Consider the following 142,084-nt stretch of genomic DNA (forward strand, 5'->3'; position numbering starts at 1 on the left):
TGCAAAAAAAAAAAAAGAATATTTCTACTTTGAAGCAGATGATGTCAGAGAAATAAAGGTTATTATGATACCCAACAGTGCCATGCCTCATACATAACACAGGAGGAGACTAAGAAAATACATGGATTCTGACTAAGAATCAAGACACAGTACCAGAGAAAATGTTTGCAGCAATTTTTTTTATTATAAGGCTCAGACCTATCAGAAAAGAAAACTGAAAATAAAAGTGCATTTTTAAGTCAGGAAAACCTAGGAAATATTTCAAGCTAAAGCATCATGACATAGATAGACCAAACACAGTATCCAGTAAATGCGTTCTTTTAGTGTCTGATGATTCCTTATTAGAAGAGAGAAATAAAGGTTATTATGCTGCCCAACAGTGCCATACCTCATACAGAACACAGGAGGGGACTAAGAAAATACATGGGTTCTTGGGGCAGCTAGGTGGTGCAGTGGATAAAGTACCGGCCCTGGAGTCAGGAGTACCTGGGTTCAAATCTGGCCTCAGACACTTAATAATTACCTAGCTGTGTGGCCTTGGGCAAGCCACTTAACCCCATTTGCCTTGCAAAAATCTAAAAAAAATATATACATGGGTTCTGACAGGACAGGATAGAGGAGAGAAGTGACATAGAATCAGCAACTTGGAGAATCATGACATAGATCAAACACAGTACCAGTGAATGCATTCTTTTAGTGTCTGATGATTCCTTACCTCACATTTATTAGATGAAAAAGACTTAAGAATCTTTAGAGCACCAGCCCTGGAGTCAGGACTACCTGAGTTCAAATCCAGCCTAAGACACTTCATAAATACCTAGCTGTGTGGCCATGGGCATGTCACTTAACCCCATTGCCTTGAAGGAAAAAAACCCTAAAAAAAAGAATACTTCTACTTTGAAGGCTCATGATATCAGAGAAATAAAGGTTATTATGCTACCTAACAGTGCCATGCCTCATAAATAACACAGGAGGAGACTAAGAAAATACATGGATTCTGACTAAGAATCAAGATAATTTGACAGACTTCAAACACAGTACCAGAGAAAATGTTTGCAGCATTTTAAAAAATTTATTCTAAGGCTCAGACCTATCAGAAAAGGAAACTGAAAATAAAGGTGCATTTTTAATTCAGAAAGCCTAGGAAATATTTCAGGCTAAAGCATCATGACATAGATAGACCAAATACAGTATCAGTGGATGTACTCTTTTAGCGTTTGATGATTCCTTACCTCATACTAATTAGAAGAAAAAACTTAAGAATCTTGATGAATCCTTCCTAGGAATGAGATGAGAAATTTGTACCTTTGAGCATGATGTCAGGTAGGTACCAAAACAACATTAGAGAAAAGTTTGCTACTTTGCTACTGCATGAGTTCATAGATCCTTCAAATCAGAAGAGAAAATTCAAAATGTAGGCAGATTCTGAGAAAGAATAATCCAATACCCCCCAAGAAGATCAAAACATAGTACTTCGCAAAATATTTGCTCTTCTGGAACTAGATGAATACATGGCTCATACAGGACAGAGGAGAGAAGTGACATAGAATCAGCAAATTGGAGAATCATGACATAGAGATACTCAACATAGAAACACAGAAAATACTCACTGCATTACAACTTGATTACATGGCTCATAACAAAAGAATGATCAAGAATACTTCTAATTTGAAGCCTCATGATATCAGAGAAATAAAATTTATTATACTACCCTACTGTGCCATGTCTCATACATAACACAGGAAGAGACTAAGAAAATACATGGGTTCTGACTAAGAATCAAGATGATTTGATAGATTTCAAACACAGTACCAGAGGAAATGTTTCCAGCAATTTTCTTGCTCATTTTTTGTAAGGCTCAGACCTATCAGAAACAGAAACTAGAAGAAAGGTGGGCTAGATAATATTTCAAGCTAAAAACATCATGACCTAGATAGTCCAAACACAGGACTAGTGAATGTGTTTTAGTTTCTGATGATTCCTTACTTCATACATATTAGAAGAAAATACTTAAGAGTCTTGATGAATCCTTCCTAATGAGATGAGAAATTTGTGTGTTCGAGCATGATGTCAGGTGGGTACCAAAAACATTAGAGAAAAGTTTGCTACTTTGGTACTGCATGAGTTAATGGCTCATTCAAATCAGAAGAGAAAACTCATGATATAGGCACAGTCTGAGAAAGAATAATCCAGTACCTTGCAATTTAATGTATCATGATTTCCTAAGTATGAGGTAAGAAATTTGTATGTTAGAGCATGATGTCAGGTAGGTACTAAAAATATCATTAGAGAAATTGTTTGCTATTTTGGTACTTTATGATTTCATGGGTCATTTATAGCTGAAGCAAAAATTCAGAATATAGTCATGTTCTGGGGAAAAATTATCCAAATCCTTGTAATTAAAATCTCATGACAAGGAGTATAGGACAAAATGTTACCTATTCTGTAGCTAGAAGAATACATCACTCAAGCACAGCAAAGGAGGAAATAAGTGTAAAAGACTTTTATCAACCAATTCTAAGTTGAAGCATCATGACAGACACACAATAAAGCAACACATAAAATGCTCTTTGCAAACTTGATAATTACATGGCTCACGAACAGATCAGAAAAATGATCAAGAAATTTTGCTAATTTATACCATCATGACATAGAGATATCAGAGTAATACTCACTATGATGGTACCCATTAGTCCATACTTTAAATTTATGAGAAGAGTCAATGGAGAATAGAGATACATCCTCACTAAGGATGATCAGGAATTTCTGCTACATAAGACATCATGACAGAAATTTTGAACACAGTATCAGAGAAAATGTTTATTTTCTTGGTTATTTATCACATGACTCATACCTATCAGAGGAGACAAAGGATAATGGTGGACTCTTATTAAATATTCTCAGGAAAAATTTCAAATTAAGTCATCATGACACAGAGAAACCATAAATAATATCTGACAAAGTGCAAATTTCATTCCTGATGATTCCTTACCTCATACATACCAGATGAGGAGACTAAAATATTGATGCATTGTTCTGAAACATGATATTGAAAATTTGAACATCATGGGAGATAGGTACCAAATATATTAGAGTAAATGCTTCCCATTTTGGTACTAAGTGATCCCATGCCTCATTTAAATTAAAAGAGAAAATTTAAATAACTAAATGTGTTCTGAAATAGAAACCTATGATGGTACCCCATTAGTCCATACCTCAAACATATGAGGAGATGAAGAATGTTGATGCATTCTCAACAAAGGATGATTGGGAATTCCTGCAATATAAGGCACTGTGATGAAAATATTCTGATCATAGTATCAGAGAATGTTTGCAACTTCATTACTTCTTTGTTACATGGCTCATCCCAAATATTTCAGACTAAGATGACATAGAGACACAAAACATATACTGGAGAATGTTCTGTTTTCTGATGTTTCCTTACCTCATATACATCAGATTAAGAATACTGATGGAGGGCAGCTAGGTGGCGCCAATGGATAGAGCACTGGCTCTGGAATCAGGAGGACATGAATTCAAATCTGATCTAAGATACTTAATAATTACCTAGTTGTGTGATCTTGGGCAAGTCACTGTACCCCAATGCCTTACAAAAACCAAACCAAATGATGCATCTCCCAAAGAATAAGATGGAAAATTTTATGTTTGAGCATCATGACAGGTAGATGCTAAAAACCTCAATAGAGAAAATGTTTGTTATATTGATACTGGATGATTCCATGGCTCAGGTAGGTGCATTCTGTGGAAGAGTAATCCAGAACCTTGCAATTTAAAGTCTTATTACATGGAGATACTTAACACATCACAGCAAGATAGAACATATTTGCTCTGAGAGAACTCGATTGCATGGCTCTGTATCAGCAGATCATGAAAATATTTACAAGAAGGCATTTTGATATACAACTACCAGAGAAAAAGGTGCTAATATGGTTCCTGATAGAGCCATATCTCAAAAATATCAGAAAAGGGGAAAAACATAGATACATTCATTTGTACAAATGATCAGGAAATTATGCAATTTAAGATATAAAACACGATACCAGAGAAAATGCTATTTTGGTGCTTTTGGCTCATATCAGAAGATGAGATGATGGATCTAAGTTCATCCGCAGATAGGAGACAGAAAACTTGAAAGTTGGAAGCATCCTGGCATAGAGAAACCAAAAAGAATACCAGAGAATAATTTTGCTATTCTAGAGCTAGATGAATACATGACTCAAAGGAGGAGAGAAGTGCTGTAGAATAGGCAAGTTGGAAAATCTTGACATAGAGATACCCAACATGGGAATACAGAAAATACTTGCTGCATTGCAACTTGGTGGTTATATAACAGAAGAATGATTTTAATAACAGAATAATAATATAATAATAAAATTTAATAATATAACAGAAGAATGTAATTTAAAATCTCATGATATCAGAGTTACATAAGAAGAGGAAACTAAGAATATACATGGATTCTGATTAAAAATACTCAGAACAATTTGACATTTAAGGCATCTTGATGTCAGATAGGTACCAAAAGCATCATTAGAAAAGTTTGCTACTTTGGTACTGGATGACTTTATGGTTCATATCAGAAGAGAAATCTCAGAATATAGGTACATTCTGAGAAAGAATAATCCAGAATCTTACAATTGAGTTTCATAACATGGATATTTCAAACACAGTACCATACAAAATGTTCGCTCTTCTGGAGCCAGATGAATATACAGCTCACCCATAGCAGAGGAGGAGATTAAGTATCACAGAATATACAGAACATATCTACGTTGGAGCATCACGCCAGAGATACCCCTCACAGCAACACAGAAAATACTTGTTCTTTGGGAACTTAATGATTACATGGCTCTTACACACCAGAGGAATGATCAAAAAACAATGCTAAATTAGACCATCATGCTAGATATATACAAGAAAAATGGGCACTATGATGGTGCCCATTAATTCATTCCATATATATATATATATATATATATATATGTGAGAAAAGGAGATGAATAATATAGATGTATTCTCAATAACAATGATCCTGAATTAATGAGAGAAATAGATTCTATAATGGTACCTGATAGTTCCCTGCCTCATATGTAATAGAGGAGGAGACTAAGAATATAGATAGATTCTAACTACAAATAATCAAGGCAATTTGTAATTTTAAGGCATTGTGACATAGAGATTCCAAACACAGTCCCAATGAAAATCTTTGCTTTTTTGGTACTAGATGAGTATATGGCTCATACATATTAGAAGAGGAGATAAGGTTATAATTTCATTGTGACTTAAAATGATAACATCTGCAATTGAGGACATCATGATATAGAAATACCAAAGTACCAAAGAAAAGTTTTCCCTTTTGATACCTGATTCTACATGGCACTTTCTCTCTCTCTCTCTCTCTCTCTCTCTCTCTCCCCACACACACACACACACACACACACACACACACACACACATATATATAATATCATTATGAATATATTTTAGAACTAATAGAACTTAATCTAGAATGACAAAAGGACATATGAGTACCAGAAACAACTTGCATAATATACCTGAGGATTGCCAGGTGGCACAGTGGATAGAGCACCGGCCCTGGAGTCAGGAGTACCAGAGTTCAAATTTGACCTCACACACTTAATAATTACCTAGCTGTATGGCCTTGGGCAAGCCACTTAACCCCACTGCCTTGCAAAAATTCAAAACAAAAAAAAAATCAAGAAATAGAGATACCTGTATACCAACATAAATGTTTGATATTTGAGTAAAAGACAATTATGTGACTCAACCATATAGAAGACTTAAGAATATAGGTGAATTCTGACTAAGAATAATCAAGATCCTTGCAAATTAAGGCATCATAAGACAGATACCAAACACAGTACCAGAGAAGAAAATGCTTGTTATTTTGGTACTTGATGAATACACATCTCATACATATCAGAAGAGGAGACCATCATTCTTCATTCTAAGAATGATCAAGAAACTGCAATTTAAGGCAGGAAGTCATAGAGATACCAGAAAAATTGATTTGTTTTTCAACTTGATATTTTCATTTCTCAGATGTACTAGAGTTGATTGCAAAGCACAATTTCATCCTGAATCACAATGATCAAAATAATTGATTACTCTCAAGACAGAAAACAATTAAGAAAATATTTCCTGGAACTTAGAAGAGCAAATAATGTCAAGTTCCCCCATAATTCCCCCTTTTATATAGATCTCCAGGAGACACAATATCTCGGTCCACAAAACAATTCCAATCTACCCAACCCAGCAATTCAGCATATTAGCATCTGCTTACTCAGATAATCTTTCTGAAGATCATATCAAGATCTTTCATCTGTTCTAGAAGACAAAGGTACTAAGGGATCACTTACCACAGTGCCCAAACCCTTTGTGCCTAGAGTAAAATGGAAGGGGTTATTATAGCAGAGAGCTGCAAAATCAATTCATGAAGAAACTAGCAAGCATTGAAGTCACAAATGAAAATCACGATGTACACATAGGCAGTAAATTTAAGAGCATGGAAAGAAGGATTGATGTTACAGATATAGCACTTGTGTATTCCTGATCAATTCAGGGAACACTGCTGGAAGGTTGGCTATCACCGGTCCTTCCATTGCAAGGGACTGCCAAGTGCCCTCAGTACTCCAATTTCTCCTCTGGGTAAATCCATCAAGTAGAAGAGATCTGGAATAACTGTTGAGTTTCACAGAGACAAACCTTCACCAACACTCAAGCAAAAGGCCTCCACCCATTTACCCCCAAAACAAATCACAAGTCTCATGAACCAAACCCAGCAGGAAAACCAATGAGGACCAAGTTACAAAGAAACAGGTGTCTTGTGCTTATAATGAAACAAAAGATTTAAAAAAATGCTGAAGGAAGATTAATTCCTATTTTCTTTATTGAGTTAATATGAGGCAACCTACAGTCCTGAAGTAACAGGAGTTTAATCAGTTACTTGTCACTGGTGTTTTGGATGCTGACATAGTTCTGGCAAGCCACTGTTCTCCTAAAGTTCCAAAGGACACTTGCCACAAGGAGACTCCACAGCAGGCACAACAATCAAATTAAAAAAAAATAACTTACTTGCAGAAGAAACTCACAGTTGTAGAAAACGTCTGCCATGCAAGCTTTGAGCTTTGTCAAAAAAAAAAAAACCTAACAAGTCAACAGGAGATAATTGAAAGGATTATGCACCTTAACAAGGACATCACAGTCACAATTCAATAGGCAAGATCCACTGAGGCTATTCCTCTCTCCACACCATGCTACCCAAATTTAAATGACAGGAACTTTTATTGTTGACAACTAGGGCCTTAGCTCCTACTGATTTCACTTAGAATAACAATACAACCTCTAACCAGGTTAGTCCTGCATCCCAGGATAACAAGTCCATAGACAATGCAGTAAACCTATGGGATGTGAGTATTTTGTACAAACTGATCCCCAAATTAGTAAGCAATCTGCCTGAACCTAATGATGGCAACATTTTTTGTTGCTATGGGGATTAGGAAAAAGTAACAAATCAAAACTAGATCTAATGATTACATCTCACATAGAGTTTTCACAGCTACATGATGATCAGTTTCTTTACATTAAGCAAGTTTATTTTGGGTTGTCTAACAACAAGGGAGCTAGGTTCAAGATTGCCATGTAGAAGGTATAGGATTGGGAAGTATTACAACAGTCCATCATGACTTCAATCCAAATTACTCAATGAACCCCTTGTGAGGGTTCTTTTACAGTTCAAAATGATAAGCTGGGTATTATGGCCCATCTACAGAGACTGGATTCTGTCCTCACCCACTGATACCTAACACCAATCAATACTACCTATCTTTCCCAGCAGGAAACACCATTGGTCAGTCTTGGGCAATCTTGAGCTTAGTCAAACTCCCTAATTTTTTTTCCTTCAGAACTCAATGAGTACTAGGCACCTCAGTTTTTCTGCCACACCATTTTAATAGTCACCAACTTTGATTTCTACCATGACTAGTTAGAGAAACAGAGAAGCCCTAACACTAACCCTAACACAAACAAGCTTTATATTTAATGAGCCTGCTATTAATACACAGATATCAGATGTTCATATAATTAAAAAAAGATTAAAGGAAAAAAGGTGCTGCTTTTTAATAGAATGATTGCAAGTATCAAGCATATCAAAGGAGAAAATTAAGAAATTAGCTTTCTTCTTTGCTCAGAGTGACTTAGTGGATTGGTCATCAAAACAAAGTGATTTCTACTTCTGAAATGGAATTTTCTATGATTCAGGAACAAAACTAAAGGTAATAAGAAATGATTTAAACCTAGCCCAGGAGAAAGACAATTGTTTGTGGTTTTTTACATTATTTATTGATTACAGGGACTGACATAAAATCAGACATTCATGATTCAGATGTAACAGAAGATCAGACCAAGTAATATGGTTTCCTTATGACTTAGAATGATAAAGATGACTTGCTATCTAAATGGACATGTCAGAGAGGTTAAGAGTATCAGTTAAAAGGTTTACTGCTTTGGAAGTAGACCTTTGCCTAGCTCAGACATTTCAGAGAGGGTGACAGGAAAAAAATCATATATTGTCCTAATGATAATTTAATTGGTAATCAAATCAAACAAGATCTAGAGATACCAGAGAAAATATTTGCTTAGTAATATCAAAGGAAGATACTAAAAATATGATTCCATTATGTTTTTCAACATTCTGAATGACTACTAGAACATTGGAATATATGCTTGTAACTCAGTTGAAGTATTCATATGACTCAAAACTTAGCAGCAGATAAGCAGAATAAGTATTTTGGTTTTGTTCAGATGTAGAATAATAAAGATTTAAGTCTTGATAAAATGTAGATAAACCACAAAAACATTTTTACTGCCTGTGAACTGAATGTTTACATGGCTCAGACATATCAGAAGAAACTAAGAAATGTGATTTCTTCCTTGCTTGCAAAGTTAGTGGATTTATCATCCTTATGAACAGAGCAGTTTTTAAATTGCATGTTCCAGGGGCTCAGGCATTTCAGAGGAGGAAACGAAGAAATATGGTTTGATTCTTCTTAATTCAAACAATAAAGACCCTTTTGGGGGAAAGTATCAACAGTTTTAGATAGGTTTTGTGCTTTTAAAATGGCTATTTCCTTGTTAAGAGTGATAAATAGAGGGGTGGCTAGGTGGTGTAGTGGATAAAGCACTGGCCTTGGAGTCAGGAGTACCTGGGTTCAAATTCGGTCTCAGACACTTAATAATTACCTAGCTGTGTGGCCTTGGGCAAGCCACTTAATCCCATTTGCCTTGCAAAAACCTAAAAAAAAAAGTGATAAATAGGGGTGGTGGTGCAGTGGATAGAGCACTGGCCCTGGAGTCAGGAGGACCTGAGTTCAAATTTAACCTTAATAATTACTGAGCTGTGTGACCTTGGGCAAGTCATTTGACTCCAATGCCTTGCAAAACCAAAAAAAGTAATAAAGAAATTTGCAAAGAAAATCAACATTACAAGTCCAGAGATCAGAAAAACTTACTTTTGAATTAGATGCTTGCACAACTCAGATATTAGATGACTTAAAATGATAAAGATTTGCAATCTAGTTCAAAATGTCAGTGAATCCAATCAGAGTAGCAGAGAAAGTACTGCTTTAGAACTGGATGTTCCCATGATTCAGAAATACCAGAGGATAAGAAATTCTGACTTGAAATGATAAAAAGAATTGACAGTCAACATTAAAATAGCTTAAGAGATAGTGATTTCTCCTTTTGAAGTTTATGTTCACCTCAAGGGGAGATTTAGGAATAGAATTTCCATCCTGCCTCAGAATGACAAAAAGAATTATGCAAATAACCTAGAAATATTGGATTATCAGAGTTTTGATTACTTTTGAATTGTATGATCACATGGCTCAGAAGGACCAGAAGACAGAGAAATAATTTTATCCTGGATCAGAATGAAAAAATGGGTTGATTATCCATATAAACATGACAGAAGAATCAGAGAACCAGAGAAATAGATTTCTCCTTCTCAATTTGATATTCATATGGCTTAGATATACAATAGCAAAAGAATAAATGTTTGGGTTTTTTTTTATCCTAGCTAACACAAATGATAGTGGGTTTCAAGCGGATTTAGCAATACCAGAATACTGGTGATCAATACTCTGGATATTCTAATGACTCAGAAGTAAGAGGTCAAGACTAAGAAAGATAGTAAACCAACTCTTCATGTAAAGATTTGCAATGTATATCACCATGACATATATAGCAGAGGATCAAAGAATAATTACTAATCTTATCTAGACAAGAATTACTTAAATTTGAAGTCAATCTGGCTCAGACTAAAAACAGTTAAGAAATGGCAGAAGCTCAGAAAAAGAAAGAAAATTCGGTTCATACCTCACAGGATTTTAGTGGAGAGAACTGCTGGTCCTGAATTGTGTGTCCACATAGCTCAGGCAATTTAGCTAACAAACATTCCTACTGACTCAGAAAAAAATATCAGTTCTATGTTTCACCATGACTGATAAAATCTGAGACAATAATAGTGTCAGATCTGGCTTGCTTATATTGCTCAGATATATGATCTGAAGAAACAGCAGTTAATCTATACATCATTGTGGTTTGAAAGAGCCCAGATTAAGTATCCAATGACTCAAACATAACACCTCAAGAAAAAAGTCAGACTAGTGTTTAACATGGTTCAAACATAACAAACTAAGAGATATACTTTCAATTTGCCTCTAAAAGAATGAACAGTTATGAATAGTTATCAACATTACTTAGAATATTAGAGTAGCAAAGTGATAACCACAGAACTGGATGTCCCCATGGCACAGACTTTGAAGCTACTTTAAATTTGATGTTCACTTATAGAATAAGAGAATTGTCTATGGAAAGGGGATAACTTTATGACCAAACAAGAATTACAGCACATTATAAACTATAAAATGAATGATTTTGACTATATTAAACTAAAAGATTTTGCACTAATAACATCAATGCTGCCAAAATTAGAAGGAAAGCAGACAACTGAGAAATAATCTTCACAACTAGGAGTTCTGATAAAGGTCTCATTTCTAAAATATAAAGAGAATTGCATCAAAATTTTTTTTTTAGGTTTTTGCAAGGCAAATGGGGTTAAGTGGCTTGCCCAAGGCCACACAGCTAGGTAATTATTAAGTGTCTGAGACCGGATTTGAACCCAGGTACTCCTGACTCCAGGGCCGGTGCTTTACCCACTGCGCCCCCTAGCTGCCCCCCAAATTGCATCAAATTATAAGGTTACAAATCATTCCCCAACTGATGAATGGTCAAAGGATATGAATACAGTTTTCAAATGAAGTTAACGCTATACATAATATAAAAAAAGGCTCCAAATCATTATTGATTAGAGAAATGAAAATTAAAATAACAATGAAGTATCACCTCATACCTATCAGATTGGCCAAAATGAGAAAAAGGCAAAATGATCAATGTTGAAAAGGTTTGTGGGAGGATTGGGACACTGATGCATTGTTGTTGGAGTTGTGAACAGATTCAGCCATTTGGGAGAGCAAGATGGAACTATGCCTAAAAAGCAATAAAAATGTTTATTCCCATTGATCTAGGCCTATATCCAGAAGAAATCATAAAAAAATAGCAAAAGTCCCACATGTTCCAAAATATTCATAGCAGCTCTTTTTTTTTTTTTTAGCAGCAAAGAACTGGAAATCGAGGGAATAGCCATCAATTGGGGAATGGCTAAACAAGCTATGGTCCACGAATACTACGAAATAGTATTGTTCTATAAGAAACCATAAATGGTCAGACTCTAGAAAAGCATGAAATGACTTACAGGATCGGATGTTTAGCGAAGGAAAGAGGACCAAAAGAACAATGTACATATTAACAACAACATTGTGAGATGATCAACCTTGATAGAGGCAGCTCTTCTCAGCAATTCAGAGAGCTATGACAACAATATCAGACCAGCTGTGGACGTTATCCCAATCCAGAGGAAGAAAAACAACCCTTAAGAATCTGATAAATGCTTTCTAAAAATTATTTCTTATGTATCTTTCCCCCTTAATTTGAATTCCTCATGATTTAGGAAATGACTCTTCTGTAAACATGTTTATCAACAATATGTATGAACAATGCTAATCTGACTGTTCACTGCTGAGGGGAGGGAGGTGAGAAGGGAGGGTGGGTGGAAGGAAAATTTGTAACTTAAAAATACACATGTCCATAATGGATGAAAAAATAAATAATAAACAAGAATAAGAGAATTGGTAGTCAATATCAACATGTGCTAGTGATAGCAGTGAACCAAAGTAAACAACACTTTTGAACTAAGATGTCCCTTTGCTTGGTCATACCAAAGGAATTGAACATGACTAAGATGACTCAACAAAAATAAATGATGAGCAGTCAGAAAAACAAAATGTATTGGAAATAGTTATGATGGATTCAGACCCACCAGTTTCAAAAGGTCACTCCAGTTCATAAAGCTCAAGTATTTCAAAGACAGACATCAAAAAAAAGGTTGCATATTAACTTAAGAGGACTTGCAATCTGTATCAAAATGACAGAGAAACAATAAAGTGAGAAATAACAGAGTTCCAGAGGAAACAATTGACACTCTTCAAATGGATGTTCATACAGACATACTAAAGGACATAACTAAAAATGTTTTAATTCTAGTTAAGAATAAGAAAGGTAATTAGCTCAGATTTCCAACATGACAGTTATACCAAGAGAGTTCCAAAGAAACTGACATTCTTAAACTATACCAGAGGAGAAAACTATGAAAGACGGTTTTTATCTGGGGTCAAAGTGATAAGAGAAGATTGGTAAGGAATATGAACATTGACTTTGAAATTCCAGAGAACAAAAAAAAGTGTTTGCTACTTTTGAACTTATAATGGCCCAGATATACCAGAGGCAAAGAGATGGAGAAATAAGGTTTTTATGGTCACAGAACATATAGATGATTTTAAGTCATATCAACAGGATTTGAGATAAGAGAATGCAACATAGAATAGTGTCCATGATGACCAAGGTGACAGACATTCCATAGTAAGTGGTGTTTACTCCTGAAATTGATGTCAATATTTCTCAATCATAAATAAAATAGTTCATAAATTGGAGGTAGGGGATGAAGGTCAGTTAGTTGACTTAGTGGAGAGAGTGCTGGGCCTGTCCTCAGAAAAATTCATCTTCCTGAATTCAAATCTGGCTTCAGACACTTATTAGATATGTAACCCTGGCAAGTCACTTAATCTTGTTTGCCCAAGTTTCCTCCTTTGTAAAATTGGGTCACAAAGTGTTGGATATGACTACAGGTGACTCAAAAATAAAAATAAATGAAGATTCAGAAAAACAAAATGTACAGCCATGATGTATTCACACCCATTAGATTCAAGAAATATTGCACTACTGCTTAACTGAATGTTCATAAAGCTCAGGTATTTAAAAGACAGACATCAAAAATAGTACAAAAAGAATTCCTTATTTCTCAGAAATACAATGTTCTGTAAAATGTTTCAACATGGCTCACAGTTATCATCTGAGACACTAATGTCAGATCTGGTAGACTGCATGGCTCAGATATCACACTCAACGAAACACAGAAGTAAACAAGGAAGAAAGTGAATATTGATGATGTCCATATTATTCAACAATAGTAAATGAGGAAAAGAAATAATATAGCTCAAACCTATTCTAAATGACTAAGGGTAGTTTCATTTTGGCTGCCTAGGATGAGCATGAATACATGTAATAATATCACTTAGAAATACCATAGTTATTAGGGGGAAAAGAGAAAATGTGCACAAGGTCACTAAGATGTTTCAGATGTTGCAAGAGAATTGCTACTGCCATAAAGTTTCTGGATCTCGATGATATTCCATAGAGAAAATATTAATGGCACACTAATCAGATAACTGATAAAACACACTTAATTGTTTGCATTATAAAGCTGAATTCCTCCATGGCTGGGATAAGAGATCTGAAAAAATTGATGTTGAACAAAGGACAGGTCAAATTTGACATGGCAATGATAAACAATCTGAATTTTGTTGTCATGTGCCAAAAATACACCAGAGGGAGAAATAAAGAATAATGAAATACAATTTCATTCTGGCTCAGGAATATTCAGCTTTATTGATACAAATAACTCAGATATAATGTGAGAATACCAGTATGGAACTGGTTGCTTGCAGGAGCTGGTTATATATTTCAATGACCTACAGATATAGATATATCTGTATATTGAGATCAAATTGATATCAATTTTAAAGGGATGATAACAAGGGTCAGACTTACCAAAGACAACAAAGAAATATGATTTAATCCTGCTTCAGTATGACTATGAGACTGGCAGTTAGTATGAATGTGATTTAAAAGACACCCAAACATCAGAGAAAAGCAGCTAATCCTGTTGAGCTGAAGTTGTGTCAGAAGGATGGATAAGGGAAAAAAACAAGTGTAGAGCATTACTTGTGCTGAAAAGGATCACAATGACTCAACAATATCAGAACAAAATAATGATTGGAGAAGTTGTTAGGCAAATGATACATAGAACAAAAATAACACTAATGAATCATTTTTTAAAAAACCAAAACATTACTTAAACTTCAGATCTAACAGCAATGTCTAGTTAAAATTGACAACTTTAATTCTTAACTGTACCTCATAAATTCTGCCACTTAAATTTTTAATATTACCTCCCCTCCCCCAAAATGAGGGAACTGTTCTTTGCCTCACAGTAGTTTCCTGGTAGTCTTTGTTTTTCATTGTTTCAACTGGTGACCATCTGCTGGAAAAATTGCACAAATCATCCTGCATAAGTATATCCAAATCTCAACCAGATATATTGGATAAGGGACTGATGATCAGTTCCTTAAAAGCCCAAATACCTACATCCAGGTTAATTTAGGAGAATTGCCTTATAAAAGGGTGTTCACTCAATTTCAAGGCTGGACTGACCACTGTTAAGGATTAGAAAAGCAACAAGGTGTTTGCAGAAAGTTGTAAAGTACCAACCTTGCAGGTCAATTAAGGAACATGGTACTAACTGGGATGTAAGAACTTCATTTACATCTAAACAACCCATATACACCAGATAATGCCACTAGTAACAATTAGCAGTAGGTAGTATAAGCTTGAGTCATCCAGTTTGTTGGGGTTCAATCTGTTGAAGTTGGGGGTCTGAGAAGGAATTCATAAGATACAGGCTCTCCCCCAGACAAGTTGGTATTTTATTTAGTACTGTGCTGGCACAGAGGGCTGAGAGTTGGGAGATACTCTTTATAAAGAGGCATCAGGTATATACCCTCCTTTATATAGGGAAAGAGGAAGCAAGAGAAAAGAATTTATCTCAGACAAGTAGTTGTGGATCTGGAGGTCAGAAGTTTGCCCTACCAGGACAGACCTTCTAATAGAATTATGACACATGCTTGTAAAAAGGCTTATTGTATAGCAAAGAATACTCCAAAGTGCTGGAAGCATGTGACTGACCTTTGCATAAGATTAAAAGGTAATCTTATTTAGTATATACTGATAACACAAAGGAGACCCCCAAAGACCTTGAGCAGGAGATAAGGGTTGTAGGACTAGTCATAGAATTCCTTGTTTAGCAAAGGACCAACAGAAAGGGCACTCAAAAGCAGATCTGCATGTTAGAGGGGTCTTGATAACTGGGACCCCATCAAGAAGCTTAACTCAAAAATATTGAGACCAAAGCACTTAACACTTATCACTGCTTTTCTTTTCTTTCTACAAAGCAATGGGGTTAAGTGACTTGCCCAAAGTCACACAGCTATTATTAAATATCTGAGAGTAGATATGAACTCAGGTTCTCCTGACTCCAGGGCCATTGCCATTACTCTATTCTCTGTGCCACCTAGCCACCCTCCTCCACCTTTTCACAGATTAGGGGGGAAATATTTGCTTTAAAAAGGATCAAGTTTAGCATTTCTGATACTATTAATAATACAAAGCAATGTTTAAGAGAATTAAGTATCCTAAAGATTTTTTTCTTAAATCACAAACACACAGAACTTGTCTGTGAATTAGAGGACAAGGAATGGGAAGGAGAAGAGAGAAATATTCTCGACAATTTGTTAATATCTGCTATCCATTATGAATAAAGGACATAAAAATCAATCAAAATGTAAAACTGAAATTCTGACTTTGGGATCATACATCCCCTTCAACTGTAAAATAAAGACACCTCTTCTACTCATTACTCGCCCCATCCTCTCACAAACTGAAAAAATATCCATTCTAACAAAAAATCGAAACAATTTTATAGTCCTTGAAAGAATTAAAGTTTTGGAGGCAAAAGAGCAAAAGAGAGAAATGAGGGTGGAAAACTTCTAAAAGGCAAAAAGAGATTATTAAAAGGTCTCTCTTTTAACAACAAAAAAAGTTCTTTTATAATTTGTTCAGTCTTTTATATGTTTGCATTCTGGCCAACAGCAGGAACTTTGAAGTTTTTCTGTAACACATGAGCATCAGATGTCTCTATCCTCTTAAAAAAGTTTTTCATCTCAATGATCTCAAAGTCAAATTTCCAGTCCAAGTCAGTTGCTGACTCATTGATCTGGACATACAGAAGAATGTCAAGAGTGCCATTTTTTCACACATTTAAAACTTGTTTCAATTCTTAATCTTCTGTAAAGTGCCAGACATTCTAGTGTCTTGTGATTTAAAATCTCTTCTGCTTCTGTGAATGATCCACCTTACAGCGTGCCATACCCACAAGTTTTGATCACCAACCTCTAGCACATCCTTCTAGAACTTGAACATTTCTTTCCCACCTGCTTTGGCCATTTTTTTTACTACCAGTCCTGGTGTTGTGCAGCCCCATGACTCCGGCCTGGAAAGTCCTTACACTAAACAGTTGTTCTTCTGATGAGTACACCTAAAGTAGTACCTTAAAGTTTCAATTTGCTTATCTATGGTTATCAGATGTTGAACATTCAAATTATCAGTTTAATTTTATAGTTTTACTTTTAAAAAATTCATTTCATCATGGAAATACTAACAAAATTACCAATTCTCCCTATATTTTGTGAAATGTCATTTGCAGTCCTTTTCAATTTTAGTTCCAAATGTCTTACAGTGATTTAATTTTCAGTCAAGCACATTAGTATTTTCACTAAGAACTGCCTTTTTGTTGAATTAAAAACACTCAATTTTCTCTGTACAACTGAAATCTCACCAAGCTGAAATTTATTAGAGTGCATGGTATAAAATGAAAGTCTAAATTACTTTCATACTGGTTATTTTTCCTAAGGACATTTGTTAAATGAGTTCTTTCCCCATGATTTTTAAAAACCTTCTACAATCAAATTTTAATCTTAAACTTTTTTTGTTGCCTATCTGGCATACCTCTAATTGAGTGATATAATTTTTCATTTTTGTTTCCTGAACCAGATTGCTTTGGAAATTGTTTTACATTTTAAAAAATCTAGGACTTAAAGACTACCTTTAACTTTTCAGTGTACTACAAGGTCACTGGCATTTTGGTTTTAATCTTAAAATTTAAATGATGTTATTAATCTGACCCATTCATGAACAGTCAATATCCTAATTTAGATTTACTTTAATATTGCAAGAAGTTTAACTTTTCTGAGATATGACTCCCACCATTGTGACCAAAGGTACTTCCTATTCTTTAAGGAAAACTCTCCCTTTATTTGTTACCTTTGATAAGTCTTTGGTAGTTTGTCACATTGTTTGAATTCAATTGAAAAATTCTCCCATCTTTATGCCTTTGAACATTGCTATGCTTCTTTACCTTCACATCTTATGCTAGTTTCCATCAAAAATCAGCTCAATTGCTTTTTTCAATACAAACATCTTACTGGTTTCCCATATTTGTTAGTGTCATCTTCAGAAATTACTAACTACAATCTGCAAAGATGTGAAATTCTCATATTAAAATGTAAGCCACATCAGAGAAACTAAATTTTTCTTTTTTATATTCTTAGATTTTGGTAGTGTTTTGCACACAGTACTTTTAGAAAAACGTTTGCTTAACAGAAAAGACAAAACTGGCTTTAGATATTTGAAAAGCAACCTTGTAGAACCAATTCCTACTTCAGAAAGCAGAATTAAAAGTGGAAGCTATAGGGAAGTACGTCTACCCGGGCTGCAGAAGAAGTTAATAGATCCTGCCAAATAGGGAACATTCCCTTCCTTGTTTAAAATAGCAATGGCTCAGATAGTATAAAAGGGATTCTAAGAAGGGGCAGACAATTACACTAGATGATGTCAGAAACCTATAGTCTCTTAAAATCTTTTGCAAATCTAGTTTTCATGGAATGATTCCTGAAATGCCTCTGTTTCAAAGTCCAATTTACATCTACTAACTTCTCTAACTCCTTTCTCCAGGGTTATAAAATCCCATTAACTTCTCAGTTTGCACCACTTTGGCCAGATTAGAGTCCCAACTCTTATTTATTAGTTATTATAATGAAAAAATCATTTCATCTTTTAGTTGGTCTCTTCATCTGTAAAATGGAGATAGCAGAGGTAAAAAGGGTTGTATTTTTCAAATCAAGTGTAACATTGTTTCTACTTAAAGCAGCTGGTACTATATACTAAGGTGGTTCCAGTTCTCCGGAAGTAAAAGTGCCAATTTGGTTTTACTCATAGGCATTTCTTTAAAAATAGCCTCTTTAATTTTTTCAGTCTTTTTGAATTGACTAAAGAGTAGTCAAAAACGACCTTCATTTTCCCTCTGGCAATAAGTGTCCAACATTTCTCTCAAAATCAACAAGAAAATCTTCCACGGTGGGGGATGAGCTGTTTTGTTTGCCAGGTCTGTAGCAAAGCTTGGGGTCGTTTTTAAGAAGGACGCCTCCTGCCTTCGCAGCCCCCCCCCCCCCCCCCCGGGTCCTCGTGCCCCCGCTGCGGAGGCAGCAGAAGCTTTTCCCTTTTTTTGACAAAGGCTTTATTTTCGGCGGCACCAGCCATCCAGGGGAAGGCCCGGAAGGCCCTCCGTTGCTATGCCAACCGTCCCCAAGCCCAGCACCACGTGGGGGCGCCGCCGCTTCCGCTCTCGGCTCCGTCGGGCCCGGGGCGCAGCCCGGGGGGCCCCGGGAAGCGGGAAGCCGCTCCGGACCGCCTTAAAAGGGAAGGGTGGGAGGGGAGAGCCGCCGAGCCCGCCCCCCGCTCCACTTCCTGCCTGCCCGGCTCCTCTTCCCGCCCGCCTCGCAACATGGCCGGGGAGGCCCCGGCTCGGCTGGCCGCCGCCCTGGCCCTGCTCCTGGCCCTGGCCCTGGCCGGGCCCCCTCCGCGGGCGGCGAGGGGCAAGGAGGAGGAGGAGGCGAGCCGGGTCCGAGCCGTGACCTCCTCCAACTGGACCTCGCTGCTGCAGGGGGAGTGGATGCTCAAATTGTAAGTGGTGGGTACCGCCCGGATGCCCCCCTCCGCCCCAAAGCCGCAATGCGCCCAGCCTGCGGCGCCCGGGAGCGCCCGCGGCCGGCGCATGCGCCTGCGCGCCCCGCCCCCGCCCGGCCTGCGGCGGCGGCGAGGGCTTCTGGGAAGGGCGGGGCGGGGGTCCCGAGGGGAGGAGCCCCTGCCCTGTGCCGGCGTCGCGCTTTCTTAGGGAGTGGTTAGCGTGTGGGGCCGAGGTCCTCCAGAGCAGCAGCTGGAGATGTGGCTCCCCCAGAAGATGCATAGACAGAACTGGGGCCAGAGCAGCTACACTGCCAGCAGCTGCTACCATTTTTAAGTGACTCGACCAAGGTCACGCAACTAGGTAATGAGGTTTGCTTTCTTTCTTTTTTTTTTTAGTTTTATTTTTTTTGCAAGACGATGGGGTTCAGTGGCTTGCCCAAGGCCACGCAGCTAGGTCGTCATAAAGTGTCTGCATTTGAACTCCTGACTCCAGGGCTGGTGCCCGATGCCCTGCGCCACCCTGCTGATTTAAGTTTTCTGAGGCTGGATTTGAACTCAGTTTCTCCTGACCGCCCCCCCCCCCCCCCAGCTGCTCCAAGTCACATCAACCTGGCATTCTATTTTTGTTTTTCATTTAAAATTGACCTTTATTACTTCTAATGCCAATGAATCATCGGAACCTGGGACTACAACACCACCCTGGGGAAGGAATTCAGAAAGAGGGATGAAAAGTTGAGCAGTTTGGGAATGAGCAAACCCTGATTTGGGAGTGAGAAGATCTTAGTTTCTTCATCCGTAAAATGAAGAGAAGATGGGGGTAGATAGAGCACCAGCCCTGGAATCAGGAGTACCCGAGTTCAAATCCAGCCTCAGACACTTCATAATTACCTAGCTGTGTGGCCTTGGGCAAGCCACTCAACTCCATTGCCTTGCAAAAATCTAAAAAAAAAAAGAAAGATGGTAAAAAAAAATTACCTTGTAAGTTTGTAGACATGAAAACTTATTAATTTGAACTTTTATAGCTTTTCTCACATTTGACCTTAGGCAAATTACTTGAGTTCTTTGTACTCAATTTGCTATTCTGTAAAATGGAAGAGAGAAACTATCAGAGAACACTATATGTAATGTGTACATCCATGTAAATGTAATGTTGAAGAATAATGGTTGTTGTCATGTTTCTGATGTAGCTGTATTTGAGCAATATGTTGCTAAGTAGCACTTTTAGATGAATTTTTCTAGTAAAACTAAACATGCTTGGTACATGGTAGGTGTCTAATAAAAGTAAGTTTTATTGACTGTACAAAATGGAACTTTAGAAAAAAGAGAATTTTGGTGGGTTTCTAAATATGGAGTTGAAATGTTGACAGTTTGGTTTTCTTTTAATTTGAATATTTCCTGAAGAAGAAGGGATTTGAAAAGATTTTTTTTTTTTGTCATGAGAAAGGCAGGTAATTTAGATATAGTGAGATGAGAGGAGCTTCCTAGTTGAGGTAATGTAATGACCTCACAAAACACACAGTTGAGTTTTCAGAGATATTTGAAAAAGCTTCATAACCTCTGAGGGCAAAGGGGGCAAAAGCATGATCCAGGAAGGAATAGGTAGTAATGCCAGTTGAGGGAAACTAATGAAGATTTGAATGTAACATGTACCATTCAAATTTTCTAGAGAGCATAGGATTCCATAGTAGCAATCTTTAGTACTGTAATCTAATAACTCCAATTTACTCTTATACATGCTAATGCCACTTTTTCATTATTTTTGGGTTTGGAACCAATTTTTAGCCAAATTCTTCTTGTTTTGATGCTAGCTATATATTTCTTAAAATGCTTTTGAATAGTAATTCTAAATCTTCCTAGTCCTGAAGCAAGGAAAAAGAATTGGAAATTATGAGTTAGGATGAAATTATTCACAATAAAAAGACTTGTAGAACAGCCAGGCAATATATTAAAAACTGGAAATACTAATAAGAAAAAAAAAGACTCCCTGCCCTCACAGAACTTACAGTGTATAAAGAGGAGAACACACAAAGGACTGGGGGTGGGGGGAGGAGGGGAAGGGACCATTAGAGAGAGTCTAAGGGAGTTGAAACTAACCTCTAGTGTGACTTTTCAAGCCAATTGCAAATTTGTTTTATTTACATTCCAACCAGACTGATCTATTGGATGTTCCCTTCATAGGATATATTACCTGCTTTTTGTATAAGTTTTCCCCATGCTTGGGATGTTCTCTGAGTAGAATCTTCCTTTCAGAAAATTATTAAGTGTATGAGGTTAAATTTGAACTCAGGTCCTCCTGACTCCAAGGCCTGTGCTCTGTCCACTATGCCACATAATTGCCCTCACATGTATATTTTTAAGTTAAAAAACTTCCACTCTCCCCTTCCCACCCCTCTCCCCTCAGTGGCAAACAGTCAGGTTAGCATTCTATATAGATATTTTTGATATATGTTTACAGATTAGTCATTTTCGATATGAGGAATTTAGGATTAATGGAAAGAGTTACATAAGAGATAGTTTATTAAGTGTTCATCAGATTGTGAAGGGTGGTTTTTTGTGTTGTTTTGTTTTTCTTCCTCTGGATAGGGGATAACGTTGTCCATAGTTGGTCTAATGTAGTTGTCCTAGCTTTAAACTGGAAGGAGCTGCTTTCATCAAGGTTGATTATCTCACAATTTCTCTTGATTCTGCTCCCTTCGCTCAGCATCAGCTCTTGTAACTCATTCCATGCTTTTCTAGAGTCTGACCATTCATGGTTTCTTATAAAACAATGTTTCATAGTATTCATGTACTGTAACTTACATTTTCCTCTTAGGAAACTGTAAAGGGGTCATTTTTGTCTATATAATTTTAAAATTGTTTCTGGTTAATCATCTATGGACTGTAGGCTCCTTGAGGTTAGGAACCATTTTTGCCTCTCTTAGAATCTTCAGCATTTGAAAGAGTATCTGATAATGATGATGATGATGATGATGATGATATTTGTTCTTCACTCTTGAAGAAGACCATGACATCAGGGAGGTGATGCCATGACAAGCACATGGATTGGATTTGAATGGGGGGGAGGGGGGCTGTGCTAAGTCACCTGCCTCACTTTCTCCTCTAGAATCATCTGGGCCCAGTGGCCAGATATGAATCAGGATGACTGGAGATGGCCATAGGTATTAGGCAGTCAAGGTTAAGTGTCAACTGTCTGAGGCTGGATTTGAACTTCTATCATGACTCTAAGGTCAGTGCCCTATCCACTGCACCACCTAGCTGCCCTAGATAGTAGACAGATAGTCAGCCCATAAAGCATTCGACTACAACTGTTGATCTCTTACAATGGGTCAGATACTGTGCCAAGTGCTGGGAATAGAAATTCAAATAGAGAGAAAGATAGTCCTTGACCTTCACGGAATTAATATTCTTTTGGAGAAGACAAAACAAAAGGCAGCTGAAAGCAGGGAAAGGGGTAGGAGGGGGGAACAAAAGTGACATTGGATAGCAAGATGGAGAAAATTCCAGGATGAAGTCGGCCTGAAGAGAAATGAGTCATGGTTTTATAAATGCTTGTTTATTTAACACTTTTTGAAAAGCAAGATATTGTCCTATAATGCTGTGATAGCTGGGATAGCTCTTCAAATTTCCATGATCTTTCGAAGATTGTTGTTTAATAGTTCAGTGGTTATTCCTTTCATTTTTTTCAAATACAGAATGTATTCCATGAGGGCTAGGTACTTGAATTCAATAAAGGTATCTGGGTGTTCTCCTAGTATCTTCCTAATTATTTTGAATTTTGAATCTGTTTTCAAATTGCCCCCCCCCCAGTTCTTTCAAAAACAGAAGCAGAATAAGGGTGGAATAGCTCTTTTATCTCTGCCCATTTTCATTATACTTGTATCTTTATCCCCCCATGTAGCTAAAAATAAATGTCAATAAAAACCTCTAACTTAACAACTTTAATTTATTTTTGTATTCCAGATAATAGTCCTTGCATGAGCATGATTATAAATATGAAGCAGAGAACTGAACAGAGAGAAAAATTGTAATTTTTTCTTTTTTCTATATTCTGTATTATAAAACTTTCCTTTCTGTATTGGTCTTGGACTTACAGGTAAGACCCCTATTAGCAAGCGAAGAATGTACCTAGCAAACAGTCACTCTATTAAAACAGTTAATCCTTAAAACTTTTAAATCTAAACTAAATTCTCCAAGTTATCTCACCAAGAAAAGCATCACTAAATTGGGTTAACAAAGACCCTAGTTCTAGGTCAAATTAGTGCCTTCAGTTAAGTGTAAATTCCTAAGGTTAAACTACAACCCTAAACCCCTCCAGACTGTAACTCTGCCCTAATTCCACCCAACTCCCCCCCCCCCCCAATTCCTTGAAAATGCCAGTCTTTCCTTGCCAAAATGCTGACTTAAGCTGATTCTAAACACAGCTATTTTTTCATCCTCTCCCCTCCCCTTTTCTTCCTCTCCACTTCTTATGTATCTTTGTCCACTTACCTATCAGTCCACTTCTGTTTTCTTCTTAACTTCATTATCTCCATTAAAACCCACTTTACCTTTCTATACTAAATGTCATGCTCTTTGGAGAAAAAAAAACAGAAGCAGAATAAGGGTGGAATAGCTCTTTTATCTCTTTGCCCATTTTCATCATACTTCTATCTTTATTTTCCTCCTTTTTTTCTTTTTTCTATATTCTGTATTATAAAACTTTCCTTTCTGTATTGGTCTTGGACTTAAAGAACTCCCCCCTAAAAGAACTTTGTGAATTAGCTTTTTTTTTTTTTTTCAGTAGCTTGTGAATTAAAATTTATGGATTTTTCTTATATTCCTGAGTCAAGAGAGCCTTGTGATTTCTTCACTGAAAATGTTACTCCACAGACAAGCCCCCTCCCCCAAGCAATTCACCTGTTTACAAGAATCCATTTGAATTAATCCTATTCCCTATCCTTTTGTTTTCTGTACTAAAAATCTAAATTGATTTATTTATGTGTATATTCACATTCATTTCTTTAAATAATCCCCTCCTCTTTGCTCTTCTTCATAATTTTTTCTCTTTTGTACTTTGCATTTTCATTTTTGAGATTTTCCCCAACTCTCTTGGACTGACTTCCTCTAAAATTTTTGGTCTTCTGATCACTTTAGGAAGTCTCTGAGATTAAAAAGAAAATCAGTGGTTTGTATCAGATTTGATATGACTTTATTTACTTTGTTCTTAAATGTTTACTTTGAACTTAAATGTTCTTAAAAATCAGTTTCTTCTTGTTGATCTAATTTGGACCTGTGGTTTCATCAATATAGATATCATCTGGCTTGCCCACTTATTTCAATTATATGTGGCCTAGTGAGATTTAGATTGTCCAACTTCTGAAAAATTAAAGCAATTTAAGAAATTATCTACTCTGTTTTGGTCATTGAGTTGATTCTAGGAGATACCTGTTTAAGTCAAATTCCCTATCACTTCAGTTTTCCATCATCTTGTTGGGACATAGATGTTTCCTAAATTGCTCATCTGTTTCCTCTTGTGATCTATGAGTTGAACTATCTATGAGTATGCACTAACAGTAGTAATATTTTTATTTCTGTGTCCATTCATCTTCATTAAAATGATCTTCACTATGCTTATCTTCTCTTGATTCCTTTATTTCCTCACATAAAACTATCTGTTTAAAAGACAGTGTTTAATCCCACCCTGATCCCCTTTCATGGAATAATATACCCTTCCATGCCATATTGCAGTCATGGATCTAATTTGACAAAGTCTTTGTGAGGAACTTTCCTTCTGCTATTATGATCTCTAGTTTTCCCTGCTTGTTACTCATGCTTTGTGCATTCATGAATTAGCGTCTATATCTGAGACCATGGGTTTTATTGCTGTCTGCCTTCTCTGACTTGGTCTCATGCAAGTTTCTGGATCTCCAGGCTTCTGTTCTTGAATACTTCGGCTACTCTCCACAGGGTCTAACTTGATTCTTATACAAGTGGTGGTTTTCTCCTCTCTTTTTATTCTAAAATTTGTTTTTATTAGATTTACAAGATTCTAAACAAGTACATTTTTAAAACCAGTTCTTGTTAAGTATGTATCCTTGATGAAAGTCCTATCATTGTCCAGAAAATCAAATACCATTCCCAGGCAAACCTGTTTAGTGGTTTAATACCCTGGTCTAGACTTGCAGGAGCAATAATTTTGCAACTGAACTAAGTTCCCATAGTTTAAGATAAATGAGTCAGGAATATATGCCACCCTGAAAATTACCAGACTCTTTTATCTTCTCCTATGGAAGGACTAAAATAATAGCATTTGATGCTTTAATATCATAAAACCAGGAGGAAAATCAGAGACTCTAGGTGAGGTTCTTAATCTTTTTTAAAGTGGTTTTTTTCCCCCCAATTAAATTTTAAACAGTTTTCATCATTCATTGTTTGTTTCTGTGTGTGTGTGTGTGTGTGTGTGTGTGCTTGCTTATTTATCTATTTATTTATTTCCCCAAATATATGCAAAGATAGTCTCTACATTCATTATTATTTTTTTTTTTTTTAAGATTTAGATTTCCAGGGTGGGGCAGTTAGGTGGTACAGTGGATTGGGTACTGGTCTTGGAGTCAGGAGGACTTGAATTGGAATCCAGCCTCAGATACTCAATATATACTTAGCTGTTTGATCTTGGGTAAACCACTTAACCCCATTCATTACCTTGCAAAACAAAACAAGCAAAAAAAAAGATTTTGAGTTACACCTTTTTTTTTTAACTCTTTCCTTTCCTTCCTCCCTACTCTTGACAGTGATTAATCTGATATAGGTTGTGCATGCATGATGTGTTAAACATTTTTCATATTCCTCATGTTGTGAAAGAAGAATCAGAACAAAAGGAGGGGGAGGGATCAGGAAAGGGGAAACAAAGAATAAAATAAATTTTAAAAAACAGAAAATAGTATGCTTTGGTTTTCATTTCAGACTCAGTCATTCTCTGACTTTGTGATATTTTTTTTTTATCACAAGTTGTTTAGATTGTCTTAGATCATTTTACGGTTAAGGTGAGCTAAGTCTATCACAGTTGATTATCACACAGTGTTCCTGTTAATGTGTACAGTGTTCTCCTGGCTTTACTCACTTCACTCAGCATCAGTTCATTTAAGTCTTAACAGGATTTTTTTGAAGTCTAGTCCTTTATGATTTCTTTTAGAACAATAAATACTCTATCAGTTCAGCCATTCTCCCATTGATGAGCATCCATTCAATTTCCAAATCTTTGCCACTGCAAAAAAAAAAAGAGGCTATAAAAACTTTTGTTCATGTAAATCTTTCCCTCTTTTTTTAAGGATCTCTTTGAGATACAGACCCAGTAGTGATATTGTTGTATCAAAGGGTATGCAAAGATTTATTATTACTCTTGTGTCATAGTTTCAAACTGCTCTCCAGAATGATTGGATCAGTTTACAGCTACATCAACAATACATTAGTGATCCCAGTTTTTACTATCTTGGCCAGCATTTCTCATTTTCCTTTTTCTTATTAGCCTAGTCAGTCATATTAGCCAATCTGATTGGTTTGAGGTGGTACATTAAGAGTTGCCTTAATTTGCATTTCTTGAATCAATAGTGATTTAGAGCACTTTTTTTCACATGACTATAGATATCTGATACTGCTTATTCATTTTCCTTAATCATTTATCATTTGGGGAATGACTTGTATTCTTATAAATTTGACTCAGTTTTCTTTATTTGAGAAATGAGTCTTATCAGAAACACTAGCTGTAAAAATTATTTCTCAGCTTTCTGCTTTCCTTTTAATCTTGGGGCAAAATCTTTTTAATTTCATGTAATCAGAATTATCCATTTTGCATTACATAATGTTCTCTCTCATAAATGCTTCCCTTCTCTGTAGATCTGGCAAGTAAACTATTTCTTGCTCTCCTTATTTGGTTATAGTATCACCCTCTATGTTTAAATTTTGAACTCATTTTTCCCTTCTCTTGGTAAAGAGTGTAAGATATTGGATACATGCCTAGTATCTGCCATACTTTTTTCCAGTTTTCCCAACAGTTTTTGTCAAATACTGAGTTTTTATCCCAGAATCTAGAGCCTTTGGCTTTATGGAATTGCAAATTACTATCATTATTGACTACCCTGTTTTTTTTTACCAATTCTATTCCACTGTCTACCACTGTATTTCTTAGCCAATACCAAATAGATTTGATGAGTGCTGCTTTTTAATATAGTTTTAGATCCAATTGAACTTGACCACCTTCCTTTGAATTTGTTTTTCATTAATTCCCTTCATATTCTTGACATTTTGTTCTTCCAGATGAATTCAGTTTTTTCTAGATCTACAAAATAGTATGACATTGAGTAAGTAAATTAATTTAGGTGGCGTTGTCATTTTTATTATGTTAATTTGGCTTCCCTATGAGCAATTGACATTTTCCCCATTTGTTTATATTTGACTTTGTGTGAAAAAGTGTTTTAAAATTGTTTTCATATATTTCCTGGGGTTGTCTTGGAAGGTAGATTCCCAAATATTGTATGTTGTCTACAGTTATTTTAAATGGAATTTCTCTTTCTATCTTTTGCTGCTGGGCTTCAGGTTCTTCCTGTTAAGGTTGAGGATATCACAAAGGTTGTATACATCAGTTAGGATTTGAACACAATTCCACTGACCATAGAGTCATATCAAATAAATTTGATTGCTTATAAACCATCTTTTTCATTTTGACAAAGTCTGGTTTGACTAAGAAAAGTCTGGCAAATTCTTCTTTACCCCTAAATATTGTCATCAGCCAAATATTCTGTGTTCAAGTACTGGGATATAACCTGACAGACTCTGAGTCACTGTTTAGCTTTGTTTTTATATTTCCCTTTTCTTTGCTTTTTTTTTAATAAATATAATTTGCTTTACATGTCTTCCTTTTTCTCATAGGTGCATTTTCATTGTGTACTGATGAAATATTCTTTCCTCTATAGTTATGCCCCATGGTGTCCAGCCTGCCTGCAGACTGAATCAGAGTGGGAGACGTTTGCCAAAAATGGTGAAAAACTTGACATCAGTGTGGGGAAGGTGGATGTCACTCAAGAGCCAGGTACTATGGATGATGAATTTTGAATGGCATGTTTTTAAAGAGAGGATTTTCAATGAGCAGGCTTTTAAAATGCTGGCAAGGTGCCCAAAGTTATTTTTCATTCAGCATATAATAAGAAAAACATCATATAATTTCAGAAGTAAATCTGTATTTGTATGTAATTCATGTTAACTCTAAAATTTAGATAATTTCAAAGTCTTCAAAATAATTTTTTTATCTTTAAATTATATTTTGCCTTTAAATTATATATTTTTTAACTTTAACAAAACTCATTTCTAAGTTTTGTTTTGACCTGTTGGTATCTTTTGAAAAAAAGAAAAAATAGCTATGGACTTCCTGTTGAAACTATAATAAGCTAAAAGATCAGATATTGGAAGATCTTCATTTAAAAATCTCAATCATTAATTCACTTGGCAGTTAAAAAAAAAGGGTTGTTCAAGTTAGACATGATTATGTATAATAGATCAAAGGAAGGGGAAAAAAATGTTCTGTGGACCAACCAGCCTCTTTATTCTTTTTATGGAGACCTTTAAATAATAATAATTATTTCTGCAGCTATGCTTTTAAAAATGAGGGAAAGATTATGGTTATATTTATATAAGTAAGGGGATGGTTGATTAGTTATGATTTGGGTATTAGAGATATATGGTATCATTAAGTATTAATGAACATCTCAGTTTGGAGGTTATCTTACAATTGTACTTTTTTTTAAAGAAAGATTTTATTTATTTTGAGTTTTACAAGTTTTCCCTTAATTTTGCTTCCCTCCCCCTACCCCCCACAGAAGACAGTCTGTTAGTCTTTACATTGTTTCCATGGTATACATTGATCTAAGTTGAATGTGATGAGAGAGAAATCATATCCTTAAGGAAGAAAAATAAAGTATAAGAGAGATAGCAAAATTACATAATAAGATAATTTTTTTTCCCCCTAAATTAAAGTTAATTTGGCCTTTGTTCAAACTCCACGATTCTTTCTCTGGATACAGATAGCCCAAAATTGTCCCTAATTGTTGCACTGATGGAATGAAGAAGTCCATAAGGGTTGATCATCATACCCATGTTGCTGTTAAGACAAACAATGTTTTTCTGGTTCTGCTCATCTCGCTCAGCATCAGTTCTTGCAAATCCTTCCAGGCTTCCCTGAATTCCCATCCCTCCTGGTTTCTAATAGAACAATAATGTTCCATGACATACATATACCACAGTTTGTTAAGCCATTCTACAGTTGAAGGACATTCATTTAATTTCTATACAGTTGTACTTTTGCTGAGAACTTGTAGTTAACATGTTTATCATTTTTCAGCTCAGTGAAATTTTAGGTGTGAATGTCAATAGTTAATGGGTAGCCAGAATACATTTATTTTTTGTTATAAAATATCTGGAGATTTATCCGATTTATTTAAATATCAGTCATTTGAATATATATTTTCATCATGAATTCACATCATGATAGGAGATGTTAATTAACTTTCATAATTTTATAACTTTAAAATATAATTGAATCCATTGTTTCATCTAAATTTAGAACTACAGTCAAAATCTTCACTGAGCTTCATTAAAATGACTTGTTAGTAAATAAACTGAATATTAAAAACATTAAGTATTCAAATATACATATCTTTTTATTCAATACTGTCAACTTCATATAATTGTACTAACTGAAAAAGATGATTATCAACAAAGATTTGGAAAAAATTAAATGAAGGAATTGCAATAAAATTCAATTTTGTATTATATATTGCACAAACTAAAAATAGCAAAGAATCAGATATTTTAGAACAAAATCAATTGAGTTTGACTTTCAGAACAGGTTGACGATAATGACACCTTTAAAAAGATTAAATTTCTCATTGTCCTGAAATAATTAAAACTTAACCTTGAATTAATAAATTAACATTTCAAGAATGTCAGAATGTTTGGATGGCCTATTAGAAATTTACACTTCTAATTAATTATTTATTATATATTTTTTATATTTATTATTTTTTAATGGTTCATATATTACATTTGAATAGAAATATATTGCTATTAAATAAGCCTCTGAATTAGGAGTTAAAATTCATAGATTGCTTTTAGAATAAGCCGGAATCTTTTCTATTTGCTTTCTCATGGCTAGATCAGAAAGATTCTTTAATCATTTAAGTTATTCCCTGTTTTTTTTGTTTGTTTTGTTTTGGATTATTACATTGAGAATCTTGACTTACTAAGTCTTTTTTTTTTTTTTTGGTTTTTGCAAGGCAATGGGGTTAAGTGACTTGCCCAAGGCCACACAGCTAGGTAATTAGGAAGTGTCTTAGGCAGATTTTAAACTCAGATACTCCTGACTCCAGGGCCGGTGTTCTATCCACTGCGCCACTTAGCTGCCATGACTTAGTCTTAATAATCATCTGTAATAGCTTTTAAATCTTGATTTCAATCCTTTAACTTTTAGTTATGAATTTTAAAAAGTCAATTGGATAGGACTTGAATGCCGCTAGTAACTTCATTGTGAACATCCTTGAGTTTTCAGAGCCCTTGGAGATTTTAGTGATTGAACTATGCTCCTTGGCTTTAACCCTAGTAATTCATTAATAATTTTTGAACTTTCCTTTTTTTTTGCCTGAAGGAGAAAATCTATTATCTTTTTTTAGACATTTGATTCAGTAGAAAGGCTATACAATTTCCTTCAAGATGTCTCAGCCTAGAAAATTCTAATACCATACACTGCTATATTTTTATCAATCTTATCTGCTTATCCGTGAGTATATAAACAACAGTATGTATTATATATACTTGGTTGTTATTGTTTCAGTCATGTCTGATGATCCCATTTGGAGTTTTCTTGGCAAAGATACTGTAGTGGTTTGCCATTTCCTGCTGTGACTCATTTTATAAATGAGGAAACTGAGACAAATAGGGTTAAGTGACTTGCCCAGGGTCACACAACTAGCAAATACCTGAGGCTGGATTTAAACCTAGGAAGATGAGGCATCCTGCTCCAGACCCAGTGCTCTATTCACTACGCCACCTAGTAGTATGTATACATATACAAATGCACTCATATATATGTGTGTGTGTGTGTATATGTATATATATATATATATACACACACATATACACACACACACACATATATACACACATATATGTATATATACATTGAATATATGTGTGCTTTTGTAACATTAGAACTCCCATGCCTAGAAAGGGAGATGGGGTGAATCATGCAATGAAATTGAGTAATTGAGGAACACCTCACATTCCACAGCTCCTCTGGTATGTGCACAAGATCACAATATCTAGAAGACCTCTAGCAACTGGAAACTTCCCTATCTCTGGACAATCTTCAGGAGGATATGCTGCTCAAGAGTTGCATGGGATAAGAAAGTAGTGTTTGATCTGTGTTTGACCTATGCTGTTTAATATTTCATTATTTTTTATATTTATTTTTTTCATCCATATGCACATGTATAATTTTAAGTTACAAAATTTCCTTCCACTCTCCCTTCCCATCCCCCCCCCCCAAAGTGAACAGTCAGGTTAAAGCCATATTTTTGATAAACATGTTTACAGATTAGTCATTTTTGATATGAGGAGCTGTTTAATATTTTAGTTGTTATTTGGATAAAGGCATAGATTACATTCTTTTTTTTTTTTTTTTTTTTTTAGTTTTTGCAAGGCAAATGGGGTTAAATGGCTTGCCCAAGGCCACACAGCTAGGTAATTATTAAGTGTCTGAGACCAGATTTGAACCCAGGTACTCCTGACTCCAAGGCCAGTGCTTTATCTACTATGCCACCTAGCCACCCCCTATAGATTACATTCTTAGCAAGTGTTTGTATGATATAAAGCTAATATGCTGGATTATGTGGTTAGAATCAAGACCTTGATAAGCCAGAAAAAGTAGTTTTAATATAATGAGATAGATTTAAATAAGAATATGTCTTAAGCATTCTATAAAGGTTCAAGAAATCAATCTTAGTACAAGAAAACTGGAAGCATAGTTAGACACAATTTGTCCAAAAAAGATCAGGGGATTTTAGTGTACTGCAAAATGTGAAGCAAGCAGCAGTGGGATAGTATGACCCAAAAGAGTTGGTTTAATTAGAGGCTACTTTAAGAGAGGCCTAGTTCCCAGGAATCAGAAGGTGATTGTTCTAATATTCTCTATGCTTTGGTCACACTACATCTTAAATGAAATGTTTAACTCTGGACAGTACAGTTTGGAAAAAAAATTAATAAGCTAGAGAGCATTGCAGAGAGGATAACAGGAATGGTTGCTATTTAGTTTGTGCAAGGATTAGTGGAAGGAACTAGGGACCTTTTAGCCCAGAGAGAGAAGGGTTGGAAAGAATATGATAGCCATCTTCAAGAACTTGAAAGACTTTTTTGAATAAGTTAGATTTGTTTTATTTGGTGTCAAAAGGAGGAAAAAGGAACATTGAGTGATGGAGAAAATAAGTCATTATAGAAAAGTTGACAGATCTTTTCCATTCATGTTATTTAGCTAATTTCACTTTTAAGTACTTTCAGAAATGTTCTGGCTTAATTAGGGCTCTAAATTTCTGAAAATTTAATTTTCCTTCCTTTTTTTTTTTTACTGTTTTATGAGGTGAACCAGCTATTTGACAGAGATCAATTGATTATAGATTGAGGCATCATTCTCTTATTATTTTACCTTGGTTATTAATTTACCTTGGTTAAAGCTTCTTTAAAAATAGTGTTATTTTATGTTGATGTCCACCTTTTATTTTTCCCATTTTCCCATATTAATAACTTGTTTAAATGTTATGCTAGTTACTTCAACTTCATGCTGTATCTTTCTTTCATTTTGTCTTTTAATTTGACATTGATTTTGATCTTCGCTCTAAAAAGTCTGATTACATACCAATATTTGAAGCAGATATAACTCCTTCTTCCTTCAATCATTTTCAATCCAAGATGTGATCAATTTTAAATCTTGTGATTCACCATGTTCCTAAGTTTTTTCTTGAAGAAAGTAAGCATGAGATTTCTTTGTAGGTTCATTGACCTCTGTTTACACTCATTTATTTCTTTTGAACCTTATCCTCCAACATAATTCTTGTTTTACTCTTTTTTTCATTTAAATCCTAGAATATTAAAATTAGTTTGAATAGTCTTGCTGTTCACAGCAAGTGGCACAGTAGGTAAAATCTGGCTTCAGACACTTACTAGTTATGTAAACCCTAGGCAGGTCATTTAAACCTGTATGCCTCAGTTTCCTCATCTGTAAAAGGAGCTGAGAAGGAAATCGCAAACCATTCTAGTGTCTTCACCAAAAAAATCCTCAAACGGGGTCATAAAGAATCAAACACAACCAAAAACATTAACACAGAATCTTTGCTGAATTATTTATAGAATTTGACGACCCATTTTGGTATAATACCTTGTGTATGTAAATACATACATATATGTGTGTGTGTGTGTGTGTGTGTGTGTGTGTATATATATATATATATATATACACATACATACTATATTATATTGTTTCTAGTATAATATATAGTTTTCATGTATATCAGTGGTGTCAAGCTCAAATAGAAATGGGGACCTCAGAAATGGGGACCTCTATAAACCATACATAAGGATCTCTATGGGCTGCATATTAACTTAGAAAACTATATCTTAGCATTATGTTCCATTGTTTTTCTATTTATTTTATTAAAATATTTCTCAGTTACATTTTAAATCTCATTTAAGCAGCAGCACACGGTAGTGTTGTAGGTTACATGTTTGACATCTCTGATGTATCTATAAACATTTATTTTTAAATTTAAATATGCATTTAAATGCAAAGCTGATAATTTTAGGTCATGAATATAAAAGATAATACAGAAATAAATTTATTCATTATACCTATATATAATTGTATTTTAGGAATCACTCCATGTTTATTCTTACTAAATACAGTATTACATCTTTACATTTAAGCAATTTTTAATATATGCAGTCAATGCATATTTATTCAGTTTCTTCTACTTGTCAGTCACTAAGTTGCCCAAAGTCATATAGCTTTTAAGTGTTGATGAGTTCAGATTTGAACTCGGGTTTTCCTGATCTCAAGCCAGCATTCTGTTGAAGGAGCATCTAGCTGCCTCTAAGTCCTGAGCTATGTACTAGAGATCAAAAGACCAAAAATTAAATGCTCCTGTCTCTCAGGAAGTTTGCATGGAAAGAACATTTACACATTTGAATGTAAAGCAGAGAAAGTCTTTCAATCTCTCAGTGTTCTAGGCAGTTTTCACAAGATTATAAATTGCAGGCAAGGTGTTAATTTGCATTGGTAAAAGGAGTTTCCTCCCCCAGAAGTACCTTAATAAATGAAGTTATGTCTGTTTCAATTGCTATGTGTAAGTAAATATAGAGTAAATATAAGGTATCTGGGGTTCTCCCAACTGGTACTTGGGAAAGGCTTCATATAGCAAGTTGTCCTGAAACTTCATTGAATAAGTGAAAGATTCCATGAGGTCAAGGTGAGAAAGCAGTGCTTTGATGATTTGAGGAGGGCCAGGGCAAAGGCACAGATGAGAAATGGAGGGCTGTGTATGAGGAACAGAGAAGGCTAGTTAGGATGAACAAGAGAATGCAGAAAGGGCAGTCGTGTAGAGACAGGCAGAAAGTAGAGACAGTGGAGGTGTTATGTTTGATCCTAAAAGCATTAGGAAGCCGCTGGAGCTTTTGAATAGGAATGAAATGGTCATATCTGTGCTGGAGGAAAATTGCTCAGGCAGATTAGTTGAGTGATGATTGAAGTATGGAGAGAGAGAGAGAGAGAGAGAGAGAGAGAGAGAGACTGACTTCTCAGAAGCACATTGCACCTGTATGAAAGAAGAAAAGAAAGAAGTGCCTTCTGACCCGAGGGGCTAATTGAGTGGGGAGGCTCCAGGGGGGTCCTATGTGAAAGATACCCCATAGTGGTAGATCTGGCAATATTTGGCAGCTGCTTGGATATGAGTGAGTGAATATGAGACAAAGTTGATGCCAAGTTTACAGACCTGAAGACAGGAAAAATTCCATTATTAATTTTGGTTACCCATTAACCATATTTTGAATTGGTTATAGCAAATTTTTAATCTCTAACTACCTTTCCCCAGCCACTCAGATTGTTCCCTTTCTTCTGACATGTAGGCTTTTTTCTTCCCTGTCCTTTCCTCTTTCTTCACCTCCAATCATTTGGAATAAAATCTGATTTTTATATTGGCTAAATAACACAAAAATATGCTTAAAGAATCTGAAATTCCATGGTGATTTCATAATAGTTAAAAAATAACACTTTAAAAATCAAAATTTACATTTTTACATAGTATGTTATAGGTATTGGACACTATACTAAACATTTTAAAATAGTATTCCTCTAACCACCCTGGGAGGTAGGTGATATTTTATATCATCATGTTATTCTTGACAAAACTGAAGCAAACAGGTAAAATGGCCTTTTCAAGATTGCCCATTGAATATCTGTTATTAAATATATGAGTTCAGGGTCTACCTGACTCACCTAACTGCCAGCAACTGTGATCTGCAAAGCTATACATGCATATTTTTATGTATATGGATATGCATATACACACAATCTCATTTGATATACTATGAGTTAGGTGATATGCTCCTTTTTCAGTTAAGGAAATAGAACCAAGTTGATTCAGAGATTTGTCTAGGGACAAATGGATATTAAGTATTTGAACTAGGATTCAAACTTGAGTCTTCCAGATATGCCTAACAATCTGTCCAGTGCATCATTTTGGAACCCCATTTCATGTGATTATGATCCAAAACTATTCGCTTGTTGATTACCAACTCTCTGGTGATGAGCCTATCTGAATTCAGTGGTACACATACTCTTAAGTCTTTTCACCTTAGAATTTCTCAGAGTTGGTCCCTTAATGCCATGGACTGAGATTTTAGTGTTATTTCCACATCATTTTAAAGTTATACTACTGTCTCTGTCTCTGTCTCTGTCTCTGTCTCTGTCTCTGTCTCTGTCTCTCTCTCTCTCTCTCTCTCTATATATATATATATATGTATATGTATATATGTTTATATGAATTCAGTGGAAGAATATGTATTTGAAATTAAAAAAAAGTGAATTTAAAAAATGAAAGAGAATACCTACCTTTCCTTAGTAGGGATGATATTGAGTTGATCCTAAATGATCATCATATTAGCTACCATTTTAGACAAAAGGGGTGGTAAGGACAATTGGACTGAATTTAAAATTTTATTGTATTTTTATAAGTAATTAAATTTCAATTTTGAATTTTCAAATCAAATGTCAGTCTTAGTTTTTTTATGTTAAAGTTAAAAGAATCATTTGATGTTTAAGTACTTGAATTCTTGAAATTCTTGAATTTTTGAAATTCTTGAATTCTTGAAAACTTTCTAGAAGAGTAATGTATGAAAAATATATAGTTAAGAGTCTCCATTAATTTTCCATTGCTTAGCTATAGCAATGCTTTCATTGCTTTTAAGGGAGGACTTTACTGTTTTCTATAAATGAAACTTGTAGAGAGAAACAGACTTTTGATGATAATCATGATAGACTTTCAATTCAAATATGTTTTCTAATTTAATTTAAAAAATTTAGATATTTTAGAATAGAAAACAAGGAACTTTAAAATTAAAAAAAGATTCTAAAAGGGAAAAGACATTGCACAAACAGCAGCAGTATATACTCTTAGTATAAGAACATTGTCTAATGGACAATAAAACTCAACCATAAGGAATGGTTTTACTCCACTGAACTGTAGCTCTGGATACATTTCTTTTATATTGCAAATACTGCGTATAACAGATGATGTTTCAATTAAACTTATTTCTTCCAATTAATTTTAATGAGAACAGACTTGAGTTTTCTGTTTTATGCTTATGAACTTGACTCCCAAGGACAAAGAATACCAGCTGTTCCTATGGCAGGATACATTTCTTACTCATCTTAAAAGTTAGAGGTTAAATCAAAATCTTGCTGAGGTCAGGGCTGAGCATTGTGTTTAACAACCACCTAAGGAAGGAGAATTTGTTCCTTTACACTGAAATTTTCAGTCCAATCTTTAAAGTTCTTTCTCAGCAAAATCTTTAGGCAGATAAGGGTTGTGATAATGTGACATGGTGGAAAAAACAGAATTGGGGGGGGGGTCAGAAGACTGAATATCCACTACCTACTCTGTCAATAGCTAGCTGATATCTATGGTAAATTACTTAATCATTAAATTTACTTCTTCATCTGCCATTGAGGATGATAATACATACCTTCCCTAACTCACAATGCCATTGTGAGACCCAAATGAAATCATTTTGGTATTTAAATTGGTATCATTATGGTGATTAGGAATTCCTTGCATCTAAACAGATGGCTACCTAACTATTATATATAGTCCCAAAGAGTTGCCCACAATTTAGAAAGGATAATTTATGTATAATTATACAATTAATAAGTATTGAAAGAAGTATAGCGGCCACTTGTCAGATACTGAAATTATAAAGAAGACTGAAGATTGAATATTGTTAAGGGAATTTTGGAAAGACTTATGGAGAATCTTGAAGGATGAGAAAAGAGAAGAACTCAAGCTGGAGGAAGAAACAGTCTAGATTTGAAAGAGCAGATTGACTAGGATCAAAAAGATGGAGAGGCTCATCTGTGTAAATAGAGAGAGACTGGAATCTGTGACTGCTCAGACCTCTTCCAGCTCAAAATCTGCCCCATAGTCTATAATTCAAGCAAAAACACCTTGAGAAGATGAATATTGCTGTTCTTCAACCTTTGATTTTATAGGACCAGGGACATTACAGGGTGATGTCTTGTCTTGTGCATGAATTGGATTTAAGTGAGGATTTCAAGTCAGGACACCTGGCAATGACCTAGGATGCAGTGGATGACCTTGGTGTCTTTTATATCTGACCATACTCTTAAGTGCTCCATAGCTCATGTCTGTTAGAACAAATTATTCTCTCTACCCACTCCTCCAGGGGAAGTCCTCACATTTGGGGAAGACCATTCTCTAACTCAGTAATGGATTTGAGGCATATTGGTTTTTTTTCATCTAGTTCAGCCCATCTGCCAAGTTGGTTTTATTGGGGGAGGAGGAGGAGGATAAAAAAATCAAGTAAAATGTGCACAGCAGAGAATAGAAGAAAACCTACTAAGAAGCAAAGACAGGATGGACAATTCTCAATTGTAATTTGTAGTATTAATTATATGGGATTTTCTTGAAATGGAAATTTTTGCTTTATAATATGAATCTTATTGCCTACCCAACAATGGGTTTTTCCTTCTTAGTTTATATTTAACTTAAAAAAACATGGTTTTCTTGGGATGTGGTTACAGTTTTCTTGGGATGTGGTTACTGTTTTCTTGGAGCCACAGTTGGAGTTGAAAGTGGATACCAAAGATAAGAGAAGCAGTCTTGAAAAGGACTCAGCTAGGCCTCACACCAGACATGGTAGTCCTCCTAGAAAACAAAACTAGGGGAAAACTATAGCTGTGGGTTTAAAATGATAACAAAATATCTGTAGAAAGATCATCAAGAGATTTCTTTCTAAAAGTATACAGAGGATAAAGATAAAAACAGAAGTGATGGAGGAACAGGCCTGAAACTCCATGTACTAATTTTCCCTTGACTCCCTTTTACCCTGGGTAAAAGAGCTGATATTCTGAAGTGGAAAACAGTATATAGAGAGATTTTATGTGAGAAGACATATACAAAGCAGACAAGATAACTTTGGATGCGAACCTACTAGTGACGGGGATGAATGGAAATGGAAGTCTCTGCAGAAGGGGCAGTTAAAGTGAATCTTCAAGTAAACCAGGGATTCCAAGAGGCAGAGGCTAGAAGGAAGAGTATTCCAGGCAAGGAACCTTTATTTATTTATTTTTTTTGCAAGGCAAAGGGCTAAAGTGACTTGCCCAAGGTCATATAGCTAGGTAATTATGAAATGTCTGAAGCTGGATTTGAACTCAGGTACTCCTGACTCCAGGGCAGGTGCTCTATCCACTGCACCACCTTGCAGCCCTCAATGAGCCTTTAAAGGAAAAGGGATCGCAAGTTTAAGGCAACACAGCAGGCTAGTACGACTGGGGACCCAAAGTAATGTGTGAGAAAAGTTAAGGTATGAAAAGCTTTTGATGCCAAAGGGAATAACTGGAATTTATTTACTTTGGTAAGTAACATGGACAGACATGCACTTGAGGAAATCCTTTACAATTATCTGGGAAATGGATCCTTCTTAGACTCTGAAGGAGGCCCTCTACCTGATGAATTATAAAAGAAACTGATGAGAAAAAAAGAAAAAACCCTAACCCTTTCTTTTGAAACTTGAAGGACTTGAGGAAGAAGCAGAGTGGATGATTGAGGACAGTAGAAAAAGAAGGAAGAGTAAAAGGTGATGAAGGAAAGAAAAAAAAAGATTGAGATTAGAAAAAAGAATTGTCCTGAAGGAGAAGAACTTGAAGAGGCATTATAAAAAAGGACAGAAGGAGAAGACAAAATGAGCGAAACAAAGAGGAAGGTTATTTACAGAAGAAATGGAAGCTGGAGTTGGGGATTTTGATAACTCATATTAGGGAAGCAGTTCTCCAGGGAAGCTACTAGTGAAAATATCAAAGACTAAGGAGAAAGTAGGAAAAATCATCAGTAATATGCCTTGGGTTTGTGGTATATGCATTTTGACCATAGCTAAGTATCTTCTAAGGTCAAAGCACAGGATAGTCTCTTTCATCAAATTAGAGGTAAAGGGGCTTGAGAAATATATTTGCAAGTCCCAGGTTATCTAAAAGTATTCATTTAAAAATGATAAATGAAGAGATTCAATGAAAAACAATATGAAAGAAAAAGGGAAGGATTATTGAGCACTTGGGGTTAAGCAACAAATATGAAGTTATTCCCAAAGAGTTAGGAGTTAGACATTTCTTAGAAAGAAACAGCTGCTTGTCAAGTAATGAACAGTAGCAGAATTTTAATGTTTTTAATTATCTCAATGGTCATCTAATCCATTCCTTATAAAACAAGAAATTGACACTAAATATCAAGAAGTAGTCTAACAGCCTTCCCTGAAGATCTTCAAGAAGATGGGATCCACTTCTTATCAGGATGACTCATTGCATTTTTGGACTGAACTATTTTCTAGGAACTTGGAAACTAAATTGGCCTCTGTGCAGCTTCCATTCATTGTTCTTGTTTTTTTTTCCCTCTGGGACCAAAAAAGGACAAAAATCTAATAGTTTGGAGTACTTCCTTGTATCTCTTCATATTCTTGAGAAAAACAATTCTGTATCCCTCAATTCTCCTTTGTTCTGGGCTTATACATCCCCAGTTCCTTCAATGGACAGTGTGATATGGTCTTGTAGTCCTTTTTGAGATCTCTTTTAGACATATTGCTCATACACTTCTTTTTTTAACTTTGCTGCCCAGAATGGCAAACACTACTTCAGGTAGTAGCAGAAGGACTATTTCCTTTCTCTTCATGGAAACCATGCTCTTCTTAAAGCAGCTCAATATTGCATTAGCCTTTGTGGCTGCAGAATTGCACTGCTGACTCATATTAAATTAGCAATACACTAAGATTCCCCAAGATCTTTTTTCAAAACTATCTTCAGGTGTTGTCAATGAAAGATTTCAAGAGCAAGAAGAAATTATTGTTTGTAGTTGGGGAATTCTGGATCAAGGATACTGAGAAAGTTATTTGTTGTGTTAATAATGATAGAAGAGAGCTGCATGTATCCAGTGTGACAGTCATTGCCCCCCCCCCAAGACTTATCAAATCTGATAACCTTTACCTGCTTTTGGTGATTCATGTGGGTGCAATTACTGTAAGAAAGCACTACTTAAGAATATAAAGTCTTATACAAGAAGATTTTAGAGACAGATATCATGGTTCTGTGACTGTTGCCCATTTAATGTAGTACTTTGGAAGAGAAAAAGCTAATTTAATAACCATTATTCTAAAGGAACAGAGAATATGGAAAATGATATTCCAGAAGACAAAGGATACAGACTTGTAGAGCAACTTTAAAAAGGCAAACACAAAAGAGCAATCATAAGGTACTAAACAAGAATAAACTGCTTACATTCAAATATAGGGAGTCACAGATGTTCCTCCTGAAACTTTCCTAAAACCATTGTAGTAAAGGAAGTCTGATTTGACAGATCTTAAGAGTGATTTTTTTTTATGTCTTGATAATCTTAAGAATGGAAGGTGGGGAAAGGGAAAGGAAAATTAGGAAAACCTCACATGGAATGTGCTAGTAGCCAATTACACAAATGAGGAGGTAACAATAAGGAATAGCAAACCTATGAACCTCATCATCTGAACTCAGCAATGGATGAAAAAAAATGCAAATACACACTGAGTTGTTTACAGAAATACATTTCACCCATTGGAGTAAAAAAGAGGAAAGGGCCTAAGGGGAAATTGAGGAGAAAGTAGATTAAGGGAGGGATTAGTTCTAAGCAAAAACAAAACAAGAGAGGTGGAGGATTCTGAGTGCCAAATGAGAAATGGGAAGGAGAAGAACATGGTCAGTAATTGGGATGGGGAGGAGATATGTAAATATTTTTGTGCTTAAAAATTACATATAATTTTTTAAAAGAAAGGTAAATTAGGGAAGTGAAGATTACTGTTATCAACCCACTCTTCCCTCATCCTACTCCTCAGTTCTTTAGAGTCCCATAAAATCTAAATATAAGATGAGTGAATTGTGTTATTTGTCAGCAGGTAAAGTCCTTGATAGAATTATGAGATAGAATGATTAATTACAATGGTGATAACATACTTCATGTGAAGAACTGCCTTAATTGTTCAAATATGTATGAATAGAATGCCTCATCAGGAAAAGCAGTGGAAAAGCAGTGGAAGTAGAACTTTTAGACAGAAGACTTAATAGAGCATTGGACTTGGAACAGGAAACCTGAGTTCAAATTCTGCCTCAGTTTTGTCATCTGCAAAATAGTGATTAAATAATAGTATTTATCTTCCAAGTTGTTGTATGGCCCAGTTGAGATAACATTGTAAGGTGTTTTATAAATCTGGAAATATTATATAAATGCTTAACTCATATAGAAGGACTATTTCCTAAAAACAGGCAAAAATGATAATAACTGGGATTTGAATAACATTTTTTTGTTTTGATTTTTAAGGGGTTTTTTTGCATGGCAGTGGGATTAAGTGACTTGCCCTAAGGCCACACAGCTAGGCAATTATTAAGTGTCTGAGTTTAGATTTGAACTCTGATCCTCCTGACTCCAGGGCCAGTGCTCTATTCACTGTTGAATAACATTTTAAAGAATATATGAAAATTGAAAATATGCTATATTCTGCCTGGATTTGTGAACAAAACTTGTCCAGAAGGTAAATATTTGTGAGTTACCTACAGTGATCACAATATAATTAAACAAAATATTCTAGAGAGAAAAGAGAAGTCAGGAAACCCATCAGTTAATCATTCCCCTATATAAAAAGGAACTATGACAAAATTCAGTAATTTATTAATTTACAGCCAATAGCCTCCAACCAAACATTACCAGTTTAGAATACAAACTTACTTGTAAAATGCTGTGAAGATGAATGGTTTAAAATAAAAGCAATATTGCCTTTAAAAATAGCAGGAAGTAGTGAAATTTTCCTGTTGGAGAGATATGATTTTGAGAAGAAAGTCTGATGTGATTCTTGAGAAATTTAGACTACTATCTTGAGAGAGGAGACTGTTGGGACAGTAGTTCCAATATTTGTAGAGAAGTCATTAGATGAATTGATGGTTAGAAGTGACTTCAACTGCAAGCCTTCCCCACAACTAGTACATTATTGATATGTTTAAATAAGTTTGTCTTTGTATCGTTTATTGAATTGTTAATAAATTAAATAGCCAATAGCATTGGTATTTAAGTTCATTCATTTGGGGAGAGGAGAAGAGAGTATAGAAAAGCAAATTTTTCTGATTTATTTATATTTTCTGAATATTATTTATATGTTTATTTATTATAGAGGTAAGGTCTTAATGAAATACATTTTGCATTTCTCTTCATTTATGAGGAGATAAAAGAGTATACTCTTTGATTTCTTTAGAAGAGAGAACTTAAAAATTAAGATAGAGAACTAATAAGAATATGAACCAGTAGCAAATGGGTGAGTGGTTTGTGGTTGTCAGCCAGTTCAAGAGCTTGATACTTGCAAAAGCTTTTATAAGTAGGAGTATGATGTTCAAAAGGTTCCAGAAGCTTAATTTTATACTTAATTATTTTATAAATCATGCTAGCAACAATTAATAAATGGGGTCAATGACACTCTCAAATACCCAAGTCCCTCTCTTGGAACTCCAAGGCTTGAAAGAATGAGTGATCCTGAGAGTGGCAATCAACTCTGATTGGTTAACAGTTAATGAGAAAATATAATGAGAAAGGCTCTATTCACTTGAAGGTTTGGAGTGTGACTCTGATCACTCAGTCTTGGTTAAAGAGACTTATCTATACCCAGGAGAAGACATTTTTTCCCAGACCCATCAAAGTAAAATACAATGAACTAGATTCCATTAATTTACCTAAACTAAATTTTTTTGTACCTATTGAACAGATGAGTGTTTTCTTTCTCAGCATCTACCCTCTACTTAAAAAAAGTTACCTGAATAACATGTAGGGTCTGATTTCTGAATGAGGAAGTAGAAAAGGGTAAAACCTTTGATCCTAATTTAATAGTTATTAATATAAGAGAGAAACAATAATTTCCCTTAGGTTTATTCATCCTTAACACTATTTTAAGAACAAAAGCAAATATAAAGAATATAAGATTGGAATCACCTGTCATTCATCAAGCTGTGGTACCCATAACATGTAAAAAGACCTAAAGGAAGACCTCCAGATTTTTTTTTTGGGGCGGGGAAGAAATCATCCGTGGGGGAATTATAATCACATATGGACATTCTTCTTTTCTAGTCCAGTAGGCCTACTAGCTCCTAATACAATGTTGTACCATTCTTGGGTGACATTTCATTGTTCCTCCCTCCCCTCTGATTTATATAATCACGTTTCCTTGAATCATGAAATGCTTCATAGAGGAGATGGCACCTGAGCTGAATGTAGAACTGAAGATAAGAATTCTGAACTACAGATGGTAGATAAATTGAGTCAAAAACACTTGGCAATCTATGTATTATGAGAGGTAAGGGAGGTGCAAGAATAAAAGATGAGTGGATTCCCCAGAGTCTGATAACTATATTTCACAAGTCACACACACACACACACACACACACACCCCTTTTCTGTACTGCACTTACTTCCAACCTTCTTGCAGTCATTTCTTCAGTCTAGTCCAACTCTTTGTTGACCCATTTTGGATTTTCTTCACAATGATACTGGAGTGGTTTGCCATTTCCTTCTTCAGCTCATTTTATACCAAGGAGGAAATTAAGACAAATAGGATTAAGTGACTACTACAAGGTCAAAATGCTATTGTCTATCCACTGGTGTCACCTAAGTCTAAGCTTAATTTAACCTTGATTTCGGTCTTCTTTCCTTTCTTGCTTAATATCTATTACATTATTTAATGTCAAAACAAATTCTTTTTGCCATCTATATTTTGATGACATTGATGTTGAATAACCACTGTATTTTCCTGTCTCTCATTATGCTCTGTACCAGAAATATGCTTCTTTTAATTTGTTACTGTTTTATTTTTTCCTAAAAGGAGGTAAAATAAACATATTGTCTATGTATATTTTAATGGTAGAAAAATTGCTTTTCGTGGCTCTTAGCTATTTCCTTTGTGATAAATTAAGCCATTCTAATTTGCTTTTCAACTCTGCTTTTCTCATCTTTCTTTTTCATTTTCTCCTTCCTCACTCCCTCCTTTCATTCCTCATTCCTGTCTTTTTTCTCCTTCTCCAGCCCCCTTTCTACCTTTCTCTTCTGCCTCCTAACTTATTAGGAAATAAGACATAGCTAAGATAGAGATAGCATAGGTATTGCAACTGTCATTGCATTGGCATAAAGAAAAGAGAGCCTGAAGGGTCAGGTATAAGTCCTGCCCCTGGAAAATGCAAAGAAACAAATACAAAATACATATAGAAAACAGGAAAAATCAGCAAGCAGGTCATGCTTGGACTGAGCTTTGAAGGAAGTTATAGATTCTGAGAATCAGGTGAAAAGGGAGTGGATTTCAGAGTTAGAAACTAGTACACCAGTTTGATTAGAATGTCAGAAAGAGAGAAAGATGTAGTAATATGCCTGGAAAAGTTAAAGCTAGACCAGAATGTGAAACATTTTAAATCTTTGAAGTTCATTCAATCCATATTTATTACTCAGTTGAAATCCTGGGAAGTATAACCTACCAGCCATCCAGGACAGTCTTCTGACCTCAGTTAATTCAGTGACTGCCTGGCTCATATTCTCTTTCTTCTCTACAAGTCCTGCTCTCATACTCGGGAACTTCAGCATACTATTCCCTCAAATACCCTACTTTCCCAATTCCTAAATTTATTCATTTCCCATGACCTATACTTCTACCCTCCCACATATTTACATAAAGATAATCATACCCCGAATCTTACCATCACTCACAAATATTCCACTTATATATTCTTGAACTCTGAAATTTCTTAATCTAATGATAATCTTTTTACCTTTCCAGCTTTCTCTTTATAATCCTAAATAGCTTTCTTCTCTATCTTGACCCCATGATGAGTCACACTTCTACTCCATACTGTCCCTTGCCCCCTTAGTCTATCACTGATCATGCCCTCTCAAACCTGCCCTTGTATTATTTCCATCATTTCCATTCTATTTACATGCTGCTGAATGAAACTGGAGAAAATCATGAAACCATACTGTTGTGGTCTACTACAGGTTCATGTTATGTATTCTCAACTGGCCCTTTACTTAAGCACGACAACCCCTTTGCAACTCTAATTGAGGCACTCACCACAGTGAATCTTTTTTATCCCTCCTGAAAACTCTCTTCACTACTCTTCTCTCAGCTCTCTGATCTGAGAAAATTGACTTATAATTCAATGAAAAAATTGAGGCCATTTGCAGAGAGCTCCCTCTTTCCCCTTCTTCCTCATCTTATATTACTCATATGCCTTTTACCACTATCTCCTCAATCACTTATGTCACAATTGAAGCAATGGCCTTCTCCTGGCCAAGATAGGCCCCTTTGCATACATATGCTATCTCATTCCATCCCCTTCTCTTAATCAGATTTCCTCTATTATATCTCTACTCTCTAATCTTCAGTCACTCATTCTCTTCTGGCTTTTAGTCTCTGCTACCTACACAACACAGGTTTCTCCCCTCAATCTGATTATCCCACCATATGATATCTCTCCTCCCTTCTGTACCTAAGCTTGAACAAACATCTGGAAATTAGTACTCCTTTCAATCCTCTCATTCTTGCCTTAACTCTGTGTAGTCTAGCTTCCAAGCCCCATCATTTAATTTAAACTACTATCTCCGAAGTTACTAATGGTCCCTTTTCCCAATCTAGTGACTTTTTCTCAGTTTTCATTTTTTTGATCTCTCTGCATCTGTAGCTTTTTTTTAATCACTTTTTTTCTCTTTGATAATCTCTATTTTTCTAGTAGGTTTTTGTGACCTTGTTCTCTTTTGGTATTAATATATATCTTCTCCTTCATCAGATCTTCATATATGCTGTGCCTGCTAAATATAGATGTTGATTGTCTAGACCTAAGAAAGTCATAGGAAAAATGTTGATAATGCAGATTAACCTCAAAAGTACAACACATCTTTGAATTACAGGGTCCCAAGACCATAGAATTAGATCTGGAAGGCCTAAAGATCATTTATATCAGCTATTCATTTTGCAGATGAAATAAACCCAGAGAGGAAGGTTCCCATGGTACACTCTTAGAGAATGTTTAGTAAATTGAATAAACTTGCTCTGCTTGAACTGAGACGACAGAGCTAGGAACAGTGGGTAGAAGTTTTAGAAAGGTAGATTCAGAGTACATATAAGGGAAAATTCCCTAATAATGATACCCACCAATGACTCCTTCCAGTTAGGTAGTGAATTTTATTTTATTCATGGCCAAATGACCATTTAATATGGATATCGTAAAAGGAATTTTTCAATCAGGTAATCATGGTGTGGTTGCCAAATTTCCTTCCATTTCATTGTGTCTTTTAAGGTTTTGAATATGATGATTGGAAATGCTTAAATATTTCAATGAAATGGGATTTGATTGGGGTCCTCCCTTAAGTGACATAAATGATAGTACCTTTGTCACTTAGAAGGTATTTTTTTTTTTTTTTTGCAAGGCAATGGGGTCAAGTGGCTTGCCCACAACCACAAAGCTAGGTAATTATTAAATGTCTGAGGCCGGATTTGAACTCCTGACTCCAGGGCTGGTGCTCTATCTACTGTGCCACCTAGCTGCCCCTAGAAGGTAGTTTTAAAGCATTGCTGTGACCCCAAAATGATCTTGTGCCTAACATGGTAATGAGTCCCTTTAGACTGGTAATTTATCATTACCATGGAACTAGAAGCCTTTCCAGTTTTTTTTACTATCCAGGCATAATATTTTAGAATCTAGAGTGACATCCATACCATGCTGAATCCATTGAGGGAGGATCCACATATAATCCACATAAAAGCACAAGATTATAAGGGTATCAATCATATTAATTCTTGTGACATCTAAATGACTTGATAGAGATATTCTCTTAAAGTCAGAAAGGCATGCATTCAAGTCTCACTTCTAATATATATATATTGTATATGTGTTTCAGTGCAAGTTGTCAGTGCTCCTAAACTCAATAAAACTATAAATTGCATTTTTTGTTGACATTAGCAAAAATATACTTTTTAATTTTTTTTAGCAAAAACATCTTTAATAAACATCAAATCATAATAGATGCCTCTAATCTTATAAAAATTATTAGGAATGATCATATGTCAATTAACTATCTACTGAACACTTACTATATATCCCACATTCTGTTGTGTCTCATGGAAGAATGAAAAAGGAATATATTATATAGTTTTCCTCCCCTCAGGGATTTTGTGATCAAATTGAAGAAATACAATTATATCAGAAACTACTTGAAAAGCAATGCAGAATAAAAGTACAATTAATATAGTATGTAGATCAAGTTGTGCCAACATCCAGTAATACTGTGGCCATCTACTTCTTGACTAAGTAAGGAGGCTAGTACAATGATAATAATTGAAAAAAAAAACCCAACCTAGATGATGAAGGTTGGGATTAGGGATGGTGTTATAGGATTCCACTAACTATGAAAAATACAACTGACACAATTTAGAGAAAACATCTGGGTAATACAGGAGAAGGACCTATTAAAGGTAAGTCTTGAAGTTTTTATACCTGATTAAGAGAGAAGTAGTGTTACTAGTAAAAATGTGGAATTTATGAAAGGAAGTTAGTGTAAGAGGTAAGAAAATAAATTCTTTCAACTATTTGTTCAGGTTAAGATGATGATAGACTATAAGCTACTAAACTGACCATGATTCAAGTTGAAATTCTAGGATACATTATTTGATTTGTGATTTGAGAGGGCAGAAAATATAGAGTATCATCATGAGTCAGCAAGATTTCATCATTCCAGACTCACCTAATTTCATATTTTTTTAAATAAGGTTACTAGATTGGTAGAGCAAACAAATGTCATAGATATAGTATATCTGAAGTTTGGAGAGGGAAAAAAACCAAACAGTTGTTTAGTCAACAAGAAGGATTAGGTACTGGAAATACAAATACTAGCAGAATGCTAATTTCTCTGTCCTCAAAGATTTCTAATAGAGAAGATAACACTTAAAAAGGAACTGCAAAGGAGTAGGGAGAGGGGAATGGAGTTACTCCACTGTATGGCATGATAGTGCTGTGGAAATGTCATCTTGGAGAGAAATAGAGAGAAATGAAGACATGGTTGACTCCTTAAATTTAAGGTTTTAGGACGAATTAGTCAATTAGAAGATGAGGCCTCAGGGACAGAGGGTACTTTCTACTGTGAGCACTTCTGGGCAGGGTAAACTTACAGGCAAAAGAGGTTTCAGTGGCATAGTTGACAAAGTCCTGTGGAGACGGGTCATGATTGTTGGTGTCCTTCTGGACAAAATGGAAAGATATATTCTAGATGATAGTCCATTTAGGTAGATGCAAAAATTATTGAATGACTAGGTTCAAAGCATGGCAATTAGTGGGTCACCATCAACCTAGAGAAAAATCCCAGTAGTGTCACTGGGCTTTGTCCTTAGCACTATTTTTGTTATTGTGATAAGTGACTTGATTAAAGGCATAGATGGCATATCTATGACATTTTTGAATAACATAAAGCTGAGAGAGATATCTGTCTTACTGGACAGGGATAATTGAAACTAGGCTCATGTTTTAAAAAGTCAACTGCTCAAGTACAGGGAAAGGAAGATGAGGCTAGATAAAAGTTCATGTGAAAAAGATCTGGGGATTTCATTGATTCCCCAGGCACAACATGAATTACTAATAAAAATGAGAACTAAAATTTACAGTTATCTTAGATTTAAAAAAAAACCTTCATCAACTATCACAATTGCTGAGTTTTTATTTTTACAAAACTTTACAGTCAACAGTTGTGTTCTGATCTTTAGCCACACAGTCATGAAAACTTAACTATAAAGATAGCCTTTTAAACTGTTCACATTCAACTTCTTGAGCAAATAGTAGTGTTTTAAATGATAATGGCTTTATTGACACATTTTTCTTAATGCAGGTTAGGAAATGAATTGTGAATATACAAAATTTCATGCAGTGTTTAAACTTTAAATATATATGTACATGTACATATACATATACATTATACATACATATGTATTTGTGAATATTTCTAACATTCCATAGATCAAGAATTAAGTTATTGCAAATTCAATAAAGGTAAGTGATTTTAGGGCCTAATAATATGAATCTGTGTTTATGGCACTTTAAAATTATTACTGCCAATTTCTAAAAAAATAGTAACTTTTGTCATTTAGGAAAGAGATTTGGACAGTCCATAATGTTAGCATAGTGTAGAATCTTCAGTTTTGTGATTCTGGCTCTTTAGAGCTAGTCAAGTTTGAGGAGAGAGGAAGAATATATAAAGATTGTACTGATTGTACTGATCTCTACTGGGAGATGTAGATAACCTGTGTTCTGTGGCTTAATGAGAAAGGAACACACTTCAAAATATTCATGGTTTCTTTGACATGGATATTCCTTCCACTCAGGCAGCTTGTGGCAGTAAACAATCCTTGACATTTGCTTCAGTAATTCCCCAAACCTTGAAAGTTTCAATAAAATCAGAATTAATTTATTTCAACCTCTAATTTTGGTTTGTAGATGAATTAAAAGGGATTTAAATGTGAGTGATAAACAGCTTAGCATAGAGTCTAGAGGTGGCCTTAACTGAATACATGGATGGTCATAGATAGGTCACTCTAACTATTAGTCCTCTGGTTTCTTTAGTATAGAGCAGTAAACAATAAATTTAAGAGAAGGTGCCAGTCTGCATTGGGAGAAGTTTCTTACCTGCAATATCTCTGTACAAATGAAATGACACCTAATCTTTATTTTTATCCCTATCCCAAATAGAAATAGTGAATGGAGCAGGACAGACATGAATAAATAAAGATCAGAAAAGTATATTGTATGTAATGGTAAATCTTTATATCAGAGGACTGGTAATAATACATACCTCATTTCTGTCAGTTGAAAGGTAGACTACCATAAATACAGAATGGAAGTCCTGTGCTGTCAGATATGATCATATAACTTTGCTTTTTTTACATGAGAGAGTTCTGACATAAGGGTAATATTGAGATATGATGAGCAACAAGCTGGTGCAGTGAATAGAGTACTGGGTCTGAAAGTCAGGAAGACCTGAGTTCAAGTGTGGCTTCCCACAACTTACTAGCTGTGTGACCCTGGTCAAGTCACTTACCCCTGTTTGCCTCAGTTTCTCATCTATAAAACAATTTAGAAAAGGAAATGGTAGACCTCTCCAGTGTCTTTGCCTAGAAAAATCCTAAATGGGGTCATGGAAAGTCAAACAAAACAGCATTAAGAGATGACTGTGTTGTTAATCAAACATTTTAAAAGTGCTTTATGTTCATATTAGGTATGCCTTTCTTTTCCATTTTGGATATATTCTGTAAAATTATAAGTTACATATAGTCAACATAAAAAAAAATCAAAGTCTGCCCTATTACCAAGCAATTATAAAGAGATCTTTTATAGAGAGTGCTTTGAAATATTACCCTTTGTGATTTCTTATTAGATATTTCCATTTTCATTACTTTCAGAATAACATTTGGGTTTTGCATAAAGACCGTTGAAAAATGTTCCTTTCTTACCCTGTTGACTTTTTTAAAAATTCAAATGGAGACACATAAAATCTCTTTCAATATATTTGTATACATAAATGTTTTTCTATATAGAGAGGAGTATGTGTGTGTGTGTACATACACACATATATACATATTATACATCTAGATATGTGTATATATAGAGAGACATATAAGCATATTTTCTTTTAACTCCACAAAAGGTGTTTTAGAATAGAATTTTTCAGATATAAACATGAGTTTTTTGCCTATATATTATTTTTTCAATTTAATTATAGTGATCATTTTTTGCTTCTTTGTGAAATCACAGATAATTAATTGGCTTTGGGTAATGATTTGACTTTTCAAGTAAATGAGAATAGCTGCCATCTCATTGTTGTTAGAAAGTAAAATCTCTTCAAGATGCAGTTGTCCAGAAAGTCATCAACTCTGAAGTCAATGGTTTTAAATGACCTGATTTTAGCTGATTTGACCAGAGGTCCCAATTATTAGAGAGTAAAAGATAAGAGGAATTAAAAACTTTATCTGTTTACCCTCCTATCTTCACTAGTCAGTCACTGAATTCTCTATATTACTAAACAGAAAAAAACTCATGGGCTGCAGTTGCTTCAAGCAGGTAATTAAATTCCAGTAGCCACAAAAACAGAATCATTCTATTTGGGGGGGGGGGGATAGGTTTGCTATATGTTTGTGAAGTACCAAGAAGGGAGGAGGCATAGTTAATTAAATCTAACAAGCATATTAAGAAACTACCATTGCCAAATATTTATCTAACTAGGCAGTATACAAATTTTATTTTTATCTTTGGTTTTTGCAAGGCATTGGGGTTAAGTGGCTTGCCCAAGATCATGCAGCTAAATAAGTACTAAGTGTCTGAGGCTAGATTTGAACTCAGGTCCTCCTGACTCCAGGGCTGATGTTCTATCCACTGTACTACCTAGCTGCCCTGGAGGCATTTAATTTGATAAATTTAATAAATTTAAATTTTCAAATTTTAAACATAAAATAAAACAATAGATCCTTGATCTGAAGTCGTACTCTACTCTTTTGGAACAGGGATGCCAATGAGAAAATTAGAAGGACAGTTTTAGATGGAGTATATTAGTAGCTATAGGAGATTAGGAAAGACCTCTATTACAGATCAATTAATATCTGAGCAGAGTTCTACAGGATTCTCAGAGGCAGGGATGAGGATGCATGTGGGAAGATGAAGTATTCAGCAAGAAGGACAGAGTTGCATAAAATAAAGCTGAAATGATAGAGCGTGATTGTGGAAGTCCTGAAATGCCAGGGGAGCACCTGAAGATTTTTTTAGATTTTTGCAAGGCAAACGGGGTTAAGTGGCTTGCCCAAGGCCACACAGCTAGGTAATTATTAAGTGTCTGAGACCGGATTTGAACCCAGGTACTCCTGACTCCAGGGCCAGTACTTTATCCACTATGCCACCTAGCCACCCCAGCCTCTGAAGATTTTTGATTGTCATAGTTACACCTAGCATTTAGACAAGACTGTGGAAGCTAAGCTACATTAGGGATGAGAGAGACTATAAAGAAAAAGATCAATTAGGAATCCATCATGTAATGCAGATAAGAGGTGAAGAGACTTTATAGCTGTTATATTAATGGACAAAAGGTATCAAATTCAGGAGAATGTAGAGCTTTGAAAAAATGTTGCATAGAATCAACAAGAAATTTATTAACTGACTCAATGGGTTGGAGGGAACTGTGGAAGAGAGGGAGGAATCAAAGATTCCTGAGGTTATGACAAAACAGCTTTTAAGAGGTCATTGTGTAATTTGAAAGAAAGCAATTTGAAAAAAGCCAAATTTTTGAAGTTAAGTATGCCCCCCAAATTCTATTGTAAGCTTAAAAGTTTTGGCCAGTTAATGATAGTCACATCAAATACCATTTTATTTTGTTTTTTTTTCAATTACATGCAAAGGTAGTTTTCAGCCTTCATCCTTTTGCAAGCTTTTTGATTTCCACATTTTTTTTACCTACCCTCCCCACTTTTGCCACTGCAGAGCAATCTGCACAAGCATGTTTAACATATTTTCATATTAATCCTGTTGTTACCAAATACCATTTAATATGATTCCATCTAGATACTGGCTTGGCTCTTAAGAAATAACTGTAAATTCATATTTTTAAAAACAATGTATGGAATAAGAGCTCTAGTTTTAAAGCTAGAGAAATTCCATTTGGAGGAATTTGCCTCCCAAGAGGCAAAGACAGACACCAGGACATTTCAAGGCTGTTAATGTAGTTTGCTATTGAAGAGATGCTTCCAGATGACACATCCTTATTTTAATGAACTGTTCTTGCCAAATGCTAATTCAGTTATTTTTAAGCTGTAGAAGGAATACAAATATTACCAGTGTCCTCCAATTTTAGGCTCCCTAGGACAAAGCCTGGATCACCCTACCTAGTTATAATTCTGAGTAGAGTTTTGAGGGGTTTTTTTTGTTGTTTTCTTTTTTTTTTTAGTTCTTAGAGGTAGGAGATACATTGGAGAGCATATCACCCAGCCCATTCATTTATATATAAAGAATTGCTCCAAAAAAGTTGTATGATTTGACAAAATTAGTTACATTTACAGTTATACAAAGCCTTTGAGATATAAATAGAAATATAAAGGCTGTAATATGGAAACAAAGCTCTGCAAAAAGGTAATTGGATAACCTGATTTCATCTGTGGAAGGATTGCTTTGTCATAAGAGGGACTGGAGTCAGGGTGGAGAAAATATGGAAAAGAGAGAGACTGGATGGAAGGTTATCCTTGTTCTCAAGTGTCTTGAATCCTTTCTAAATCTTCAGGTCTCTCAGGAACTCTAAACATAGGGATTGGCCGGAACCATCTGGGACAGCATCCTGTTCCTGCAATGCCAGCTAGACACAAGGGACAAAATAGTCACTACTGCTACTCAGTCTACTTTGCAAGCTTATTCTCTCTCTTCTCCCCTATGTTGTTTGCTTATATTTTGCAATGTGAACATCCTTTCCAACCCTAGTTTTGGTGGTGGTGCTGTTATAAAAGAATAGTTTACTCACCTAGACTAGGAATCTCTAAGATTAGAATTGTCAAAGTTGCAATCCAACTTTGGCAGAGGGCCTTTCCTCATCTTTGAGTTCTCTATACTTGAAAATTTTTAATTTTGAGTATGATAATTCCCTCTTCAAATTTTTTTTCTTATTCCATAGTTCATAGACGCATCTACTGAATTATATATTCCTTTATGGTCAGAAGGATGCTAAGATTTGTATAGTGATGAGCTTTTAGTGATTTCATTTGCATTGGTGTTCACTTTCCTCCCTACATGAATACTTTAATTCTCATCTTGATATTGTTTGTCATTTTAAATTTCTACAGACCCAGTTTGATAGAATTATTCCTCTAGATTCACGTTTGACTAAAGAGTAGAGCATTTGAGGGGAAAGTAGTGTGAGATAAATCTGGAAAACTAGATTATAGTCAAATTGTGGAGGACCTTGTCTGCATTGTTCCAGATTATATTCAGTTAGATAGTGAAGGACAGCTGGAGGGTTTTGAGCACTATAGTGACATGCAATCACAAAAAATTCAGATTGGGAGTGAGCCATCTAGTGTAATCCATACCCAAAAAATAATTCCTTCTAAAAAACCCCCAGCAAATGGATTTTTCCTGAATACACTGCCATTATTGAATCCTAGAATTGCCTTATTGTTTTTATCTGCCAGATTGTACTATTGACTTGCATTGATTTTCGTGATCCATTAACATGCTCATTTTTTTTTCAGATAAACTATTCTCCAGCTATGATATTTCTGTCTTGTTCTTGTAACATTGATTCTTTAAAAGCAAGTATTTGACTTCTCCTTTATCCCTATGCAATTTGTCTTAGGGCAATAAAATGGACTGCTTCTGTCAAAATTTTTGGATCCTCCCTCCATCCTTGAATATGTTAGCCATTCTTCTCATGTTTATGTTATTTGCAAGTTTGGTAAAGTCTTTGCCATAAGAAGATTAGCCCACAACCCTACAGTATCAATATTGTACAGGTTGGGTGATATGACTTCATGTTATCATGCTTGATAGCTGCAGTAATTTATTCTCTAATTAGCCTTCCACTTTCTTTCTGATTTCCCAAAAGTTTCTCTTCCATTTCGGTTTATTCTTTTTGGTACTAGCTAATGAATCTTACACTGCTGTTATCTTGAATTCTTCTATTAAAAAACAATGGCACATCATCCCATTTTATGTAGGAGATACGGATCAATGAGAGGGTGCAGTGAAATAGAGGAAAGTAATAATGATCAAGGGAAGCTAGGTGGCTTAGTGGGTAGAGCACTGACCTTGGAGTCAGGAGGACCTGAGTTCAAATTTGACCTCAGACATTTAATAATTGCCTAGCTGTGTGACCTTGTTCAAGTCATTTTTAACCCCATTGCCTTAAATAATTTTTTTTTAAAAAAAGGAAAAGTAATGATAAGTTTCAATGAAATATTTCAACATTGGAGACTTATATGAACTATTATATTACCTAAATCACAAAGTTGTTACAAGATTTAAATGAGATAACACAAAGTACTTTGTAAACCTCAAATATCAGCCATGGGTATGAAAGTATTGAATCAGTATTGGCACAATATCTGACTAGTCCTAGTGATGAGCTGTTAAATATGTGCAAAATTACAAACATCAGAAATTTTAATAATAGTGGGCAATAGTAGAAAATAAAAAAGTGGTACATAAGTGACCATTGAATTGAATCATGTGCTTAATACTATAATGTTAATGGACATTTAAATATCATGATTTTGGTATAGCTAAAATTTTGAAAAGATGCTAAATTCTTTCTGTTTGTTTTTAGAAATGAAAACTGATTCAAATATTGTCCTTCTAATTCTGACTTTTCATGTGGTTTCTTTTATTTTCCTTAGGTTTGAGTGGTCGATTCTTTGTTACTACACTTCCAACTATTTTCCAGTAAGTTTGTTTATTGAGTGAGTAGCAAAACTGTTAACAGTATTAGTAAAAATCACCCAATAAAAAGGTCAACAAATCCTAGTATGCTCCTATAATCACTTTTTTTGATTTTTGTGCTGTCCTGCTCTGGATTTTATACAATTTGACATTTTTTCCATTATTTTATTATGTATGGAGGTTAATGCAAGAGTCCACAACTTTCTGATCCCCATTTTAGATTCTTTGATTTTTATCATTTCTTATGTTTTGATATCCTTGACCACTATAGCTTAATGAAAAATAATAGAAATTTATTATGCTTTATTCAGTAAAAAATAAAATAAAAAAATTAAGACTTATAGACTGTAGATCCTCTTTTTTTTATTCCTCTGCTGTCATGCTTAATATACTGAAAAGTCCAGAGACATTGATTTCTCCCAATTCCATACTTTTCTTTAAGAAAATAATTCCTAGAACTGTTTTTAGGTCATTCCAGAGGTCACTGTGGGGAAAATTTTGAAGCAGCAATTTGCCAGTTGATGCAATAATTCTAGGTAGTACAGGATTTGTTATGTGATCGTTAAAAACACTTGAAGTCAGTTTAGCTCACACATTTTGTTTTGTTTTTCATTTTCTTATATATTATTTAGAGAGAATATACTTCCTCTTGGCAGTAATGCTTAAATGTAGGCCATTTAGTTGGCAAAAGATGTCATTTTAGAAATGTAAAAATTAATTATATAAATAACATCAATCAACACAATTAGATGTAGTTATATTTACACATATGTATATATATATATAAACATTTTAAATAATTTTAAATAATTGGTAATAGATTTGATTAGATAAAATAATGATTGACTAATAAAAATTCTCACAAGCTTTTCCTATTTCAAAATCTGGGAGCTTTCATTTTACTAGCTAACTCAAAGTTATAGGTACTTGAAAATTTTTAATTTTGAGTATGATAATTCTCTCTTCAAATGATTTTTTCTTATTATTCCATAGTTCATAGATGCACCTACTGAATTGTGTATTCCTTTAGGATCAGAAGGATGCTAAGATTTGTACAATGATAATCTTTTAGTGATTTCATTTACATTGGTATTCAGTTTTTCCTTCCCATATGAATACTATAACTTACTCTTACAGGTTTGTATGTATGTATATATATGTATATATATATATATATATGTATATATGTATATATACATATATACATATATATATACATATAAACATATATGTACATACTTAAGAATGCATATGTGTGAGTATGTAATGTTTTAAATCTTTAAATCTCCAACTTCAACCTCAGTGCATAGTGTATCAGGATTACATAAAATTGTATTTAATGGAATTGAAATGAAAGTAGAATTCATTTTAATTTTATGATAGCCTTGTACTTGTATGTTTAATGGATGCTTATTTTCTGTCCCACTTGTAGTGCAAAGGATGGAATATTTCGTCGATACCGTGGCCCAGGGGTCTCCAAAGACCTTCAGGATTACATCTTAGAGAAGAAATGGAAAGCAGTTGAGCCTGTGGCTGGATGGAAATCCCCATCTTCTATAACGTAAACTATGGCTTGCTTTTATTGAACGAGATGATTATAAATTCACATAAGAGATGTATTGGGAACCAAATCAACAACTTTTTAGGCTCCAGAATTCATAATTTCCTGTTTATACAACAAAAGCAGAGCATAGACAGCAAACAATGCTCCATGCTGTTTCTGAAACTAATGTATGTATACCGCAGCCACCTTTCAAATTCCTATTTGACCTCCCTGTGGAGACAATTTGAAAAAGTAACAAATGTTTATGCATATTTTAGACAGTGACTGTGCTGAGTTATGTAACCTGGAATTTATAAATGTTGCAGTAAGTTGTGCTTACAGTACCTCCTTCATACAAAACATGGTTTTGTGTGCCATTTTCAGATTTTTTTTAATATTTAAATTAATTGGAAGCATGAAATCAATTAGAACACATAATATAAATTTCTTGTCCCCAAAAAAAGTCTTTGAAGGAATTGATTGTTTAAGATATCTAGTTAGATAGTAAATAAATAGAGTGCCAGACTTGACCTGAGTTCAAATCTTGCTTCAAATCCTTGTCAATCATGTCAATCAGTAATGTCTCAATTTCTCCTTATTTAAAATGGGGATACTCATGAAATTTTGAATGTAAAGCATTTTGCATAGAAAGTGCTATATAAATTCTCACTATCATTACCATCCTCATTTTACTATTATTATTATAATCATACTTACAACTATTACTACTATTATTGCAACTACAACAACACCTACTCTACTATTGCTACTACTATTACTATTATTTGAACTCAGGTTCTCCTGACTGCAGGGCTGGTGCTCTATCCACTGCACCACCTAGTCACCCTGATTACTATTATTGATATCAAATGCAACAGGGGAAAAAAACAAAATTGGTGGCATCTTTCAGGGCTACCAGAGGTTTAAGCAATGATTATCAATAGCTTCTTGCTTCAACCAAAGCTGTATAGCAGTCAGTGGGCTTGATATATTTCCTGGTCTAAGATGGAAAAGAGCTTGTAGTGAATTTTAGCTATCTACAACAAAATTATTCTTCTAAAGTCCTGTGATCCCTTACCATGATGTGGAGGTGACCCTGTTTTTTCAAGCACTTTGTATTACATCATAAGCGTTGACAAGTCCTTAGAGAACTGAAAAGTCTTCAAAAGTGGTCCCATTCTGTCTGTTGTATATGGATCAACCTAAATCTTAAAAGCCTTAACACCAAGGTGGCCACTGATGATATGTTTATTCATAGCTACTGTACCTATTAAGTCCATAATTCATGGATTTAGTGTTAGAAGGGATCTGAAAGGTATTCTAGTTTATCTCATACATTTTACATTTAAAGTCATTGAAACTCAGAGATGTAAATTTACTTGGCTAACATTACATGAAAAAGAATTGCAACATTTGGAAGATTCTTTAATTCTAAGTCTTCTACCACACTGTTTGGTGGAAGGAGGGAGTATTCAAGCCACATAGAGTATTCAAGTATAAGGAATTCATTTTTGCTGTGCCAAGTATATCAGTGCTAAATATGTCCTTACTTAAATTGAAATGAACTCTGAATAAATTGTACGATAGATAGCTTTTGATGTTTTTTTTGGACATAACATTTTTATTTCTTTGAATAGTTAATCTTTGTTAAACATTAATGTCATGAAAAGCCAGACATTCAACAAACGTGGTAATCATGATGTAGGATAGACTTGGGTTTATGATTTTCTTTAATAAACTATGAACTTATTCTTTGTTCCTAGAGAAAAATTACATAGTTTTTTAATGGCATCCATTATAAGTAATGTCATTTTACACATATAGCAATTTTATTTGCAAAAATTGGCAAGAGTGGTCTTATTTGTTTTTGAGTATATCTACTAAGCAATTTGCCTAAAGTTAAAACAGTATTAATCCCAATTTACACATTGTAGATATGAAGGCTCAGACAGTAGAAGAAGTAGCTAGACCAGGATTATATAATTGGCCTAATACCTGATTTTCTGGGGTAAGGGAGGAGAAAGCAAATACTCATTTCAAAACTGAAACTTACTCATGTTTATTATGTTATTTGTCCAGAATTATGATCTCATTGACTTGAAAATTCTCTCCTCTGATATAGGTTGGAAACTTATCTGTAATGTTTGAAATTTAATGTTAACTAGGGAATTCAGAAATTAAATAACTCCCCCGGTAATTTAACTAGAATAGTTAAACTAGAATAAGTTGGTGACAAGACCTGAATCCAAACCTTCCTGCCTCCCACTTTAAGCTTCCTTTAGCATTAAATTTTATCCATTTTAAACTTCCTTTCTGATACTCATTTTATAGACTTTATTTAATGGTAGGAGTTATAAATATGTGATATACTTTGACTCATGGGCTAATTAAATTGATCAGATATGGAAGTACTTTATAATGGATCTTTGATGTTTGAGTTAACTAGGGTTTTATTTTTTGATATTATAGTATATTCTTACTTAAAGAATCCTTGCCCAACAAATAAGTTCCATAGAAAAGCTTATTCCACCCTAACTTCTTGCTAAATTATAACATTATCCACAGAAAAAATATAAATAACAACTTAAATTGAAAATTTACTTAGGTTTGAAAATTGAAATGGGATTATATGTCCAAGATAAGATTGGGGGATACATTCTCAAGTTGGCATTACCAGTGCAAAGTTGGCAGTGAGGTGTCATAGTGGATGGGGCTCTAGACTTGAATTGGGAAGACTTGAATTTATGCCACGTCTTGGACACTTACTCACCATGTGACTCTGGGCAGGTCAGTTCATCTCTCTCTTTTTTTAAAATTCATCTCTCTTAGACTCAGTTTCTTCATCTGTAAAATGGGAATAACAACAGCATTTTCTTCATAAAGTTGTTGTGAGTACCATGTGAGAAAATATATGTGAAAATATTAGTTGTTGTTATTATTCCTGCTTTCATTCAAGTTGTCCCTTTTCCAACCCTTCCTAATGAGAAAGAAAGGTAAATGGTGAGATGGTAGGAAGGTAGTAATTCACATGATATATAAAATATCATGCTAGTTTTCATTGTTAAAGTGGGAGATAGCCATGTCTTAGGACCCAGCCAATAATATTTGTTTGGACCTTGGCACAATACAAAACCAGCTTGTTTAGAGGAGAGTCAGAAAAAAAAAAATCTTTATTGGAGGATAGATAATTTTATTCTGAATTAGAATAATTTTTACTGACTCTATAATGTTCATCAATTTTTGTGCCTCTTTATCATATTTCATGTAACTACTAATTTCTCTCCTTTAATTTTAATTTTTAGAATGTCTGGAATGGCTGGACTTTTCAGCTTATCAGGCTGGATACGGGTGAGTAGTCTTTAATAATTCCATTGCAAGAGTGCTTACTTAATTTTTATTTCAAAAAACGGAGTGAAAAGTTAATGCACAAGCAGTATGAAAATAAACATTTGACAAATGTGTACATGATTTTCTCTTATCACAATTCATTCTATGCCCTTGGTAGGAGTTCATAAGTCCTTGTACAATAAAGACAAAAATTGAATGGGACCAGTACATAGATTGTCAATATCGCTTTTTTGTAAGGTAGATGATAAGCTACTAATCAGATAAGGATTTTATTATGTTTTAATTCTGTTTTATTTTTCTTCAGTGCTAATCCCCATGCTGATCAGAGAGTTAGGGCCTGGAAGCAATTCAAAATGGATTTCATTGAGTAGTTTCAGAGATGGTTATCCAGGTTTGGCTATTGATTTACTGTGTAATCTCTACAAAGTGACTTAACTTCTCAGTGTCTCAGTTTCTTTATTATCAAATTAGGGAGATCAAATCTAAATGATTTGGCAGGACTGCTGTGAAATTGAATAAATCTCTGAAAAACACTTAAGATCTACTGAAAAAGATATTTTTATGTGAAAAATCTCAGTATGGATTAGGTTGTTTGACTCTATCTTAATGCAACATTTGGAATATTATTTCAGCTTATGTTTTATTCTGCATCTCATTCCTCATCATTTTTCATACCTTTTTCTGGCATCCATGCAGAATATTTATGAAATTTCTCATCTGTGTCAATGGGGACAGTGTTCCTACAAAAATTTTTCTTTGTGTAAATATTCAACTTCCTTATAGAATAAAAAGGATAATAATTTAATCAAATTAGGCTTAACATTTACTTATTTTCAAGTATCTGTTCACTTTACTGTGCATTCTTTCTTTTCTGTACATATACATATATGTAATCAAAGAAATATAGCGTGCAGTACTCATAACAAGACTCGCTATCTAATTTGATAAAACAAGATTGCTGTTTGTAATATCTTCTGTGGATCAAGAATTAAGGTATTTTTCAGGGCTCATCTATAAGTTATTTTTGGACCATTTAACAGTTCTGTTCTAACTTAAAGTCTCTATCCTTTAGCATTTTGATTTTAAATATTTAGAAAAATATGTTTTGCGTTTGTTTATAAATATGCATAATTTATGGATTCTCCTTTTCTTCCCGCCAAGTCCCCTCCCCTTTTTTTCTTACTGTCTTCCTACTTCTCATCATTGCCTTGGCTTTCTCCGTACATATTGTGAATGATTGACAAGGTAGGGTTTTTGGTTGTTTTTTTTTCTTTAAGTCACCTTTTTGGTCTTTTAAAATTATTTTTGCTTCTTTATGTTGGGAAACTCTTGAATGACAAATTGAAATACCCTGGAAAATCTCAAACATTAAAAAGAAATGTTACTTTTTAAGAGAAGGTATGGAGGTATAGAATAACCCAAGGAAATTTTCCCTTTCCTGACACTGCCTCCTCTTCCCCGAAGGGGACTGTATTGGTTCTTTTACTTAAATTCTTCTTATAATATGAGATCAGGGTCTCAAATGGAGGTCTTGCCCTGATAGTTTCCACTTTCTTCCTCTCAAATATAAAAACTCAAGTATACCAGTCTGGTGGGAACATATCACCCTGACTTCAAAATGGGTCATTGTGAGGATCAAGTAAGATAATAGGTATATGGTTCTTTTCCAGTCTTAATGTACTATGTAAATGTTAGTGTTATTTCAGATCTGGCCTCATGATTACTAGCTGTGTGATCTTGGACAAATCACTTACTCTAATGCCTCAGTTTCCTCATCTGCAAAGTGAATTGGAGAAGAAAATGACAAATCATTCCTATATCTCTGCCAAGAAAACCCCAAATGGAATCAGAGAGTTAGGCACAACATAAATAACTGAATAACAAATTGTTATTATTACTATTTTTATCTTGGTTAGAATTTTATTCCTGGCTGAGTTGCCCCATTGCTCTGATTGTACTTGACCCTGGCCTGTCCAGCTTTGCCAGTTGCCCAGATTGTTATATCATTTATCTTCACTTTGTACTTTCTGGGATATCCACTTAATTGTCTTCTTGCTATGGTCTTATATTCTATTGATTTTGAACTTTTGGACTCTTCCCCCTTGCTCAGTCCTCCACTTCTTTAAATCATGCTGACATTAAACTTCTTGATACTACCTCTTAATTAGTCCCCAAATGTTGCCAGATTCTATAAGCTTTTCTCCCCCTACTCTTTTTCCAAGCCAATGTTCCTGCTTGCCTTTCCATAGAACCTTATCTGATATGATTTACATCATGGAAAAAAGAATTCCTGGACTAGAAGGTAGGAGACCTGGAACCTAGTGCCTGTACTGCCATTGGCTAGTTTGGACCCATTTAGACCTGTTTCCTCATTTATAAAATAGATAGGTTGCACTGGATTATTTCTTAGGAACTTTTCAGTCTCTAAAATGTGACTTTTCTATATGAGGTCTGCTACATTTTCATCCATGCAGGCGCATAGATTCAGAAGGGATCTATATTTGCATCAATGTAGGAAAATTACAGAGTGGTAATTTTTTCCATCACCATCAATCCATGATTTACCCACTAAATTCTAGAAAGTTGTCTGAAGTTCAAAGAAGTCTAGGTCACATAGCTAAAAATAGGAGTGAAGGCCAAGTGTTCCTTCCTCCAAGTCTAACATTTTATATTATGCCTTTGATGACTGTACTTCATTATGTTTAATACTAATTTACATATGCTGTAGATATCCTCCTTTTACTGAGATGAAGACTGTTGTTTCTGAAGGTTACTTGTCCAGAGTTATTTGCCTTAAATTTTCAGTTTATCCCAAATATATGTAATAACTTAGAATTTTTTTTCTATTTTTCCCTTTTTTCCTAGTAGACTATAATTTTAAAGATGGACATCATAATTTCTTTAGATATTAATTAAAATATTTATCTTATTGATTAGGCAATATGGAATATTTTCTCCTAAAGAATTTTTTTTTAATTAAAAAAATTTCAAAAAATCAGTTGAGCTGGAGGTTGTCCAGCAGTTGGAAAACATCTACTTTGTTGACTCAAATTGGTATTAGTATCTTTTTTTCAGAGGATAATTTTATGATGTTTTGGGAATTTGTATAGTTGGTGAACCAGTAGAAACACTGTTTCATTTCACTTAAACATTAGTATTGTCTTTGAATGAAGACACTAGCTATACAGATGTATAATTTACAAGAAAAAGCATGTTTTTTGGTTACTGGCTTCCCTTTTTGAGTAAAATGAAGGGAGATTTGCTGCCTTAAATTGTTTTTCATGGGAAAAATTAAAGTTCTTACTTATGTAGGCTATAGAATAATAGATCTTCAAAGAATGTGTTTGTGTGTGTGTGTCTGTGTGTCTATGTCTGTGTGTATGTGTTTATAGTGGGGTACCTAGACTTTTGCTTTTATCCTAAATTATGCACCATATTACAGTGATGCCAAGCCAAAGAAACCTCTTATCCTATCAGTATCCCAGAAGGTCCAGAGGACAGAAGGTCTGGGTCGACTTGACTGGAAGTGAAGGATGACTTCAGAGTCCCAGACCCTCTAAGCACCAGTTTTTGATTATTAGGAAAAGATTATGGGGGGGGGTAGAAAATAGATAGGCCTACAATAGATAGACTGAGGATTTTTTCCCACTGCTGATTTATATTCTAAGAAGTTCATAAATACGTTGAGAGTCATTGGGATTTCCATTTTGTTTTTGATAGCAGTAAAGGCAAGAATTCACTCTGTATTGCCCCTTATGTCTATAAGTAGAGCAGAAACTAAGGGTAGGTTTTGAAAGTAGTACTCCTCTAGAAATAAAGGATTTCTAAATAAATAGATTGTGTAGCCTTGTCATGTCAGGGTACAGTTGTGGATCCATCAGAACACATCAAGGAAGTTTTATTGTTATGTTTAAAATAGAAACTCTTGAAAAGCTGTGAAGTAAAATTTTGTCCCTCCAGACTAGATGAAGTTTGACCCCCCTATGACCATTGTGAGGTCTGTGAGGATAAGTAGGGCACCACAATCCAGCCTTCTAATTCTCTGTTGTCCCCTCTGTAGCCTTTATAGTCTGGCTGTATAACCTTAGGCTAGTCATTCAACCTCTTAAATCCCTCATTTCCATCTCCATAAAATATAGATAATATTACTTGATCTACCTCCATGGTGAACTTCTTGCAAAGAATGCAAGTTGAAAAACAGTTACCTGCTGTATTAATAGCAATTACGGATACTAGTATTGTCTAAATGTGAGTCACTCTTGGTTATGCAATATATCAATTATTTATTAAGTGCCTATTATGTACCAGACGTGGCTAAGTGTTGGGGGGGATTCAAAGAAAGGCCTTCAAAGAGCCCACTTTCTAATGGGAAGACAAAATGTGAAGAACTACATTCTTGTAAGATATATATACTGGAGAAGCAGTAGCTAAGTGGTGCAGGGGACTTGGAGTCAGAAAAACTTGAGTTAAAATCTGGCCTCTGATTATTTGCTGTTTGATCCTGGGTACACCTCTAAACATTTTTTTTTTTTTTGCCTTGGTTTCTTCATCAGTAAAATGGGCGTAATAATGATCCCTACCTCTCATGGTTGTGGTGAGAACTAAATGAAAAAAAAGACTGTAAAGCCCTTATCCCAGTGCCTGTTAAGGGGAGTCTCCCCTTAACACTTAACACTGTATAAAATGTTAGCTGCTATTATTATCAGAGCAGAGATGGGCATTCCAACATGGGGGACAGCTACTGAGAAAGCATGGAGTTGGGGGTGGAGGGTCATGCTGGGAACAATGAGAAGGCTCATATTACGAGAATGTAGAGTAGTTGGAGAAAAATAAACTGAAAAGGTAGGAAGAACATAAAAGTCTTTAAAAGCAAAATAGGATTTCACATTGATCTTGGAAATGGAGATATTATGGAGCCATTGGAGTTTATTGAGTTGGGAGGTAGATAAGGAAGATGAATTTATAATAAGAAAAACGCACCCATATTGACCCTATATTGCTTGATTCATAAGTGGTAAACAGCCTGTAAAATTAAAACAACGTAATACTCAAAAAAGGTGGAGGAGAGTAGGTAGCATAAAGGCTGGGAAAGGAAAGTCTTCCTAAGCAGAATTGTTCTAGAAAGTGTGCCAGATGTGGACCCAGAGAATTCTGGACCCAGAGAATTCTGGGTTTGAATCCAACCTCTGATAAACTCTTTGATCCTGTGCAAATCATTTTCTTTCTGTAATCTCAGATTCTTCCTATGAAAATATAAAATAGTACCTGAAATATGGGTTGTTATGGGAGGGCAAGTGATATAATATTCTACCAAACCTCTTTTTGTGATTCAGATAGGGTTCTAATACCTAAATCAAGGAGGGAATAAAGCACTGAACCAGAACTATAGACCTATGTTACTACTATTTAAAATTCATGCAAACATTTTAATGATAATCTTACTTTTAAAAGACTATAGCAATATTTGAAAAAAAAGTTGAATTTATAATAGAGATACAGGGATAATTATTCAGAAAAAAACAGTATACTAATTTTAAAAATAAAAATGAAAAACACATGATTATAATAATACAAAAAAGGCTTTAAAATGTATAACATTACCTATTCTGATTTCTTCCATTTCATTTTCTTCTCTTATTGTTATTCTAGGCTTTCCAGTATAATACTGAATAATACTGGTGACTGCAGGCATCTTTGTTTCACACCTGATCTTGCTGGAAAGTCTTCTAGCATATTCCCATTACAAATAATGCTTGCTTATAGGTTTTTCATAAATACCTTTTTATCAGTTTAACCCATTGATACCCAAACTAGAAACCACATTTTATGAAGAAAGACACTATCTGTACCTTGAGAAAGAAATGATAAATAGAAATTATGTATAGAATGATTTTACATATACATACATGTTTGTGTCTGATGATAATTATCTTTAGGATGGGAGCAAAGGAGGATGAAAAAAGCAAAAAAAAATAGTCACATGAGAACATATATTTAAAAGGAGTAGCAAGTTGTGCCTATTAGATTTGATGCTTTTTTCTTTTCTGCTGTGTTATAGAAATGTTATTTTAGTTTTTAAGTTCAAAATAAAATACAATTTAAAAAAGAAAATATACAGTACTTACTTATGCTAAAAATCTTCAAATGAGTGCGTATAAAGGAGCCATTTTAATTTAACTTTTTAAACATAGATTTAAAATAAAAAAACTAACAACTTTTGCATTAAGGTTACACTAGAAAGCAGACCCTAAAAGTACTTGACTGGGCTTCAATATGGGGATTGGAGGACAAAAGAAGTAACTATTAACAAACATTTGAAAGTTTGCTCCGGTTCACTCATAAGAAATAATGGAAGTCAAAATAACTGAGATTTCATCTCACACCTAAGTAAATTGTCAAAGATGTTAAAAGATAGCAAAAATCTGTGAATGGAGGGATTAATAGGAAGATAGATACACCACTGTTGATGAATCTATGAATTTATTCAACTATTCTGGAAAGGAATTTGGAAATATTGCTTTTATTAAAAAGTGACTAAACTATCCAGTCTCATAATATACCAAAATGCTCATTGTAGCTCTTTCTGTAGTTACCAAAAAAAAATTAAAGTCAGTGCCCATTGTTTGAGGAATGACTATGCAAATTGCAGTATGTAAATATATTGGAACTTTGCTGCACTAAAAGAAATAATGAATATGAAGAATTAAGAAACATATAAGATGATTTATTTGAACTGATACAAAATGAAGTAAGCAGAAATAATAAATCAAATATTGCGGTATCTACTACAACATGCAGTGAAAATCATTCAGGCAAACAGGCAACTATAAAATGACAAAAAATAAAATGAAAAATTAAATTAAAAAAATGACAGGGAGTAATATGCTTTACAAATTGTAAAGGTTATACATGTATATATTTCAGCTATTACTTGACTCCAGGCTTTCTTTTTCATTTGTCACGAAAGTTATTAAAACAAGTTCTTTTTCATTGTAATATTGATTGCCTCCTCTTAAGTCCATAATTACCTTTTGTTAATTAATTATGTTTAATTCATGGAGGCCTTGAAATAAATATAGTAAAATCATGTTATCTTTCTTTCTAAAAATTTGCAGTATATCTCCCAAAATTTTTTTTTCAAAAGAATTTTGACAATTGTCTTAGATTTATTAAATCTAAACATAACTTTAATATAATTAAATTATTTGTATGTTTTCTTAAATATGTTTTCTTTATTTTCCCAGACAAATACCTAAATTATATAAATGAATGAAAAAACTATTGCTTACTTGGCTAATTTGACACAATCTGGGAAAAAAAGGAGTTAAAAATGGGATTCTTTCTGAAATTTGTAATTAGCCAATTAGTTTTTCAACAACTGCTTGTTATTGCCAAAATCAAGAAGAAACTAACAATAGCAGATGACTACAAATGAAGACCGATAAATGTGTAAGGAAAAGTTGCTATCATGTGGGCTTTCAGGGTAGCCCAGTTGAATTGATGTGAAAAGCTATAATGGGGGCGGCTAGGTGGCATAGTCGATAAAGCACCGGCCTTGGAGTCAGCAGTACCTGGGTTCAAATCTGGTCTCAGACACTTAATAATTACCTAGCTGTGTGGCCTTGGGCAAGCCACTTAACCCCATTTGCCTTGCAAAAATCTAAAAAAAAAAATACAACTAATTCTGAAATTATACAGTTGAATTGGTTTCAAAGTAGGACACAATGTTTCTCTCAAGCGAAACAAATTTAACTTCACCGGAATTTTTAAATGAAAAAAAAATATTCTCCTTTATATAGGAAGTTTATTAAAAAGAGAACTTCTTTTTACCTTTCTTTGTATCACTAGAGCTTAGCACATTGCCTAGGAACTTATCAGGAACTTAATAAATATTAATATTTTAATTAATCTCACCTTTTAGAAAGAAGTGTTTGTGTTTGTGTGTGTGTATGTGTTTCTTTGTGTGTTTTAAAATATCAATACTAAGCACCCAGAAATTTAATTTTTAATTAATTTGACCCCATTTCAAAACTTTAAGTAAATGAAAGGGTGAGATTAAGGGCACATGTAGAGGGGTTGTCTGTGAGAAGATGGACCTCTTAATTATCAGAGATCATGAGGAAAAAGTTAAGGAGTTTGGAGATGAAGAGATGGGGAGAAGATGGAGCTCATGGCCAGCAACCTGACTTTATTTTCTTAGTCAAGCATGATGAGAGTAGGTTCTTCTAAGAAAGTGTAGAGAGGAGAACTTTGGGGGACAGAAAAATTTAGAACAGCTTCTTTGGGGAATGAAATAGGAAATTGATTAGGGAGAAATAAATGCTTCTACAAATTTGCAGTGAATCCAGTTCTCTTGATTGTACAGTTCCTCCAGCATTTGAGTGGGGAAAATGATGGTGGTGAGAGTAATCCAGTGTGGAGATTTGGTAAAACACAAGAAGCAGTAAATCAGAGGATGGGAGAGTCAAGAGTAGTGGACAGCTATTTAACTTTAGCATCAAGATTAAGGAGGAAGATAAAACTGGGATTATGGTTTGAGGATTGGAGGAAACTGAAGTAGGTTCCACAAGATGCTTGCATGAGAAATATTCAGAATTTCCCTCCAAGAGAGTCTTATTCTCCAAGGGGAAGTCTTAGGAAAATAATTGGATAGCTGCTACCTCAGGATCCTTAATATCGATCAAAGTTCCATCTTGCCCAGGTCTTCGGTCAGAAATGCAGGGCTTTGATATTGTTGTGGTAAAACACCCCTGAAAAGATCTAGTTCCAGAGCATTTAATTCTAGGGGCAAGAAGGACAGATTCCAAACCTATTTCTTCAGGACTGTTAAAACTTGATACCTATTTTTCAAGATCCAGAGATAGAGAGAGACCAGGTGCTGGGGCTAGTTCATTATTATTAGCACCCTAGCATGACTTAGCCGCATCTGCCTAGGTGCTGCAGACACTCAGGAAAGAATAACAGTAGAGTTCTGGTTGACAAGTTTTGGTTAGAGAAGATAAAGCCTCTAGTCCTTGTGTACACCTGCTTGGGTAGAGCTGAAGCATCCATTTTCATTTGTTAAGCAATGGCAATTCTACCTGTTCCTAACTTAGTGATCACCAAAAGTGGTGACATTCTTACCTGTAGTCAGGGAAAACTAGAGGTAGACTTCAGGGTAAAAGATTTCTGGAGGAAAGAGATCTTAAAACCCCGTTCCTCAGTGACCCAGGATTGCAGCAACCACTCCTTTCAAGAGACAAAGATTAGAAAGGTTATCTGCTCCATGAGGGCAGATCCCAGAAGTAGACACATATTCAAGCTGCCATTTTGCCCCAATATTTTTAGTACCAGATCATGGCTAAAAACTGAACACTAACTAATATAAGCTTAAAAATTTAGAACTAAAATAAAATGACAGATATGTTAGACATTAAGTTTATACTCTAAAATTTACCTCCAAGTTAAATTAAAAGGAACATAAAGATTTTTATCTCCAAGTTACATTAAACCACCAAGTGGAGGCCATCTATCCAAGATGATGCCACTGAACAGAGGGGAATAGAGGGAATATTTATTTATACATCAAAAAGAACAAGGGGTTAATTAAAACTTCTGGTGGCTAGTGAATCATGTTATAAATTTACTTACAAATATGTCATCTTTACATTACTATCTTGTTATAGAGAAGATGGCTTTCTATCTTTTACCTGATTTAATATTTAACAAATAAAAAACTTATGTGGTTCTCATAAAGATAACTAGATAGGTTTCCTAATTTCTAATCATCGGTCTTGTGATTGTTAGAACAAATAACAATAGGAGAGGGAGAGAGAGAGAAATTCCAAATTTATAATCCTTAGTTACAGATTGAGAATTTAGTAACCATTAGCATGGGCTGTAAAAGTTAATAACTGATCCTAATAAACTTCATTTGAAAACTGATGGAAATTCACAACTTCACCTCTGTTTTGAAATGTAGTAAAACTTTGATTTGATATAAGATCACAGCAAATTAAACACTACTTAAGCCTATCTTTCTATAGATAGGCAGGCATGGAGGCAGAATCTCAGATTATTCTGGTGGCCGAATTAACTACTGTCAAAGATGATTTGTAGATAAAAATTTTAAGATGTATTCACTTAAGTTTATTGTTCAATGTTAAAAGATATTTAAAACTTCTGCTTAGATGCATATGTGCATTTAAAAAGCAAGTAGTGTGTAACATTTTAATAATTTAATAATTAAGACTTTAAATGTACCATTAATGCATTGACTATAGGAAAACATTTTCCTAGATTTTAAACTCCTTTAGAAAAATGTGTATGGTTTGCAGAATCAAAGAACTTTTATGGCTCCCAATGCTAAGCACAATATCTACGCAAATATTAATGGTTGATTAAGTGTGATATTTATTGAATATGGAAAAAAGATTGCTTTCCAGAGCAGGTGACTCATGGCCATGGAGGTTGTGCCTTTTCCTTGGTATCACATGCAGATTTCTTTCTGGTTAAGATTTTGAAATTCCTATCTGTTCTATGTTCCTTTTGCAATATCATCAGAATCAGACTATTTATATGGTAATAATAACCACTCTAAGGATACTTGGTCTCCTAATGACTACTTAATTCACATAGGTGGTTAATTGACTAAAAAAGACCAAATATCCCATCTAAATGATTTCTTTAATTAGCTACTTAGTGGGACCTGAAATAACTTAATTCAGATAATGTGATTTAAGAAACATATTGAATTAGTGAGTTCTTCACATTTCTTTTAAGTTTATGTTTAGTTTGGTAAACAAAATATTAGAGGAAGAACTGAGAGAGAGCGAGCAATTTATTCTTTAAAGAGTTTGTCCATAAATAAAAGATTTTAATCTAATTAAGATGTTAGGAAAAGACCACACAAATATCTGGGGTTTATAGATGCCATATGGCTTTGGAACATTCAGCAGGACAAGATGAAACCTAGCACTGAACATCATGAAGGAAATATGGAAGAATTCCAGTATGATGGATGAATGGATCAATGGATTCCATGAATGCTTGCGGAAATCAGGTTATTCCCTTTAGGCAGCTCTTTAGCCTTAATATATTTGAATTCATTCCTTCATTCTAGATCTATAATTTTAACAAAAATTTGATGCTGTTAGTGGGAACTTTTCACATGCTGAAATATATTGGATAATTGGTTATAATTCACATAATAAAGTTAGTTTATCATAGATTCAAATGAATACAGAATAGAGAGAATCATACCCTTTCTTATCCTCAATGGGAATTAATTTAATCTTTTAATTTTTCTTTCCATTTCAGCAACTTCACAACTATTTCACAGGGACTCTTGGAATTCCAGTTTGGACATCATATTTCATCTTTGTTTTAGTCACACTGATGATTGGCCTCATCCTTGGTCTGGTAAGAGACTATTTTTTTCTCATTTTCTTACTATAAATTAGAGGTTCTTAGTTGGGGGTCTACAGACCCCTTTTGTGTCCTTGTATAAATTTCAGGAGGCTTTTGAACTGGAATGGGAAAAAATTACATGACTATGTTCACAAATATATCTGATATTTATTATTTCTTTAGTTATTTAAAAAATAGCTCTCCTCCCTTAACCCCCTCCCCTTAGCTTACAGACCATGGTGATCTTCCCTTTATCCTTCACCCTTGCACCTTTTCAAAAGTTTTTTATATATTGACACCCCCATCCCCCCAACCCCTTAGATTGTAAGTTTCTAGAGAGAAGGAAATGTCTTTCTTTTTCTTATTTATATCCTTAGTAGGCATAATAGGTACTTAATGTTCATTGACTATTGACAGACCACAAAAGTTTACAGATATGATTGCTGATGGGGAAAATATAGCTTTCTAAAGGTTTAGGCAAAACATGAAGAATTCATGTAAAAAGATCGACTGACCTAGAAGCAATTTTAGGGTCAAAAAGATTTATTTAATAATTATTCTAGTAATTATAAACCAAAGGAGAAAGGAGACAGAGGGGGCAAAGGCAATTGGGAGTGTCAGATAATAAAAGGGGGGGTGTGAGGCAGGAAAGGGGTAGGAGATTAGGACCAGCTAGACTGCTGAGAACAGTGACTTCTGTCTGTAAAGGCTTGCATTTTATAGGGGAAACCACACTTGTAGTACATTCTAGATAAAAAGAATGTGTTGAGAAAAGGTGGGGAGAGATGTATGAGGCAATTCCCTTCTTTAGTGGATTTGCATATCTCAAAAGGGGCTGACATATTTCCCATCACCTGTCAGGGCAAGCACAGATAATATTTTTCATGATATTTCATCTTCATCATGATTTTGGGTCAGTAGTATCCTTTATATATGAATTACAATATTACAATTTTATTAAGTTTTTCCACCTCTATATATTTTAGGGAGAAATTTAAATAGTAATATGCTATTTTAATTACTTATGAATACAGTTAAAAATCCTTTAATTGACATGCATTAACTAATTTTGTTTTAAGAATAGTGAGTCATTAAAACACCCCCTCTTCTTACTTAGACAATCAAAAGTTGTCTATTGTGCCATTAACTGTTAAATTCTGTGGAGTTTCACTAATTGCAGTAAAGTTGTATGCTAATTGCAGTTTCTGAGTACAATATAATGGAGAAAAAAACCCAAAACTTTCCCACCATGAATTTTCAGAGTTAGAAGAAACCTGTGGAACTATTTTATCAAGTCCATATACAAAAACAGGTTTCTACTAAAATATCCCTAACATGTGAATATCTAGTCTTTGCTTGAAGATTTGTTGTAAAGGGACACTCATTCACTTCCTTTGAAGGTATCCTATCTGATTTCTGAATAATTTAAATTATAAGAAAATTGTCTGTGGCTTTAAGCCTAAATTTTCTTCTAGGAAACTTCCATCTATTAATAATTCCTGGCTTTCTGGGACAAACAGATCCCTCTTTTGAGATGCGAATTAAGAAGGATTGAGAAAGGTTTCCTTTAGAAAGGTGTTTTATTGTTTTGTTTTGTTTTTTTGCAAGGCAGTGGGTTAAGTGGCTTGCCCAAGGCCACACAGCTAGGTAATTATTGTCTGAGGCTGGATTTGAACTCAGGTACTCCTGACTCTAGGGCCAGTACTCTATCCACTGTGCCACCTAGCCGCCCCTAGAAAGGTGGTTTCAGATAAGATTTAAAGGAAACCAGTGAGACCAGACAATGGAGATGAGGAGGAATAGAATTTCAAGAATGAGGGGGAAAGCCTTTGAAAACTGCTCAGAGGCAGAAGATGAAAGTATTGTTCAAGAAATATCAAGGCCAATGTCAGTGGATCAGAGTATGGGAGATAAGGGGAGGAGTTGTATAAGATGTAAGAAGATTGGAAAGTTTGGTGGAGCTGGGCTGTGAAGGGCTTTTATTTTATTTTTTTGATCCCAAAGGGGGATAGGGTCCCTTGGAGGTTATTAATTAGGGGGTGAAATAATAATGTCTCTGCTTTAGGAAAATCACTTTGGTATACAGGGTGGAAGATGGATTAGAGTAGAAAAAGACATGTGTCAGGCCAGCTCATTTACAGGTATTGCAGTAGTCTAGGAATGAGGAGAAAGGTACCTGCACCAGAGGGGTGGCAGTATTAAGAGGAGAAAAGGAGACACCTTCTCTCCCAACCTAACCAGTAAAGAGGAAAGAAAGAGTTCAATCACAGAGTCCTAACAGGAAGCTCCCCCTTGTGGACAAAGTTTTCCACTTGGGCTGAAAAAGATTTAAGGGAGTTTTCTGTTAAGATCTAACTCTGGTCCCTAACTAATGAATGAAAAGTCTGAGAAACATAATTTCTGGGTAATTTTTTTTTATTAATTATGGCTAACAAATAAATAAATTGAGGAACTTTGAAGTTCTCAATAACCAGAGAGGAATCTTGGAGACCCCTACATGTCTAAATACCCTGGAGAAGGAATGGGCATTCCTGAATAGCCAGTAATCAATTCTGATTGGTTAACAATTAATGAGAGTATGAATATTATAATAAAGGTGGACTTATTTTAATGAAGGGCTGGGGGACAAGACCAGACAAGGGGAAGAGACTAATCATATCACCCTTGGACAAAGAACTCCCCCCACACACACACCTCTGTGCAGACCATAGCCACTTCAGGCAGTCTAGACAAAGGGAGCCACTTCCGTCCTGAACATTTGTGTAGTTGAACAATTGGCTGGATTTTACCTAGATTATATTTTCTTTACTCTCTATTCAGAAAAAAGCTTTCCTAGTTCCTCCAAGATTGAGGAGAATGTTAACACAATCTCATCATTAATCCTGTCCTTTAGATGCTACTTTGATCTAGTCTTTAAATTAGGAAAACAGGAAGAAAAAAAAATCTGGACTCTTCTCCCCCTCTCCCTCCCCCCTCCCCACATTGATAATTGGTTTGGGGGTTTTTTGGGGTTTTTTTTTTTAAAGAAGAGGATCAGTGGAATAGATTAGGTACAAAAGAATTAGTTGTAAATGACTGCAGTAATCTACTGTGGTTTTTTTAAGGTTTTTTTTTTTTTTTTTGCCCAAGGCCACACAGCTAGGTAATCATTAAGTGTCTGAGGCTGGATTTGAACTCAGGTACTCCTGACTCCAGGGCCCGTGCTTTATCCGCTGCACCACCTAGCCACCCCAGTAATTTGTTATTAATAATCACTTTTCTCAGACTTTAAGATGTCTACAAGACATCCAGTTCAACATGTTTAATAGGTTGTTGGGAGAATAAAAGTATTCAGAAACATTAGAAATGGATAAGTAGATTTGAAAATCATTTAACATAGAATTGATCTTTGAATTCATGGGAACTGATGAAAATCACCAAGTGAAATAATATAAAGGAAGAAGTGAAAAAGACCCAGGCTGAGTCCTGGAAATCGTTGATAAGAGGGTGAAAGATGAAGATCCATCAAAAGATGCTGAGGGAGGTAAGGAGAAACAGGAAAAAGTAGAGTCAAGGCAATTAAGGCATTTTAATTAAAGGACAATTAAGAAATCATTTATAACTTTAAGCAATTCTATTTTAATGATGAGATCTGAAGGCAGATGGTAGGGAGTTAAGAAAATGAAAGAAGGGGAAATACCTATGTTAGATGACTTTCTGAAGGCAAAAGTAATATGGAATGGTAGTTTGGGAATTGATGGATCAAGGGAAGAATTTTTGAGAGTGGAGGAAATAAGTCACATTTAAATAGGGAAGGGGAAGGGAGTAATGGAATAAGCATTTATATAGTATTTTGTTTCCTCGTGTTCTAAGCACTTTATAAATATCTCATTTGATTGAAAATAAATGAATGTAGGGATGATAGATACAAAACCTTTTTTTTTAGGTTATTACAAGGCAGTGGGGTTAAGTGGCTTGCCAAGACCACACAGCTAGGTAATTATTAAGTGTCTGAGGTCAGATTTGAACTCGGGTCCTCCTGACTCCAGGGCTGGTGCTCTATCCACTGTGCCACCTAGCGGCCCCTAGAAAGCTATTTATAAATACTTTTTTGACTAACTGCTGCTGTACTGAATCTTTGAGGACTGGGCCTGGAATTAAGAAGGCCTAGTTCAAATCTGGCTTCAGACACTTACTAACTGTGACCTTGGGCACGACAATCTGTTTTGCCTCAGTTTACTCAACCTTAAAATGGGGATAAAACTAGCATCTACCTTTCAGAGTTGTGAAGATCAGTAACCTTTGTAAAAAGTGCTTGGAGATAAGCAGATTTGAATTCAAGGGAACTGATTATGTGGGACAAACAAATGCCACTTAAATAAATTTCAGAGATCTCTCAAGGTATGAAGAGAAAGCTTTATTTATGAGGAATGGGCCACAATCAATTACAGAGATTGAGGCAAAAGTAAAAGGCCCAAGAATCACATTTATCCTAATGTGATTCCAGCCCCCCACTAACCCAACCTCCTTAATGAGGAGTGTGGTCTTTCTTACAATCTAGACGAGAAATCTAGGAAAAAGAACATAAAATTCAAACCGAAACCAGATTATCTCTTCAGCCCCAGGAATTGAATGGACATCCAGACTTCAACAGATAAGGTGGGGTCAGTTGACTCTTCACCAATATCCCAGAAGTTACTTTGTCAAGGGAGGTGGGACATCTAATTAACTATTCTCCAATCTATAATATTCTACTGAAGAAATTTCAGACTTTATCCCACTCATGATGAAAATCATCAAGTGAAGTAAAAGGAAGAAGTAAAAAAGACCCAGACTGAGTCCTGTGATACATCTTTAATAAGAGAACATGATCAAGATGAAGATCCATCTGACCCAGACTCCCTTCTCAACATTAAAGAATTTTATTTTTACATGTAACATTTTTTTGTTGTTGCTCATCATTTATGTTGTTCAGTTGCTTTTATATGTGTACATATTTGAAACAAAAACCTTTAAAGTGTAACCTTAAAACAAATCTAGAGACTCAGAGTATAATTCAAAGCAATACAAAAAATTCAAGGGAAGTGGCATATTTTAAGATAAACATATCCTGTTAAGTTATTCTATTATTTATCTTTAAAAGTTATTTAGGGGCCGCTAGGTGGCACAGTGGATAAAGCACCAGCCCTGGAGTCAGGAGTACCTGGGTTCAAATCAGATCTCAGACACTTAATAATTACCTAGCTGTGTGGCCTTGGGCAAGCTACTTAACCCCATTTGCCTTGCAAAAACCTAAAAAAAAAATGAAAAAAGTTATTTATATTTTCACATTCTATTTTTTTTTATTTGCCTATAAGGAGCTACTTTATTAGTTCTGTGACAGATACTGGATTTTTTTTTCTTTCTAATTAGTATGTGCCCGGATCTGAAGTTACCATAAAGATTTCCAAAGGAATTTAATAAATGTTTATTGACTGCCCTCCCCCAGCTATTTTCTATATTGTTTGTATTATTCTATATCTATATTATATCTATATCTATAATCTATATTTCTATATTAGAATGCAAATAATGTTTGTCCTTCATTTTTGAAGAAGACCAAGACATCAGGGAGGTGATGCCATGACAAGCACATAATTTGGATTTGAGTGCTATAATATTAATATAATTTTGGTGCTATAATAAGTTATAAGCTTCATTTTCTCCTTGAGAGTCATCTGAATCCAGTGGCCAGATATGAATCAGGACGTTTGGAGATGGCTCTGGATGGGAGGTTAAGTCAGGGTTAAGTGACTTGCCCAAGGTCACACAGCTAGTAGGAATCAAATATCTGAGACTGGATTCAAACTCCAATACTTTGGAGACAGAGACTATTTTGCCTTTGTTTTTAGATCTGTCAACACTGTTCCAGCAATAGTAAGCACTTAATAAATAAATGTTTGTTGTTCTTCGAATAAACCTTTATTGAAAAAACATTTTATAGATGTGACCATGTTCCTCCTCCTCCTCCTTCTCATCATCATCATCATCATCATCATTACAAACATTTACATAGGACTTTAAAAATCTTATTTAATTTTAGCTTTACAACAGTCTTGGGAAATAGATAATATTATTATCTCCATTTTACAGATAAGAAAACTGAGACAGCTAAAGTTTAGATAACTTGCTTAGGGCTATACAGCTGATGCTGTATTTGAGGCTGGATTTGAACTCAAGGCTTCCCTGACACCAAGTCCATTTTTCTTTCCACTGTACCACCTACTGCCTTGAAAAAGGAGACAACTTGTTTGTTGTCCACAGGCAAAGGTGATAAAGGACATTTATGTGCTTTAGAGAAAGTTATGAAAGGAAAAAAATGATTCTCTTGTTTAATCAGAGGTCAAAAATAACTGCAAAATATCTACTAAGCTCTTATTATATTGAAGGACATTGTGTTGGATATTGTGGGACATAATAGTTTAGATAAAACAGACAATTTCTTCTTGCAATTTACCAGACAAAGAGGGAAGTAAGATATTTCAAGTTTAGGGAACAGAGTGAATAAATCTATGAAAGAAAAAAGAACCTAAGATACATTGTAGAAAGCGGGGGGGATAGTTCTTTTTGTCTGGATCATAGAGATTATTAAGGAACATAATATATAGGGCCTTGAAGGCCAAAGATTTAATTTTTTTTCCCTTTACTCAATAGGCTTTAGGCAGCCTCATAATAAAATTGTTCTGGCTATGTTTAGGGAAGATGGATTGGAGGGGAAGAGGAAAATCACCAAGTTTGCAAATAGAAAAGGAATGGGAAACAAGAATTTATTAAGTTTCTGCTTATCTGTGAGGCATTGTGCTAAGGGCTTATAAATATGAATTCATTTCATCTTTACAACATCCTTGGGATTATTATGCTATTATTATGTTAATATCATTCCTATTTTTGTAGTTGAAGAAACAGATGAAGTGATTTGCCCAGTGTAATACAGCTAGCGTGTACCTGAGGCTCTATGTGAAATCAGGTTGTCCTGACCCTAGGCAGAGCACTTAGCTATTGTGCCAGGGAAGTGAGTTCTGGTGGTTGTTTGAACAGTCCATATTCTACACTGTGCTTCAGTACCTGTGATGTGAAATGTATTTACACACTTTACCTTTCTACCCTGGCATTGGGTCTTCAGTAGGCCCTGGTGACCTTCTTTTCTTTTTCCTCCTCAATACTATTTAATTAAGTGCTCTCATCACCCCCCCCCCCCCCCCCCCCCCCCCCAGGATTTGATGACCATCTCTATACTGTTGATTCACAGATCTACCTTAGCTGTCCTAAACTCTCTTTTGACCACCAGTCTGACATCTAAAGTTGCCTTTCAGACATCTCAAACTGGATGTTTGAGTAGACATCTTAAACTCGATGTTTCCAAAATGGAATTTTTTTCCCCAAAAAATATACCTAACTCTTTCCTTCTGTTTCTTTAGAAAGATCACCATCCACCTGGTCCCTCAGGCTCACAGTCTAGGAGTCCTTCTGGATTTTTCCCCATCCTTTACCCCTTATATCTAATCTGTTGCAAGACCTGTCTGTACCATTTCTCTAATCTTCTTCTCTTCTCTGACATTGTCACCAACCTGGTGGAAGCAGTTCCCTCCTCAGACCTTTATCAGAATAGCCTGTTGTTGAGCCTCTCCCTGCTCCAATCTAGTCTCCATTCAGCTATTAAAGTGATTTTCCTAAAATTTAGATCCAATCAATAACTTTCATGTCTCTAGGAGCAAATAGAAACTCTCTGTTTTATGTTCAAAATCCTTCATATTTTAGTTCCTTTCTGTCTTTCTGGTCTTACACCTTACTTTCCAACACACACCCTTTGCCCCTATATCACTGGCCTCCTGGCTTTTCCAATTATTGGACAATCCATCTCTGTGCTCCAAGAATTTCTTCTGGCTCTCCTTTACTCCCCACACTCTCCCCATACCTGGTACACTGCCTCTTCTGCTCTATCTTCTGACCTTCTGGCTCCCTTTAAATTTCAACTAAAATCCTACTTTCTACAGGAAGTTCTCTCTTAATTCCAATGCATTCCCTGTGTTAAATTATTTCCTATTTTTATTCTAAATAAATTTTGCTTAGTATATATCTGTTTGCATGTTATCTTCCCCATTAGATTATAAGGTACTTGAGAAGTGTTCTTTTCTTAATCTTGACCATTTAACACATTTAGTAACTAGTACATAATAGACTTGTGCATGTGTTTAATTTAATTTTTATATTTTTCCAAATACATGCAAAGATACTTTTCAGCATTCATTCTTTTGCAAGCTTTGAGTTCCACATTTTTCTACCAAATTCCCTTCCCTCCCTGTTCTCTGTGACAGCATTCAATCTGATATAGCATGTACATGTACAACCATGTTTAGCATATTTCCATATTAGTCATGGTGTGAAAGAGAAATTAGAACTAAGAGGAAAAACAACCATGAGAAAGAAAGGAAAAACAAATTGAAAAAAAAAACATAATATGCTTTGCTCTGTTCAAACACCATATTTTTTCCCCTCTGGAGATGAATGGTGTTTTCCATAATAAATCTCTCTGGATTGTCCTTGATTACTGAACTGCTGTGAGGAGCTGCATTCTTCTTTGTTGATCATTTCATAATGTTGCTGTTAATGTGTAAAATGCTCTGGTTCTACTTCACTCAACATCAGTTCATACAGGTCTTCCTATGATTTCTTTTTTTTCTTTAATTATGTGTTGTTTTTTTTTGCCAAGGTAATGGGGTTAAGTAATTTGCCCAAGGCCACACAGCTAGGTAATTATTAAGTGTCTGAGGCCGGATTTGAACTCAGGTCCTCCTGACTCCAGAGCCAGTGCTCTGTCCACTGCGCCACCTAGCTGCCCCCACTCATGATTTCTTATAGAATAGTACTACTCCTTTACATTCACATATCATAATTTGTTCAGAGATAGTACCTCCCTTTTTTTGTATGACTGTAGATAATTTTAATTCCTTCATTTGAAAATTGATCATTTATCAATTGGGAAATGACTTGTATACTTTTATACTTGACTAAGTTTCCCAGAAACACTGACTGTAAAATTGTTTCCCAGAATTATGTTTCCCTTCTAATGTTAGTTACATTGGGTTTATTTGTGCAAAAACTTCTAAATTTAATGTAATTGAAATTATCTATTTTGTATTTTATAATGTTATCTATCTCTTGTTTCATCATAAACTCCTCTCCCTTCCATAGATCTGACAGATAGACTATTCCTTGTTCTCCTAATTGCTAAATTGCTCTAAATATCATTTCAATCTTATTTTGGTATAGGGTATGATATGTTGGTCTTTGCCTGGTTTTTCCCATACAGCTTATCATTTTTCTAGCAGTTTTTGTCAAATAGTGAGTTCATAGCCCAGAAGGGTTTATCAAACAGTAGATTCCTGATTACTGAGAGTGACTAGGTGGCGTAGTGGATAGAGCATCAGCCCTGGAGTCAGGAAGGGAGTACCTGAGTTCAAATCCAGCCTCAGACACTTAATAATTACCTAGCTGTGTGGCCTTGGGCAAGCCACTTAACTCTATTTGCCTTGCAAAAATAAAACAACCTAAAATAAAACCACAGTAGATTACTGTAGTCATTTACAACTAATTCTTTTGTACCTAATCTATTCCACTGATCCTCTTCTTTATTTCTTAGCCAGTATCAAACAGTTTTGATGACTTCCCCCTTTATTTAGATGTGGTATGATTAGGCCACCTGCCTTTGCATTTTTTTTCATTAATTACTTTGATATACTTGACCTTTTGTTCCTCCAGATAAATATTATTACTATCTTTTCTGTCTCTGTAAAATAGCTTTTTGGTAGTTTGATTAGCATGACATTGAATTAGTAATTTAGGTAGAATTATCATTTTAATTATATTAGCTTCTGTAAACAATTGATATTTTTCCATTTGTGTTGATCTGTGTGAAAGGTGTTTGTACTTGTGTTCTTATAGTTTCTGGATTGGTTTTGAGATGTAGATATCCAAGTATCTAGATATCTATGTTGTCTTTGTTAGTTTAAATGGAATTTCCATTTCTATCTCTTGCTCTTGGGCTTTGTTGGTCATGTATAAAAATGCTGAGGATTTATGTGGGTTTATTTTATATTCTGCTATTTTGCTAAAGTTGCTAATTGTTTCAAGTAACTTTAGTTGATTTTATAGGTTTCTCCAAGTATACCATCATATTAGCAAAGAGTGAATTTTGTTTTCTTGTTGCCTAATTCTAATTCCATCAGTTTCTTTTTCCTCTCTTATTGTTAATGGTAACATTTACATAATAGGCTCTTAATAAATACTTATTGATTCAGTGATTAAAAGTTTTCCCCTATATTTAAATGTCAAATCAGAATTAAAAATATGCAAAGTAATGTGCTAGGAACTGGATTTACCAAAACAATAACTAAACAATCTCAGATAAAGTGCTGTTGTTATTTAAGGGCATCTAGGTAGTGCAATAGATAGAGCACCAGCCCTGAAATCAGAACCCAGTTCAAATCTGACCTCAGAGACTTGACATTTACTAGCTGTGTGACCTTGGACAAGCCACTGGACCTAGATGGCCCTGGAGGAGAAAGTGAAACTGGTTATTTAGCCCCAACAGCCCCTCACTCAAATTCAGTTCATGTTCATATTATGGCATCACCTCCCTGATGCTATGGTCTTCTTTGAGAGTGAAGGACAAATAATTACAGCAATTGTAAACCTGTAGGTATGTATAGTTTTGATCATGTTAGTTTCAAATATCCCATTTGAAGAAACTAAAAAGGTATGATATAGATGAACAGTTCAGTCACTTTTCTTGCATAATAAATTGAAATTTTGCTACTGTCTTTGTAATCCCAGTTCTGGCATGGCAGTTTGCATATTTTTAATTCTGATTTGAAATTAAAATAGAAGGGAAAATTTTAATTGATCAATAAACATTTATTAAGAGGCTATTATATAGTACCTATCTCCCCACAGCTTCACTAGCATTTATTTTTCTATCTTTTGTTATTTCTAATTTGCACAATGTGAAGTAAACCCTTAAAGTTATTTTAATTTGTATTTTTATTAATGTTCATGATTTGGAATGATTTCATATATTCATTTATAATTTGTAATTCATCTTTTGAAAATTTTTTATAGCCTTTTACTATATCAATTGTGTTAAACATTTGTGTCATTTCTTATATGTTTTGCATATTTGGTGCAAATATTTTTCTATAATTTCTTTTTACTTCTATCTTAAAATATTTTTTTCATGAAGAAACTTTAAAATTTAATTTGTTTCATCTTTTATATTCTTTTTTATTCCATGTTTGATTAAATATGAAAGCTTTCTGATCCTTCTTTTATCTTGTTTTAAAATTTTTGTTTTATGTTACAATCTTTTATAGGTCATGGATCCATTGAACTGTGAAACCTAAAACTGTAGAAACCAGTACAAATAGTAAAATAAAATGGAAGAAAATTTAGGTCAGACATTTTAAACTTTATTCTCTTAAGATCTTACCTCTAAATTATAGGTTGGTTATGGCCTTTAAGAAAATGACTATATTTGAACTGGAATTGAGTTTGAGTTTTATAAAAACAGATTAGGGAAAATTATTATTTGTTTTTATTTTTTATTGATATTTTATGAAAATTTTTCTTATCATTTTCTGCCATTTTTCTGCCATTCTCCCTTCCACTTCATTCCTCTCATCAGGAAACAGTCTGGTAAAAATTTTTGTATATGTACATTTATGTTTGCATAGTAGTGATTTTGTATATCAAGAATTAGGACTAAGGGAAAAGAAAAGACACCCATGGCATAGAAGAAAAAACGTAAGAGAAAATTTTAAAAAGTGAATGTAGTCTTCAGATTCCCTGGTTTTGTCTTGTTTTGTTTTTTCCCCCTCTGGATATGAATGGCATTGTCCATAACAGGTTTCCCAGGTTTTCCTAAATCTCTGTACTACTGAGAGGGGTTGCACCTAACCTTTTCTTGATTCTGTTCCTTTTGCTCAGAATCAGTTCCAGTAATTCTTTCCATGCTTCTCTAGAGTCCGACCATTCATGGTTTCTTATGGTACCAGTATACTCCATAGCATTCATATGCCAAATCTTGGTCAGCCCTTCCTTAATTGATTGGCATCCCCTCAATTTTCAATTCTGTGACACTCTAAAAAGAGCTGCTATAAATATGTTTGAATATATGGAATTTTTCCCATTTTTTATGATTTCTTCTATTTGTGGGCCTAATATTGGTATTGCTGGGTCAAAAGGTATGATCATTTTATTGCTCTTGGGCATAGTTCCCTATTGCTTTCCAGAATGGTTGGATTTGTTCACAACTCCACCAGCATTGCATCAATATCCCAATCTTGTCAAAGCCTCTCCAACATTGCTTGTTTTCCCCTTTTTTTTCATCTAGCCAAACTGATAGGTGTGAGGTGGTGGTGCCTCATAGTTGTTTTAATTTTCATTTCTCTAATCAGTAATGATTTGGAGCATTTTTCTTATGATTATATTTCACTTTAATTTCTTCATTTGAAAATTATCCATATCTTTTGACCATTTATCAATTAAGGAATGACTTGTAGCCTTATAAATTTGATGCATTGGATGCAATTCTTTATATATTTTAGAAATGAGACCTTTATCAGAACTGGCTGTGAAAATTGTTTTCCAGCTTTTTGTTTGCCTTCTAATCTGGTTGCATTGATTTTTATCAGTGCAATACCTTTTTAATTTAATGTAGTCAAAATCATCCATTTTGGAGTTTATAATGTACTCTATTTCTTGTTTGTTCATAAATTTCTCCCCTTTCCAAAGATCTGACAGAGCATTTCTTGATCTGTTAAATGATCTATGGTATTGCCCTTTATGCCCAAAAACTATCCATTTTGACCTTATTTTTCTATAAGGTCCAAGATTTGGGTCTATGCCTAGTTTTTTTCCTTACTATTTTCCAGTTTTCCCAGCAGTTTTTGTCAAATAGTGAGTTCTTTCCCAGAAGCTAATGTTTTGGGGTTTGTCAAACAATAGTTTACCTTGGTCATTTACTACTATTTCTTTTGTACCTCTCCTAATCCACTGATCCATTACTCTGATTTCTTTTTTTTTTAGAAAGGTTTTATTTATTTTGAGTTTTACAATTTTTTCCCTATTCTTGCTTCCCTCCCCCCACCCTTACAGAAGGCAGTCTGTTAGTCTTTACATTGTTTCCATGGTATACATTGATCTAAGTTGAATGTGATGAGAGAGAAGTCATATCCTCAAGGAAGAAAAATAAAGTATAAGAGATAGCAAAGTTACACAATAAGGTAACGGTTCTTTTTTTCCTATATTGAAGGTAATAATAGTCTTTGGTCTTTGTTCAAACTCCACAATTCTTTCTCTGGATACAGATGATATTCTCCATTGCAGATAGCCCCAAATTGTCCCTGACTGTTGCACTGATGGAATGAGCAAGTCCATCAAGGTTGATCAGCACCCCCATGTTTATAACTCTTATTTTTTTTTTTTTGGCAAGGCAAATGGGGTTAAGTGGCTTGCCCAAGGCCACACAGCTAGGTAATTATTAAGTGTCTGAGACCGGATTTGAACCCAGGTACTCCTGACTCCAAGGCCGGTGCTTTATCCACTACTCCACGTAGCTGCCCCTTATAACTCTGTTTCTTAACAAGTACCACACAGTTTTGATGACTGCTGCTTTATAATATAGTTTTAGATTTGGTGCAGCTAGACCACCTTCCTTTTCATTTTTTCAATTAGTTTCCTTGATATTCTTGACCTTTTGTTGCTCCAGATGAATTTTATTTCTATCTAATGGTAAATTAGTTTTTTGGCAGTTTAATTAGTATCTCACTGAAAAATTTAATTTGGATAGAATTATCATTTTTACTATAATAGCTCAGCCTAACCATGATCAGTTGTTTAGATCTGACTTTGTGTGAAAAGTATTTTGTGTTTATACAGTTTCTGGGTTTATCTTGAGAGGTAGATTCCCAATTATTTATGTTATCTGTAGTTACTTTTTTTTTTAGGGGTTTTTTTTTTTTGGCAAGGCAAATGGGGTTAAGTGGCTTGCCCAAGGCCACACAACTAGGCAATTATTAAGTGTCTGAGACCAGATTTGAACCCAGGTACTCCTGACTCCAGGGCTGGTGCTTTATCCACTGCACCCCTTCATTTACTTTAAATGGAATTCCTCTTTCTATCTCTTGCCCTTGGGGTTTGTAGTTAATTTTTAGAAATGCTGATAATTTATGTGAGTTTATTTTATATTCTACTTCACTAGAGTTCTTAATTGTTTCAGATTTTTCAGTTGATATTTTAGGTTTCTCTAAGTATACCATCATAACATCTACAAAGAGTGAAAGTTTTACTTCCTCATTACCAATTCTAATTCCTTCTATTTCTTTTTTCTTCCTTTATTGCTAAAGCCAACATTTCTAATACTATATTAATTAGTAATGGTGATAATAGGCATCCTTGTTTCACTCCTGATCTCATTGGAAATGCTCCTAGTTTATTCCCATTTCATATAGTATTTGTTGATGATTTTTAGATAGATACTTCTCTAGTGTTTATAATAGGAATGGATGTTGTATTTTGTCAAAAGCTTCTTTCAGCATCTATTGAAATAATCATATGATTTTTGTTGGTTTTATTACTGACATGTTCAATTTTTGTTGAGTATTTTTCTAATATTGAGTCATCCCAGCCTAGTTGATATAAATCCTACCTGATCATGGTATACTATCCTAGTTTTGTTTTGCTAACATTTTAATTGAGATTTTCTCATCTATATTCATTTGCAAGATTGTCATTTTCTTTGTTTTGACTCTTCCTGGTTTAGATAGCAGTATCATATTGGTGTCATAAACGGAATTTGACAGAACTTCTGTTTTTTAAAATAGTTTATGTAGAATTGGAATTAATTGTTCCTTAACCGTTTGGTAGAATTCATTTGTAAATCCTTCTGGACCTGGAGACTTTTTCTTAGGGAGTTTATTGATGGTTTCTTCAATTTATTTTTTTCTGAATTGAGGTTATTTATTTTATTCTGTTAATCTGAGTAGTTTTTTATTTTTTTAAATATCCATCCACTTTACTCAGGTTGTCAAATTTATTTGCATACAGTTGGGCAAAAAGTTCTGAATTCTCTTTAATTTCCTGCTCATTGGTGGTAAGTTCACTCCTTTACATTTTTTATGCTGGTGTTCTTTCTCTTTTTTAAACCAGATTAACCAAAAGTTTATCTATTTTATTTTTTTTATAAAAACCAACTCTTAATTTTATTTATTAGATCAATGATTTTCTTGCTTTCAATTTTACTTATCTTTTATTTTCAGAATTTCTAATTTTATATTTAATTGGGGATCTTTGATTTGTTCATTTTTCAAGTGTTTTTTAGTTGTGTACCTTATTCATTGATCCTTTATTTCTCTCTTTTATTCATATGAGCATATAGAAATATAAAATTTTCCTAAAAACTACTTTGACTAAATCCCATAAATCTTGGTATAATGTCTCGTTATTTTCTTGCATGAAATGGTTGATTATTTCTATGATTTGTTGTTTGATCCACTAATTCTTTAAAATCAGATTTATAGAGTTTCCAAGTAATTTTTGGTTTATCTTTCCATGGCACTTTATTACATGTATTTTTATTTCATTGTGATCTGAAAAGTATGCATTTATTATTTTGCCTTTCTTCATTTTAAGGAGACAGTAGTTTCCTTTCATATCCCTTTTAATGAGATCTATTTTTCCTTTTGGTTTGTCTGAGATCAGAATTGCTAGCCCTGATTTTTTTTACTTTAAATGAAATATTTACTCTGACCTTTTTCTTTACCCTTTATCTTTTTCTCTGCTGCAAATATTTTTCTTATAAACAACATATTGTAGGATTCTGATAATCTCCTTCCATTTTATGGGAGAGTTCATCTTTCACATTTACAGTTAAGATTACTAATTCTGTATTTCTCTCCATGCTATTTTCCCCCATTTGTACTTTTTCCTTTCCTCTTATTCCTCTTCCCCATTGTTTTGCTCCCTTTCACCTTTAACTTTTCACTTAAATTTTAACTTTAACTTTACTTTTACCTTCATCTTTCCTTTTGTCAGTCCCTTCTTCCTCTTTTCTTTCTCTCCCTCCCCCCCTTCCCCATATCCCTATAGGATAGGATAGATTTTTAAAGTCAGTTGGAAATGTATTTTTAAACTCAATTGATTCCTCTCTGGGCCAGATCTATTGAAGATAGAATTTAATCAGGGTTCATACCTTCCCTACTTTCCCTCTATTAGAATAAGTCTTTCTGTCTTTTCACAAGGTGTGTATCCATTAATGCCTAGCCTTCTCCTTTTTTAGTATAGTCCTTTTTTTATATCTTTATTATTTTGACTGTCTTGTACCTATCCTTTTCTGTCTTAATAGAAGTACCATTCTCAAAGGTTGATTGATTGCTAAAGGGACTGATAAGCAGCAGTTCCTCATAGTCACTGAGTAAACTCACCTCTGTCCCATTAGAAATATACTTCTCAAGAGTCATAAATCACATCAAATTATATTTGATCTATACTGCGTTCTCTCTTTTCCAGTACCCTTCATAGACACATAATCCGCATGAGCTGAAGCATCAGGAAAAACCAAATCAACTGTTTAATCCCTCCCCCAACTCCAGCACACTCCTTCCAATTAAAGCCAAAGCATCAAGCAAAATGAAATTGTTTCATGATCTTTTCATGTCCAGTCCTTCTAAGTACACTCTCCCTGGTCACTTTAACTCTCCATTGCTCTATGACCCTTGTTTGCTAAAGTATGTGTTTAGACAAGATCACTTCCCTAATCTATTTGTGTCCAACTTTGGTAAGTAAGCTCCCATCTTCTGTCCCAGTTGTACTACAACCCTCCTTAACTAAAATATCTAGTAAAGTCAGGTCACTTCCTAAGTTAATTATGTATAGAGCCTCTAAGTACTCTCCCTCTCTTGTTTTTATAGGAAACCACTCTCATAATCACCATTGCATCCATGTCTCATTTATACCCATATCCTTTAAGTACAATCCCTTCAAGTGTATTCAACCCTTTAACTATTCTAAAAGAAATACAATTCTCAAGAGTTACAAGTGTTATCTTCCCTTGTAGGAATATATACTGTTTAATGTTCTTGTTGAGCATTTTTTCCCCTTTTCTATTTATCTTTTTATGCATCTCTTGAGTCTTGTATTTGAAGATTGAATTTTCTTTTCAAGTATACACTTTTTATCAGAAAATTTTGGGAGTCTTCTATTTCATTGAAAGTTCATCTTTACAGGGCGGCTATGGCATAGTGGATAGAACACTGGCCCTGGACTCAGGAGTACCTGAGTTCAAATGAGACCTCAGACTCTTAATAATTACCTAGCTGTGTGACCTTGAACAAGCCACTTAGCCCCATTTGCCTTGCAAAAATCCTAAAAAAAAAAAGTTCACCTTTTCCCCTGACAGATTATGCTGAATTTTGCAGGGTAGTAATCCAAGGTCCTTGACCCTCTAAATTATCATATTTCAGGTCCTCTAATCCTTTAATGTTGAAGCTTGATAAGTCTTGTGTAATTCTGATTGTATTTACTTAGTATTTCAGTTGCTTCTTTTTTGACTGCTTGTAGTATTTTCTCCTTTAGTTGAGAAGTCTGGAATTTAGTGATGACATTCCTTGAGTCCCTTTCTGGAGGAGTTCTGTGTATTCTTTCAAGGAGTATTTTATTTTCTTGATCTATCATATTAGGATGGTTTTCCATGAGTTATTGTTTTTCCCAGTTGGTCCTTTTTACATTTTAAAGGAGTTGATTCCTCAGTCAATTTTTCATGATTTTAAATGACTCATTTTTTTTCCCCCTTTTTCTTCCTTGATTTTTAAAATCTTTTTAAAGATCTTCCATGAGGTTTTGGATTTGAGTTTAGTTCATAAACTCCTTTTAGACTTCCCATGTGGATAATTCGACACTACTTTTTTCTTCTGAGATGACATTTTTCTCATATCTATCTGAATAGCTTTCTGTGGTTAGCATTTTTTTGTTCATTTTAGTAGTTGTTGAACTCCTGATGCAGAGGGAGTAGTCCTGAACTTTTTTGCAGGGGCTGGGGCCTAGTCCTTGTCTTATTGCTTTTCAGGGAGTTGCCTGTGGAGCCTGAGCTTTGCCTATGCAGTGGTTTGTTCCCAACCCAGTCCTGTCTGTTGCCTCAGTGTTCCCAGGGCTAGGACTTTGTCTGGGGTTGGGACCCTCCCTGCTGGCCTGCTATCTAGCTGCCAGGACCTGGACTGCTGTCTAGAAGGGCCTGGGCCTGCTGTGGCTAGAAGCTTCCCACTGGCTTTCCCACTCTCCTGACTAGTTGGACTTTATTTCCCCCTCCCCATCCCCCAAGTGACAGATCTTCTCTGAAGATCCTCCAGGATCTCTAGAGTTGAGAACTTGTTTTTCTTATTTATTTATTTATCAATTTATTTATTTATTTATCCATTCATTCACTTATTTATTTATTTATTTTTTGGTGGGATCTGTAGCTATAATGTTCATGTAGAGGCTTCATTTAGCATTGTGTAGGAAAAAGCTCCAGGATGGTGCTAGCTTCATGCCACCATCTTGGTTCCACCCCGGAAGTCCTCAATTAGGGAGAATTATTAGCCTCCTCTGTAACTTGACCATGAAAGTTGCACAGTATCAATTGTCCAAACTGTTCCTCAAAGGCTGTCATCCCTGGTACAATGCTACCTAATCTCCTGTCTATTCCTGGAAAGACAAGTCTCTCAGCATCCTGAAACCTTACCTGAGTTGTAATCAACACAGGTGGAGATCCTCAGGTGTCTTAATTTTGTATTAAGTTGACAAGGTGACTGGTATATGAAGACTGAATACTCTTCTAAAGAAATCAATCTTTTTTTACCAGAAATACAGTTTTGAGAATCTTACATGTAACACTTATAATATATGGTATAAGATGTTTCTAATTTCTGCCACAGAGCTTTCCAGGCTTTCTAATAGTTCTTGTTAGAAAAGATTTCTTACCAGTAATTTATCTTATTGGGTCTACCAGTATTAGACAATTGCTTTCTACATTTAGGGGGACCTATTTTTTGCTTCTATGTATTTCACCATTCTATTTTTATGATTTTTAATCACTAAAAAATAGTTTTTCTAGCACAGTTTAATGTCCAATAATACTTTTGTCTCATTATTTCTTTTTTTTTTTTTAGGTTTTTTTTTTTTTTTGCAAGGCAAATGGGCTTAAGTGGCTTGCCCAAGGCCACACAGCTAGGTAATTATTAAGTGTCTGAGACCAGATTTGAACCCAAGTACTCCTGATTCCAAGGCTGGTGCTTTATCCACTACGCCACCTAGCCACCCTCATTATTTCTTTTAAGATTAATCTTTTGTTCTTCCAAATGAATGTTATTATTTTATCTAATTTTAAAAAGTATCTTCTTGGTAGTTTGATTAATATAACACACTAAATCTCTAAGTTAATTTAGGTTATGTTGAAGTCAAAAGATTTTTCATTGAGATAGCCAAACAAAGGGTAAAATGTTTGAGATTTATTTTGCTTGTTTTAGCCTGGCAAACATATCAATCCTTCCTTTCACTTTGCATATTTAGACAGCATCTAACATCAGATTGTATTTTGCCAAATACTACTAAATGAATCTGTCTAGTGAATCACAAGATTAATAGCATTATTTTTATCCTTTGAGTTGTAAATCTAAGCCAAGAAAGAGAAAAAACAATTGCTATGTATTTTACATAGTTTTATTCATTAATACTTTAGATATCCATTTTGATTATTATTTTACCTTTGCTAATTTTATTCTTCTGTGGATACTTTCTGTCCTCAATAAAATTTACTTAATGACATCAGTATCAAACATCTGTGACATAGCCATCTGTTAGAACTAAATGGAACTGACATTAACAGTGTTGAGGTGTCCCTAGATAATCATAGGAACATTGGTTTCCAAAGAAGAAAAAAATGCACTTCACAAACAATTGTTAATCCTCCTCAATACAAAAAAATATTTCTGAAATGTCCACTTGTGCTTGGCAGATTAAATAGATATAAATCATAGCCATTTTGGACTTTAAAAATCTAAAATTAGTAGTGCCAAACATTAGCATAGGCTCCTAAATAAAATCTCCTTTCTTCTCTTTGTTTTATATCATTCTGTAATGTTTAATGCATAGTTGTTATTAAGTAAATGCTTGATTATTGGCTTACATTACTGGGAATATATTAATATTGAGAACAGAATTATGAAGAGTTTAGATAAAAGAATGCCCTTTCTTCCTTATCACATAGCCTTCTATAACTTTTCATTGCAAGGCGTAAGGATTGGGTACTGTGAAAGATGCAAAAATAAATTAAAAAAACACAAAACATAGTCCTGGTCCTCAGAAAGGAATCTTAATGAGATTAAACCATACTAGAGTATTGAGATTTGGGTTAATGCAGAGGGGGAGTGAATAAATTCACCAAGACAAGAGATTTTAGGGACTAAATTTAAAACTTTTAAAGGGGAGTATGACATGACATTTGTGCTGGGGAGAGATTTGGGGATTGCAGTTTGGTCCCTATCTGAACATGCACCTTTCCAAGCTAATATTGCAAAAAGCCTCAGGGGATGTCTAGATTATTTTCATAGAACTCTCCTGGAGGTAGGAAAGTAAGCATATATGAACTGTACTTGTTGACCTTAATCTTATTCACCTCTTTTTCTGTAAAAATAAATGTTTGGTTTATTTTTTCCCCAAGTATTTTAGTATTCTGTCTTCCAGGTTACTAAATCAATCCCTAATTGTACTGAAGATTTTTTCCCACTGGCACAGACTTTTTCCATACTTGGACTAGTTTACCACATTTGTGTTTTCTTTTTTAATTTTTAATTTTGTTTTCTTTTACCCCCAGTTACATGCTAAAGCAAGTTTCAGCATTCATTTCCTAAACCTTGAGTTCCAGATTCTCTCCCTTCTTCCCACCCCACTTCCCCTCATTGAGAAAGCTATTACTTAATATAGGTTAAAAAGGGCCAATATTGATTCCCTCATAAAAAAAAAAACTATGATATTAGAATCTAAATAGTTTTTCATTATCCTTGGTTGAAGAAAAGAAAGTTATAGACATGTTTATAGATCTTCTCAATTTTTTCATTTGCTTTTTTGTTTAGTTTAGTTTTGTTTTTGTTGTGTTTTCCCAGTTTTAACCGTAAATGCTGTCAAGATCATCTGGCTTAGCCAAGTGTCTCCAAGCTTTCTAAAAACTTATTTGTCCTGTCACTACTTCTCTAGTTAAAACTTTTAAGTCTTCACCATCGTACAAAAGTGTTTATATTCTAAACTAGTGCTATCTTTTGCTGCTGTGTCTTTCCATTTGGTCAGGAGAATCTGGTGGCCGCAGCAGTTTTTCAATAATGTTTCTTCTTTGTAGCAATCACTTTACATCCCATAATTCTTCCATAGGAAATGATATCCTGTGACTTTGTTTTTTCTGTTTCATTTCCTATTCATATATAATCAATTTTGTTTTCTGTGATATTATTCTATGTTTACTACATTCAGGCCACATATTTAGGATAGATGGACGGGATGCTTTGTATAATGTATAAGTCTTCAACCTCTTGTTTCTTTTTCTTTAACTATATTTTCCAACATGTTTTTCACCATCCTTCACATTTTTTACATCCTTTATGTTGAAATCTCCAAGTACTAAATATTTGTGTTCTTTGGATAGTCCTTTTTCAAATATCTTTTCCTGTATATTCTTTAAAACAAATGATGCTAGACTGTAATGGTATTTGTGATAGGTTGCCATCTAAATATTTAATATGAGTATGAAATGCAAGATGACCAAATATCCCAACATGTTAAAACCAAGTTTGGCTTCACAATTTGCCATATTTCACAATTTGCCATGACCAAAGAATTTTTTTGTGAAACAAAATAAAACAAAATTACAAATTGGTCCTCAGACCTGTTCTCTCATTCCCCTCTACTTTTGCAGTGATGTTAGTAGAATGATATTAAAAGGGGCAGGTGGTCTAAATTCTAAATGTGAGATATTTGCCCAACTTCCAGAGCTGACATTCTTTAGGTATAATTGAATTATATCAGTCAACATTCTTCCTGTGATTGAAACAAAACTCAATGAACGAAGATTTATTAAGCATAATTGTCCAACTTCATTTGAGATTCTGAAAATACAACTGTAAAACATAATTTGCAGAGTTGATTTTATCATGTTGGGGTACTTTATCACCTAGCATTTAGTACTCAGTGACTTCAACACAAAGAATATGAAAAACGTGAGGAGTGGTGAAAACCATTGGGAAAATACGGTTCAAAAAAAAGAAACAAGAGGTTGAAGATTTATACATTATACAAAGCATCCAGTCTATCTATCCTGAATATAGGCGGCCTGAATGTAGTGAGCATTGAACAGTGTCACAGAAAACAAAACCAAGAGTACACAGACCTAAGTAACAAAAGATACAGTAATATTCTCTTACCATTGTTTATTGTTAATCATTTATTTAGAAATAAATATCTGTGTTTTGAGAGCAATATATAATTTGAGTAATTTGGGTATTAATTTAATTTGGTTATTGTCTCTTTTATATCTGGAATCACATCTTATCCCTTTTTCCCTCAGGTACTGGTTTTACTTGCAGACTGCTTTTGTCCAACTAAACAAAGAGATGAAACAGATCAGTCAGGTAAGCATTTTGAGCTAACGTATACCATTTCTTTGACTTCTTTCTTAAATGTAATTGAGCCTTTCACCATCAAGCAATCTGTTCACTTATACACTGGGTATATATTTATAAGAAGGAAAAAAAAGCAGTATGAACAAAGAATATTCTTGTATATTTTCTCCTAATGTTAGATTTTGCTATATTAGAGGAGATTTTTTTCTCTAGTTTCCAGAATTTTAAAAGCTATTCCCATTCTAGATGGTTTTCCAATATTATACAGTCTTATGTTGATGAGGAAATTTTATGTTTTGTTTGCATAATGTATATTTTGTGAGACCAGAAAATAAATCCTTACTAATTAGAATGGAACTGATCTCTGAACTTTTGGAAACTAGAAGAAAAACTTTTTTTTAATTTGCACTTATCATTAAACTTAGTAGTGTAAAAATTTGCTCCTTTAGCTGATGCTGATTAGGAGCTCATTTATAATTTATATTCTTGTCTGACACTCAAAAAGATTAAATTACTTGCTCATGGCTCGTATGTTCTGAGGCAGAACATAAGCCCAGGTCTTCCTGATTCTAATGTTATCTAAATTATATTCTAAACAGTCCAGATAAAACTTGACATATGAATATAAGAATGTCTATACTTAATGTTATTTCTTTGATAATTATGACTATCCCAAAACTCCCAGTGCTCCCCTGCTGCTGACTGAATAAAATTTAAATTCTTTAGCTTACCTTTGAAGGTCATCCAGAGTCCAGTTGCAAACTACCTTTCCAGTTTTATGTCAAGTTATTCCTTCTATTCTGTATTCCAGCCAAAGTGGAATACTTTCCATCTCTTATGTTCATTCTATGTTCTCCTATTTCTTATTTTTAAAATTTTTTTATTGATGTTTTGCTTGTCCAAATACATGTTACGAAAGATTTTTTTTTTAACATTCATCCATATGCCTATGCATATTTCTAAGTTACAAAATTCCTTCCCTTCAGCAGTGAACAGTCAGGTTAATATTGTACATATACATTTGTGTTAAGTGTGTTTACAGGTTAGTCAATTTTGCTGTGAGGAGTTAGATTTAAGGGAAAGAAATGCATAAGTTTTTTTTTTTTAAAGTGAATGTAATATTCCTCAGATTCTGAAGAATTTTTTTAGTTTTGTTTTGCTTCCTCTGGATGGGGATAAGATAGTCCATAGCCAGTCAAATACAGTTGTCCTAGCTCTTTGAACCGCTGAGAGGAGCTGCTTCCATCAAGGTTGATCATTTCACAATGTTGTTGTTAATGTGTACATTGTTTTCTTGATTCTTCTCCCTTCACTCAGTATCAGATCCTGTAATTCCTTCTATGCTTCTCTAGAATCTGACCATTTATAAGAAACTATGGTTTCTTATAGAACGATAGTATTCCATAGTTTTCATGTATAATAACTTGTTTAGTCATTCTTCAGTTGATGAGCATCCCCTCAATTTCCAATTATTTGCCACTATAAAAAGAGCTGCTATGAATATTTTGGAACATTTGGAACTTTTCCAATTTTCTATTGGAACTAGGCCTAGTTTTGGAATTGCTAGGTCAAAGGCTATGGACATTTTTATTGCTCTTTGGGCATAATTCCATATTGTTCTCCAGAATGGTTGGATCTGTTCACAACTCCACCAGCAATGCATCAATGTTCCAGTCCTCCCACAACCTCTCCAACATTGATCATTATCCCTTTTGGTCATCTTAGCCAATCTGATGAGCATGAAGCGATACCTTGGAGTTGTTTAAATCTGCATTTTTCTAATCAATAATGGTTTGGAGCATTTTTCATATGATTTTATATAGCTTTAGTTTCTTCATTTGAAAACTGTATATTCATAGCCTTTAATCATTTCTCAATGGGGAAAAGACTTGCAACCTTATAAATTTGATGCAGTTCTCTTTTTTAGAAATGACACTTTTAACAGAACTCCCAGTTGTCAAGATTGTTTCCCAGACTTGTGCTTTCCTTCTAATTTTGGCAGCATTGATTTTATTAGTGCAAAACCTTTTTAATTCAATATAGTTGAAATCATTCATTTTTCAGTTTAGAATGTTTCTGTTTCTTCTTTGGTCATAAATTTTTCCCCTTTCCACAGATCTGATGGATAGAAACTTGGTCTATTAATTTATCTATGGTGTTGCCCTTTGTGTATAAATCCTGTACCCATTTTGACCTTATTTTGGTATAGGATGTAAGATGTGGATCTATGCCCAGTTTTTGCCAGACTATTTTCTAGTTTTCCCAACAATTTTTGTCAAATAGTGAATTCTTATCCCAGAAGCTAATGTCTTTAGGTTTGTCAAACTTCAGATTGCTACAGTCATTTACTGCAGTTTTGTTTGAACCTGTCTTAATCCACTTATCCATTATTCTATTTCTTAACCAATACCAGGCAGTTTTGATGACTGTCGCTTTATAGTATAGTTTTAGATCGGGTAGAGCGAGGTCACCTTCCTTTACATTTTTTTCATCAGTTCTGTTGCTATTCTTGACCTTTTGTTGCTCCAGATGAATTTTGTTACTATTTTTTTCTAGCTCAGTAAAATAATTATTTGGTAGTTTGATTGGTATGGTACTGATATACTTTCCTATTTTTACATCTCACATTATTCTCTTTGCATTGAATAGACCTTCTTCTTGCCTAATGTCCACTGATTAAAACTCTCTCTTCCTTCAAGACCCAGCTTAATACGTGCTAACTCTTCCTTGCTTTCTGTAATTTTTTTCTTTTATCTCCCTTTCCCCCACTCCCACCTATGACTTCTTATATCTAATAATCAGTATTCCTAGATCTTTCCTTTAAACTTCTCATTCTCTTTTATATTATAATATAATATTGCTATCTCTTTCTAACTCTTCTACCTTTCCCACCTCTCAACAGATAGCCTGGCCTCTAACTTTCCTCAAAAAATTGAAAACATTTTTTTTTTTGTTCTCTAATCCTCCATACTTCAGATTATCTCTAGCTTCAGTTTCCTCTCCTTGTGCTCCAGAATCCTAAGATGAGGAGGATGTTTTTCCCAAGGCTGATACCTTCACATGTACTCTTTTTAAAAAAAAAAATGATATTTTATTTTTCCAAGTACGGCATTCATCTATTTGCAAATTTATAAGTCACTTTTTCTGTCTCCTTCCCTTATTTCTCCCTTCCCATGGTGGGTACAGTCTAGTAAAAGTTGTACATCTACATTTGTGTTTAACATATTTACCTATTAGCCATTTTGGATAAGAAGAATTAGGACTAAAGGAAAAGAAAGAAAACCATGAGATAGGAAGGAAAAACATAAGAGAATTTTTTTTTTTAAAGTGAACAGTTTGCATTCAGACTTCATATTTTTTCCTCTGGATGTGGATGGTGTTGTACATGGCAGGTCTCCCAGGGTTGTCCTAGCTCTCTGAACTGCTGAGAGGACCTGCCTCCATCATGCCTGATCATCTCATAGGGTTGTTGATGCCTCACTTTTCCTCTTGATCACATCTACTCTGGTCTTCTTTAGGAGCTAATATCATTTAGAATACTTTCTGCCCCTCTGATCTTCATTCTGCCCTTGGCAAGACAAGCTCTTCCACTGTACCCAGGACCATATCCAGCCATCCTGATTCATATTTGACCACTGGACCCAGATGACACCAGAAGAGATAATGAATCCCTCACTTAAGTTTGATTATCTTGCATGTTACAGCATCACATTCCTGATGTCTTGATCCTCTATCGACAAGCAACAGCAGCTGCAATCCCACTGTTTCCCCTCCCCCTTCCCTATAAATGTGTCCTAGTTTATCCTATCCAATAAAAATTTAAAGACTCTTTCTCTCAGTCTTCATCATTCTTAACCTATCATAAAATAAACATTTCCCAGCCCTCCCCCTGTATCCTCTACCCTCCTTTAGCTTCTTTGCCTTGACTTGAGAGCCTGTTTTCCTTCTGCCCATCTGACCATTCCTGTACTGTGCATCCTTCTTTTGCCTTCTAAATGTGCATGTCAATCAAGGCAAATATACCAGGACCTCTTATTTTCTCTCATTACCCTCTTCTCCTTAGTGGCTTTACCTGTTCTTGTGGGTTTAGTTATTACCTGCATATAGATAATAATAGTTAACATTATTACACATAATCTTCTATGGTCCGGGCACTGTACTAAGCACTTTACAAATAATATCTCATTTGAGCCTCACAACAAGAATGTGAGATAGATGCTGTTATCCCCATTTTACAAAGGGGATAAATAGGTAAGTGACTTGTCCAGGTCACACAGCAAGTATCTGGGGTCAAATTTAAACAAAGGTGTAACTGCCCTACTTAGCTACTACTGATGACACCTAAATCCAGCTTAATTCTCCATTCATTTGTTTATTAAATTATTCCATTTATTTTGTGCTATTTATTAAATTTATTTAAGGAATATTTATTAATAATTTACTAATACATAATTAAAAACATTTATTAAGCTTTAAAGCTTAAAAAAAGATGCTTGCACATGAAACTAAACTGCAGATCTAGTATGTTCAACTTACTTTTCCTTTAAAATATATTTTTAGGGGCAGCTAGGTGGTGCAGTGGATAAAGCACCAGCCCTGGAGTCAGGAGTACCTGGGTTCAAATCCAGTCCTCAGACAATAATTACCTAGCTGTGTGGCCTTGGGCAAGCCACTTAACCCCATCTGCCTTGCAAAAACCTAAATATATATATATATATATATATATATATATATATATATATATATATATATATACACACACACATATATATATATATTTAAATTATCACGTAGCTTTTTTTTCCCCTTTTCTTCTTCCCTCCCTCCCCCCCCACCCTATAGATGTCTGCCACTAGACATGTGTGTGTGTGTGTGTAAATCATTCTATTTATTCTTTCTCTGCTTTCAGATAATATATTTTTATGTGTCCTTTGAAATCCATTCACTCATTTTTCATTGACTTCCAGAAATCTATATCTACTTGTCTTGCCTTCACTCAAACAATATATTAAAAACTCAGTATCTTCCCCTACCTCCTTCTTTCAATTTCCCTATGTATTTTAAAAATACTACCATTATGCTTGTCACCCAAGTTTGAAGCTTGAGTCATCTTTGACTCTTGAGTCACCTACACCTTCTGCCACCTTCACTTCTGCTTACATGTCTTTGGACAAGTCACTTAAGGTCTATGGTCGTCAGTTCCCACATTTGCAAAATCTAGGAGTTGAAAGAGATAACTTATTTATTTCTTTTTGGTTTATTAATTTTATATTATTACATTAATCCTGTTGTGAGAGTAAACATAAACCCCTCTCCCCCTTCAAAAGATGAGAAACCTCAAGAATAGTGAGAGATACTATTTAATTCTGCTGTCTCTTATACTTTATTTTTCTTAAGGATGTGATTTCTTTCTCATCATATTCAACTTAGATCAATGTATACCATGGAAACATTGTGAAGACTAACAGACTGCCTTCTCTGTGGGGGGGGGGAGGAAGATTAGGGGTAGATTGTAAAACTCAAAATAAATAAAATCTTAAAGAAACAAAAAGAGAATAGTGAGAGAAAAAAAATGTACTTCACCTGTGTTCAGATTCCAGTGGCTCTGTCTCTGGGATGAATTGCCTTCATCATAAGTCCATCAAAGAAGTTGCTTCAATATTTTTCTCACAGTTGCTATTACTAGCTGAATTTCTCTCCACTCTTTTCCTCCTCACTCTTCTTTATTCTATTCTCTTTTACCCTGTCCCTGTTCAAAAGTGTTGTGTCTGAGTATCCTCTCTCATGATCTTCCCTCTCTATTATCACTTATTCCCCACCCTTCCCTCCCCCTATTTTCCCTTATCCCATCCCTTTCCTCTCATTTTGCTTCTAGGGTAAGCTAGATTTCTATACACTATTAAGTGTGTATGTCATTTCCTCTCTGAGCCATTTCTGATGAGAATGAAGGCTCACTCATCCCTCCTCACCTTCTCCCATTCCACTCTATTGTAAAAGCTTTTCTTGTCTCTTATGTGAAATATCTCAGCCCCTTCTTCCTCTCCTTTCTCTTCCTTGTAGTACTTTCCTTTATCACCTGTGGACTCCATCTTTTTACTTATTTATACTATTCTATTCATGTCCTTCCTGTGCCTTGTCTATATATGCTCCTTCAAACTGCTCTTATAAATGAGAAGATTCATTTGAGTTATCAGTATCTTCTTCCCATGCAGGAATACAAGCAGTTCAACGCTGTTAAGTTCCTCATAGTTAGTCCCTGTCTTCCACTCCCTCTATGGTTCACCAGAGTCCTGTACTTGGAGATCAAACTTTCTGTTCAGCTCTGGTTGTTTAAATAGGAGTTTGAAAGTCTTCTGTTTCATTGAAAGTCCATCTTTTCCCCTGAAAGAGGATATTCAGTTTTGCTGAGTAGTTGATTCTCAGTTGTAAACCAAGATCTTTTGCCTTCTGGAATAATCATATTCCAATCCTTATGAGCCCTTAATGTAGATGCTGACAGATCCTGTGTAATCTGGACTATAGAGCCATGGTAGTTGAATTGTTTCTGGCAACTTGTAGTATTTTTTCTTTGACTTGTAAGTTTTGGAATTTGGCTGTCATATTCCTGAATTTTTTCTTTTGGGATCTCTTTTAGGAGGTGATCAGGGAATTCCCTCAATTTCTATTTTACCTTCTGCTTCTAGGATCTCTGGGAAATTTTGCTTAATTATTTCTTGGAAAATGAAGTCTAGAGGGGTGGCTAGGTGGCGTACTGGATAGAGCACCAGCCCTGGAATCAGGAGTACCTGGGTTCAAATCTGGTCTCAGACATTTAATAATTACCTAGCTGTGTGGCCTTGGGCAAGCCACTTTAACCCTGTTTGCCTTGCAAAAACCTAAAAAAAAAAAAAGAAAAAAAAATGAAGTCTAGGCTTTTTTCCTGGTCGTGACTTTTGATAATTTTTAAATGATCTCTACTGGATCTGTTTTCAAGGTCGGATGTTTTTTTCCAATAAGATATTTCACATTTTCTTCTAATTTTTGACTTTGTGGAATAGTTTTATTTCTTCTATTCTGCATTTGAAGTTCTTTTTTTTTTCTTTTTTTAAAAATTTATTTTTATTAAAGATATTATTTGAGTTTTACAGATTTCCCCCATCTTGCTCCCCCCCCCCCCCCCCCCATGGAAAGCACTCTGTCAGTCTTTACTTTGTTTTACCTTGATCCAAATTGGGTGTGATGAGAGAGAAATCATATCCTTAAAGAAGAGAAGAGAAGTCTAAGAGGTAACAAGATCAGACAATAAGATATCTGTTTTTTCCTAAATTAAAGGGAATAGTCCTTGTACTTTGTTCAAACTCCACAGCTCCTTATCTGGATACAGATGGCGATCTCCTTTGCAGACAGCCCAGTATTGTTCCTGATTGTTGCACTGGTGGAATGACCAAGTCCTTCAAGGTTGAACATCACTCCCATGTTGCTGTTAGGGTGTACAGTGTTTTTCTGGTTCTGCTCATCTCACTCAGCATTAGGTCATGCAAATCCCTCCAGGCTTCCCTGAAATCCCATCCCTCCTGGTTTCTAATAGAACAGTAGTGTTCCATGACATACATATACCACAGTTTGCTAAGCCATTCCCCAACTGAAGGACATTTACTGGATTTCCAATTCTTTGCCACCACAAACAGGGCTGCTATAAATATTTTTGTACAAGTAATGTTTTTACCCTTTTTCCTCATCTCTTCAGGGTATAGACCCAGTAGTGGTATTGCTGGGTCAAAGGGTATGCACGTTTTTGTTGCCCTTTGGACATAGTTCCAAATAGCTCTCCAGAAAGGTTGGATGAGTTCACAACTTCACCAACAGTGTAATAGTGTCCCAGATTTCCCACAACCCTTCCAACAATGATCATTATCCTTCCTGGTCATATTGGCCAATCTGAAAGGTGTGAGCTGGTACCTCAGAGAAGCTTTAATTTGCATTTCTCTAATAATTAATGATTTAGAGCATTTTTTTTTCATATGGCTATGGATTGCTTTGATCTCCTCATCTGTAAATTGCCTTTGTATATCCTTTGACCATTTGTCAATTGGGGAATGGCTTTTTGTTTTAAAAATATGACTCAGTTCTCTGTATATTTTAGAAATGAGTCCTTTGTCAGCATCATAAGTTGTAAAGATTGTTTCCCAATTTACTACATTTCTTTTGATCTTGGTTACATTGCTTTTATCTGTGCAAAAGCTTTTTAATTTAATGTAATCGAAATCATCTAATTGGTTTTTGGTAATGTTCTCCAACTCTTCCTTAGTCATAAACTGCTCCCATTTCCATAGATCTGACAGGTAGACTAGTCCTTGATCTTCTATTGCTTATAGTATTGTTTTTTATGTTTATGTCCTATAACCATCTGGATCTTATCTTGGTAAAGGGTGTGAGGTGTTGGTCTAACTAAGTTTCTTCCATACTAACTTCCAATTACCCCAGCAATTTTTATCAGAGGGAGTTTTTATCCCAATGGCTGGACTCTTTGGGTTTATCAAACAGCAGATTACTATAATCATCTCCTGCTTTTACACCTAGTCTATTCCGCTGGTCCACCACTCTGTTTCTTAGCCAATACCAAACAGTTTTGATGACTGATGCTTTATACTATAATTTTAGATCAGGTAGGGCTGAGCCACCTTCTTTTGCACTTTTTTTTCATTAAGCTCCTGGCAATTCTTGACTTTTTATTTCTCCATATGAATTTACTTACAATTTTTTCTAACTCGTTAAAGTAATTTTTTGGAATTTTGATTGGTAGGACACTAAACAGATTAGTTTTGGTAGAATTGTCATTTTTATTATATTAGCTCTACCTATACATGAGCAGTTGATATTTGTCCAGTTATTTAAATCTGATTTAATTCGTGTGAGAACTGTTTTATAATTGTTTTCAAAAAGATTCTGAGTCTGTCTTGGCAAATAGACTCCCAAATATGAAGGAGTTATTTTCTTCAGAGAGCTTTTTAATCTCCTTTTGCATCTGACCAATTCTTCTTCTTAAGGTATTCTTCTCCTCATTTGTCTTTTGTGAGGCATTTCCATTTGGCTAAGACTATTTTGCTTTTTTAAGGTGTTTGCAAGGCACTGGGGTTATGCCCCAGGCCACACAGCTAGGTAATTATTAAGTGTCTGGGGCTAGATTTGAACTCAGGTACTCCTGACTCCAGGGCTGGTGCTCTATCCACTATGCCACCTAGCTGCCCCCTCAAAATTGGTTTTTAACATATTATTTTCTTCAGGTTCTTTTTTGCATTTCTTTCACCAAGCTGCTGATTTGATTTTCATGATTTATCTGCATTGCTCTAATTTCTCCTCCCAGTTTTTTAATTGCTTTTCAAAGTCTATTTTGAGTTCATCCTTAGCCTGAGCCCATTTTCTATTTCTCTTGGAGGTTTTGTGTACAGAAGCTTCTATTTTTTCATCTTTTGAATCTTCCATGGGACCAAAGTAATTTTCTGTAGTCAGATTCTTCTTTCTTCTTTTGTTTGCTCATTTCCTCAGCCTATGACTGATTTGGGGGGGCGGTTGGGACAACCCACTGGGATCTTAATTCCTTCAAGGTCTTATGAGAGGCTTTGACTGCTTTCTTGCCTGTGTTCAGGCCCTCCCTTCTGCCCTGGAGCTGTGAGGATGATCCCTGCTCAGCTGTGGTAGTGTGGAAGCCCAAACTGCAACCTAGATCTGAGCGTGGGGAAAGAGCTGAGTCCTGCCCCACGGAGAGCAGAGAGACCTCTGCAGTTCTCCCACCCCCACTCCCTTACCATCTGTGGGCTGGACTCTGGAGGTGCAGCCTGGCTTCCCGATTCCCACTGTAGGTTCTTACGGCAGAGCTGCTCAGAGGCCGGCTCTTGCTCCACACTCACTCTGGTGCAGTGAAGTTTTCTCACCCCACCCCCAGACTTTCAAGCTGTTCCCGGTGATCCTTCAGCCAGAAGGTCTGGAACCCCCCCCCCCCCCCCCCCCCCCGCCACAGACCCAGGCATCCTCAGGGATCTAGGCACCTGACCAGCTGCACTCACAGCAGTTTTTTCCATCCCCAAGTCCTGGTAAAACAGACCTTTCATGCGGAACTAAGTTGTCTTGGACTGGGTAATTGTATCACTCAGTCTTTCTGTGGTTCCGCCCCCTCTAAGTTGTGTCTAAAGTCATATTTGACAGCTTTTGGAGTTTTTTGGAGAATGAGTTCCTGGGAATTACTGCTTTCATGCTGCCATCTTGGCTCCACCAAGAGATAACTTTTGAGATGCTTTCCAGCTCTAAATCTATACTCCTGTGTTAAATCTTTTTTTGTTTTTTAGTTTAGTTTTTTTTTTGGCAAGGCAATGGGGTTAAGTGACTTGTCCAAGGTCACACAGCTAGGTAATTATTAAGTGTCTGGAGCAGAATTTGAACTCAGGGCTCCAGGGCTGGTGCTCTATTCACTGCACCACCTAGTTGCTCCTACTATGTTTACTCTTAATTATTTTTTATTAAAGCAGAATAAGAGTATTTTCTAGAATTAAAGTAATTTAGAGAATAAGAATATGCTTTTTGTAGTACAGATTAGCAAAGGAGTGGGTAATATAAGAGAAAAAAAACTTTGACAGCAAATTAGAACTGTATCTGAAATAAATAAAATTCAGATTAGAAATCACCTGATTAATGTGTGTCTGTGTGTGTGTGTGTGTGTGTGTTTGTGTGTGTGTATAAGCTTGAATGTAGAAGCCTACTTAATTATTTCCATTTTTATCTTTAATTATTAAAGTTTTGTGATTGGTTGCTGACTGGATGCTGATATATTCAGTGTAAGTTATTTTTCCTTGTTTTCTTTATAGAGCTAATTGAAAAGGAGAAGGAAGCTCTTCTAGTTGAAGATCTGGGAATTTCAGAAGGAAAGAAAGAACTTTCAGATGAAGAAGAAGAAGAAAAGGATGACCTTTCAGAGGGAGAAGACAAAGAAGACCTTTCAGAACGAGAAGAGGAAAGAAGCAATTCAAATGACACCTCAGAAGATGACTCTGCAGTGGATGAAGGATCAGTAGCTGAAGATGCTGGGCACGTCCCAGACCAAAAGTTGACTGATGGGGAGGCTGAAAGCTCAGTGAGGCAACGTAAAAGTCAAGTTGCTGATGGAGAACAGTAATTTTTTTTGGTGGAAGTGTTTCTAGCAAACTGGACCAAAGAAACGTGTCAGTTGCCCTTCTGGTCTACAGTGGAAGCCAAATTCTTAATCTTCTCTGCATGAGCCAGCTTCTCTCTTAAAAGTTCATATATAACAAACATCTAGTCCTAAAAGGCAGCCACCCTCAGATAGTAATAATGAGAATCTTTAAGGCATGACAATCAAAATAAAAAAATAATATCTATTATTCTGTTTAGAAATGTGTGATGTGAAAATCTGTAGAGTTAGGAAGTTCTGGTTGTAATAGGTGGCTGCCACTCCTTTTAGATATGCTCTCGAAACCTGACTCCAAACCACATGAGATGAAAATATATTTGATTTCATGCATCAGCAGTAGCAAAAAGTGCCCTAAGAACTTCAGCAGAGGTTTTGCTTCCTCATTTGGTCTCAAGTATTTTTGTCAAACCTTGTGGAAAACATCAGACAATGCAGTCAGTCAATAGGTATTTATTGAGATAGAAACTGAGAGGCCCCTGAATGTTATCCTAGTAAAGGCACTGTGGGTAGGTGGTTTAACTCGCATTGCTGCTCCCTGAAGCCCCTTCATTATGCTCCCATTTTTTTTAACTTCTCATTTTTCCGTCTCAATGTTTCTTTTGAAAATATACTGAGTGCAGTATGACAACAGAGACTGGCCTTAGGCTGAGGTAGCTTCAGCCAACACCAGCCCTCTTCAGTTCTTGAGTGTTCAGAGGAGGAGCGTCCAAGTTAATGTGACATCAGCCAGGCTTATTATGACTTCAGGGGCTTAGATCATCAGAAACCACAGGCAATGAAATATTGACAAGGAGACGCTGAAAAAGACACGTAACCTTCAGAGACTTAGAAGGAAGTGGTCATTTAGCAAGAGGAGGACTATTTTTTTTTTTGGCCAAAAGGCAATTACTCCCCCCCACCCCCACCCCCTTTCAAATATTTCATTGAGAAGTCTTCTTTTTGAAGCCGGTAAAATCCTCTTAGGCTTGCCAATACAAGCAAGTCATGTGCAGAGAACTGCAGTATGATGTGGTACTATTTCCATCTCTAGAGTAGCTCCCTGGCTCCATCCGAGCTACTTTAGAAATCATAACAACTAAAAAGCCACTTAGGGTTTCCTTTTTAGTGAACTGACCAACTGGTGAAAGAATGAGTGAAAATCTAGAGCAGGAAATGAGAGAAATGATTTCTTTTCCCACCTACCCCCCAACTCTCTTTAATCCTCCATAGAAATGCATCTTTGTAAATCTCTCAATACTTGACTTATTAAAAGTGCTCGTTAGTTTCTGTTAAAAAAATACCATTTTCCTTTTGCTTGATTTACTTTGTAGAAATAAATTGAGAAAAATCAGGAACCAAGTTGTACATGAATTCTGAAGTTAGGACCTATTCCCTCTTTTTTTTTAAATGCACAGGGGTGCAATGATAAGGAAAGGAACAGAATATTATAAAATCCAGAAATTATTTTGTCACCTTTAAAAATGAATTGCACACTCACTTGGAGAACTGAGAACAAGGAAATTTCTACCCTCTTATGGTTGAGCAAAGTATTACAGGACTTGCACAAAACTAGTTTTTATTTTTTTAAAAATAAATAAAATTTGATTCTGGGATTAGTTTACATCTTTTAAAGTTAGTCAAGTTTTGTCATTCTTGTTTTTTTAGTCTCTCTCCCTCCCCAGAGGGACAGGGTGTGGGGAGAGGGAAAGATAATGATTAAAAAGAAAGGATTGATTCCAAGAAGATGTAGGTTTTATTTTAACCCCCCCCCCCCCCCCACAGCCCCATGGTTTAGGGTATTTATTTCATAGTTTTGCTATTGTAGGGTAGATATATAGAGACAGACTCTTTCAAAGGAATAAGAAACATTTTAGTGGCTTCATTCCATTTTAAAGAGGATATAAGACAATTCAGTGTCCATGGTTATGATACTAAACATTTGTATCCTAGGCAGCATGTTTTTACTGAGCATCAGAGAACTTGTGTCACAGGTTTACTTCTTTTATGGAGATTTCATAATATTCCTTTGAACCATTTCTTTGGTGCAGCCAGTATCTTGTACTCAGTGGGCACTTGATTCATATTAAGTGATGTTGCTGATCATTACATCTAATGAATGTTAATGTTATATTAGGTACCTAATATATCCCAAAAAAGAGACTTGATTCTTATTCCTCAGTTATTTAAAAGCTAGAGAAAGGTACACTTTGAAGCTTTGGTACTTTTGTACTTGAGATAACTATATAGTCTTAAGAACTTTAAGAAATCACAAAGGCTGTTGGACCTTCACTCCATCCTGTTTTTTTTTCTGGCAGGACTATTCTTCATCTCTTCTAAAAAGAAATAACATTTTTCACAATTACTTTCAGAATTACAGAGAATTCTCACAATATCAGTAGCCTATTTATTTAAAATAAATTTGATCCACAGGGAAAAAAAAAACCCTGGATTTGGGTTTGAATTCTGGATTTTCTACATGTTACCCAGGTGACCTTTAGCAAGTTACATCACAAAAAATGGATCTTTGAGTCCTCATCTATAAAATATAATGCAAGAGCAGATGAGTCCCAGGTTTTTTTCCACTCTATCTCTCTTATCCTAGAGTTTCTAAACTATTTGGGTTATGGTTGTTGTTCAGTCATTTCAACTGTATCTGACTCTTCGTGATTATGTAAAATGAATTTTGATATGATAGGTAATTGTATTTTTGGAATAGGAAATATAGTCCTTTAAAGTGGTGACAAGATAAAACAAATAGTTCTTTGAGAGTTCTTCAAACCATCTTTCTACTGTATTTTTTCAAACTTTCATAGTTTAGATTGGATTTACAATTCAACCACTCCTTCCCTTATTTCTTTGTTTGAAAGTAAAATAATCCTCCTATCCCTACCCTCACTTGAAGCTTTAAAGAAAGATCAGAGGGTGGTTATCATTCAGGTATGGAACCTTTCCAGTTCAAAGAATTGACCTTTGATCACCATCTTACTTATAGGTCACTTAAATTATGTAAAGAAATGAAAAGTAAATGTTGTATTATCTAGAAATTGTAGTTTTAACAAGGTTTACTTTCAAAGAATAACTGAATTATTTGCTAGCAAAAAATTCTTATTGATATTTTTGAAATTTCTGTGTGTGTGTGTGTGTGTGTGTCTGTGTGCAAAATTGCATAATTTCCCTACCCACCACATATAACTGCAAGGCATGGAGATGGGGAGGGGATTATTTTGTGTTCTAAAGTCAGTGTTAAGCAACTGACATTTTTATAACTCAGTCTTTGATTAGCAGAGAAAACATACTGTTTCCAGTGCCGTGGGAAGGGGTTGTTAAAAGAGGTAGGGATAGTAAAGTCTAGGCAGGATAAGGTAAGTATAGGATTTATTGAATAGATGATTAATCATAGAGGGCAAATCAGGGTGGAGAGGGAAAAGATGTAGTTCAGTATTTTGTTCTGAAATAGTTTGTTTCTCTTTGGCATCTTTCATCTCAATACAATATTGAAGTGTTATTTCTGCCAGTATTATAGATGAGTAGTATATTCAATCTGTCACATTGCCAAGGTTTTCAAAAAAAAGTTTGTCTCTATCTTTTGTGCCAACAGTAAAATTATTTGTTACATTCTGTTTACCTCATTCATGTGTTTTCATTCACTTGAAAAAAAACCACAATTTATTTTGAAAAGTTGAAATGTATAATTAACTTATTCAATATAATGTGCTATTTAATGATTCATTGGGACTAGCAATAGGAGATCTTTGGGAAAAGCATGTCTCTGTTAACATCATTAAGCTAATTTCCAGCATGTGAAAAACATAAACTAAGCTTTCTTCTAATTGAATTATTTACTATGAAGAAAGTTTGAAGTAGAAGGTAACTAATGTATGCAAATCATGCAGCTTTGACATTTTTTGTATTGGCTATAAATGTTGAATGATATTTATGTTACACAGCTTTTTTCATGGAAATGCAGTCCTTTTATACTAAAGTTCAGCAGACATGCTATTGCTTATTTGTATTACAATACCTTATAAATTTAGTATTTAAACTTTGTGGCTACTCTTTATTTTTTTTAATTCAATTTATTTATTTTTAGTTTTGCACTTTTCCCCTAATCTCGCTTCCCTCCCCCACCCCCACCCCCCATAGAAGGCAGTCTGTTAGTCTTTAGGTTGTTTCCATGCTATACACTGATCTAAATTGAATGTGTTGAGAGAGAAATCATATCCTTAAGAAAAATAAAGTATAAGAGATAGCAAAATTACATAGTAAGATAACTTTTTTTAAAATTAAAGGTAATAGTTTTGATCTTTGTCAAACTCCACAGTTCTTTCTCTGGATACAGATGGTATTCTCTAAGGCAGATACCAAAATTTTACCTAATTGTTGCACTGATAGAATGAGCAAGTCCATCAACCCAATGTTACTGTTATGTTGTACGGTGTTCTTCTGGTTCTGTTCATCTTGCTTCAGCTTCAGTTCATGCAAATCCTTCCAGGCTTCTCTGAATTCACATCCCTCCTGGTTTCTAATAGAACAATAATGTTCCATGACATACATATACCACAGTTTGTTAAGCCATTCTACAGTTGAAGGACATTCATTTAATTTCTATACAGTTGTACTTTTGCTGAGAACTTGTAGTTAACATGTTTATCATTTTTCAGCTCAGTGAAATTTTAGGTGTGAATGTCAATAGTTAATGGGTAGCCAGAATACATTTATTTTTTGTTATAAAATATCTGGAGATTTATCCGATTTGTTTAAATATCAGTCATTTGAATATATATTTTCATCATGAATTCACATCATGATAGGAGATGTAAATTAACTTTCATAATTTTATAACTTTAAAATATAATTGAATCCATTGTTTCATCTAAATTTAGAACTACAGTCAAAATCTTCACTAAGCTTCATTAAAATGACTTGTTAGTAAATAAACTGAATATTAAAAACATTAAGTATTCAAATATACATATCTTTTTATTCAATACTGTCAACTTCATATAATTGTACTAACTGAAAAAGATGATTATCAACAAAGATTTGGAAAAAATTAAATGAAGGAATTGCAATAAAATTCAATTTTGTATTATATATTGCACAAACTAAAAATAGCAAAGAATCAGATATTTTAGAACAAAATCAATTGAGTTTGACTTTCAGAACAGGTTGACGATAATGACACCTTTAAAAAGATTAAATTTCTCATTGTCCTGAAATAATTAAAACTTAACCTTGAATTAATAAATTAACATTTCAAGAATGTCAGAATGTTTGGATGGCCTATTAGAAATTTACACTTCTAATTAATTATTTATTATATATTTTTTATATTTATTATTTTTTAATGGTTCATATATTACATTTGAATAGAAATATATTGCTATTAAATAAGCCTCTGAATTAGGAGTTAAAATTCATAGATTGCTTTTAGAATAAGCCGGAATCTTTTCTATTTGCTTTCTCATGGCTAGATCAGAAAGATTCTTTAATCATTTAAGTTATTCCCTGTTTTTTTTGTTTGTTTGTTTTGTTTTGGATTATTACATTGAGAATCTTGACTTACTAAGTCTTTTTTGGGGGGATTCTCTAGGTATACCGTCATGTCATTTGCAAAGAGTGAGAGTTTTGTCTTTCTTCCCAATTCTAATTCCTTTGATTTCTTTTTATTCTCTTATTGCTGAAGCTAACATTTCTTATACAATTTTGAATAGAAGTGGTGATAATGGGCATCCTTGTTCACCCCTGATCTTATTGGGAATGCCTCTAGCTTCCCCATTGCATATAATACTTGATTCTTTAATGTAATGATACTTAATGTTTGATTTTCCTTTTGCTTCTTTACATAAATCTTACAAATTTGTCACTTTTTTATAGTTCAAATGACAAATAAAACTGAAGAAACCAAGGTAACAATTTTGCCACAACACTACATCAAAAACTTAAGAGTTACCCTCAGAGATTATAGTCAAAATACATTACTTTTATGTAAAACATTCCACATGACATTCACCCTTTTGAGTATTATAGAATATATAGGCTTAATGAACAGTGACTTAACCCTTCAGTGATAGCTGATTTTTCTCCCCCACTCCATTCTCTTTCTCTCTTCCTCCTTCTGTTCTCTCCATCTTCCTACTCTGCCTCTCTCCCTGTCTTTGTCCTGTCCTATCAGTTTCTACAAAGTTGACTTGCTTTCCTTCCACTCTCTCTCTCCCTTTCCCAGAATCCTTCTCCTCTCTCTTCCTCTCATACATCTCTTCTAGTGTGACTCTGGATGGTCCCAGTCTGGCCAAAGACATTCCTAAGTTTCTAGCAAACCCCAAGGTGCAGTGTCACTTCCATTGCTTCTGATTTTCCTAAACCCAGCCTGTTCACCTATAGGCACCTCAGTTGTCCTCTAATTCATTTTAAGAGCATGGTAATAGAAAACAGTGAGGTAGAGATAGAACTGCCCTTCATACCTCCTTACATTCTACTGATAATTATACCTGCCCACTCAGAAAGCACAAAGGAAGGTAAACATCCATGACAAACAATATAATTATGCAAAGATGCAGGTAAGCATTGGATGACTTGCTCTACCTGAAAAACTAGGTGGGTGAGGAGAACAGTGAAAAATCAAAAAATAGACATGCAACTTGATGTGGAAAAATGGAACTCGAATATATGTTGAAAATTAGATAGAACATGAAACTGAGATGAGATCTAAACATTTTGTTAAGCTCTCTGACCTTGGGAAAATAGTGATTCTCCATAAGCTTTGATTTCTCTTAAAAATGTAGATGCTCTTTTCCTTTTTCCTTTAGTTCTTTTTGGGTACTTCGCTATCAATACATGAAATGCTTCAGTTCTATAAGTCTTAGAACTCATTCCATGGATCTAGGACATAACTCCTCTAAGATTTACTATAAGACATTAAAGAATTGCTATGAACCCCACATTTAATTCCTCTGTAGCCTCTCTTTCAATTGGTTTCTGAAAATTGATCCAGACTGGTCCTCAGATGCTATGATCTAACAGCAAGCTTTGTATCTAGACTCTTGCCTGCTCAATAGAACTTAAAAATTTGCCAAAACTTGGTCTTTACTGCCTGGGTAGGATAGGATTCAAATGGAAGAGATAAATGAAAGAATGTTTGAAATTGTGTTCATGGGGCACCTAGGTGGTGCAGTGGATAGAGCACCAGCCTTGGAGTCAGGAGTACCTGAGTTCAAATCCGGCCTCAGACACTTAATAATTACCTAGCTGTGTGGCCATGGGTAAGCCACTTAACCCCACTGCCTTAAAAAAAAAAAAAAAAGAAAATGTGTCCAGCTCTTTAGAAGAAATGTACAATAATCTGCCTCCTAGCCACCCAGGGCTTTTTAGTGATCTCTTGACAATGGCTTCTTCTCATGGCTTTCTTAGCATCACTTCCTAATTCAAGACCACATTCAATATTATGATTTGCCATAAGGTCATACTTCCAGAAAGAAAAATAGCCTGTTTCATTCAAAAAAGTACTATCTTTATATCACTTAGCTTTATATAAAACACCATATTTCCCTGATATTTGCATCAAAAGAAATAGATATTTTTCTTTTTTTTAAGTGGATAAAACCAATAAAAGATTAAAACTCTTCTCATAGAAAATATATAAAGACCTTATAGTTAACATTTTTTTCTATGCTCCATTCTTTTCTAGTGAAAGAAAAATTTTGGAAACAATTCTTTTCTCTACATATTTTGGTTAATGCTGGAAGACCAGAATTTCCTTATTGCTATTTCTAAGGTGCTGTTTGTAGTCTCCTAGTCTCTTTAAATCAAAGGAGGAAACAAAGAACTTGAAACACATGCCAATCTACATTAGCAGGCTCAAGATATTCAGTTTTTCTTCAAGATATTAAATTTCTCCTGTTTTTATATTCAAGTAAAATACAATATTTCTTAGTAATTTGTTGAATTACAAGTCTATAGTTGTAACAAAATAAGTAAGAGATAATATTGTGCAGGGTTAGAAAAAAGGGAACTTAAATAGTCTCAAAACTATTTCCAAAGCCCTTTCTGGTGGAATTGAAAGTAATTTTTTCAGGATTGAAAATTAATACTTAAAAAATATTCTAACAAGTAGCTAAGTGGTACAATGGATAGTGTTGGACCTGGAGTTAGCAAGTTTGAATCCAGCCTCTCTTAATAACTAACTCTGGACAAGTCACTTAACCTCTTTTTGCCTCGACTGACTGTCAAATGTGGATAATGCTGTTATCTTCTTCATGGGTTGTTGTAAGGATCAGATTTCATAGATTATGATAATATTTATAAAACTTTTTGTAAGCCACAATGCACTATATAAATTCTATTATATATTTTTTAAGTTTTTTTTTTTTTTTATACAAAGCAATGGGGTTAAGTGGCTTGCCCAAGGCCACACAGCTAGGTAATTATTAAGTGTCTGAGGCCAGATTTGAACTCAGGTACTCCTGAATCCAGGGCTGGTGCTCTATCCACTGTCCCACCTAGCCACCCCCTCTATTATATATTCTGTTAACCACTAATTATTGCTTTGGGAATTCTCACAAAATGAGTGCTATGCTATGCTGGTTTCTATTAGCAGTGATGGATTTAGATTAGGATGATTGTGATGATTCTCTCAGAAAAAACTTAATCTCTTAATCACCTGAAAACATTCCCTATTGGTGGGCACTTATATAGCAAACTTCCCAATTCTATCCTAATGACAGAATAAAATATAATGAGAATAATGTAAAGAGGATAATATAATCTCAGAGTTGGAGAGACCTTAAGAGGGTCATTATAACCTGAACTTAAATCTCCCTCTCTCTGTATCTAACAAATAGTGATCCATCATCTGCCTGAACTCCTTTTGTAATGGGGCACCTATAATTGAATGAGGTATTCCATACAATTTTTTATAAAACTAATTTATAGGCATATATATATATATTTAATATAGTGAACTAAAAATCTGCCTCTGCTAAGAGCTGAACTTGATAAAGTATATGTTCATGTAAGTCACTGATAAAATTCTTGAAGTAAATAGGGCACCATGATAAATGCCACTAGAAACATCCTTCCCAGTTGCAAAGATACTAAGGGGGACTTTAAGTCAAGATAACTTCCTGAAGAAGAGGGAACAACTTGTGCTTTAAATGAGAGAAGATCCTAGAATACAGTATTCCAAATGGCAAAAATATTACAACCAAGAATAAGCTATTCTCTTAATTCTAAGGACTAGGTGATACAATGGATAAAATGCTGGACCTGAAGTCAAGAATACTCATTATCCAGAGTTCAGCTTTGGCTTCAGACCGTTAGTCTGATGAAGTCATTTACCCTGTTTCCTATTTATTTTATATATAACTTATTGTAAATGTTGTGGATATTGTTGTAGATATTGCTTTACATTGTCTTCCCCTTAGATTTTAAGCTCCTTGAAGACCTTAAAAATCTAAAGGGGAAAAAAACATGACAATATATAAAAAGTAAGCTATATTTAGTCTTTTGCCTCTTTTTCTATCCCCGCCCCCAATATTTAGTGTAGTACCTAGCATCATAGTAGGCACTTAATAAATGTTAACTGAATTGAACTGAATGAAAGTGGAACTGGTGGATGTTGGCAGGATCACTAGTTTGGCCATTTCTTTTTGTAGCTGAGGTAGAGTATAGGAGAAAGAAATGTGTTTTATAGATTCAGGAACTGGACAGTTAAGATATTTGAGATTAAGAGAGTAAAGAGGAAGATGATTCAGGCACTATATTCTTTAAGAAATATAGCAGCAGAAGATGATAGCTTCCAGAGTCTGTATTGAGAGATAAATTTGAATGATTGTTGGTGATGGTAGAGAGAGAGAACATGGAAGTGACATTGAAAAACAAGGAGGAATCAAACACCTTCAAGGTGACCAGAAACTGGTTTGAATGAAAGTGTAGCCTATATTGAAAAAAGTAATCAAGGAAACTTGTTAAGGGAAGGACTAGGTCTCAGTGACTAGCAGAGAATGGAATGAACAAGAAAGAAAGTTGTATAAGATAAGAGAAAGTTTGTTAGTTTTGGAATGTGCATTCAAAAAGGCTGGAGAGGATGGCAGATTTGCAGGAGGACATCGGCTGGCTATGATTGGAGTGAGAATGAGAATTAGAAATCATGTATCTGGGACTAGAGAGTATGCTAATCAATGGGGACTGAATCCAGGTACAGAAACGATGAGGGTCTGAAAAAGAAAGGTTCATACTGATCTCCCAAGAATGGTCACAAGTCTTCAACTGTTCTTGTCCCACTTCAACTGAGAGCAAGTTCTAGTCAAATCATGCCCTTGAGCCAGTCTGCAAGACTAATGAGAAGGATGGGGTTTGTCTTGGGTCCTTAAGCCAAGTGCAGGGTCTGTGTTCCCAAATGTTCAACTCAAATATTCATGAGGTTTGGTTACTAAATAAAGGATTCAGGTCCTTTGGATATAGGGAGTTTCAGGATATGGAACATGGAATCTGGGTAAACTGGAACTTAGGAAAACTAGTGCTTTTCTTAGTTTCTGGTTACTTATTTTAACTGGACCATTATGAAATAGAAGTGAACTCAGCAAATGGGCCAAAAAGCACAAATTCTGACACTTAACAGTGTTCTTCATCTACAGAATTAAACTCTTGCTTTGCTACTGCATCTTAAAGACCATGATACTTTTCCATTTCACTTGCAGTTGAAACCTTGATTATGTGTTGTTTAAAATGTGAACTCTTTGAAAATAGGACTGCCTTGCTTCTCTCTTTGCCTTATATTTCTATAGCTCAGTAAATATCTAGGGCAGAATTTGAACTCAGACTCCAGGCCCAGCACTTTATCCCCTTGCTTTTAAGAGGAGGTGATTTCCTACTCTCCTGGTATACTCTGCCCTAGTCCAAGACACATCTGATGAATTGGGTTTAGATATGGATGCTGAATAATATTAATAATCTAGTAATAGTTAACTTACTAGATAACCAAGATGATGAAGGCACTCTATTTAAAATGCCACATGGTGATCTTATGAAGGAACCATGCACATTTATCCTGAAGAAGACATAGACTGAACAGTTATTTTCAAATACATGAAAAGTTTCCATATTTGAGAAGGATTAGACTTGTTCTGCTTCCCTTTTTAGGACAGAACTAGAAGGAACAGAGGTTCTGTGTATGTGTATATGTGTATACACACACACAAACACACATACCTTTGATACAACTAGCTTAGAAGAGTACATGTGCATATCAGAAATGATAACATCTGTGCCTAAAATATGGAGTATGGTATATAATAAAACTATAGTGATAGAAGCTAGTGCATTAGTTTCATTTATCTGGGGCTATTTATAGTTGCAGAGTATATTTTTGTTTCAAGAAGTGACATGAATCTGGTTGTTAATACTGAAATTCACTTCATAATACTATTATGGATCTATATTTTTTCTTATTTTCAGTTTCAAATTTCTCATAATTGTTTTAGTTCTCCCTCTAATATATATCACTCTTGTTATATGTCATCTATCCTTTAATCATTTTTTTATGAGTTCCTCTCTCAAACAGAGAAGGATATGATACTTAAACATGTGTATATGTATTTGATTTTGGGAATTTATTCATCAAGGATTGAAGGTCTTGGGAAGGAAAGAATGGTAGTGTTACCTGTTTGTTACTTAGGGTGCCCAGTATCACATATGGCCTCAAGAATGACATAGTAGGAAAAAAATGCTAAATTTTCAGTCATAGGATCTGAATTCAAAATCCCAACTCTACCAGTTAGAACCTGTAGGATCTTAGGAAGTGACTTAATATCTCTAGATCTTAGTTTTTAGTTTTGTAGAATGTAAGAGTTGGGCTATATGAGCTTCAAAGTCTCTTCTAGCTGGTAGGTATGTAATATAACTATAGTGATAACTATAATGTTATTTTAGTTTATCCCAAATGATTTTGGGGCGGAGTTTTGCTTCATGCCACCTGCCTTCTCGTCTTGCCTTTAGAGAAATATAGTGGTGTAAAAAGAGAGTAACTGGGGCTAATTTCTGGAAAACTTTATTGCCCATCAACACTGAAATCTCATTAACATACCCTTTCTTCTAGTTGAGAGCTAGGAAGGCAGAGCAATTTATGTATTCCATATCCAGATAAATTTCAGAAATTCTGCTAAAAATAAAAAGGCTGGCTAAGAATTGTTGGGTTGGCTTTGTTCCCAGTTTTTTCTGAATAAACCAAAGGGTGTGGAAATGAATATGAAGGGGAGGCCAAGAAGAGCTGGGACCACAGATCCATAAACTTCCTAGTATGTCTCTAAGCAACAATAATACTTCAGATGTAATTTGTAATGCAAAATTTAGTTTCGGGGGTGTCCAGGCCAACTGCCATTTTGTCTTTATATTAATATGCAGCTGGGCAGAAGGAGAAGAACATTAACAGATTGGTGGGAAAACAGAGAGAAGACGAGAAACTAATGAAAAAAGATGAATTTGAGAAACCAAAATGCCTAAGAGGGAAATATACATAACTAAGCTAGGCAATACTCTTTTGATTTGGTTTCATTCAAATCAATATTTCTTAAACTGAATATCAATCCATCTAGGGAGAAGTCCCAAAGGATTTCTTTAAATCTGTGCTTCATACTTCCTAATAGTTATTTGACCTTGGCATCAGAAAAGGGTTGGGATATAGGATGCTGATAGTCCCTTGGGCCTTTCCCCTGCACTTTGTCGAATTGCTTTTATTTTGAACAAAATATTTTCTTTATTAAATCTTGCAAATTTTGTACAAATAATGTTTTTACATTAATAAAATATTCTTGTTTAAGAGTAAATGAAAATACCCCCCCATAAATATAAGCTTGCTTGAGCGATAAAGGGGAAAGAAAAAAATTAAAATAAAAAAAATAATAGTAATAATTATAGGTATGGACAGGTGGTGCAATGGACGGAGCACCAGCCCTGGATCCATGGGCACCCGAACCCACATCTGGCCCCGTACACCCAACTATCACCCACCCGTGTGACATGCAAGCCACCCAAACCCCACTGCCCTGCAAAAACCAAAAAAAAAAAAGGAAAAAAAAAGACCCAAAATAAAATAAAATAGTAATAATAGTAGGGAATGGCTGGGTGGCGGATAGAGCATTGGCCCTTGAGCCAGGAGCACCCAGCTCAAATCCAGCCTCAGACACCCAATGAGACCCTGCTATGCAGCCCCAGGCAGACCACCCAGCCCCATCTGCCCTGTACCCCCCCGCCCCAAATAATAATAAAAACTGTGCTTGAATCTTTGTTCCAACACCAACAACTCTGTCATGGGTGGATCACATGCTTTATGATAAGTCCATGGCAAAAGTTACTTCCATATTTTTCCACCATTGCTATTGCTGATTGCAACTCCCTCCTTTCTTATTTCTCCACTACCATGTACTATATTTTCTCTCTCCTTTCACTCCGACTCTGCTGTAGGGTCGCTGAGTGGTTCAGTAGACAGATCCCTGGCTCTGGGTCCAAGAGGCCCTGAGCCCCCATACCACCCCTTAGGCCCAGCATCCACCTGGCCCTATGGTCCTGGACAGGCCATCCAATCCCAGCCCCTTGCAAGATGTAAAAAAAAAAAATGTGTTATATCTGACCACTCTCCCCACCATGGTCCTCTCCTCCTTTATTCATACCCCCCTCCCCCTGTCCCCCCCTCCTTCTTACTCCAGATGCCTATACCCCATTAAGTATATATGCTGTTTCCTCTCCTAGCCACCTCTGATGAGAGCGAGGATTCCCTCATTCCCCCTTGTCTTCCCCCCTTCCATATCATTGCAATAGCTCATTGTAATAAAGAAAAATCTTATTATATGAAATATCTTGGCCTATTTTCCCCTCTCCTTTTTCTTTCTCCCATTACATTTCCCTTTTTTCCTTTTGACTCCATTTTACACCACATTTTATCTTCAAATTCAGCTTTCTCCTGTGCTTCATCTATAAAAGGTCCCTCTACCTGCTCTATTAACTGAGAGGGTTCATATGAGTATTATTAGTGTCATTTTTCTATGCAGAAATACATGCAGTTCATCATCATTAAGTCCCTCATATTTCCCCCCCTCTCCTCCAATCTCCATGCTTCACCTGGTCCTGTGTCTGAAGATCACACCTTCTGTTCAGCTCTGGCCATTCCAACAGGAACATTTGAAATTTCCCTGGTTCATTGAAAGTGCATCCTTTTCCCTGGAAGAGGACATTCAGCCTTGCTGGGTAGTTCATTATTGGCTGCATTCTAAGATCTTTTGCCTTCCAGTATATTATATTCCAAGCCCTATGAACTTCCAATGTAGTTGCTGCTAAGTCCTGTGTGATCCTGACTGCAGCTCCACATATTTGAACTGTGTCCTTCTGGCTGCTTGTAATATTTTCTCTTTGACTTGGGAGTTCTGGAATTTGGCTATAATATTCCTAGGGGTTGGTTTTTTGGTATCTCTTTCTCTGGGGGATTGGTGGATTCTCTCCATTTTGATTTTGCCCTCTGCTTCTAAAATATCAGGGCAATTTTCCTGTAGTAATTCTTTGAAAATGATGTCAAGGTTCTTTTCCTGATCATGACTTTCAGGTATTCCAATAATTTTTAAATTATCTTTCCTAAGTCTGTTTTCCATATCAATTGTTTTTTCAATGAGATAGTTCACATTTTCTTCTAATTTTTCATTTTTTTTGGTTTTGAAGTATTGATTCCTGATTTCTGGTAAATTCACCAGTCTCCCTGAATTCTATTCTTTGTCTGAAGGATTTGTTCTCCTCAGAGAGTTTTCTTATCTCTTTTTCCATCTGGCCCATTTTGGTTTTTAAAGCATTCTCCTCAATAACTTTTTGAACTGTTTTATCCATTTGACCTAAGCTGGTTTTTAGCATGCTATTTTCTTTAGCATTTTTTTGGATTTCCTTGACTAGGCTGCTGACTTCATTTTCATGGTTTTTCCTGCATCTCTCTCATTTCTTTCCCCAGTTTTTCTTCTAACTCCCTCATTTGATTTTCAAAGTCTTTTTTGAGCTCTGTCATAGTCTGAGCCCAATTTCTGTTTTTCTTGGAGTCTTTAGATGCAGGAGCTTGTGCTTCCTCATCTTCAGACTGAGTATTTTGATCCTTCTTGGGCTCATATGCAAAATATCTCTCAATGGTGTTCCTCTTTTTTCTCTGCTTGTTCATTTTCCCAGCCTAAGCCTGTTTTGGGGGTGCTTCCTGAGCTTTTGGGACACTCCCACAAGGGTCTCACTGTGTGAGGATCTGTCCTCCCTCCTGGTCTGTGAATGACCATATGTGCCCCCCTCTGCCACGGGGCTGAGGTGGGGGTCCCTGCTGTTCTATGGGGGAGGCCTAGACTGTGATCAGGATCTGAATGTGTTCAGAGCCTCAGAGTCCTGTTCCAGGGTCAGAGGACAGAGCTGGGCAGTCTCTCTCTCTTCACTCCCCTCCCTAGGTTCAATAGGCTCATGCCCTGGGGGCTCCTGCTTACCAGCTCCGCCCGCTTATGTTTCCTGGAATTTGGCAGTGCTGGCCACCTTGCTGTGTGTCCTGAGAGCTGGGCTCCATGTGCTCACTCTGGCAGAGGTTCCCCCCCCCCCCCCCGCTGTTCCCCTAATTTGTGCTTGCTGATCTCCAGGGTGCAGCTCAGGAGACTCCCCCGCTGCTGTGAGCTGCGGCTCCCAGAGCCCTGAGGCTGCCTCTGGGAGGCTGAAATTCTTTCGCTCTGGCAGGCCACCCCTCTGGCGGCTGCCCCTCCGGTCCCAGGGAGCAGAGCCTTTCTGCTCTTTTCCAGGTTACCTTGAGTAGGAGAACTGCCTCACTGGGTCCCTCTGTGGGCTCTGTCTCTTGAAAATGTAGTTAGAGTCCTTAGCTTATGAGTTTTATGAGAGAGCACCTAAGACCTGATCCTTTCTTGTCACCATCTTGGCTCTGCCCCCACCCCCCAGTCTAATTGTTAAGATGTGAGAACTTAGGAGACCAAGCCTACAATACTTTGGTGAGCTACTGCATTAGTTTCATTTATTTGGGGCTATTGATGATAGTTGCAGAGTGTATTTTTGTTTCAAGAAGTGACATGGATCCAGTTAATCATAATAATAATAATAATACTGAAATTCACTTCATAATACTATTATGAATCTTCTATATTTTTTCTTATTTTCAGTTTCAAATTTCTCATAATTGTTTTAGTTCTCCCTCATATGTATATATATATATATATATATACACACACACATATAACATATATCACTCTTGTTATATATCATCTATCCTTTAATCATCTTTTTATGAGTTTCTCTCTCAAACAAAATATGATATGATGCTTAAACATGTGTATATATACTTGATTTTGGGGATTTATTCAGCAAGTATTGAAGGTCTTGGAAAGGAAAGAATGGTAGTATTGCCTGTTTGTTATTTAGGGCACCCAGTATCACATATGACCTCAAAAATGACATAGTAGAAAAAATGCTAAATTTTTGGTTATAGGAGCTGAATTCAAAATCCCAACTCTACCAGTTAGAACCTGTAGGTTCTTAGGAAGTGACTTAATATCTCTAGATCTTAGTTTTCAGTTTTGTAGAATGTAGGAGTTGGACTATATGAGCTCCAAAGTCTCTTCTAGCTTAATATCTAAAATCCTTTGACCCTCCCCCAAGATTAAAACAGTCTTCAAGTTAGTATTGTCATCAAAAACATGGGTCACAACCCCTTATTGATATGTTTGATTTTACTAGACAGATAGAAGACACAATTCAAACAAAAAATAGTATAGTAATGCAAATAGAATACCCCCCCACACACACACACAGGTGTGTTAAGGCATACCTGTGGTTGAGGATATTCCAACTAGATCTATACATGGATGATGCATTTATAGGAAGGAAATGTGACCAGGAACCATCTGAGGAAGTACACACATGAACCCTTGTGGCCAGGGCATTTGTGTAGGGACATATGATATTGATGACAATCATCTCTAGGTTGGCATGCAAATGAATAAAAAATCAAGCACAAATACATAGCAAAAGTACTCTCCCAACTCATATTCTTGCCTTATCTATATGTCAGCAGAAACACTACAAAACAAAATACAATAAAGTTACTGTGGTGCTATACATTGCTTAGCAAAAAAACTAAATGGTTGCTTATATATGCTTTTATCATGGCCTTGTGTGCTTTGAATTGAAAAGGAAATTGGCCTTGCTTATCCTTGTGCCCATACTGCACCTTACAGTTAGCATCTATCTCCAAAGACAGCAAGCAGAAAAAGGGAGAATAATGGTCAATAAGGTATTTCCTGAGTGAAACATTGGCTGGCAGATTTTGCTCAGGTGGTTCAGAGAATTTGGAAAGCCACCATCATTTTGGGGATTATAACAAGATTGTTGCCAACTAAATAAATTGTGAAATAGCGCACAGAGATTTGAGAACACATTCTGCATTGTTGGTTTCCAAGGTTAAAGCTGAGACAGCTAAGGGCTCATTAAGTAGATTTAAAGAGTCTTTCATCCAACTGGACAGCTGCTGGATAACTTCATTAGAAAAGAAGCCAATTACTCAAGACAGAATTACATTAGAGCTACTCCACATTATATGGATCTCTTTTAGAGAAAGGGGTTAACGATAAGTCTGATATGCTAGAGGTTAGGGTCATAATATCACATTTGAATCTTGCTCCCTCTGTACAAAGCTGAAAAGTTTCCCATGGGATTATAAAAGGCTAAGTGATCTGACCTATGGAATGCTTAGATACTTTAAGTGTTTCTATTGCAAGAAATTCCAGAGTTCTCTAGTTCTTTGACATACACATAGCTTTTAAGCATGTCTTACAAAGGACCTTGAGATAAACTTTTGGGGACTCCAAACTTTCTTAAGGCAACAAGTTACTTTTTTAGGCACATATTTAATAGTTTAATGATTTATCTAATTGCCATTTGTTTATGCCATACATCTTTGAAATATGGAAGCTAGGTACCTTCCAGGAACCTAGAGTTAGAATCCAGGAGTCAAATCTAACCTTAGACACTTCCTAGCTATTTGACCCTGGGAAAAGTCAAGCCTCTGTCTGCTTTGTTTCATTATCTATATATTGGAGATTATGATGATACTTACTTTCCAGAGTTATAATGAATATCAAACATTATATATTTGTAAAGTGTTTTTCAAACCTTAAAAGGCTAAATAGATACTAGACTAAGTAATAATAGTAATAGTGTTAGTAGTAGTAGCAGTAGTAGTAGTAGAAGGAGTAGCATCAGCAACAATATGGACTTTCAAGTATCCAAATATGATATAACTTAGAAAACTGATTTATTTATGATATCTCATTAATGCAAGAACTAGTCACGGAGTCAAACTGTGATTCTCACATTCTGTCTCAGCTTATATCCTCATATGAAACCTCATACACTCAATATGGTGAGAGAAGAACAGCTTAGGGGTCAATATGATCTTCTCCCTGTTTTGATATGACCCTTAAGTTGAACTTAGAGGTAGCTATATTTGGCATTTGCAACAATTTGCAGACCCCTCTTGTGTGGATTTATGGATTTCCAAAAGAATATACAGTCTGTCTACTACTCCCCACAATGGATCCATTTTCTTTTCAGAACATGTATATCTCTCTGGTCATAGACTTTCTGGCACTCTTCTTTTGCAGTTCTTTTGTTAGCAATGTGTTGTAGCTTCCTCTACTGGTTGATTGATCTTCAGCTATTGCAATCAATTTGATTGTACTATAAGCCATGATGGCTAATGGGATCATTTAACTATTAGACTTTTGTAATACAAAGGTTAAAATTATATACATAGAAAAATGTAAATTTTATTTGAAAACTAAGCTTCCAGGAGGTGTTGTATGATTATCCATTATTTCTTACATCAATTCAATAAACTGATGTTTTGAATAACTCATTTGACTAGAAAAAGGAATTAAAGCAATTCAACAATTATTAAATGTATATTATAAACAAAGCACTCAATACCGAAATCCAGTCAACATCTAGCACTTCTAGGATAAAGAGAAAATACTAGGGCAACTTGGTGCAGTGAATAGAGCACTAGCCCTGGGAATCAGAAGGACCTGAGTTCAAATCCAACCTCCGACTCTTGGCTTGTTAGCTGTGTGATCATGGGCAAGTCACTTAACCTCCATTTCCTTGCAAAATTAAAAAGAAAATACTCCAAGGAGCCAGAAAGAGAGAGAGATTTTAGTGTTGAGGAGCCACCCTAAAGCTCACATAAGATTTAACAGCCACCACTATTAATAATTGGAGACCTTAGAATGCTATATTCCATAAGGCAAAGATACTTCCCAGTTATAAAGACTAAAGTTTTATAACTAAGAATAATTTTCTCAGAAAAAATAGTATAATTCTACAGTATAAAAATAGATCTCTAATAAAAATAGAGCACTTAAATATTTCTGATGAAAAGACTAGAAATTAGTACAAACTTTAAAAATATAAACAAATAAATCCAGAGAATTATAAAAAAAGAGGATGATCTTTGTCCTGGAAAATGATAAAACAAAGATGGCTAATGAACTTATAACTCAAGTTGGAAACTAGTAAGAAATCACTTTACTGCATGTAAATGTCAGTTGTAGATATTAAATTGATCCATAAATATATCTCAGTATATCAAAGACCTCTAATTTAATCTAAGTGGGAAAACCTGCATTAAAATTTGTAATTTTATGAAAATGCCTGAGCCTCAATGAATTTGTTACTTTCTCCATATAATCAGTAAAGTCAAAGATGGCATTTGAACTCATGTCTTTCTAACTTCAAATTCAGCACTACCCACCATTGTTTAGAGGGGGGAAAAAGTGAGATTGTATCAGGAAGTCACTTAACTCCTTTTAATTTTTTCATTTGTAAAATGAGGGCAATATTTACTCTATGGAATTATATGTACTACAAGATATAGATATAGTGCTGAAAAAGAACCCAGAGGCCATCTAGTCTAGCTCATTCATTTTCAGGCAAGGAAACTGAGGCCAAGGGATGGTAGTGTTATACAACTTAACAAAGCTCACACAAGTAATAAACCATAGAAGCAGAATTTGAACCCAAGAACTCTGATTCCAGTGCAAAGGCCTTTTCACTGCACTATAATGTATATTAACCATAAGTTACTGAACAGATAGATGTCTTTTCTGCTCCATCTTAATTTTTAGGAACGTTTCAAAATTTTAAGAAGTGAATCTTATGTAAGATTACATAACACCAATATAAAGATGTGGATAACAGGAAAGAGATGGAGAAGAAAATGGCAAACCACTCCGGTATCTTTGCCAAGAAAATCCTAAATGGGTTCATAAAGAGTAGGATGTTATTGAAAAATGATTGAACAAAAACAAGAGGATGGAGAAAAGCTGAAGGTGGCAATTTCATCAGCGGTCTCAACTGACTGTCATTTGGGAACATTAGGAAGTATACATAAAGCAAGAGGCAAGAAGATATTTGAATGACATGATAATGAGATCAAAATGAGGAATGGATAATTTAGGCATTCAGTCCCACAGCATTTTTAGAATTCTATGTTGCTCAATACTACCTCATCCCTATACTTTTCCAGGGTATTTCTAGACTGCAAATAGGATAGGAAATTAAATCATTGCTTAAAAAAAGATTAACTGGAATAGAAAATTATCCTTAGAGAAGTATCTATATATGAATAGGCCCCAAGCCATTTGAAGAAATCATTTTCACTGTGAATTTGTTTTCCCTTAATTGCAAGTGACTACCCATAAAATCCTGTGACATTCCTTCCCTAACATCTTGAATATCAGGGAGCGTCTGAGAAAAGTTGGAGCAGAAGTGGTAGAATGAGTTATTACATCAAACAACACTCTCTAGAGAAACAATATTCTTGACAAATAGAATTAAGGAGTCATAATAACTCCACTTTTTCTTCTCAGTAAACTAAGGGTGAGCAAAATCTTTGAGTGCTTTCACTACCCCAGAGAACCATTAGAAAATGAGTAAATAACTATGCAAATTTTTCAATTCTTTGGCTAATTTTTTATATTACAGTGACTTTTGGCAGCAACATGAAAAGAACAGAGTTGAAAACTGCCCTAATTTAGGGTTGTTTTGTTTCTTTTCCAAATTCATTTGTTTATTTGCTTCTAAGAATTTGTAAGGTTTCTGAATTTGTGCCAGATACAGACACTGTTATCCATTAGGGATTTCCAAAAGATGTGGATTCCATAGATACTGAAAAATTATCTTTATTTCCAAATATACTTGAGCAATTTTTATGCAACATGGGCAAGGATATATAATCTACTGCATTTACAGCCAAACCTAATTTACAGGGATAGCGTATATATATCTTTTGAGATTAATTCCTTCTGTGAAGATGTTGTATGGTTGAATACCCACATAAAAAGCAAACCTCTCTCACCAACCTCTCAAACTAAGCCAGTCTTCAGATGGAAAAACAATTATAGAATGTATGCATCTAAATGTTGTGGTTTTGTTTAAACTACTTTAAAAAAATGTTAGAACTATTCTTCCTGCTCTCATTTTAAAGAAATCTACTTAAAATTTTTTTTTTTATTTAAACCACAGAGATTCTTTTATTTCTGATAGAGTCATAGATTCTGAAAAAAAGTACTTCATATACTTTCTTCAGCAGGCAGCTAGGGAACTCAGTGGATAGAGGACTGGGCCTATTGTCAGAGAAACCTGAGTTCAAGACCAACCTCAGACCCTTACTAGCTATGTGAGCCAGGGAAAGTCATTTATCTTTTGTTTGTCTTAATACATTGAAGAAAGAAATGAAAAAAAAATCATTCCAACATCTTTATGAAGAAAATCCCAAGAACGGTATGATCTAAGGAGTCTTGAAGAGTTGAGCATCAAATACATTCTCCAATACCTCTCCTTATATCTGAAATAGTGGAAATAAAGACATCAACTTTATTCCTGTCCATTTTATCTAGACAAATGAAGTCATACCATTTAACCTATAAATTTGTTCAGAGCAAAGGCTATATCTTTTCTTATTTTGTACACTCCCATAAATATTGTATCCTTATGGGCTTTAAGGGATATTGATAACAGGTTTCATGTAAAAAACTTTGTACTCCAATAAAACATGGTCAACATAGTATAGTATAAAGCTTAATAGACTAGACAGCAGAGAAAACCTGAGTTTGGGATCTGTCATCTTCCCCTACTTGCTATGTTAACAATAGGCAAATCATTTAACTTCTGAGACTTGGTTTCCTCAATGTGTAAAGTATGAATTACAATACTTTTCCCTAAAGTACTGTTGAAGGGATTATTTTCCTCAGAATGAGAAATACTGTTCTGAAAGCATTTTTAAAAAGAAGGTTCTACTTAAAAGATTTTAAAATCATTTGATGTATGTATACTATGATATAGTCTAAGAGCATTAACCATTTTCAAACTTTTAATGCTTAAAACTACACTAAGGCTTTTTGGGATGCCCTGTATATGCTACATTCACTTCAGAATGGTACATTGAAGATTTTATAAAATAAATTTGACTTAGAAAGAAATATGATATTTAAAAAATAGCACTCATAAATAATAAGTGATGCAATATCTTATCCTGTGTTTTAATGTCATTACCAATGTCTGACTAAGGAACATAGGAACCAATATGAGAGGCTATCTCCAGGGTAAAATAATCCCCCTTTTTAAATCTGACTTTTGTATCCTATTTGCATAAAATGAGCATTTTAAAAGACAAAAGCCCCAAGCAAAAATATAAGAATTTCTTCCCTTTTTTTCATGCCTACTCCTTTTTTTATATTCTCGTGCTGTCACTAAGATCTAATTGCTCTGATTACCCTTATGTAGTTATTTTTTTGGTTTTGTTTTTTTTAAGTTTTTGCAAGGCATTGGGGTTAAGTGGCTTGCCCAAGGCCACACAGCTAAGTAATCATTAAGTGTCTCAGGCCAGATTTGAACTCAGGTACTCCTGACTCCAAGGCTGGTGCTCTATCCACTGTGCCACCTAGCCCAGTGCCGTCCCCTCCCCCCCAAGTAGTTTTAAAATTTCTGTTTGACTTACTGAAACTGTTAAAGTCTTAATTATTATTAATGATATTTATGCAAAAAGTAAACTCATAATAATGTTTACCCATGCATTTAATTCCCATTCATATAATAATATTTCCCTCTATTTTTGTAGGAAAAATTCCAAATCCTATCTGGAACAAAAGAATATAGTAGTATAGTAGAAGCACTACCAGACAGGGAATCAGGAAGATATGAGTTCAAATCTAGTCTCAGACACTTACTGGCTGTACAAATTACCCTTTACAAGTCATTTAATCCCTATTTGCCTCAATTTCTCACCGGGACACACTGGAGAATGAAATGACAAACCACTCCAGTCTCTTTGCCAAGAAAACCTTTTGGACCAAAGATCATGTAGAGTTGAAGCTGAATGAATGATTGAACAATAATAGCAAATAGGCAGGAACATAATGGGATTTGAAAATGGACTGAGATTTATAGTTCCTCAGGAGGCCGAACATTCCCTCTCCAAGCAATTTGGGACTATCAAGATCTTTGGGCTGTAGGGTGGACTTGAGTCATACCTGGAAGCTCTTAAAAATTCACATTGTTCAAGAGAACAGCCTGGGAGAAAAATGAGGAAGTAGCAACAGCTCCAATGGGGCTCTCTCTAGCTCTACTTAGCTTATTAAAGTAAGAAAGAAGAAATTGGGAACACAGGTGAAATAGGATGAGTATAAAAGGAGGGGGAATGGCATGAGGGTAAAATTGTGGTAGATTAGAGAGGGGATCAAGGTAGGCATCTCAGAACAGAGAACTCAAATTGAAGCTATCGTTGTACTCATTTCTTCAAGGACCAAGGGATGTTCACAAAAAAGACTATTATTTTCCTGACTTCTCATGTTTGTTCAGTGACAGAAACTCTAGCATAGTCTACTTGTTTCTTTTATTTCAATGTTTTCTTTTTCCTTATTTTTTCCTCAAATATAAAGAGGTCAGGAACTAGTTAGCGGTAAAGAGAAAGGACGGAAAGTTAAGCCTGTCTGAATTTTAGGAATTTTTCTAATTGGGGGCTCTGAGCTATTATGATTATATTAATAATTTCCCAATTGTTACAAACTTCACAAAACAGAGAAATGGAACAAGTTAACCACAGGGCTATTTTATTATTACCCCTATGTCGAGAAGCAATAATTCTATCAAGTGATGACTAAGAAGTCTCCAAAGATCAAAAAGATAGGGTAGTGAGGGTGATGAAAAAGAAAAGACTACATTTTAAACCAGTTCTCAGGAGATGGAAAAATGCTAAGAAATGATCCAATTCTGTTTCTTTTCAGCATGGAGGGGGGGGACAGAGAGAGAGAGTGTCAAACACTGTTAGGTCAATTTGCCCTCCAAGAATGTTAAACCTTGTTTAATGATATTAAACCTTGTTAAATGTATTTTTCAGGCTTTAATTTTATTTTCCTGAAAACGTTTAGTGATTCTATAAAAATAGTGATGAATTTGACTTTGAAGTTTTTCTGCTTATTATTTGTAGTTCAATTATTTAGAATTAACCAGAACAAATTTATTCCTCTTCCTCGGGATAACCTCTTCTCACATCTCACTCAAAGTCATCTCTTCTCCAGGCTAAACATTTCTTGTTCCTTTCACCAATACTTGCATGTAAAAGTAGTTGAGAACTAGAAGTGGAAAACCAAAATTAACTTTGAAACCTTTTCTTTCAGTTGCTAAACCTGTGTATGCTTTCATGGATTATTCAATATCAATTCATCTAAAGCTAAAAGATTAAAAGGAAGACTCCCAGAATGTTGTATGGACCCCTCCCTTGAGTGTCAATTTACAAAACAAGAGAATGGGATGAGCAGGTTAGCAACATCTTTGAAGAAAGTGCATACTTTGATCAGAATGCAGATCCTTTGTAATACGGGATTATGTTTTCATATGGCACCATAACAAAGCAGACAAACTCTTGGCAAAGAGTTGTGCTGCTATTCATATCATGTGTGTAAAGAGGCCTAGAATATGGGTCTCTAACATGGTGGGTGGGCAACTGTAAAGGATTTATGAGAGGGTCATAAATAGCAGTTGCATAGAGTGAGAAAGCATGGTTAGGTTATGATCATTATGAAGAGATGATCTGTGTAACAAGGTTACATCAATTTAAGTATGGAAATATGATAACTGCTTCTTATTGAATTAAAAACAGAAATTCCACCATTCCTCTGTCTACTATTCCTGTGGAAGGCTCTAGTCAACATGATCTGATTGGAACTGATTCTCAGTTACAATATACTGCTCTTCATATATGGAGGTGATCCTATTAAATTACCATTTATTATTTTTCCATTAGTAGAAATTTTCCTGATCCATTCACACTCATCTTGTTGGACCTCTTTGTGACCAGTTGCATGATGTATTTGCCAGATGATTGGCAAATTAGGGATATGGTCTATGATCATGACTGAGAAAAAAAGCCCAAAGGAAGACTCAATACTTTCTCTGCATTTCAGTTTTTCCATTCTCTACACTGAATTTGAGAGGCAGTTCCTGCACAGTGCTGTGTTTAAAGTCAGGATGAACTGGCTTTCAGTACATGCCTATGACTTAGATATGCAATCATGAGCAAGTCATTTAACCTCTTAATTCTCTATACTGCAAGCTACATTTGACTTGCCATGTTGCCTTAGGGTATGGAATTCTCTACACTGTGATCATATTCATAGATTCAGCAAGCAAAGCAAAACAAACTGAGATTATGTACTCATGCACACTAAAATTCTAGATTCTATGATCAACCTCCATTTGCACTGATTTAAACCTAATGACATGCAAAGAAAGTCTTGCATTCAAATAGTGCACATAATTAGTGAAAGAACAAAGATTACTCTAGTAAAATATAGCCTCCTTTGTTATAGCATCTGAAAATAGTCAAAAGTAAGATATGATAGAGGAAATGGAATTAACTGAGCTGAAAAACAAAAAAAAAAAAACAGAAGTCCCACAGAAGCCCTTACAGATGTAAAATTACTCAGTCCCATTTTTACAGGGTTAAATATATACTTTGAGTTTATCTTGAGTGCTTTAATGTAGGAACCAGACTCCTATATGACAAAAAAGTTTATCCACTGTCTTATTGATCTTAAATGTTACCGTAACTAGGAATTAAGACTCAACAATTTATTTTTATTTTTTCATCCATATGCACATGTATATTTTTAAGTTACAAATTTCCTTCCAACCTCCCTTCCCACACCCATATCTGCAGCAGTGAACAGTCAAGTTAGCATTGTATATATATATATATATATATATATATATATATATATATATATATATATATATATATTTTTTTTTTTTAGGTTTTTTCAAGGCAAATGGGGTTAAGTGGCTTGCCCAAGGCCACACACCTAGGTAATTATTGAATGCCTGAGACCGGATTTGAACCTAGGTACTCCTGACTCCAGGGCCGGTGCTTTATCCACTGCGCCACCTAGTCCCCCCCCCCCTTTTTTTTGTACATGCATATTTTTGATAAACATGTTACAGATTATTCATTTTTGGTATGAGGAATTAGGATTGAGGAAAAGAGATATATGAGATAATTTTTATAAAATGTTCATCAGATTCTGAAAGGTTTTTTGTTTTGTTTTGTTTTTCTTCCTCTAGATTGGGATAATATTGCCCATAGTCTGTCTAATACGGTTGTTCTAGCTCTCTGAACTGTTGAGAGGAACTGTTTCCATCAAGGTTGTTCATCTCACCATGTTGTTGTTAATGTGTACATTGTTCTCTTGGTTTTGCTACCTTTGCTCAGCATCAGGTCCTGTAACTCATTCCATACTTCTCTAGAGTGCAACAATTTATGGTTTCTCATAGAACAATAACATTCCATAGTATTCATATACCATAACTTGTTTAGCCATTCCCCAACTGATGGGTATCTCCTCAATTTCCAATTCTTTGCCACTACAAAAAGAGCTGCTATGAATATTTTGGAACATGTGGGACTTTTCCCATTTTTATAATTTCTTCTGTAGATAGACTAAGAACTGGAATTTCTGGGTCAAAGGGAATGAACATTTTTATTGCTTTTTAGGCATAGTTCCAAATTACTCTCCAGAATGGTTGGATCTGTTCACAACTCCACCAGCAATGCATCAATGTCCCAATCCTCCCACAACTTTCCAACACTGATTATTTTCCTTTTTTCTCATCTTGGTCAATCTGATAGATATGAGGTGATACCTTATTGTTTTAATTTGCATTTCTCTAATCAATAATGATTTGGAACATTTTTCATATGATTATATATATATAGCTTTAATGTCTTCATTTGAAAAGTATCTATCCATATCCTTTTACTATTTGTCAGTTGGGGAATGATAGACTCAATAATTTAAAAAAATGAACTTGTCATCCATAAATATAAACATTTCAGTATAGATAGAAAAAAATGAGATTGTATATGAAAGAATGAACTTTTGTAAGTCATTTAAATGTAGATTTTATTTATATAATAGTGAGAAAATTGGTATTTTTGTGTCCCTCTTTTTTCTTTGTGGTATTTTTCTTTTTTTTAATTTAATTTAATTTTTTTATTCTCATTTTGTACAAATTTTTTTACATTAATAAAATATTCTTAAGAGTAAACAAAATACCCCTCCCCCCATGAATATAGACTTGCTTGGGCGAAAAAGTAAAGGGGAGAGAAAAAAAATTAAAATTAAAAAAAATAATAGTAATAATTGTAGGTATGGCCAGATGGTGCAATGGACGAAGCACCAGCCCTGGAGCCATGAGCACCTGAGCCCACATCCGGCCCCATAGACCCAACAATCACCCAGCCATGTGACATGCAAGCCACCCGATCCCTACTGCCCTGCAAAAACCAAAAAGAAGAAAAAAAAAGACCCAAAATAAAATAAAATAGTAATCATAGTAGGGGTAGCTGGGTGGCAGACAGAGCATTGGCCCTTGAGCCAGGAGCATCCGGGTCCAAATCTGGCCTCAGACACCCAAAGATCACCCTGCTATGTGGCCCCAGGCAGGCCACCCAGCCCCATTTGCCCTGCACCCTCCACCAAATAATAATAAAAAATGTGCTTCAGTCTTTGTTCCAACACCAACAACTCTGTCATGGGTGGATCACATTCTTTATGATAAGTCCATCACAAAAGTTGCTTCCATATTTTTCCAACATTGCCATTGCTGATTGCAACTCCCTCCTTTTTATTTCTCCACTACTATGTACTATATTTTCTCTCTCCTTTCACTCTGACTCTGCTGTAGGGTTGCTAAGTGGCACAGCAGACAGATCCCTCGTCCTGGGTCCAAGAAGCCCTGAGCCCCCATACCACCCCTTAGGCCCAGAATCCACCTGGCCCTATGGTCCTGGACAGGCCTTCCAATCCCAGCCTCTTGCTAGAAGTAAAAAAGAAAATGTGTTATATCTGACCACTCTCCCTCCATGGTCCATCCTCTCCTCCTTTATTCCCATCCCCACCCCTTCCCCCTGCTCCCCCCCTCCTTCTTACTCCAGATGCATATACCCCATTGAGTATATATGCTGCTTCCTCTCCTAGTCACCTCTGATTAGAACAAAGGTACCCTCATTCCCCCTTGCCTCCCCCCTTCCATATCATTTCAATAAAGCATTGTAATAAAAAAATCTTGTTATATGGAAATATCTTGGCCTATTCCCCCTCTCCTTTTTCTTTCTTCCATTACATTTCCCTTTTTTTCTATCGACTCCATTTTTACACCATATTTTATCTTCGAATTCAGCTTTCTCCTGTGTTTCAACTATAAAAGCTCCCTCTACCTGCTCTATTAACTGAGAGGGTTCATATGAGTATTATTAGTGTCATTTTTCTATGCAGGAATACATGCAGTTCATCATCATTAAGTCCCTCATATTTTCCCCCACTTCTCCAATCTCCATGCTTCACCTGAGTGTTGTATCTGAAGATCAAACCTTCTGTTCAGCTCTGGCCATTCCAAAAGGAAGATTTGAAATTCCCCTGGTTCATTGAAAGTCCATCTTTTTCCCTGGAAGAGGACATTCAGCCTTGCTGGGTAGCTCATTCTTGGCTGCATTCTAAACTCTTTTGCCTTCCGGTATATTATATTCCAAGCCCTACGAGCTTCCAATGTAGTTGCTGCTAAGTCCTGTGTGATCCTGACTGCAGCTTCACGATATTTGGACTGTGTCCTTCTGGCTGCTTGTAATATTTTCTCTTTGACTTGGAAGTTCTGGAACTTGGCTATAATATTCCTGACGGTTGGTTTTTTGGTATCTCTATCTCGGGGCGATAGGTGGATTCCCTGCATTTCGATTTTGCCCTCTGCTTCTAGAATATCAGGGCAATTTTCCTGTAGTAATTCCTTGAAAATGATGTCAAGGCTCTTTTCCTGATCATGACTTTCAGGTATTCCAATAATTTTTAAATTATCTTTCCTAAGTCTGTTTTCCATATCAGTTGTTTTTTTCAATGAGATAGTTCACATTTTCTTCTAATTTTTCATTTTTTTGGTTTTGAAGTGTTGATTCCTGATTTCTGGTAAATTCATCAATCTCCCTGAATTCTATTCTTTGTCTGAAGGATTTGTTCTCCTCAGAGAGTTTTCTTATCTCTTTTTTCCATCTGGCCCATTTTGCTTTTTAAAGCATTCTTCTCCTCAATAACTTTTTTGAACTGTTTTATCCATTTGACCTAAGCTGGTTTTTAGCATGCTATTTTCTTCAGCATTTTTTTTTGCATTTCCTTGACTAAGCTGCTGACTTCATTTTCATGTTTTTTCTGCATCTCTCTCCTTTCTTTTCCCAGTTTTTCTTCCAACTCACTCATTTGATTTTCAAAGTCTATTTTGAGCTCTGTCATAGCCTGATCCCAATTTCTGTTTTTCTTGGAGTCTTTAGATGCAGGAGCTTGTGTTTCCTCATCTTCAGACTGAGTATTTTGATCCTTCTTGGGCTCATATGCAAAATATTTCTCAATGGTGTTCCTCTTTTTTCTCTGATTGCTCATTTTCCCAGCCTGGGCCTGTTTTGGGGGTGCTTCCTGAGCTTTTGGGACACTCCCACAAGGGTCTCAGTATGTGAGGCTCTGTCCTCCCTCCTGTTCTGTGAATGACCATAAGAGCCCTGCCTCTGCCACAGGGCTGAGGTGGAGGGGGCCTTGCTGTTCTATTGGGGGGGGGCCTAGACTGTGATCAGGAGCTCCAGAGTCCTGTTCCAGAGGCAGAGGACAGAGCTCTGCAGTCTCTCTTCACTCCCCTCCCTCAGCTCAATGGGCTCATGCCCTGGAGGCTCCTGCTTACCAGCTCTGCCTGCTTCTGTTTCCGGATCTGGGCTGCGGAATGACCAAGCTGCTCTCTGTGTGCCCTGAGGGCTGGGCTCCACATGCTCGCTCTGGCAGAGGTCCCCCACTGTTCCCCTACTTTGTGCCGGATGCTCCCCAGGGTGCAACTCAGGAGACTCCCCCACTGCTGTGAGCCGGGGCTCCCAGCGCCCTGGGGCTGCCTCCGGGAGGCTGAAGTTCTTTTGCTCTGGCACGTCACCCCTCTGGCCGGTGGCTGCCCCTCCGACCCGGGGAGCAGAGTCTTTCTGCTCTTTTCCAGGTTACCTTGAGTAGGAGAACTGCCTCACTGGGTCCCTCTGTGGGTTCTGTCTCTTGAAAATGTAGTTAGAGTCCTTAGTTTCAAGTTTTATCAGAGAGTGCCTAAGACTTGATCCCTTCTTATTGCCATATTGGCTCCGCCCCCTATCTGTGGTATTTTTCTAATGTCCTACTGATCCTCCCTCCATTTTCCCCTTCTTTCCTTCCTTTTATTCTTTCCTTCCTTTACTCCTTCTCTATCTTTATCTCTGTCTCTCTTTCAATTTTATCACTACCAAATAAATCACATCCTTTCTTCTATCTCAAATAGAAGTCCTCTTTTGTAACAAATAAGTATAATCAAGTAAAAAAAAAAGAATGCTTTCAGGACAAACCTGAAAAATGTATATGTTGTTAAACATCTCCAAACAATTTTTCCAGGGAAAAATCATACTACAATATTGGTTTCGTGGGCAGAACTAGCATCTTTCTTATAACCTAGATATATTATCTCTTGTTTTTGCAGCAAGATATTGAATGATATTGGAAAAGAATTGTATATCCAAATCTGTATAACACTGAGATATTTTGTAATAAATTTACATTATTGAATGACACTCAATTTAGAGATATACAGTTAGAAAATATTATTATTAGTCCTAATATAGATACAAATGAATAAGACATAGATAATGTAAAGAAATATATCGGAATTTGCTGGTTGCCCTTCAGCTACTTGGAGAAAGATATCATCTCTTGAAGTCTTTTCTTCAACTTGTCTTTATGTGCAATGGCCTCCAGTATCCTCAGCATCCTGGTCACAATTCCATTGTATTCTTTTCAACTTGTCAACATCTCTTTAAAATATAGAATCCAGTATGCACACCAAAAATATAAAAAATAAACAGAGTAAAAGAATCTATAGGTCCAAAAATATTTATAGCAACTTTTTTATGATAATACCAAACTGGAAACTAAGGGAATAACTATCTTTTGAAAAATAGATAAGCAAATTGTGGTATATGAATGTGAAGGAGTAACATTGTGCCATAAGAAATGACAAATGGGCATTTTCAGAAGACATCAGAAATAATTCTCTAGAGCAAAATGAGTAGAACTAGGGGAATCTATACAATGACAGCATTGTAAAGAAAAACAGTTTCAAAGAATTTACTAAAACAGTGATAAACGACACAGTCCAAAAATCTGAAAATGAAAACATGTTTCCTACCTCCTGCTAGGGAGGTCATGGACTTAAATGCAGGATCAGAAATACATTTTTAAACATGACCAATCTGGAAACTTTTTTGTTGTATTATCCATATTTGTTATGTAGGCTTTTTTTAATTGTTCAATTGTGAGGAAAAGTGAAAGGAAAAGATAAATACTTATAAAATAAACAAATTTATTTTATAAAAAGTAAAAAAAGTAAACATGGCAATTAGAACAACCCAATAGTTCAGTTATTATTAGATCAAGAATATAAAAGGATTATCCCTGCCTCCATTTTGGTTATTATGCTATTTTTAAAAATATCAATATTTTCTCCCAATTACATGTAGATTAATTTTTAGTATATGTTCTTTAAAATGTTGAGTTTACTGATTCAGTCAACCCCAGGACCTATTCCTAGTTTTCTGTGCAAGGCCTGTGCTGGTGCATCCTATACACTGCTCTCACCTCAGTATAGTTGTCTTGGGTTGGAAATTTGCTTTACTACATTTTTTTGTGTATTTGACACTCCAGGATTTATTTTGAGGTATTATTTAAAGTTGTTTGGAGGGGAAAAATAGGAGAGCTCAGACAAGTCCCTGCTTTTTTTTTCTCTATTTTCTCTTTACCTTCGATTATTCTCTTTTCAAGGTGGCCTGCCTTGACTCATAGTTGTTGTTGTTGTTGTTGTTGTTGTTTTCATCTAAAACCAATTTCATTCATTTGGAAACTGCTGATAAACAGCAATTATACAACAACTTATAGTCTCAGAGTATTGTCTCAGAGTACTGAGAGGTTAAATGACTATCCCAGAGTGATACAGTCAGTATGATTCAGAGGCACAGGTCTTCCTGGTTCTAACATCAGCTCTCTATTCATGATTCCATCTTGTTTTCTTAATGGGCATACAATCTATTAGACATCTCAGATCTTTTTTTCAGACATGCTTTCTTCATCTTGTACTTGTGAAGTTGTTTTTCTTTTAAAATTCAAGTGTAGGATTTTATGTACATATATCCTATTACATTTCTTCACTTTTAACCCAGTGTTAAGCCAGGTAAGGTGTTGGGTTTTTCTCTGCTTTTCTATCCAATATTTTATCATCTAAAAATTCTATTATATATATTCATTCATTAACCATGCTTTCATCTAAGTCACTGATTAAAATATTGAATGAACATCAGTGGGCCAAGGAATGAAATGTGGGACACTCTCCTAGACAACTTTCTTCAAGTCAACATCATTCTATGACTAATTTTTGGTTTCAGTTCTTTGAATAGTTCCAAATCTAACCAACTGCAGTAATATTAAATACAATTTTAATAGTTTCACTCACAAACTTCATTTCCCTTTTATTTTACCACAGGAAACTAGGGCCCAAAGAAATTTAGTGGGTTTCCCATTGGCATTCAGTGAGAGTGATTGAGGTAATTCAAAGCCAGTTCTTTACCACTCTATAAAACATAAAACAACAAAAAATCTAAAAGCTGTCTTTTGACAGCCAGCAGAGGCAGAAGCCAGAAGGTATCAGAAGAGAGACTAGAAGGAGACAGAAAGACTGCTACGGATGGCCACCTTGTAGCCAGAAGGAGATTGTAGGCAAAGACAAAAGACATGGTAAAGGGGATTTTTAGAGATTCCTATCTGACCAGCCTGAAAGCTAACCACTACTTACTTCCTCTAGCTCCCTCTGGATTGCTCAGGGAGAGGCAGCTAAGGCTACAATTTTGTATGCAGCAGCTCAGCAGCATCTGGGAGGATGAAAAATGGAAGCCTTAGAAGGAGGCAGGTTGTGATTGCTAGCCATTTCAGGGCTAGATCCCACACTCAAGTCTCTTCTGTGAGTATCCAAGTTCTAGTCTTGACCTTGGTGGTCATGCCCTTGTGGCCTCTGCACTCTTAGGAAAGTAGCAGCAGTCCCCATCTCTTGCTCTCCACATTGGGTACAACATCTTTGCATTTGCAACTTTCCTTCTGTGGATCCTGGCTGCTTTGTAGTCTAAGAGAATCTGGCCTGGGCAAGACTGTGGTGGCCCGGGACAAACTGATAGTTGTTGGTGGTTGTGAAGTACCCCTCCAGAAATATTTTAACATTTCCCTTCTTTCTTCTTCTCCTCCTCCTCCTCCTCTTCTTTCTTTTTTCCCTCTTGTTCTGCTACTATTGTTGTTACTACTACTTCTCAGGCTTAGTCTAGTCTTCAAAAAGAATCTTTTGGAGTCCTTTTTTCATCCTGCCACTCATCCCCATGTTGCTTGTAGGATCCCTTTTTATGTTAATTTAGCTCTTCAGTCTCCTCCTTCTTCTTTGAAGTAAAAAAAAAAAAAAATCATTGTTTCCTCAAGTTTTTCCACCCCAAAACAGGCCTCACTGTTAAAGTTCTAAATAAGAGTAAATATCCACTTCTTTTCTCCTTTGTGCCTCTTCCTATTGAAGTTCAGACATCTTTTATTTCCCAAGCTACCTTTCCTTTTTACTGCATTCTTCCAATTTTGAAACGACTTCTTAAGCCCTTGTAACATAGTAATACTATTAACTATCACAGAAACCACACTGCAGTGCCTATATGAAACTGTCCTTCCTGTTTAGACCCATAGTCATGGTTCTCATAACTATTTGCCTCTATAAAACATGAACTGGCTGTCCCAGCAACCTGATGCCATGCTTGATTCCTATATAGCAGGCTTTTATTGCTTTACCATTTACAAAGCTCTTCATAGATGATTTCATTTGAACCTCATAATAGCAGCATAAATTATGCTTTACGGGTATTATTATTTCCATTTAAAAGATGAAGAAACTTAGGTGCAAAGAGGACAGCTAGGTGGCACAGTGAAAAGATCAAATCTGGCTTCAGATACTTACTAATTGTGTGACTCTGTTTGACTCAGTTTCCTCATCTATAAAATGATCTGGAAAAGGAAATAACAAACTCCTCCAATATTTTTGTCAAGAAAACCCTAAGAAGGGGTATGAAGAGTTAGTCATGACTGAAAACAACTAAACAACAATAGCAAAAAAAAAAGATGTAAAAAGGTTCAATGAATTTCCCATGTTCTTACAATAAATGATGGGGTTAGGATTTGAACTCACTTCTTCCTGACTCCAGCTAAATAACACTGCCTCTGATTCTATATCTGAATTGACTCTTAATGATCTTCTATTCTAGTCCAACAAATTAAAAAGCTAGGGCTCAAATTGGTGGGATCTCTAATCCTTTAATGTGCCTCTGCCTTCCACAACCACTTCCTGCTTTAGCTTATTTCATTGAATGTACTTTTTTCTTTTCAAGGTCCTACTTATTATTAATGCAAATAAATGAAGAAATCATTCACCTAGAGTTGAAAAGAATT

The 142,084-nt window shown here is 35.2% G+C and overlaps 1 protein-coding gene across 1 annotated transcript; it reads left to right on the plus strand.

The window, feature by feature from the left end:
- The first annotated feature begins 19,055 nt into the window (after window positions 1-19,055).
- On the plus strand, window positions 19,056-111,652 carry TMX4 (thioredoxin related transmembrane protein 4). Its single transcript, XM_074209480.1, has 8 exons — window positions 19,056-19,410; window positions 28,362-28,477; window positions 56,713-56,758; window positions 58,188-58,316; window positions 61,601-61,646; window positions 72,945-73,046; window positions 95,695-95,758; window positions 106,588-111,652. Exons 1-8 carry the CDS (start codon window positions 19,232-19,234, stop codon window positions 106,893-106,895), a joined length of 990 nt encoding a protein of 329 aa, XP_074065581.1. The 5' UTR covers window positions 19,056-19,231; the 3' UTR covers window positions 106,896-111,652.
- The last annotated feature ends 30,432 nt before the right edge of the window (window positions 111,653-142,084 follow it).

Source organism: Macrotis lagotis, chromosome 1, assembly GCF_037893015.1.
Source record: "Macrotis lagotis isolate mMagLag1 chromosome 1, bilby.v1.9.chrom.fasta, whole genome shotgun sequence".
NCBI lineage: Eukaryota > Metazoa > Chordata > Mammalia > Peramelemorphia > Peramelidae > Macrotis > Macrotis lagotis.

What these genes read in the sequence shown, in the direction of transcription:
- TMX4 (XM_074209480.1), top strand. Translation starts at nt 19,232, where the DNA reads ATGGCCGGGGAGGCCCCGGCTCGGCTGGCCGCCGCCCTGGCCCTGCTC. An exon ending in AAATCCCCATCTTCTATAAC is followed by an intron (nt 58,317 to 61,600) that starts GTAAACTATGGC and finishes TTTAATTTTTAG; the next exon opens with AATGTCTGGAATGGCTGGAC. An exon ending in GCTTATCAGGCTGGATACGG is followed by an intron (nt 61,647 to 72,944) that starts GTGAGTAGTCTT and finishes TTTCCATTTCAG; the next exon opens with CAACTTCACAACTATTTCAC.